The following is a 144,179-nucleotide window of genomic DNA, read 5'->3' on the forward strand; positions in this document are numbered from 1 at the left end:
GTGTGTGGTGAAGCACTGGGAATTGCTCCCAGCCTGTGTCAGAGCAGTGCTGTTGGCAAGGGCAGCCAGGCCTCCTGCAGCTCTGGGCTCCGGGGCAGCTGCGGCCTTTGGAGCAGGCGCGGAGGGCCCTAGCTCCCCCTGGATACAGCCAGGGATGCTCCGTGCAAGGCTGAGGGCAAGTCTGGCCCTGCAGGGGAGCGCTGCAGTCAGGCCTGTGCTAGGGCTCAGCCAGCAAATGTCACTGGGCAGAAGGCAGTAGTGCAGGCTGCTGCTTCTCAGGTGCCTCCCAGCATATTGCAAGGCATCTGTAGTTTTCTTTTCAAACTTATCCTGCGCACCAGTCACGTGCATCTCGCCTGGGATGCATCCTTGGCACAAGTTGTTTTCAGTCCTGGGACTGAATTTCAACTCGGTAAAGATTTACTGCTTGAAAATATTAATCTCAGGATGGCTTGAATTGTTTATTCCCACGTGGAGGGAGAACCAGACCTTCAGGCCCAGAGGAGCAGAAGCATTGGTGTGAGAGTGTTGGGAAGTGGCATCTGTTACTCTCACTGACACTTCATCTTGGATTTTTATCATGAGATTGATAAACTATACCTGTGTTGATTTGAGGGAGAAAGGATTGAAGAAGTTTTGACTCCCATCAGTGGCTTTAAGCATTAATGAGTTTTGCCCTCCTTAGGAATTTATGTGCTTTGGGTATTTCTTGTTGTTGTGGGTTCAGACTTGTCTAGAGTTTGTTTTTACAACAGCCTCAGTTTGCAGAGTTCCCAGAAGGGTGGTGGCTCAAAGAGAAAAATAGCTCAAAAGTCAAACTGAGAGTATTTTTACTGTTTTACATGAATAAAACAAACTGGGGAGGCTTGGTAACCTCTGAGTGTGCCTCAAGGCTCCTTTAAAGCAAATGTCATGAAATTCTAAACTCTGCAGAAATGTTGGCATGCCCTAATTTTCTTTTCTCCGTCATAGGGTAGCCCCAGCTACTCTGAGATGAAGAGCAGGTGCCAGGACCTCCACAAAAAGTTGTTCCACATTCAGCAATGAGTATCTGAATTTGGCCAGCAGCAAGTGGAGTCCTGCCACCAGCCATCTGCATCAGCAAAGGAACATCTGTGAACTCCGGCTTTTTTATTTTAAAAGAAGATTAGTTGTTTTAGGGTTCTTCAAGTTAGCAATGAGCAGATGATTTTTGCTAAAAATGTAGGATTAGTTCTTCTAAGATTATAGAAGTCAGTATTGAACTTTAGTTATAAAGAAGTTGCATGATTGTTAACTCCTTCTCTTATTGTGACTTTCATTTTGAGTGTCTTTCTTCTGGTCAATTCTTCTCTTCAAGACTTAGGTTTGTCCACTGAATGAGTTTTATCAGTAGAGGATGGAAGCCCAATACCTCTACTGTGAAGTTGTGCACATTTAAAGAAAAGATTGCAGCAAATGGAAATTCCGTATGATTAGAATAAGCCTGTTTTCCAACCTTGATCTTTACCTTAAGTGGTGGAAGGCATAGAGGTTTTGGACAACCCCCTCCCCGAATCAGATTCTTTTGGAGGGTTAGAGAGGAGTGCACATGGGCTGCTCTAAGCTGTCAGCTGAAGCAGCTCTCAGGACCGCTTGTAAATCATGGCCTCACCTTGTCAGTGAGCCAAGGAATATCCAGATCTTAGCAAGAGTTCTGTAAAACACATGGAGAAGTGTTGGAGGCAAGGCACTTCAATGGGTTTTAAAGAGAAAATGGGTTCAAGTGTCCCTATGGAAATGCTGTCCATTTCTTTGCATATTTTAAAACTAGTCTGTCTCAATCAGCCTTTCTGGAGAGACACAGATGTTGATTCCAGCATAGACCTATGGGGACTTTGAAGTCAAGTACTTTTCCTAAGTTCCCTGCCATTTATTTATTCAGCTGACGTGGTAGAAGTGTTGCCAGCAAAGCCGTATCCTCCTTTTGGGAAGAATATGAAATGGACTGAGGGAGGAAAATATTTGGGAACACTCACCAGGGCTGTGAATGCCTCTTTCTTCCTTGGACAGTATTCTACAAATTCCTGAGTTGTCTCCATGCAATGATGTTGAGTCCCTGTACCTGAGAGTTCTTGGGGCGTTTTGTGATTGAACAGCTGAGCCATTGTTGCCCTTCTGTTCTCCCTCTAGTGAAGTTGAACAAAATGTCACCTCTTAAACCCTGAGACTTGGGTCCTTTTTAGCCTGGGTCAGGGGTTGCTCCTACAGCTCTGCAGTGCAGCAGCCCCAGGAACGCTGCCGTGGGGGGCATGGGGTGAATTGTGCTGGGGAGCCTCCCCTTGGTCTGTGTCTGCTGCTGGTTGACAGAGCGTGCAAAAGTGCTGCTGGTGAGAGTGGGCTGAGACTGAGGATTTTTCATAGTTACCCCTTCATGATTTCATCTTTCCTTTTATGACATTTCTTCTAACTAATTCTACACATCAGAAAAAAGTTATATTTCCATGCTTTTACAACTCTAAGCTTCAGATTCTCAGCTGACTCTATTTTCCCCTCCAGTTCCCCATGCATTGGGGCTGGCTTCTTTTGGGGGAAGGTGTATCTATGTACTGATCCCATCCCCTTTATTGCTGTAGAAGTGCTTAGCAACACTTGAATGGTCCTTTCCCCTTTTCTTTAAGTGCCTTGTTGCTATGCTTTCTGACATAAGACACATTCCCCAGGTTGATGAGGATGTACCTGTGCATCCAAAGATATCAGGGATGGTCATACCTGAAATTTCTGCAGAGATGAGAGCACTTTTCACAAAGATGGTAAAAAGGGACTTAAATTATCATTTCCTATCACATGACTTTCTCTAGAAGGGATAGGAACTTTTTAAGGTCTTCCATAAAGCATTTCATGTGGGATGACTTTTTCTTTAAAAGCCACTGGCATTCTGATCCTCAGTAGTGGCAGGGGAAGCCCTTTTGGCCACTTTAGTGAGGTTTCCTGGCAAATTTTACTAATTTCTCTCTTTAGACTCTGATTTTTCCTCACAGCCTTGCTGCTGGGCAATGACACCCAGGGGCTAGTTGGGTCTCATTTAACTGGGAATGTTTTGCATAAATTTTCTAGTTTCAGCTATGAAATGAGAATATCTGCTGGCATTCCAAATGGAATCCCTAATCTTAGTAGTATTTCTTTTACTATTACTTGAGGTATGTCTAAAGCTTTGCTTAGTGACAAGGAAAAGCCTCTGGCCATGCAGAAAATGTGCCCACTAAACCAAATAAATATTTATATGTACTTCTTGTTAACTCAGAAAAAAGTCTTTGGCATTAATCTCCTGCACTGCTTCCCTTTTTTGGGAGCCCTAAGGGCAGTCTTTTGCAAAACTGTGCATTGATCTGTAAGCAGATTTTACATTTCTCTTGTCACAGTCCCTGTCAGCCTAACATTAAGTAGCTGCCTTTCCAAATTGTCTGCTGTACCTTCAATACCCCAATGGGTTTCTTTGTCTTCTCTAGTTTGAGGCATTATTGCTTGAGGCACTCTAACTTGTTGATTTGTTGCTACCCACCACCCTTCAAGACTAAATCAGATATTTATATATGGGATATATATTTATATATTAGATACATTATTTTGCTGAATGATTGTTTTCATCATGGTGTTCTGTGTCTGATTTGGAAAGGTTCACAACTTTGGAAAGAATTGCCAAGACGCTTTGTTCTGCCACCTCTCTAGCAGTTTTGTCTGCTCCGTCTTGCCTGAACTGGTGAGCTTTGCAGATTGAGGATCATGGAAGGGTTCAAGGCAGTTGCTGTCTTTAGCACGACATCTTTTGTTCCAGGAGTACCCCTGTTACTTTAGGAAAACCAGTGAGCTCCTTTTTGCTCTACACCAGACATAACCATGTGCAGGAAATAAAATGACGTTTTTTCCCATTTGCTTTTATGCCTATCCTATCTATCAGGACTGTGGTAGCTCCTGCTCTGAGGAGTACTGGCCACCCCTAGAGACAATGTTTACATGTTCTTTTAAGAAATATGCTCTTTCCCACAGGGCTCTTTCCCACAGGATTCTTTCCTGCATTCCCAGTCTTTGAGATAAATATGGAGTTACTGTGCAAGGCAAAGGCACTCATGTATGAACAGTGCAAAGGGTTCAGTCAAATCTTGCAGCTCCAGAGCAGGGGCTGTCATCAAAGTCTTTTTAAGATATGGAAAAGCTGTTGGACCTTTTGGAGTCTGGGGTGCCACCTCCTCAGATTCCTTTCATGGTCCATACAAAGGCTTTTCCAAAACTCCATAACTGAGGGCCCATAACCATCACAAGCCAATGATTGCCAAAAAGGGATACAGTTGTTTTACAGATGTTGCCTCTGGTGTTTGACAAATTGCTTCCTTCTTTTCTCTTCCCAAACTACACTGTCCTTGTGACTGTGGAAGGCAGAAAACCAGACATGGGCAGATATGGACACGGTCTTGAAAACAAGCACAAGATTTTGTGACATGGGAAATGAGCTTTGCATGGTAATATTCAAGCCATTTTCAATGACATGGTATTAATCCCTCTCCTCTCCCTGTAATGACTGGACAGTGGTTTCTTTGGTGCCAGCTGATTGAAATCAGGAGTAAGCTTGGGTATGGGGAAAATGGAAGTCAAATGATCATAAACTGCGTATAAAATATTTTTCCAGATGCATCAGTAATTTCAGTGTCCACCTGCAGTCAGCACAACTATCAGCCTGTAATTGTGTTCATGGTCCTCCCTGGCCTTTCCAGGTCAGCTCCTGCAGAGAACCTGGAGGCCTGGGCATGCTGCTGGCTTGTTTCCTTTGAGGAGCCTGGGATGAGGAAAGGTCGGGGGGTTGTGAGGAAGAGATGATATTTGAGTGACGTGTACGTGCTGGAAGCCTCACAGACTGACGGGCCCAGGACAGGATGACCCAGTGCTGGCAGGGCTGCACCTTGCTGCCCTGGTTAGGGGTGTTAAGCTGCTCCTTTGCCTCAGAGAGAGCCAAGAGCAGCACTTTTGTGCAGAAACGCTTCATTAGCGCTGGTTTGAACAGCAGATGCAGCACCTGGGGTTGGTGGAGTGCCCCTTTCTGCACTTGGAAATGAGCAGAGTCAGTCATGGGACAGGGCAGGGCATTCCCTACCTGTGCCCATTGTGAAATCCCTCTGCTCCAACTGTGTCACGTCCCACTCCTCAGTGACATCCCGGCCACCTGGCACATGGAACTCCCCGTTCCCAAGGACACGTGGCCATTGTCACCGGCACAGGGCAGGACGGCTCAGACCCTTCGGCGGCTGCAGCGAGAGCGGAGGTGTCAGAGCCACAGCGAGCGTTGTTCCAACCTGGTTGGTTCCAGCACCCGTTGTTCAAGAGGCCGATCCACCCACTGAGTGGAGGTAATTATTTACAGTTCTGTGCAGAAAGGGGGGCTCAGGGACAAATTCACAAAGGCAGCAGCACAAGAACCCAGAGTGTTTGAGTATTTCTACATTTGAGCCAAGAAAGGAATTAGTGTTCATTGAGTGCAAGTTCCCTGGTTCTCTTCATAACAAGTATTCTGTCTGCTGTTGGGTGATGATCCTCTCACTTCTCATGCTCAATAGTCTGCATGCTCAGTCTCTCCCTTCTTCTTAGTGAATGGTTTCTTGAATGGGTGGCCATGGTCTGCCCCTGCTGGCATGGCCTTTTACTGTGCCAGAGCTGATTCAGCACAGGTGCTGCGTTGGCTTTATCAATTTGTTCCTTTTCTTTAGGGTTTGTCCAAATGTCCCTGTGCCCATAAATTCTGCAATCATTGTGTCCACCATCAGTGGGGCATCCTTCGTCCCAAGCCTTGCTAAGCTGCCCTGTGTCTGAGCTCACTGAAGCCTGTCAAGCCCTGCACCTCAACAAGGCAATTCAGCCAAGAAGTATCCTGCCTTTCCAAGGCCTGGCCATCGCTTCCAGCTTGTTGGCTACTTCTTGTTTCATGGGAATCATCTCCCTTCTTGTGGATGCGCCTTGGAAGCCACAAAGACCAAACATCCAGGAACATATTTTCCTAAGAAATGTGTTCATTCTGCAGGTTTTTCAGCAGGATCAGTGGCTGTGTGGGAGCGGAAGCACCTGAGGCAGAGCGGGATGGCGGAGCTGCGGGTCTGGGCAGGATCCAGTGAGTTCCGCAGGGCCCCGATCCGCACTGCGTCCCGCAGGGCCCCCAGCGCCACTGCCATGCCCGTCAGGGTGACCCAGAGGTGCCAGGGCCAACAGGTGAGGGGCAGGTGTGGGGCTCTGCGGGTTGGCAGCGGGTGGGGCTTGGCCATGGTGCTGGTGTCAGGTGCTGCTGACCCCGCGGGACCTGTTGGGCAGGGCTGGGGCCCCACTGGTGCTCCAGGGGCCCCTTTGAGGCACTGCCCGGGGGACAGCGACTCACAGGGATGGCACGGAGGAGGTGCCAGTGGAAGTGGGGGTCTCTGAAGGAAGTGGCTCTCAGGGATGACACTGAGGAGATGTCAGTGGAAGTGGGAGGTCGCTCTCACAGTCGGAAGTGGCGTTCAAGGATGACGTGGAGGAGGTGCCAGTGAAAGTCACATATTCTCTGTGCTTTGACACTCAGGAAATTCATGCTCTGGACTTGGCTTGTGGCAAAAATGCATGGATTTCTCATGGTTCCATGTTTGTACTACACTCACCGCACATGTCAGGATAAAGGAAACTCCCTAAAATAATTTTTTAGTATTAGGAGTAGCCATTACTTTGTTCCTGGCTGGGATGCATAGTGGAGAACTCCAGCCACATGCACACCATTTCAAAGGTTTTCTAATACTGATACACTATTAGTAAACAAAGAAATGAATTTTCATTGGTTCTAACTCACAGAATTCCTTCCATTAAGTAATATTCCATCTTCTACTGGGTAGTGATGTCTCCCTTCTCATGGTAATTAGTCCACAATTTTTAGTCTGTTTATCATAGCTTTTAAGATTTTATCTCAGCCAATTTTGCCTTCAGAAGGAAACAATTGGATGGCAGTATTTGTTTTTGTTAAAAAAAAAAACCTAGGCTGATAAACATTTTAGTGATTTTTAACCTCCACGGGAATGTGACACATTCTGTACTAAATTACGAGATCAGCCAAGCAACCAAATTTTGTTGTATCTGACTAACTTAGGATAAAATAATTCCATTTCACATCTATGCAAAAAATTGCATCTAGAGCTGAGGAAAAGAGAAAAGGTTTTCATGTGTGTTGAGAGTTGAAATTCAGATAGTGCAGGTGAAAATCTTCTTGGAGCTGACTCCATGATGTGCTTCCATGGTGCCAAATGGAAGTGTCAGGCAGCAGTGTCAGGTGCTGCTCCGACTTTCAGATCTTTCTGTGAGCCTCTCTGGTTTGTTAGCTGAGCACTGGCCAGGTCAATTGTACTCAGGCACTTGATTTCAAGGGAATATAAAATTCCCTTGTGCCTATAAATTCCAGCAGTTGGGAATGGGGGACTTGCTGCTTGAAGGCTTGGCTGCATTCGAGGCTGAGTGAGGGTCGCTCTCTCTGGGTGCTTTTGTAGCCGGCTGCTTTCAGAGGGAGAACTGTGTCAAAGCAGCCCTTTTTGGTGATGTGACAGCAAACCTTTGCAAATGCAGCTCTTGTTTAAAATGAAGGGGTGTAGCTAATCAGCAGTGACGGACAGTAGGCTAAAATTTTTACAGAAGATTTTTATTTCCTTTTAGTCAAATGCCAGCAAGGCGTCGCACAATGGAAGTGTGCAAGATGTCAAATTGTATAACCCACTTGGAGGTATGGTTGCCTTTCATATGTCTGTTAGATTTTCACCTTGGTAATTCATTTTTGCAGCACATTCATGGGACAGGGGCTCTCTTGTGTTCATAGCTCTCAGCTGGAGGTGGTTTGCCCTCAGGTCAGCCTTGCAGTCTCTTGTCACTGCATTCAGCCACTGGTTTGTTTTCCCCTGAGAAAGCCTGTCCGTCCTTCCTTGTTCCCATACTGCTTGATGGGTTGGAATTTGGAGCATGGAGGTCAAGGTTTGGACACCTTATGCACCGAAATTCACAGTCTTGGTAGCTGAGGTTTTGGTTTTGGAGTACATAGGCACTGCCATTATCCACTAAATTTAATTGGGAAATTCAAAGAAAATGACCCTGAGGATGTCGCATAGCAAATTTCATAAGGCCAATATGGAAAACCATGCTTGATTCTTTTTGCCTTGGTCATTGACAAGTGAGTGTTGCCACAATACTGTGTTGGTTTCTTTTCATGGAAAGTGAAAGGAAGATATTGATGTCATCTTGCCCATAGATTCCATCATTTCCCTCAAAGCTCAATGTGCTTAGGCACTGTAATTTCTTGTAAATATTTTCTCAGTGCTGTTTCCCCAAGGAGCCTGGCTCCAGGCAGACACAAGGTGCACATTCCCCTTCCAGGCACTCAGTGGTGCTGCCTGCAGCAGGGAGCTGAGCCAGGCACAGCCAGCTGCCCTGAGAAAAACAGGCTCTCACCTGGCTGTGGCTCCAGTCACCTGCCTGCAGGGACATCCCTGCCCCTGCAAGTGCAGCTTTTCTCTGCCTGAGCCTAGTTCAGAGCATTTTAAGGCAGCACCATGGTGGCTTTTTGGAGAGACAAAGCTCAACTTCTGAATTTCTCTTTGGGGGCATTCTGTTTCACATGTGAATGAGGATTTGTGTGATTCTTGGTGGTGGTCTACATAGATCCTAAGGGAATATTTAACCTTAAATACCTGGGGTCTGAGGACTGGCATTAGAGAGTCAGTTGTGGAACTTGGTGCCACATCTGCTTTGGGCTGGCACAGAGAAACTCAGGTGAGACAGGTCTGGTTGCTGGTGTAGGGTACAGGGTGCCTTTGCAACTTGCTCCAGTTAGGGACTGGGCTTGGTCACAGAATCAGAGAATATGTGAGTTGGAAGGGATCCACAAGGATACGCAAGTGCACCTCTGTCCACAAGAATATCCATCATCATTTCAAATCAAGTCTTTTGCCTTCTCCCAACTTCCCATTTGAAACTTTTTCTCTATTCCTTTCCTTTGGAAAAACAAGCAGATGTGAGAAGAGCCAAGCCAAACATTTCATGTCCTGCCCCTGAGGACAAGAGAACAAAACCCATGAAGCCTGCAGAGAGTGAACAGAATCCTCGCAGTGCTGTTTATCGGCGACCCTACAGGGACAGGGTGATTCATTTACTTGCTCTGAGGACTTACAAGAAGCCAGAGTTACTTGCTCGCTTGCAGAGAGATGGAGTCATGCAAAAGGACAAGGGCACTCTTGGAAAGATCCTTCAGCAGGTGAGATTGTGGAGTTGGTGTCAGCAATTCTTCCACCCCACCATTCTCTTGTCACTAATTGTCACTTGCTCCTGCACTGTTTAAATTAGATACTAATAAGCAAGTAAGCAATACTCCCTGTTAAGTTTTTTTCATCAACTTCATCCAGAGGTCTCAAGCTGCAAGTCCATGTGACAAAAAGAAAGAAAACTTCAAAACTTTTTGGGCAGTGTTGCTTTGCTAGAATGGCTGGCAATGAGTAACACTTTGTCTTGTTGTTGCTCCTCATGCCTTATTCCATTCTCTTTCTTTTCCGTGCACTGTTTAACTACTTCATGGAGTAACTTCACAAGGATTCCTTGATTGTGTGAAATGGTTTGTCATGGCCCTTAAAATTTCCCGGGAGAAGTTCCAGAGCAGTGCAGTGCAGGAACTGCAGAGGCCAGTATTTCATTTGAACAGAGTTGGTGGCCTCTCAATGGAACTTGGCTTCTCTGGGATCTGTGGGGATTGCCTTCCAGGGAAGGGTGTTCCAGGCAAATCCTCCATGATAAAGATGGTAGCCAAACTATGAGCAGGGGGTTTCTTTGCTGCTATGTGAATTAAATCACCATCTTCCTTGGAACTCTTTTTATTCAGTAACTTCTCCAGTGCTCCTCTGAATTCCACTGGTATTTCCTTATGACAGCCAGCAACAGGATGCACACACGTTGAAAGAGGCAGTGGTTCTTTCCTTCCTTTTTCAATATTCCCTGTTCCCCTCAGCTGTTGCTGAATGATGCATGCATTAATATATCAAGTAGGAACATTTCCTCTTTGGCTAGGAAAACAGTGTCTTGGAACCTAGTCAAGGGAGGGAAATTTAAGACCGTTTCAGTTGATTCCACATTGACTTTTAAGAACTCATTCCCTGAACCTGTGAAGTTTGTTGCTGGGTTTGCCCAGGGCAGTGTCAGGGCTTTTCTACCCTGAAGACATTCACAAGATAATGAGAGCTATGTTCTGCCATCCCAACTGGAATTGCCCATTTAGATTTCAAGTTAATTATAAATTTTCCAAGCTCAGCTCCTTAGAAGGTAAAGGATGAAAACATTTTCTCCTGTTCCATTACAATGTTTGAGGAGATTTCCCTGGAGTCAATGTGCTGTGTGAGATGTAAACTGCCTCAAGGTTCTGGTTTGCATTCTGAAAGGGCTGTGTGAGCAGCCCTGCACCCTGAAATGCCTTGCTCAGGCTTTTGTGGACATCAGAGGAAGTGGGGGTTTATTTTGTATAAATGTCAAATGGGGAGTGTGAGCTTGCTGAGATCTGGTACACACATGCTTGCATCTCTACCAACACAAGCTGAGTTCTGCTTCTAAGGAGTGAAATCCCTGATTCTCGGTATCTTTGTTACTTTTACATTTCTTTTTCAGGTGTGGGCAGACAGGCATCAACACAGACCCATATTATCAAACTTTATCATATTTTCCAGGACAAAAGAAAAGTCAAAGTTGTGACAGATGGTGGTGGTGTGTTAGATGAGTTATTCCATGTGTTGCAGGGGTCAAATAGGTGGAGACTTTCCCAATGGGCTTTTCTGTGGAACTCTGAGCAGGTGTCAGGTGATGAAGTCTAAACCAGCACTTTTGATATCAGTGGTCTTGAGATTTTACTACCTCATTTTACCTTTTTCAGTAGACTTTGTGCTTTTCTTGAGGAAGATATGAACCTCATTTCTTTTCAAAGGAACACAGCAAAGCATGTATACGACCTTCTCATGGCAGAACTTTGCTGGAATGAACCCCGGATCTGCCACATGAACAGGGACTCTGAGCTTGAACCCCTCTCCTAGCACACTGTCACACTAAGTGTTGTTTTCAGAGGAACTTTTTATAGATATGAATGGAGATACTTGGTTGTTTCCAATTGGTGAAACATTAATATGGCTTAACACTCATGTGAAGGAGGAATAATCAAGCTCTGTACAAAAAGACATTGATTAGTTGAAACTGGGTGCTCACAAATAGCAGCTCTTCAGGACCAGTCATATTTCTGTAGTTTGCAGGCAGCAGCCATAACAAAGATCTGTTTTCCTACATATCTGCCTGTAGGTAGCCAAATGGAATGCAAAGGATAATTCCTTCAGTCTAAAGGAACATCTGTTTCAAACCCTTCAGACTGACTGGCCTGGCTACACTGAAATAGACAGACAGAATTTGAAGTTGATACTTTCTGGGTAAGTTGAATTTCTCGGAGAAAAGGAAAAAAATCCCTGGGAAATGAAGCCTAGATTGTTAGAATATTCTGAGGTAGGAAGGACCTGCCAGGATCCTGGCCCTGCACAGGACACCATGAGAATCACACCAGGTGCCCAAAAGTGTTGTCCAAAGACTTCTTGAAGCCTCCTGCAGTGACCACTGGCCTGGAGAGCCTGTTGCAGTGCTCAAGCACCCTCTGGGGCATGAATGTTTTCCTGATATCCTGCCTAAAGCTCCCTCAACTCTGTTTCATGCTGTTTCCTCGAGTCCTGACACTGAAGGTCTGTTTTCCCTGCAAGGAAAGTACTATGACAGTTGATATTTAGGCCTTGTAACGTGAAATATTTGACCATCCCTACAGAAAATCAGCTCCATCTCAGAACCTCCCCAGCAGCAGCCAAGTGACATCTCCAGGGCCTTCTGAGAGAGATGCTCCAGCAAAACCTTCTCAGGTATCTTGTGCATTTTTTACATTCTGGACTGTAGGGTAAATCGTAGCAGACTTGCTGGTGGTGTAAAAGCTGTGATGGGAATGTGCAGCCCTTTCCCTTTTGGGGAAGCCTTTGATGGAGCTCCTGAAGGGAGTGTCTTTCTCCCAAAGCATTTTAGCTGCAGACTTGAAGTAGGAGTTCCTAAGTGCTGAGATGAGAAAGTAGGAATGAGATAGAGCCTGTATTTACCTACAGTACTTTGTGGTTGGAATGCTCTTTTTTGTTTTGAAAGATGTGTTTTCAGCCTTTGCCAGTTCAGAAATGGTGCTTTTTCAGAATAGGAGCCAAAGCTGACCTTGATCAGAGGTTAATGAACAAATTCTTTTGTCATTGATGCAGAAACGGCCTCTGGCTTCTGACTTTACCAGTCCTGTGATGAGCAAGAAGAGGAGAATTGGCCACCAGCCCAGTCATGTCCAGCCAGCAGCTGGTGGCCACTTTTCTTCCTTCCTTCTGCCTTCCACATCTCTTTTCCCTTTGGACATGTCTCCAAGTGTCAGCTCCATTTCCACCTGCACCCACGTGGTGCAGCCAACAGAGAAATTTCAGAGTTCAAGCATCCCAGTGCCTGCCAGGAGGCAGGAGGAGATCCCAAATTCAAATGGGAAGAAAGATGAATTGGGGAGGCTGAAGCAGTTGCATTGCTTGGAATTCGATGAAGGTAATAATGTGCTGCTTTTCCTGACTCCTCTCTGGATAACTGTGGTGTACAGATTTGGTTATTAACAGAAGCCCAAATTAAGGTGCAAGTGCGACCCTTTTCCACAGTCAGTAGTAAAAATGTGATTGAACAGTAAATGCAAACTCGGGAGATAGAAAGAAATAAGGTAAGAGAGGCAGGCTGAGGAGAAGAGAGAGACATTAAGTAGGGAGATATCATCACCACATGGACTCTCTGTTGTCCAGCCAGTCCTTCTTCACCCTTGGTCTTCTCTGTGGTGGGGGTCCAAAATCTCTCTGGAGGGACCACCTTTATACTGTCCAAGACTGGGGTATCCACAGGGTGGTCACAGCTGTCCCCACATCTTGGGCTAGAAGCCATGCAAGCAGTGATTTTCCTTACCCACAGTCTCTACAGTGGAGTTTCTGTCTGGTGCCCTAATTCCAAATTTTCACCTCTGTTAGGCCAAGGCTTAGTTCTTTTCTTCATGCCATCTGTGCTTGTCTCAAATTCCTGTTGTGGTGGCTTATCTTATGGGAACATCCTTCTTGCCAGTGTTCTGAAACAGTTAATTGTGCTCTTGCATCTTGTGAAAAGGGAGCTTTGAAAATGGGCACTGGATACATGAAGGCACTGCTCTACATGACTGCTCTACCCTTATGCCTGCTCCATGGTAATGAAAAATCAAAACTACTTTTTTTTCTGCCATTACCTAAGATTGTGGCTCTTGCTGTAAAAGACAAGAACAGCAGATCCCAGAACTTGTGGTGCTGGAACCTTCTCTAATTCTACATTCATTGTGAGAAATTCTCCCTCTAAGTAGTGCAAAATCAATCAAAAACAGAGAAATGTGAAATAGACTGGTGTTGGGAGAAGCTGGTTAAAAGGAAGAGTCAGGCACGAGAAAGCCACAGGGAATAGATTTTTTTCTTTCCATCTGATTTCTTGTAAAATGACAAGTGTGGACTGAGACACCGCTTTTTCCATCAGCAGATTTTCAAGACTGCAGGCTGAAGGCAGAAACCTGTAACACATTTATTGCGGACAAGTTTACTGAAACATGTTGATCAAATCTCAGTGATTCTGTGGTTGTTCATTGAACTCAGCCTTTTCATGGAAACTCCAAAAGCTACAAAACCTGAGCTGTGGTTTCCTGGAGTTCTACTTTGAACTGGGCTGGGAGTTCTTCTCCATCCTAGCTGCAGAATTTCTTTCTTCAAAAGCTATAGAAGTGGCTGAAAGCAGCATTGAAAAGCTAAACAGGAATGCAAAAAGAGCACTTGATTTCTGATGACAGGGACACACCCAGCAGGGCAGAGTTCAGTTGCTTTGTTAAATCTGTGGGTTGTCTCTTTTGGAGGTTGACCTTCCAAATTACAAGCTGGGTTTAGCCTGGAGGCAGGTTTGGAGCGTGCAGATGCCCCTTGCAAGTGGTGGTGTGCTTGTAGGGACAGGTGCTTTGAGATGGTCTGTCCACATTTCTTCTGGACCTGCAAACCTTGGGATGTCTTTGGAAGGATTTCTGCTTGAATCTCTAAACACATGAGCAGCTTTCTTGAGGAGCCGGTCACCAAATTCTGCCCAGCTGGTGAAGGAAAAATCTGTTCTGTGTTTCAAGTTGGGGCTTAGGCTGAAACTTTCATGTGGACAGTGCCATGAGAGCAAATGCACTTTTGGAAATGAAATGCTCACAGCAAAGCTGTTCTTCCAAGTTGTGTTAAACATACTGTGACTACTGGTACTTCTGTCCAGTTTTATTACCACTTTTACACTTCTTTTTATACTTCTCCTATACCATGTAATAATTTTAACACTAAAATCAACAAAAGCAAGTGGAACATCACATGACAGCTTTCCTCAAGAATTAAAGCTCAGACAGCCTAAAGATTGTCATGAATGGCTGAGTTATAAGAAGATTACTTTGTGTAAACAAGGGAAATGAAAGCTCATAAGGAATGTAAAGGATCATGTGGGTTTTTTATGCTTGGCACAAAACCTGAAATGGAAAGCAGAAAGGGATTACCATGATCTTGATTGCTCCTTCCTGTTTCAGTTGACTTTTCCTCATGGCAGCTCTTTTTACTATCATTGTAATTCTTCAACATCTCTTTGGAAAGAGGGCTTTGAGGTTATGTGTGCAATGCTTCCCAATGCCTTTGCTAAGAGGCAAAGGGCAACTCACAAGTGCAGAGCTGTTTCCAACCCCATCTTGCCACGTTAGTGAGGAGCATTCGGTTTTGGCTGCAGGGTATTGGAGCCTTAGTGCCAGTAAGCCCTTTGGAATGGAATTGGCTTTCCTGCTGACTAGAGTGCAGGCACTCATCTGAACTGCGGGCCTCTGGAATTGGGGACAAAAACATGGAAGTGGGGATAAAAAGATGGCATGAGAAGAACTTCAGCTTTTGTGTTTATTTCTTGTTAGAACCTCAATGTTTATCTCGCTCTCTCTATCTGTCTGTCTCAAAGTATTCTCTCCATCTGTCTGTCTCAGAGTATTGTCTTTTGTGAAGCTGCATCTGTTGCTGCATGACTTGAATGGCTGTTCAGATGCCACCTCATACCTTCAAATAAGAAAAGCTGAGCTGGGGCTAGCACTGTGGGAATGCACAGCCTGTAGAATAAAGTGGCCATTCCCTCTCTCTAGTTCTGTATACGGTGGAGAAGGTTGTATGTGCCCTATTATTGAATGTTGTTGCTTCATCTGAGTAATTTACTGTGAGAAGGACACTCTGAAGGACTTTTTCAAGACTGTCCCATAGGGATCTTTTGGCTTTTTAAAGATCTCCTGATGAAGAATGTCAAAATTCTGTTTCTCTGTAGGAACAAGAAAAGATACTTCCATTGCCTCCACATGCTCTGCAACAAGCAACCAACCAGACTACCTGAGGTGAGTAAAACAGCAATTAACCCTTGCCACTCTCCGTGGGGTGCAGTGTCGAGCTCTTTCCTGCGCTGAAAGGATGAGTTTGAGCAGGTTTGGTTGGGCCTCCCAGGCTCAGAGCAGAGATGAGCACCGAGGGGGTCAGGCCGGCCGGGCCCTCCCTTCCTGCAGTGCAGCTGCGCAGGCTCAGCTGCAGCAGTGGGGCTGCATCCCCCCAGCGTATTTGCAGTGCAGGAGGGAGAAGTGTGTGTGTGTGTGGTGAAGCACTGGGAATTGCTCCCAGCCTGTGTCAGAGCAGTGCTGTTGGCACGGGCAGCCAGGCCTCCTGCAGCTCTGGGCTCCGGGGCAGCTGCGGCCTTTGGAGCAGGCGCGGAGGGCCCTGGCTCACAAAATGTTTCAAGGCATCTATAGTTTTCTTTTCAAAATTAACCTGCAGACTAGTCAAATGTATCTGGCCTGGGATGCCTCCTTGGCACAAGTTGTTTTCAGTCCTTGTACTGAATTTAACTTGTTAAAAATTTACTGCTTGTAAATATTAATCTCAGGAGGGTTTGAAGGATTTATTCCAATGTCGAGGGAGTTTTTGCCATCCAAAAAGAACCAGACCTTCAGGCCCAGAGGAGCAGAAGCATTGGTGTGAGAGTGTTCGGAAGAGGCACCTATTATTCTCACTGCCACTTCATCTTGGATTTTTATCATGAGATTGATAAACCTCACACCTATTGATTTGAGGGAGAAAGGAATGAAGGAGGTTTTGACTCCCATCAGTGGCTTTAAGCATTGATGAGTTTTGCCTTTTTTAGGAGCTGACGTGGTTTTGGGTATTTCTTGTTGTAGTTTTAGACTTGCGTAGTTTTTGTGGCTGTGTTACAAATGCCTCAGTTCCATGGTCAGTGATGTAACTGCTGCCTCCTAGAAGAATCAAATATTATCATTTACTCTGCTTTGCTGTTAGACAAGAATGTAGCTCAAAAGTCCAACTGTGCACTCAACTCCATAAATGCCTTCCCTTACAAAAGTATTTTGCAGATGAATTTTCACAATGAAATGGAACTTAATTAAGTTTTTCCTACAGAGGAAGTGATTATAATTTAGCAATGTATCTCCTCTTCTTGAAGCTGCTTTGTTTGTTTGCCATTTGACATTTGAAATGAGAGCAAATCTTTTCTAAATGTGCTCCACTTGCTAATGAACAAAACCTCTGCAATGTAAGCTATTAGTCACAAGCAATCTGCACCACAGAAATGTGGCAGATTCCCAGAGTTACCTGACTACATTCTCTTGAAGCACATGAGCTTGAAAGTAGAAACTGTCAGTCCCAGAGCAACTGACTCAAAGCTTGGGTGTCTGTGTTTGACACTACCCTGTGCTTGGTGTAAAACTACACGTGTTTTTGTGGACTAGAAACATACTGGAATGTTCTCTCAGAGTTCACTCATAGAAAAATGGTCTCATTTTTCCCATTAGAAAATACGTAGCCATTGTCTCCTTGGAGCAACGCCAGCGCTACAAGGATGACTTCAATGCAGAGTATGAGGAATATCTGAATTTACATTCTCAGATTGACAAGACTGTAAAGAAGTTCAGACAGTTTCAGGAGCAATGGAAGTCTCTGACTCCAGGCTCTGAAGCCTATCAGGTAAAGGATAAAACCATGAAGATTGTGCTTCATCACAGCAGTGTTTTGGATTGCCTGGAGCCGCTCAGTGAGACAAAGGGAACCTGTGGAATTGGCATGTATGCTCAGACACTGCTTGGGCTGGGTCTGATTTTTGCCAGATACTGCCCAAAACCCCTGTTTGAGCTGTATATGAAGAAACAGGAAGGTCAGAGGTGTCCCAGGCAAAGTCTTGGAGCATAGGACTCCTTCTGTTGCTTTTTGAGAGGCTTAATTACAGATCTTGGTTGATGCTGGGAGAGAGAGATTTGTTTTTGCAAACCTCCCAGAAGAGGGGTGGCTGACAGAAAAAAATCTCTAGAGTCAGACTGAGTGTACATTTCATGTTTTATCAAAGTTTGCATTTTATAGTGCCAGTGAAATATTCATGTTTTTTTTCCTTGAAGGTGCTGCTTCATCGAATCCTAGCAGATTATCAGCAGTTACAACAGGTACGTGTGACACCAGAGCTGCGGGGCCGTGGTAACTGCTGAGCCTGGCTCAAGGCTTTTTTGAAGCAAAGGATGTCAGACTGTAGACACTGCAGAAGTGTTTGCATGCCCTAATTGTCTTTTGCTTTCTCCTCCACAGGGTAGCCCCAGCTACACTGAAATGAAGAGCAGGTGCCAGTACCTCCACAAAAAGCTGGCCCATATTCAGAGCCGCATTTCTGAATTTGACCAGCAGTGAGTGGAGTCCTGGCACCAGACATCTGCTTCAGCCTGGTGAAACCAGCGAACTCTGGATTTTTTATTTCAACTAGAAGATTAGGTTATTAGGATCATTTAAGTTAGTATTGAACAGTAGGTTACGTTAGTATTGAACAGGAGGTTATTTCTTAAAATAATAGCAGTAGTTCAAAGAAATTTAGTAAGTTGAAGAGGTTGAAAGATGATAGGATTATATGTTAACAATAAAGAAATCTCACTATTGGTAATTCTTTCTCTCATTGTTGCTTGTATCATATTTGGTATGGCTGTCTTCTGGTGATTTCTTTTCTACAAGTCTTAAGTTTGTCCACTGAAATAAATTTATCAGTAGAGGGTGGAAGCCCGCCTCTTCTACTGTGAAGTTGTGCACATTTTAAGAAAAGATTGTGGCAGATGGAAATTTTTTTATTATTAGTATAGGGGTGTTTTTTCCAACCTTTCTTGTCAATGCAAACTCTTTGCCTAAGTGGCCAAAAGCTTAGAAGTTTGGATAACCCCATGCCCAAATGATCTTGTTTTGGAGGGTTATAAAGGAGTGAACATGGGCTGCTCTGAGGTGTCAGCTGAAGCAGCTATCAGGACAGCTTGGAGACCATGGCCTCACCTTGTCAGTGAGCCAAGGAATATTCAGATCTTTGCAAGACTTTTGTAAAACACATAGACAAGTGTTGGAGGCAAGGCACTTCAATGGGTTTTAAAGAAAAATTGGATTCAAGTGTCCTTTTGGAAATGCTGTCCATTTCTTAGCATTTTTAAAATTAGTTTGTCTCAACCAGCCCTGCTAGAGAGACACAGATGTTGATTCCTGCACAGACTCATGGGGACTTTGATCTGAAGTCCTTTTCCTAAGTTTCCTGCCATGTGTCCATTCAGCTGACACAGTAGACGTGTTGCCATCAAGGCTGTAACCTTCTTTTGGAGAATAATATGAATTTGAATGAGGGATGATAATATTTGGGAACACTCAAAGGTGGCTGTTTCTTTAATGGAGAGTATTCTACAAATTCCTCAGTTGTCTCCATGCAATGATGTTGAGCCACATACCTGAGAGTTCTTGGGGTGTTTTGGGATTGAACAGCTGAGCCATCGTTGCCCTTCTGTTCTCCCTCTAGTGAAGTTCAACAAAATGTCACCTCTTAAACCCTGAGACTTGGGTCCATTTTTGCCAGGGTCAGGGGCAGCTCCTACAGCTCTGCAGTGCAGCAGCCCCGGGAACACTGCCATGGGGGGCAGATCCAGCCTCATCTTGTTTGGAAGAGGAGGAGGGCACAGAAACAGCAGCCCCTGTTTTGTAAAGCTTCCCCAAATGAACTGACTCATCTCCTGGACCCGTTTGACTCCCAACCTCCCCAGAACATGTCCGCTGACCCCCCACACTGTCGGAATGCAACAAAAATCCCAAACGCTTTTCCGGGAATTTTGGGGGTGGATGATTTCATGGAGGAATGGGAGGACAGCCTGTCACAGCACCAGGGACATAGGGAATCCCGGAAAAAACAGAGAACATGAGTGAAGCTGGAAGCTGATCTGATTCCCCCTTCCCGAGCTTTGAGGTGCTGTCCACACTGCCTGGGGAAACCCTGGACACGCCAGGAGCAGGGAAGGAACCCTGAAAAAACCCAGGATCATCCCAGAGGAAGACGAAGTTCCAGCAGCACTCGGCATTAAAGTCCCAAAACCAGGTGTTCTGTCTGGTGTTCGAGAAAGTCTCTGTTACAATCATTCTGTTCAAAGTTCTCCATTAAAGCTCTGGAGACAGGCAGGCATTTCTTTGACCAAAGTCTCTTCCTTTTAGAGAGAGACTAGTCGGGAAATTTTCCAGTTTATTTGGTCCCAAAAATCAAAGGTAAAAGCAGACTTCAAGTCTGTATTTTGAGTATTCGCTTTTACCCAGATAATAAGTCTTTTAGTTCATGTTTTGGGATGTCTGAACGTTCTTTATCTTGTAAAATTGTCTCGAGCCGTTAAAGACATCCCATTGTGGTTTAGAGAAATGGTTTCCCATCTCCTTGGCCAGGAGCCCCTCGAGTTGCTACTTATTACTTACCAGGGTATCAGCTACAGACCAAGGCCAAGGGGACGATCCATTCCTCCTTTTAACAGCCTGGGCCTACAGCAATGCCACTGGCTGTGGTTGTCTTTTTATTTTTATATTCCTCTAGGTAGAAATCCTCTTCTCTGAGGAGCAGCTTTCCCAAAACCCTCTGATTTTAAGGATTCCCACAATATACTATATAACATATATTTTAATATATGTACTGTAATAAACAGAATATATACTGTGTATCCTTGATCTTTTTCTAAGCCAGCAGGCCTTTGCAGCGAGTTATGAGCCAACCTGTGGCTCTGCTGCCATCCCAAATCTGCGCTTCCCTTGCCCAGCCTGAGTGCAGGTGGGGCATGTGATGGGCATGGCTGGAGATGTTCATGGCCAAAATCCTCCAGCATTTCCATCTGCTCATGGCTTTGGGTAGCACAAATTACAACACATCCATGTGACCTGACAAATGGCATTTCTTAGAAATTGCTACAGCAGCACTGACAATATAGAACTATACAGGTCTCAGTTAAAGTTAAAAAAGTAATGTATTTGATTGTGAAACCACACTATTTTAAAACATACAAATATCAACTTCCTTGAACAAAATCTAATTTATTGCAAACCTCTACACACACTCACTATACACAGATATCAAGGGAAAATTAACAACTTTATTTTTTGCATATTACAACAAGCATACAGCCCATATATAAATACAAAAATATCAGTATGTCGCTCTAATACCAAGAACTCAAAAAATAGAATTACACCACTACACGACTCCATACACATTTAAATAGAACTGAATACATAAATTACCACCACAATTTACAGATGTGAATATAGATTAAAGGTTAAGTTATACATTCAAGAAAGTGATACATAATACAAAACAATCTAGAAATAGACAAACAGCACTACCAATCTAAACATCAATACAACTGCATCGATACAAATATACAGCTATACAGCAGATATATATGTAAATGTAATATCTCTTATATAGAAATAGATCAATATACATCTAAAAATACATAAAATACATACATACCAATACAAAGACCAATAAACTTATTTAAAAGGACATATACTGAAAACTACATCAATAAAAAGAAATACAAACACAAGTGTACATATGGAAATCTAAACATAGATATTACAACATACATAAAGAACTTCAAACATATACACACAAATATGTAACTGCAAATCTGTATGTATGCAGGTAACTATACATAGATATATACATAGTACATTCATAAATATAATACCATATGTATAGAAATATGCCTGTAGCAATAGCAGGCTACATATGTACATATCCATCTCATAATCCCAGTTGACATCCAAGTCCGTGTATCTTTAAACAGCACTCCAAGCAGAGGGATCCCATCTGTCCTATCTTCAAAGCCTCTCCCTCGCTCTCCTCCTCCCGTGCACAGCAGCTCTCCTGGACAGGGACAGCAGATGGGACATCCGGCAAAGGGAACACTGAGTGAGTACGGGGACGCTTCCCTCTGCAGCAGCTGCGCTTCCCTCAGGGCAGAGGAAATCTCAGAGCCTCCCCAGGAGGGTGAGAAAGAAAAAGCAGCCGAGCGGGCCAGGCTGTGGTGAGCGCAGCCGCGGCGGGACCATGGCGCAGCCCCGGCAGCCCGGCACAGCCGGCACAGCTCCCGGCCCGGCCGGCACAGCCGCCTTGCCCAAGGACAGCCCCTGTGCCGGCCGGGGCAGCTGCGCTGAGCAGCCTCAGCACGGGCAGGGCCCGCTCCTGCCCCGCCGGGCAGTGCCCACGGCCACAGCCCACGCCGCCCTCAGCCCCACCCTGCCTGCCCGGGCCTGTGGCCTCAGCCGGGCTCTCTCCAGGCTGGCAGCAGCAGGTCCCCACTCACTGCTCTTGCTGCTGGCCTCCAGCTTCTCCCTGCTGCCTCCCGTCAGTCTGCGGCTGTCCTCAAGGTCTTCCTTGCAGCTGCGGCCAAAGTGGAGGCTCTGGAATTGGTTCCAAGGCCTGGCAGAGCTGCAGTCCCGGAGCCCTCTGTGCTCCCTGCTGGCCCCTCCATCCCCTCAGCCCCGCCATGCTCTCGCTGAACCCCCAGCCCCCTTCAGTTTCTTCAGCCCCTCGCAGTCCTCTCACCCCCCTCAGTCCCTTGTGACCCATCCTGTCCCCCGAGACCCGCCAGCCCCTCAGCCTGTGCCACTTCCCTGTCACCTCAGTGCCACCATCGGCCTCGGCTGCCCCACAGCCCTCAGCCCCAGCAGCAGCTCAGGGTCCCCGTCCCTTGAGCGCCACCGCCCCCTCAGCCCCCTCAGCCCCCTCAGCCCCCTCAGTCTCACCGTCCTCCAGCAGCTCCTCAGGGCACAGTGCCTGGGGCCAGCGGCAGCTCCCAGCGCTCCAGGGACAGCCGGGGCTGGAAGTGCTGCTCCGCCCGGCCCGGCCGCCAGCTCGGAGCCAGCACAGGGAGAGGGGACCCAGGGGGCACAGGGGGAAAAGCAAGAGGTGAGAAAGGCAGCCGAGGGGGGAAAGAGGTAAAAATGCAGCCTAGGCCTGCACAGCTCAATCTCTGCATCTAAACTTCCATATACCCCTAATGAAATAACCATGCCCATTTCTAAATCGATATCTAAGCATGTAAATGTAGACATCTAAATGTAGGCATCTAAATTTAGGCATGTAAAGGTAGGCATCTAAATGTAGGCATCTAAATTTAGGCATGTAAAGGTAGGCATCTAAATGTAGGCATCTAAATTTAGGCATGTAAAGGTAGGCATCCACATGTAGACGTCTAAATTTGGACATCTAAATGCAGGCATCTAAATTTAGGCTTCTAAATGTAGGCATCTAAATTTAGGCATCTACATGTAGACGTCTAAATGTAGGCATCTAAATGTAGGCATCTAAATGTAGGCATCCACATGTAGATGTCTAAATGTAGGCATCTAAATGCAGGCATCTATATTTAGGCATCTAAATGCAGGCATCTATATTTAGGCATCTAAATGTAGGCATCTAAATTTAGGCATCTAAATTTAGGCATCTAAATTTAGGCATCCACATGTAGATGTCTAAATGTAGGCATCTAAATGCAGGCATCTAAATGTAGGCATCCACATGTAGATGTCTAAATGTAGGCATCTAAATGCAGGCATCTAAATTTAGGCATCTAAATTTAGGCATCTACATGTAGACGTCTAAATGTAGGCATCTAAATGTAGGCATCTAAATGTAGGCATCCACATGTAGATGTCTAAATGTAGGCATCTAAATGTAGGCATCTAAATTTAGGCATCTAAATTTAGGCATCCACATGTAGATGTCTAAATGTAGGCATCTAAATGCAGGCATCTATATTTAGGCATCTAAATGCAGGCATCTATATTTAGGCATCTAAATGTAGGCATCTAAATTTAGGCATCTAAATTTAGGCATCTAAATTTAGGCATCTAAATTTAGGCATCCACATGTAGATGTCTAAATGTAGGCATCTAAATGCAGGCATCTAAATGTAGGCATCCACATGTAGATGTCTAAATGTAGGCATCTAAATGCAGGCATCTAAATTTAGGCTTCTAAATGTAGGCATCTAAATGTAGGCATCTACATGTAGGCATCTAAATTTAGGCATCTACATGTAGACGTCTAAATGTAGGCATCTAAATGTAGGCATCCACATGTAGATGTCTAAATGTAGGCATCTATATGCAGGCATCTAAATTTAGGCATCCACATGTAGATGTCTAAATGTAGGCATCTAAATGCAGGCATCTAAATTTAGGCTTCTAAATGTAGGCATCTAAATGTAGGCATCTAAATGCAGGCATCTAAATTTAGGCATCTACATGTAGACGTCTAAATGTAGGCATCTAAATGTAGGCATCTAAATTTAGGCATCCAAATGTAGGCATCCACATTTAGATATCTAAATGTAGGCATCTAAATGCTACTCTAGAAATATATAAATGTACAACTCAAAATCTATAAATGCAACCACATCCATACAAATATAATTCTATCCCATCTATAATGATATATATTGATTTAACTATATAGATGTTTAAATAGGCACATAATAAACACACCTCTATAAATCTATAAGTGTAGCTCTATGGATATATAGATAGAACTATCGAAATCTATGAATGTGTGTATACACAAAGGGATTCCACCTGCCCGATGGTCACAGGCTCTCCCTCGATCCTTCTTCTCATGCAGGGCAGCCCTCCTGGCAAGGTAGATCAGGTGGGTGTCTGGGAAGCAAAGGGAACACTGGGTCAGTATTGGCCTCTGTGCATCATTCCCTTTGGAAGTAACTGTCCTTCTATAAAAGATGGTAAAAGATGTCTGGATAGGCAGACTCTCACTTGGCAGTGTGAAGCCTGCTCTTCAAAGAGCTGGAATTCTTCCAAGTGTCCAAAACTTCTGAAGTTTTGAGGAGATATCCCAATAAACTCAAAGCTCTCACAATGCAAAGGGTCCCCACGAGAGCTTGAAACACAGACCTTCCCAGCTGGCACAAAGAAGCCCAGCCTTGTTCTTCCTCTGTGCTGACAGAGAGACCTCAGTCCTCACTGCAAGGGCTGAAGCTGAAGGTGCTGGGAGCTGAGTTATGAACTAGCACCGTTCCCTGCCATCTCCAGCCTGCCCTCTGCAGTGAGCAACGGCTCCTCCAAAACAACCACCAGCTCTGGGATGAGGAGCTGTGCGACAAATGATCAGATAATATTGGCTTTGGCATTTATGTATTAGCTCCTGCACATTGTTAATGATTATAAGTATTTAGAAATAGCATCAGTTATAACTTTTTTTAGCTGCTTCTTAATATAATAGAATCTATCAGGTTAAGTGTGCACTGTGTTACTCATAGAAAAAGTAGTGGAATGAATATAATACCTATGTATCACTTATGGAGACAATCGTGTGATGAATGTATTGTGTTCTAGGCCTTAGCAAAACATATGGAGAAGAAAAGGTTTTTGTGTACCTAAAAACAGTGTAAGGCCATCCACTGACCCACCTGTCCAAGTGATATGATAACCCTGACACAAACAAGAGCACAAGAGGACAATTAGAGAACACCATGTTAAATTTCAGGAGGACATAGTACACCCTTGTCAGAGGATGTGAAACAGCAGGATGGAGAAACAAAAAGAAATAAAATGTATTGACCTGACACCCAGGATGTCATGCAGATAAGCCTCAGTGTGAAGAAGTTAAACAAAGGAGTTGCCAAAACATCAGAAAGTTGCCAAGAATGCTTGAAAAATGCATGAAACACATGAATATGCTTGTACCTCAGCAGTGTAACAGCATGATGAAAACACTGTCTCTATACACCAGGTGTTCTTTGGCTGCTGGCCAGGAGCACCCCAGAGCCGCAAATATTGTCTTTTTTATCCTATTAGTATTAAACTTTTAAAACTTCTAAGCAGTGAATTCTGTGCTTCACAGCTGTGAAGGAAAGAGCTCCCTACCAGGCCTGCAGGCTGCACCAGCTTTGCTCAAAAATGCAGATCCAAAGTGCTCTCTCTCTCCTTTAGCTCTCCCTAATTTGGGGTAATTTCAGTTTTTCCTTGAGCTGCTGAATTTGTGACTAATGATTTTCTTGGCCTCAAAGCTTCTGCTGCTTGTATTTTTAATGTATCTCTCTACACCGATCAGCAGCCTGGTGCTACATTGATTTAATGCTTGGAGACAAAAAGCTCGGACTTCTACACTGACTTTTTGCTGGGGTTTTCCTCTCTCGCTTCAAGAGTCACTCAGTGTTGCCTCCAGAGCACTGACACCCTGCAGCAAACTTATCCATGGACATCAGCACAAAGCTGGCACACCCAGCCTGGTGACACAAGTCCCACAAGGTCAGGTTTATTCCCTGCACTCTTGCCACAGCAGAGGACTCAGTGTCAGAGCCTCTGGAGAAGCGTGCAGGGCAGGGCTCAGGCAGGTTGTGCCCGTGCAGGATTTGAACTAAAGGCAGCAGGAAGCACCAAGCCTGCAGACAGGAACTCAACCCTTCTCATCTCCCTTCCTGCCAGAGGCAGGCTCAGAGCAGCCATCTCACACCTCTCTAAACCAAAGGGGGCTCTGTCCTTACCAAGCTCCTCGGGCTCTTGGGAATTGTTCCCACAGCTCTCAGTGCCAGGCAAAGCTCCCTCTGCTGCAGCTCTGTCCACAGGCTCCCCTCCTGAAGACTCAGGGGCAACAGTAATATTCCCCTTGAAAGAGAAACAGAAAGAAAGAAACCCTTCTCACCACTTACACAAAACATCTGGTGCAACAACTCCATGGCTCACACACTTTATCCCTTGTTCCTAACAAGAACTCTGGGCCCCAAAGCCCTTCAACAGTCAGAAAGATTTGACTTCTCAAACACAGTCCAAAAGCTGTCAAAGCTGACAGTGTTGAATGTGGGGGTGAAACCGAACATATGGAATGGCTGCTAAGGAAGGAGTCCTGCCAGCTCCTGGCACAGGGATGTGCTCCTCCCTCCACAGCCTAGAGCACAGCAGTCTCATCCAGGCTGCAGCTTGGCAGGGACAGCATGGGAACACACATCTCTTCCCACAGAGATGCCCAAGAGCAAGGGGACTGATCTCTGCAACATGGACAGCAAGACTGGCCATTTGCCCAGCTGAGGATTTCCCAGATGGAAGCTGCACTGCAGGCACCAGCTCACTGAGAGGACAAGAAAGCTGCAGCTCCAGCCCAGCCCCAGCCATGGCTCTGGCAGCGCCTACATACACGGCAGGGCTCACACAGCAGCAGCTGCAGCCCAGCCCTTGCTTTGCCTTGGCCTTCCCACCCAGAAGAGGCACAGCCCACATCTGCTGCTGGAACAGAGGCACCTCTGCATGCCCCTCCCTGCATGGGACACTTGGCCTTCAGTGCCAGTTCTCCAAACACTCTTCTTTCCTATCAAACAAAGCCTCTTAGAAGCTACAAAGCTTCCACTTCCTCACCACAAATGCCCCTGCACCAGGGATTCTTCCCAGGAAAAGAAGCATCCCAACTTGGCCAACAAAGGCTCACACCTTTTCATCCTTACTCAGGGGGGAGACATTTTTTGTGGGGAGATAGAATGTAGGAAAATAGTGCAGCAGGTAATCTCACACCTGAGGAGTTGCTGCAGAGCCAATTACTATAGATTAGAAACAGGCCCAGCTCTTAACAAGCCATACCTCTATCCAATAAGATCAAGTGCTACAAAAGAGCAGGTTGGCTAGCTGTGAGGAGAGCTGCAGTTTGCTAGTTAGCTGTGAGGAGAGAGCTGCAGCTTGCTAGCTAGCTGTGAAGAGAGCTGCAGTTTGCTAGCTAGCTGAGAAGAGAGATGGTGTTTGTTGGCTGTGCTGAGAGGAGAGATGGCATTTGTTGGCTGCACTGTGAAGCGAGATGGATGTGTTGGCTGTGAAGAAGAGGAGTCCGATGACTGCTGCAAGGACCAGGGACAGGCAGCACACAGAGGAGCTGCGTTGTGAAATAACTTCAAGGAGGTATGAGGCCATGGAGATATAAAATCCCTTGCAGTATAATGACCCTAGAAGTCATGTTAAGGCAACAATTTTCATTCCCTCTTCTTTAGGAAGTCTTGCTTTACCAAGCAAATCCTTCCCTGTCCATTCACAGCTGAACTCAAGAAGCTTTTCCTTCTTAGCCATGCAACAACATTCACATGTTCTCAGTCCCACCCCTGTCTTTCCTGGCCAATGCAGTTACCTGAGCAGAGGGAGCAAACATCTCCTCCAGCGTCTCAAGCACCATGTCCGGATCCAGCAGTGGCAATTCCTCTTCCCCAGGAGTTTTCCACAGCCAGCTGGGGGCTGTCCATGCTGCCAAACCTGCACTGCCAGCTGGAGTTCTGGGGGCTAAAGTGTATGGGGTGGCTGCAAGAATCCAAACACATTGCTGAGGCTCAGTGATGTGTCTTTGGGATGCAGAGCTCTAGTGGTGCCTTGGATCAAACATCACAGGAAGCACACAGCAACCTCAGTTCCAGAAATGTATTCAGATTTCCCAGGGGATTGGAAGAGTGAGTTCTTCCTCTTAAAAATATTTCTCCTAATTGACATGTACATAGATTAAAGCATGGATTGTAAATCTGATATAGACACACACACAGACACACAGGAATACCTTATAATCACAGCCTTTTGCATTTTCCTTTCCCAGCAGCTTTGGGATTTGGGAAATATTTGGTTTCTCATCACAAAAGATCAAGGAAAGTGGATTCACCCAGGAAGAGCCCAGATCTGCAGACATGCATGCTAAACTTGTGCTCTGAGTTTATTCAAAAAACAATTTTATGGGTGAGGCCATATTCTGCAGCTGCAGCTGTTGTGGGGCACACAGCGCTCATTTCAATGGCACAGCTTGAATTGCAGGGCAGACATTCTTAAACATCTGCAATATCCTATCACCATCCTAGTCTGGCTTCATTCAAAGAAAGGGGACCTGACCACTTGATAGGCAGTATCTTTAACCTTGCCCTTGTACCCCTACAGAGAGGCTGTCTGGAAAATGCCAGAACACCCTGCAAATCTTCCACAAGGAGAGGAAAACCAGGCAGAGAATCTTTCTGTTTTTGAGGTCCCCCTTCCTCGGCAACTTGATACTTTCTACCTGATTCTCACTTGAGATCTACCCATGCTAGAGCACTGCAGAAAAGCTCTTTAAAGGGTCATTAACCAGGACCTGCTTGGAATACAAGGGTAGAAACTCTTTCCCTACCTGATGGGCTGCAGGCTGGCAACTGCTGCTCTGAAGATGTGCAGCTGCTCCTCTCTGGAGAGGCCATGGAAGGGTTGTGATGGTCTATGGAGCCAGAGGAACGATGAGCTCAGGGTGGCATTTAATGTCCATGGGAACCAGCAGAATGATGAACTCACGGTGGAGATGAAATTTGCCTGTGCCTGGTTCCTCCAATGAAACCCCAAGAAGTCCAGGTGAGGCAAACCTGTTCTTGGGAGAAGCTAGGAAAACCTCAGAGTGCTGAGAACCTGCACTTAGCCTGGAAGGGCCTGGAGGCAGCTCTAGATCCTCAGGTGAGGCAGCACTGAGGTGCTGGTAGGAGAGCACTGTGTAGCAGTGAGGGAAGGAAAAAGGAAGCAAAGGGAAGGCTGGGTCACTATGTGTCTTTGGGTGTGTTTCCCTTGGCAGCAACTGTACTTCTGTCAGGGAAAACAAAAGCTTCCTGAATTGTTAAAGCTGAAAATCACAGACAAAGACTCTCTAACTAGTCAAAGTTAGAAAGTGGTATGTTCATAACGCCAGCAGGTGGCAGAGGGGAGGGTCATTCCCGAAATGCGTAACCGCTGACCAGGCTCGGCATGGCAGAGGATGGCACAGCAGGTTACAGCAGGACAGGGAAGGGCAAGGCTGGCAGGGCAGGGCAGGGCCCTGGGAGCAGTGACAGGCGCTGTTCCCACGCTGCATCCCGTGCCTGGGTCACCATCAGTGACAGCGAGGAAGGACATTGCTCTGTCTTGGCTGGGGAAAGGATGAAAAGGGGGGCTTAGTAAACATTCATTTGGTCTCCTTTTCAGCAGACTAGCTGGATTTATCTCACCATGTCTGCCTGCCTTTGGCAGAGTTGACACATTCCTCATGATTTGGAGTCAGCTACAGCAGCAGGAAGGGGCAGCAATTTTGTCAGCATTGAGATCAAAGCTGAAGTGCTGCCCCATGGATGGATGTTGCTTTATTCAAGGAATTTTTGGCCTAGAGTTGTAGGGAACTCATGCTGGTGTCTTCCCAAACAGCGTTGCCTTTTTCTTTCCTCAGGAATCACCTTTTCTTTTTCTTGCCCCCATCTGGGTAGAGTTCCATGCAAATGCCTCCTGCAGCCAACTCTTGTCACAGTAGAGTGACAAAGGAGATTTTGCAACGGAGAGATACTCCCTAGAGCTGCTGTGGAGAGCTGAAGAGGAAAGCATTGTCCCTAAGTCTTGAGGTCTTGTTGGGGAGCTGCTTGTGCTCTCGGGGATGGACACCAGTGACGTTTATCCAAGCCTTGCAGGTTCATTGCTGAGCTTCCTGACACACCACAGAGACTTTGGGGTTGTCGTATTGGCCAACAAATTTCAGTCTGGGGACTTTTGGAAATGCTTCAAGTATTGTTTTTTTGCCTTTCTGTGGAAGGGGCTGACAGTGGGCCTGTCAGCTAAAGGAGCGAGAAGAAGCAAGAAGAAACTGATAAGGAGCTCTCTCCAAGGCTGTCACCAAGGAGACTGAGAGAAGTGAGGAATTGAAGAAAGATAAGACCTTTGCAGCTGGACAAAGTATTTTTAGAAAGTTAGTTAAGTCACCATAAGTTACACCAATAGAATTATGTTGATTTGTTGTGACCAATAGTTCAGGTAGAAGAAGCATAAACAACTGGAAAGTGTATAAAAGATCAGCCATGTTCAAGAATAAAGAGCTGCCAACTGAGACTGCTTGTGGTCTCTGCTTTGTGTCGTGACCGCCTCGACAGCGACATCTGGTGATCGCCGACGTGATATAGCACCCTTAAGAACATCCTCGGCCTTGGACCCAGACGGGGTCCCAGCAATTGGCAACCGTGACCCACTGGGACGTAGTGGGGGAGGAGGCGTTGGTGCAGCTGAGAGTGGCAGGTGGAAGCCACAGGGAGGTCCGGACCTGATTTTCTCCTATCAAGACACCTGGAAGTAGGTGAGCCACCAACTAGTAATAATGGGACATAATCTATCTAAAGAGAAAGAAAATGTTTTGGCTACGTGGAAAGTTTTGTTAAGAAATAAGGGAATTAATATTTCACACTATGCCCTTCGTTTATTGCTGTGGGCTAAATCACAGGATTTTGGCACTGATTCTGACACAGCATTTAGTATTAAAGCATGGAAAAAAGTTGGGGACAGACTGTGGGAAGTCATCCGAGTGGGAGATAAAACTGCTGTCGATCTAGCGGTGACTTGGGGGTTGCTCTTTGAGGCATTAAAAGAATGGAAAACAGAGCGAGAACAAGCAGAGCGGGGCATGGACAAAGAGTACTGACGGGAGGGATGAGGCAGAAGGGACCTCTGATGGGGAACTGTGTGAATCTATCCTTGGAGAAAGTCCTGGTGCCATGCAAGTTACCAGGCAGGCTACCAAAGCCTCTGGGAAGGCTGCCAAGGCTTCTGGGAAGGCTGCCAAAGCTTCTGGGAAGGCTGCCAAAGCTTCTGGGAAAGCTGCCAAGGCTTCTGGGCAACCTGCCATAGTGGTTCCTTATCAGACCCCTAAACCTCTTTATCTCACACCTGCGCAACAGCTCGTGATGGTGCCTGTATATACCACACCATTACACCAGTTAGGTGAAATGTCTTTAACAGAGAAAGAAACCCAGCCATCTGCCCCCCACTTCCCTCCGCTCTAGTCCAACCATCTGCCCCCCTGCTTCTCTCTGAGCTGCTTGAACAACCTGCAAAGTCGTATCCTCCGTTACCTGACAGTGACAGCAACCGCGAATCAAGTGATGAGTCACCCGCAGTAACACCTGAGTTCGGGCCTGTCAGTTTACCTTCTAATAGCTTTAGCCCTACTGCCCCATGGACTTTGCCCCCATGTCAAGTAACTGCTTCCTCAACACCGTCAGGAGTTTGGGGAATTTGTTAGAAGGAAAGCAGTTGAAGAAAAGAATTGGGACATCATAGAAAAATTAGGTGCTCCAAGAGTACCTCAGGAGAACAGTGCCAATGCAAATGTTGCTTGTGATAACCCTATGGCTTCTCCAGTTTTTAAAGCAGTTCCTGGAACAGGACAGGATGATAGTCATCACGTCTTTGCCTGGAGGGTTGTGCAAGATCTCCAGTAGAAAGTGGCTCAGTACGGTCGGTATTAATTCCTCAGAGGTAATGCAATTAGTACATGTAATTAATGCAGATCTGCTTGCACCTTATGACATCATGCATCTTGCAACCATTTTATTCCAGTCAGTACAATACAGTGTATTTCAAGACACTTGGAGGCGAGTGGCTGAGCGCACAGCTTTAACAAATATGCAGTTGCCTCAGCACGACCCTCGTCATGCTGTTGGTGTTGATGCCTTACTGGGCACTGGGCCTTTTGCTAGCCCCGATTTACAGGCAAGGTGGGATCCTTCAGTTTTGGCACAAGCTCAGCAAATTGGCATGAGTGCTTTAATCAAAACAATGGAAATAGCAGCTCCAAAACAGAGATATGTTACTATTCAAAAAGGTATGAGAGAACCATTTTTGCAGTTTGTGGAAAACTTGCTGCAGCTATTGAGAAACAGGTAGATGATGAAACTTTGCAACACAAATTGTGTATCAAATTGATTAAAGAAAATGCAAACCCAGACTGCAGAAAAATTATCGACACTTTACCTGGGGAACCCACATTGCCTGAAATGGTTACTGCTTGCTCAAAAGTTGGTTCAGTCGAGCATAAAATGGCAGCTCTTGCTGCAGTTCTAAGACCGTCAGCAAAATGCTATAATTGTGGACAACAAGGGCATGTAAGGGCAGAGTGTAATACCTGGGAAACAACATCTAAGCCAAGTGCAAGCAGCGCTGTTGTATGCAATTGCTGGGCTAAATCTGGGCATTATGCTAAACAATGCAGGAGTAAATATCACGCAAATGGTCAGCTATTGCCGGGAAACACAAAGAAGAGCATGAAGGGGCGCGTGGGGCAACAAATACCCCAACAACCACAGCAGCAAATACGAGCGTTCCCAGCTTTGCAAAGCTACCCATTTGCAAACAATACTCAGGGGCAACAAGTGGGTCCGCAGGGATTGATATACCCACCACTGACACAGTAACCATTCTAACCAAAGAAATATGTAAAGTGCCCCTTGATGCCTATGGTCCGATAGGAGGGGACTGAATGCATTTTTGATAGGAAGATCAAGTACTACACTTAGAGGTATTCATGTGCATCTAGGACTTATTGATGCAGATTATTTAGGACAGATTCATGCTAAGGTATCCATTGATGACCCTCCTGTCACTATTCAGAAGGGAACTTGCATTGGTCAAATTGTACCTTTTGTGAGTTCTGTTCCAAATACAGTCAACAGAAGTCGTGGCACAGGAAGCTTTGGATCAACAGGAGTACCGCAAGTGTTCTAGACTGAGAAAGTTACGGAGAGCCGTCCAGAAAAGACATGCATCCTCACCGCCAGTGGATGTCATCCAGGAACCATATCAGTAAAAGGTTTGACTGACACTGGAGCAGATGTCACAATACTCTCACGAATTTGTTGGCCTCAATCGTGGCCTCTTACTCATGCAAGTTTTGCACTTCTGGGGTTGGGGGTGCTACAACAGGTGGTTTGTCAGCCATTGTAATTAATGTGAAACATCCTGATGGCCAACAAGCTAACATCAGACCCTATGTTGCTGATGCTCCTCAAAGTTTGTGGGGACGAGCTTGTTTATCCCAATGGGGTGTGAAAATTACTACGGATTTTTAATAGGGGCCGCTGTGATGCAGGGCAATGAACGTCCAGTTGTAGCCTTGACATGGTTGATAGACAAACCTGTCTGGGTTGACCAGTGGCCCCTTACTACTGAAAAGCTTACTGCCCGGCAGGAAGTAGTCACTGAACAGTTACAAGCGGGACATATTGAGAAATCATTCAGCCCCTGGAATACCCCTGTTTTTGTAATAAAAAAGAAATCGGGAAAATGGAGACTTTTACATGATTTACGGCAGATAAATGCTGTAATGGCAACAATGGGAGCTTTACAACCAGGCCTTCCTACACCTACAATGATGCCACAGGAATGGCAAATAGTTGTCATTGATCTGAAAGATTGTTTTTTCACTATTCCATTGGCTGAGCAAGACAAAGAAAAATTTGCTTTTACAGTGCCTTCCATAAATCATGCTGAACCTAATAAAAGATATCAATGGCCAGTACTTCCCCAAGGCATGAAAAATTCGCCAACTATTTGTCAATGGTTGTGGCACAGGCCTTGTAAAAAGTGCTGGAGCAATTTAAAAATTGCTACTGTTATCATTACATGGATGATATTTTGTTGGCATCTGATAACACAAAACAGTTATCAGCTCTTATACAATGTTCTGTGACAAATTTGAAAGCTTTTGGTCTGATCATTGCTCCAGAGAAAGTGCAGGAACATATGCCTTGGAAATATCTAGGTAATTTGGTGACTTACACTCAAGTTATGCCTCAACCTGTGAAGTCAGACATTGATGTTAAAACTGCTACTGATGTGCAGAAATTGGTTGGTTTAATGGGTTGGATTCGATCATATCTAGGCATAACTAATCATCAGATGCAACCATTGTTTTATTTGCTTTCAGGCATCACCTCCTCTACTGATAGGAGGCAATTGACCCCAGCAGCAAAAAAGACCTTAGGAGAAATTGAATTAGCCTTAGCCTGCCTGTCACATGACTCATGTCACTCAGATTATGGTACCAACCCTAGGGGTCTTTCTGCTTTAGAGGAATGGCAAACTGATGTTACAAAAATGCCAGAACTTAGTCACTTTAAATATGTTCATGTCACATTTGATACCTTTTCTCATGAAATGAGAAAAGCATCCTTCAGCATTCACAGGAGAAAAAACTCATGATGCGATTTGTCATTTTTATCATGACTTTGTATCTTAGGTGTTCCATGTCATGTGAAAACAGATAATGGCCCAGCATATGCTTCGCAAAAAATGCAAGCATTCTTTCGTGCTTGGGGCATTGAGCATTCAACAGGCATTCCACATGTCCCCACAGGCCAAGCAATCATTGAAAGGGCTCACGGTCTTCTTAAACGTCAGGTTCAAAAACAAAGAGGGGGAATGCAACAGGAGTCACCACAAGTAAGATTGCATAAAGCTATTTATGTGTTAAACTTTTTGCGTCCCCTACCTGACTCACAGTTATCTCCAATCTTTTACCATTTTTCCTCTTTGAATTCTACGCAACCAGATTTTCGTAGAAATGTTAAAGTATGGGTCAAGGACTTAATTACAGGTATGTGGTCTGGTCCAGTGGAACTAATAACCTAGGGGAGGGGTTATGCTTGTGTTTTGACAGATAATGGTCCTTGATGGGTTCCTGCTCGCTGTGTAAAACCCTATCTGAAGCGCGCAAGAAGGGACAGGAAGGATGATTCCGCAGTTAAAGCAGAACATGCGGATGACACTAGCTAAGACCATATATCAGGACAGGTATTTCATTAGTCTTAAGAATAAAGTAAAGAAATTTATAAATGGATGTAGGACAGGAATGATTGTATTAAGAATGGGGTTGTTAATTTTGTTGATGGTTGTGATTGTTGTTTTGTGTTTCCCCTGTCTGCTTGGATTTTTGCAAAGTGCCCTGCGAAAATCCATAGCAGCTGTATTTACAGTTCAAAAACAAAAAGGGGGAATTGTGGTAGGGGTTGACAGCGGGCCTGTCAGCTAAAGGAGCAAGAAGAAGCAAGAAGAAACTGATAAGGAGCTCTCTCCAAGGCTGTCACCAAGGAGACTGAGAGAAGTGAGGAATTGAAGATAAGACCTTTGCAGCTGGACGAAGTATTTTTAGAAAGTTAGTTAAGTCACCATAAGTTACACCAATAGAATTATGTTGATTTGTTGTGACCAATAGTTCAGGTAGAAGAAGCATAAACAACTGGAAAGCATATAAAAGATCAGCCATGTTCAAGAATAAAGAGCTGCCAACTGAGACTGCTTGTGGTCTCTGCTTTGTGTCGTGACCGCCTCGACAGCAACACCTTTCTGCAGAAATATTGTCATCATCTATCACTTCCAGAGATTCTTTTCCTGGGGAAAAGAATCATTTGGGGAATTCCTTTTGCTACTCTTCCAGATCAGGCCAACTCCCAGGGCTCCTTCCCAAAGTAAGATGTAGCCCATGGCCTCCAGTCTCCAGCTGGAACAGAAGGAAGTACAGAGGTTGCTGTTGTGGGAGAGGAGCTTCTCTTTCCTGCCTGCTTTCCCTTTGGGACAGGTTGCTGTGTGCTCATTTGATAAAGGCAGGTTCAAACTCTGAAGCAGTTGTGTTTCAAACTGCTCCCTCCTCAAGCTCTTCTGTGGGTATCCTTGGACAAAAGGCCTCTTGGTGGGAGCTCCCCGTGGGCAGGTTAAGAAAGGAGGTTGATATTTCACAGTTGTGACTGCTTAAAGCAGTTGATTACTGGAGAATTCCAGAGCTGGGAGTGGCTCCTTTTCTCACCTGCCTGCAGAAAAGGAAGTTGCAAAGTGGGAATTTCATTTGTGGAGATGGCCCCCAGGGGTGTTTGCCAAGAGATGGGCTGGCAGAGAGGCAGGTGTTGTGCTAAACTTGCTGTGCGTTTGTTTTGCTGGTGGGGAAGAGTCAGAGATGCAGACACAGACACCAACAGAAAGAAGAGTGTAATTTACTGTAATGCAAAAGCGCAAAAAAGGGTGAGGAGAGGATAAGCTAAGCAATGCACCTCAACATTATTACAGAAGGTTGCCTCTGGTGATTAAGAAGGACACATCACCAGGTACCCCAATCCTTTCCCCTTCATCCAGGGCTGCACATCAGCTGGGGGAAGCTGTCCCAGCCAAGCCCTGCAGAGCCACGGCCGGGAACCGGGAAATCCTGCGGTGCCTCCACCTTTGCCGGCCTCGAGGGGCAATGTGCTGTGAGAGTAGCCCGGCTTTGATAGTGCTGGACGAGCAATGTGCCAGAGCTTCTGCTGGGGGACAGCTGGTTTCATTCTCCTCTTGGTTTTCTTCCTGAGCCTGCCCAGGGCTCAAGGAGGAGCCAAGGCCAGGTGTGGCCTTGTCCATTTTCCTAATGCCAAAAGGTGAAGACATGTTTCACCAGGGAATGGATACATGGATCCTTTTGATAGTAATACTTGGTTAAGGAGCAAATCCATAGAACATTTGGTTGGAGAGGTCATCTGTAGGACAGCTTTGGCTCAGGTCCTGTTGTTGAGGCTTCAGTCAGGGTCTGTTGTTCAGGCCTCAGTCCTTCAGTATTTTGTGGTGCAAATCAATGCTGTGGAGAGCTGGAAACAAACAAGTCTGTCTTTAGCACATTTGAGACAGGGAACAGGATTACCCCTGCAAGGCCAGGTTAGGGCCAAGAGCAGAAGGCCAGCACCCTGCATTTGCCCACTGGCAGCCCTCCAGAGCAAGAAGCCACTCCTGCCCAGGGGCTGAGGTGCCCGAAGCTGCCTCCCCACTGTGCAGCTCTGCAGAGCCTGCGGAGTGCAGGGTCCTGGGCAGCCAGGGCAGCCCGGTTGCCTTGGAGCGCAAGGAGCGTCCCAGAGAGAAGCTGCTGCCCTTTCCTTTGGAACTGCTCCTCAGAATCTTGTCATTAATCCATAGTGTCTGATATGTTTTCCTTTCCTCTCCCGAATTTAACACAGCTTTTTGAGAAAACTGACAGATGTAGCTTCTGCTGCTGATGGTGCTTTTGTCTGCAGGTGAGGGCAGGTGATTTGAACCAAGGACAGAGTCCACTGTAAACATCCCAGCTTTGCCAAGTCAAGAAAACCATTCACAATTGGGCTACTGGTTTTCCAAAAACTAGTTTTCCTAGTTTTTGGAAAGCTACAACCTTATGAAACCCAACAGATTTTCCTCCAGGAGGATACCAGCAGTAGCATGATACCAATTTTTTCCACCTCTTTTCTGTGCCTTTCTGTGTCTTTTCTGTTTCTTTCCCCCTGTTGGTACAACTAAAAAGAAACTTTTGTAACCATGTCATTTATTAACTTCCTTTCATTTCATACCTTTACTATAATGTACCTGCTTATTACTTGCTTAAAGCATCCTTTTCCTTGCATTAAGCCTTGCTGTATTACAACACAGAAATTTTAATGCTGTGACAGTCCAGTCAGTTCAAGAGGCATAATCATGTCTGATAGCAATTACAAGTCATTGGTCCAAAAAGTCTTGCCTCTTCCAAGGTCTTAGTTCAAAACCTTCCTCCATGTCGGTACCTTCATCCAGCATCTCTCTGAGATTTTGAGGACTCTCTGTGAATCCCTTTCCTACCTCTCTCTCTTGTGTGATAAAAACTTCTTTGCCAGTTTTGTCCACCATTTGTCAAACACACTGAAGTATGCAAATCTTTTTGCCCTTTGTTTTCTCTTGATGGCTTTTTTAACAGTACGGCATATCACAGTGAGTTGTCTGATGCTACATGGGCCGCCTTTAATTTTGGGGGAATGCCCTGCCAGGCTCTATCTCCACAAATGAGCCAATATCCTTTTGGTCATTGTCAAGGGGTCTCATTTAGGTCATCTCCTTGTCCGCATTTTCACCCTCAGGGGGCACTGGTGTAGTACAGTTGCACCACAAACTGGAGTTTCTGTACTCAGCATGATGGGGAGTAACATTTAACTGTGGATCTCCCTGGTACTGACACGCAGCACAAAATTCCATGAGCAGTGAACCAAGAATTCCAATTCTTGAGGTTCAGAAGGTGCTTTTAGAAGATCAGAGGCCCAACGATACCAGCTGGTTATGGGATTGGTCTCGCTGGCAGCCTCACACCAATATTTGTCACGACTGGGTATTGGCCACCCCTTGGCTGGCACTGGCACACCGACCAAACAGGTCGCAAAGGGTTTGTCTGGGCTCAAATTGGTCAAACATATGGTGTCTGAGCTGGCTGACTTGGCTAAAGCAAGGCAAACATTCCTTTTGGGTTGATCTACAGGCATATGTGCCCTGCAAAAGGAGAGGAAAGAGGACGTCAAGGAGAGGAAAGGGAGCGTCCAACACCTGTCAGGAGATTTTAAACCCTGGGGGAAAGGGGGCGGTAGAAAGGAACTACCCTAGTTCAACATATATAAATCACCACACTGTAGTTTTCTGCATTAATTGCTGCACTTGTTGCAAGCAAAATCCTAAAATCTCCCCAAACACATCCATCCAGTCTCAAATGTGGGACCGCATGTGACCACAATATGGGAGAAAAACCCCACAACCCCCCTGTGTACCCAAGCACCAGGTGCCACAGGGAATACCCACCTGTGAAACTAGAAAGTCCACACCCACACAAGCTCACCAGGAAAGGGGCATCTCTTTATTAGGGGACAGAGTGCTCACTTTTCTCAACACAACACACACCATACACTACAGCAGCACCCACCCACATCTTTCTCAGACATACACACATTCAAAACACAACCACAATAACAACACTGTTGTGTTGTGTTAGGTTGTTCTGTTTTCCCCCCTCTGTTACTAACGGTTCAAGCTTGATTCACTCCACCCACCCTCCTTCCAACTGTCTATAATCCCAACTCCTCCCATATCCCTATAACAACATTTGTATCCCTTAAAAAAAAACCGTCCCTGATGCCCTGTCTGTCACCTGGTGCTCCCTCCCTTCCCTCTAGAAACTTCTAGCTGGAGCGTCGGGTGATTGGTCCAGAGGCCGGGGCCCCTCCCTCAGTGTCCTACCATTGGTCTACCCCAAATGTCCATCCTTGTCTCCTCCTCTATGTACCTCACTCTTTAAAAGCTGCTGTGCCCTTAGGGTGGGGTCTCCAGTTGTGGGTTTCTTTGGCACTCAATAAACCGACTGCACCTGCTGCTGGAGTCCGCTCTCTATTTCTCTGTTGATTGTAGCCGCAGGCCTCGTCCACCACAAGGAGCTGTGCCCACCGTAGCGTGGGGCAGACTCCTTAGGCGCTGACCAGGGTGACCTTACCCAGGAAAGTGCCTCTCCACTGAAGTGGAGCTGGACGCTAACTGGGCGACGAGGAGGGGTGAGCCTCCACTCTAAGCTTTTCCCCAGCCTGCAGCTTCACAACACACAGTAAAAATTGCAGCGATAAAACAGAATATGCTCAATTCTCCCCCAGAATTGCTAGCAGGTCTTTATTGACACAGTAAATCCTTTCTGCCGGCAGCCAGACCTGAACCCAACCTGTACAGGCGTACGTCGTGCACAGGACATCTCTGTGTGACTTATGAACAGCCCTTTCCCTGCGTACGCCTGACGGGTTACTTTATACACAGTTACACAGACCCTTTCTCCACAGTCCCAGCAGTCTGGTCTGTCCCCCACGAGGAAGAGCCGGGAGCAGAGGTCCCTCCAGGAAAGGAATGTCCTGGCAGCGCCCATGGACATCCACAGCCCGGTTGTTGTCGCTGGAGCAGAGAAGCGTTCCTGCCGCGGTCACCAAATGAAGTGTGGAATAGAACTCGCCACTAGTTAAAGGTAGAAGGTGGTATGTTTATTACAGCGCCAGGCACACGAGGAGTCATCTCCTAAAGACATGTGCGAAGAATCACTGGCTCCAGGCAAGGGTACAGGGACCTCCGTGTAGTTGGGAAGGGATCCCAGCCCACACTCTGTCACCACAGATGAGAAATGTTCCCTTGGGTAATACTTTGGGGTGGAGAGAGGACACAGAAATCACACGAGCAGTGTAATTACATCAATCGGGATAGTTATAGGCTTTGTTAATTGGTGATATGTCTTTTCTATATGTGTTTTTTGTCTGGTCAATTTCTGGCCAATTGTTTTTTGGGCGTCTAAAGCAAAATCAGTATGCAGCCTTGGAGGACCCCAACAGATCCAGTTCTTGGGGTTCCTCCAGAGCATTGGGCAGCACTTTTGTCCACTCGTCCCACGTATCTACCAGGTTGGGTCTCTTACCTGCGGTGCGGAGGAGCTCTGAGTTACAGACAGTCCAATCATCTGCTACGAAGGGAATTCCTACTAGACATGTGGAAAGTGGGTTATCAATGCTTCCCATGGATAGACACAGGTTATCCTGTTTTAATATCTTTGCTAAGGTTACCCAAACATCATGGCTACGCTGAGGGCTAATCCAGTCAAAGGCACATGGTACGGTGAAGACCATCCAGGCCGCAGTGAGGGCAGCACCAACAGGGATATTTTTCATCTTTGGACAGGAATAGGGCTTCTGATAGGGAATATAAGCAAAATTTGTTATCTTATGGTGGGAGAGGAGGGTTTATTCCTTTTGTTCTCGTCTCTATTACTTCCTTTCTTCCCTCCCTCCCGCCCCCTTTTTTTTTTTCCCCCCCTAAGCTAAGAAACAGGGATAAGGTTAGGTGTTTTGAAAAAGGGTTAGGGAAAGGGAATAATAGGGTTTTTTGAGGTAGAAAAGAGGTAACAATATATAGTTCAGAGAACACTTTCAAGTTTAGGCTATCTAAGTTTTGACGCAGCAGAATGTTATACAGCTTTCTGTTTTGTCTGCTGTCGTGTGACAGGACGGTCTTTTCTTCTGTTTGTGGGTACTTGGCGACGTCTTCGTCTCCAGGCAGAACTGGTTTGGTTTTCTGGAGGTTCTGTGTTTGACTCAGGAGAATTCTTGTCATCCTTCTCTGTATCTGCAGTGCCTAGGTATGGTTTTATGTTTTTCCCTTGGATACCATCTTGGACCAGAGGGTAGTAGTACGCATGCATATCCTCGACCCCACGTAATTAATTGAAAAGGTCCAGAAATCTGATGTGTTTCGGGGTCCTTCACAAGCACAGGTGGTTTTTCAGTGAGCTTTGCTTCTGTGGTATTAGCAAAATGGCGAAATACTGGTGGATCAGGCTCTGATGCTGTATAGTTCAGGAAGTTAATAACATAGAGAGCCTTGCAAAGTCTTTCAGCCGGACATTTGATACTCGTGTCTAAGTTCTGTTGATTGAGAACTCTTTTGAGGGTTTGATGTGTCCTTTCCACGATGGATTGTCCTGTGGGGTTCACAGGTATGCCTGTTTTGTGTTCTATTCCCCATTCGCTGAAAAAATCCCTTAACTTACAAGAGGTATAGGCAGGTCCATTATCTGTTTGGATCTCCTTTGCTACTCCTAGGGTGGCAAAAGCAAGGAGGAAATGTTTTATTGTGTCCTGTGCAGTTTCTCCTGTATGCGATGATGCAAATACAGCTCCTGAAAACATGTTGACCAATACATGCACATATTTTGACCTTCCAAAAGGTGTGAAGTGAGTCACATCTGTCTGCCACAGCTGGCAGCTATTCAGACCTCGGGGATTGACTCCTGTCCCCACAGATGGTACCTGATAGCTTTGACAGTTTGGACAGGTAGCAACAATAGCTTTTGCTTGCTCTTTTGAGATTTTGAACATTCTGACAAGGGCAGGTATATTTTGATGGAAAAACGCGTGTGACAACTTTGCCTGGGCAAAGATGTTAGGAACATTAGCAGTTTGTACTGCCATGGCTAGTGCATCAGCTTTCCTATTCCCTTCTGCAAATGAAACCTGGGAGGTCAGTATGCAATCTCACATGCATATTATGGTAAGGTTGCTTTCTGTGGGAAATCAGGTATATTAATTTAGACATCAAATGGTACAACTTTGGATCGGAAACCTCTTTGAGAAGAGCATGTTCTGCTCTCATAGCTATGCCCGCAACATAGACTGAATCTGTGACCAGATTAAAAGGTTCATTTTTGAATCTTTCAAAAGTTCTGACAACAGCTGCTAACTCTGCAATTTGTGGAGATCCCTCCACTATTTGTATGTCAGATTCCCATTTTTGTGTTTGAGGGTCCATCCATGTCATTACAGACTTGTGGAATGACCCTGAGCCATCTGTAAAGATGGTTAGAGCTTTGAGAGGATTCCTACTTTGGATTAGTTTTGGGGTCAGATGAAAGGCTTCATCAGGATTAAAAAGTTTGTGGTTTTGAACTGAACCGAAATTTCATCTGAGTAACTATCTAGGGCAAACTGGAGATTTTCATTGTTCTGGAGCAAATTCTCCAGGACCTCAATGGTTATTGGCAAGTAAATGCATGTGAAGTCACACCCTGCAAGTGAGCGGAGTCGAGTTCTAGCCTTTTTTATTAAATGTGCCATGATTTCCTGGAAGGTGGTAATTGTCTTTGTAGGTTGGTTGCTTGTAAAAATCCATTCCAGGATCAACAAAGGGTCTCGAAGTTGATTGTCCCACTGAAAAATCAGTCCATGAAATCGAGGAGCTTTCCCCAAGATGATGAACTTGAAAGACAGACTGAGCTCAAAGAGATGAGCTTTGTGTGAAGACAGGGCTTCCTGGACCTTAGTGATAGAACCTCGAGCTTCTGATGTGAGGGTGCATAGAGAGTCCAGGTCTTTGCTGCCACGAAGAAGGTTGAACAGAGAAGCAAGATCCTCTGTGGTTAAACCTAGCAAAGGACAAACCCAGCTGATAGATCCGCATCGGCTGTGTAAGTCCCTCAGGGTTTTTGGGTCGTCTCAGATGATGAGCTGCTGGGGTACGATGCTCCTTTCCCAGATTTGGATTCCAAGGTAGGTCCATGGGCTGGTGTACTGTATTTTATCCTCACAAATCTCAAATCCTGTCTTTACTATGGTTTCAATGGTCGTTTTAATCCCCTTTTCTAAGTATGCCTTATCGGATGCACAGACTAAGATATCGTCTATATAGTGGTAGATCATGGCGCTTGGAAAGTTTCTGAACAGGAGACAGGATGTGAGCAACATACCACTGGCAAAAAGAAAATTTTTTAAGCCTTGAGGAAGAAAACACCAATGATATCTTTTGAGTGGCGCCTCGTTGTTGGAGGAAGGTACAGAAAAGGCAAATCTTGGAGCGTGGTCCGGATGTAGCGGGATACTGAAGAAACAGTCCTTGATATCTATGACAGCAAGTAACCAGTCTCTGGGCAGCATGGATGGGGGGAAGGCAGGCCAGGCTGAAGAGGGCCCATGTCCTCAATGACCTCGTTGATCTTGCGAAGGTCGTGGAACAGTCTCCACCTGCCCGTTCCAGGTTTAGGTAGTACGAAGACTGGAGAGTTCCAAGGGCTGAAAGACTCTACGATATGGCCTTTGGCGAGCTGTTCCTCAACTAGTTCTGTAGTGCATACAGCTTTTCTTCAGAGAGGGGCCACTGAGGAATCCAGATTGGTTCATGGCATTTCCAGTCTCCGGCAGTGTGCTGACCTCAGTGGCCCCAGTTAAAAATCCTGATTGGGAATACGTAAGGAAGCACCCCACTGACCTAGAGCGTCCCTGTCCCAAAGGGTGATGGGGGCCCTTACCACAAATGGGCGGATGGTTGCAACTTTGCCTTCAGGTCCTTCCACGAGTATGTTGTTCTTGTTTCGCATGGATACAGTAGCACCACCAATCCCTGAGATCATACCTGCAACAGGTGTTAAGTCCCAGCGCGCTGGCCTATCTGAGCGAGCGATGATGGTCACGTCAGCACCAGTGTCCAACATCCCTGGTAGGTGGATCTTCTCTCCTCTGTAGTTAAGAGCACACCCGATGATAGGCTTGCTTGGTCCCACAACTTGAGCCCACATAGCTGTAGGGTTGAGAGGAACCTGTTCCCTGTGATTTTTTGGGAGTAGAAAGGCTTGTGTGATAGGCGTTCCCTTTGAAAGGAAAAATGGTAAGTCTATGCAAGACACCTGGACAAGAATCTCTTGTCCTGGAAGCACCGTTTGCACCTCTGGAACAACAAAAATTTCCTTGGGGCTGTTAAGAGAGTCACCTATAATTAGGATGTTAGAAGGTCCGCCTTTTGGTCCATAATTGCCTGTGGGAATACGATGAACCTTTTCATTAGTAAAGTCAATGGACAAAGCAGTTATGAGCTGGAGGCGGGTTCCCATCTGGATTGCTCCGTGTGTTGGATCCTCTTCTTGTGGTCTGGAACCTCCTGGGATGGTCCGTGGCTGGGTCTGGGTGCCTTTGATTTGTTGTCATAGCCCAGGGCTCCACGGGGCTGCGCAAGGCATTTCTCGGACGCTGCGGGTAGCGCTGCTGATATTGGGGTCTCTGATAGGTGTAGCGAGGATATTGGGGAGGTGTTCTTTCTGGACAATCCTTTATATAATGTCCTATATTACCACAGTGATGGCACTGGGCTTGTTCTTTAGAAGTGATAACTGCATATGCACCAGAGACTCCTTCTGCAATACCCTTAGCAACTGTTTGGGCCACTGTATTATCAGTGGACAAATGGCGTGTACAGCATTCCAGCATTTGCTCTATGGTAGGGTCTGTATCAATGGGTAGAGACCTCAGTTTTACATTTTTCATTGGAGTTGCTCATGGCCAGTTTACATAAGAGTTCCTTTCTTGCCTCTGAGCTTTCTATCTGTTTTTCCAAAGCATCTTTAATCCTGTCCACAAATTTGATAAAGCTTTCATCTGCTCCTTGTTTGATAGTAGAAAAATGCATAGTGGGCATTGCCTCATCATGTATTAAAAGTAAAGAGGTTTTTGCTGCAAGAGCAAGATCTTGTAGAGCATCTCTATTCTCAAGCTGGTAAGCTGGTTTCTGTAATTCACATTCTCCAGCCAGCTGCTCTACTGTAAAATTTGTCCTATTAGCATCTGCTGAATAGGAGTCTGATAATGTTTTTAATTGTTTTTTCCAATGCCTGTCCCATAACATATATTCAGCTGGTGAGAGCAGGCAATGTGATATATTTTTAATATCATGTGGAAGCAACACATGTGCTGAGAACATAGCTTCTAAGAAATTTCTAAAAATATGTCAGCCTCTGCCATGTTCTTTGGCTATATTTCTTAATTGCACAAGTTCTTTACTCGAGTTCGGTTTCCACGTCTTAATTCCTGACTCGCCTCCGTTTCTTCCCTGTCTGTATTCTACTGGGAAGGCATTTATCTTTTCTGCTAACTGCCAATCGCCTGCCTTAGTCGGCTCTATTTTAATTAGAGCCCATGGGTCAACGTAATCAGAATCAGAGTCACTGGAACTGCAGCTGTCCTCCAATGAGGAGTTAGAGTGGGCTTATGCTTTTCATGTCTTCTAGGAGCGCATTTATTCAAAGGCTTTGGAGGCAGCATCAGTGCTGTGGTAGCAGTACAGCATAGACATGAATGGGAGGGGGGGGGTAACACTGTGGGGCGTTTGCAAAACACCGGTCAGGAGACATCCGGGGTGGTTGTGGGGCTGGACAGCATGAGGGTGGGGACAGGGGTTTGGAGGGAGTGGGGGGGCAGTGGGATGGGTCTGGGGTCCCGCAGATACAGTGTGGTTCACAGTAGCTGGGGCATGGTTACAACTTGGGGGGGGACCTCCTGCTGCCGGGGGGAGATTGCAAGGGTTGGGGGCAGAGATACATGGGGACACAGGAGAAGCAGCTGCAGCCAAGATCACAGCACGGGTCAGTGAAACAGTGCGGGACCGGGGGTGGGGTCGGCAGGACCAGGGCTGGGGGATGCAATGGGAAAGGGGCCACTGGAAACCTGGGAGGCAGCGATAAGGGAACAGGGGGATGCACCAGCAGACCCGGTGACAGCGGACTCAGCGCCCGCGGAGGGGGGCGGCAGGGGGCAGAGATCCACAGCGGAGGGGGGGAACGCGGCCGCACTCTCAGAGGGAGGACTCGTTACCACGCTCGGGGGAAGGACTGGGAGAGGGGAAGAGACGCAGCATTCGAAGGCAGCGGCTGCGAAGGTGGGCAATGAGGGGTTGCCAACAAAAGGACATTCCGATCCTTATCAGGTTCATTAGCATGTGAAACAGCCTCTGTCTCTCTTATCAGGGGAAAGCCAGAGCTGTTACTTTTCTGGACAGACTTTGTTATAAAAAGTGAAAAAGAGGTAAAAAGCCGGTAACAGAAAAATCCTGGTTAGTTTGTAGGTTATATATTCTACATCCTATCAAGTCCCAAAATGAATCTTTAGAAATTGTTTCTGTGTTAGTATCGGGAAACTGAGAAAGCATCCATTTTATAAACTTTTTAAAGTTAGTTTTAGACAATTTTCTGGTTGATAAAGAAATGTTGTTAGAAGATAAGATTTCTAGGACTAGTAAATATAAATCTCTCTGAAAGGGGGATCGCTTTAAGTTAGAAAGTTTAAATCCCATGCTAACTATTTTGCCCTCCCAGCAGCTAAAACGAGAAAAAAAAAGAAAAAAACCCCAAAAATCAGAGAAAATCTTAAACGCGCGCTAAAGGCTTACATATGAAAAGAAATGCATCTGCTGGGAGGCATCTGCTTTGGCTGTCTCCTCGGAACAGGTTGTTCAGATGTTTCGGTGAGGGTCGCAGCAGCCGTTCTGGTCAGAGCGATTTTTGCTAGAACGCAGAAGCCAGTCTTCAGGAATGCGGATACCCGGGCGGCAGTAACTGTTTCTCGAAGAGAAGCGCTACTCAATCTGTGGAATTTCTTCCACTCTGCTCGGTGTGCCAAATGTGTACCGCCACTGGGCATCTTCTAGCTGGACAGTGAGATTGGTCCAGGGTTCCTCAGGCAAGCAGTCTCGGGCCGGGCAGCTCAGCCTTCAGCAGGCCGAGTGTCCAAACCCTAAGTGCCCTATGCCTGACATCTTAGCAAGCTCAGTGATTTTCAGCTCTTTTATAATTTCAGCTCTTTGCTCGCTAAGATGCTGGCCTCAGTGGCTTCCACAGAGCAGACGGAGAGAGAGGAGAAGGCAGCCTCAGAGATTCCACGATGGTTTATTTGCAGGGATTCAGGAAGGGTTCCGACAGGCAGCTCTTCTCCCAGGATAGGCAAGAATCGCTACTTATATAGGGTTAGGAGGGATTGAAAACTGACCAATTGTAAGGGTTAGGGAAAACTAGCCTATAGGGTCACAGAGAGATAAACTAGGCGGGAGGACCTAGGTGAAGACTCCAGGCTTAGCTATACTGACTCAGCATTTCCTTATCTCTAGGCTTACATCCTCCACGGGGCCCTAGCCATCTCAGTGTCTGCTACATTCCTGCTCTGTCTTAGTGACTGAGTTTCTGATTTAGAAACAGAAAGAACATTAGGTGAAGCTGCTGTCAAGACGTTCAGCTAAAAAGGGGGTGTCTGTAGCCACAGGGGCAGCATTTGCAAAGGAACCTGCAGGGATTCTGTTCCCTCTACGGGAGAGTCTGTGGCAGCAGGGTCTGTCATTTCCTCAGTTTGCTGGGACAAGTGAGACAGCTTTGAAAATGCAGAGTGGGAGACCTTCTTGGAGGGCCTTCTAAAAACTCTGCAGTTGTTCCCAGAATTCAGGGAAAGCTTCTTTCTTTCTACATTTTCTCATGAAAGGATTTGACTGTCTAACTTGATCTTTTACTGAGTGCTAAAATAGTAATTCCCTTTGCAAGGACGTGCAAACTCCAAAGCAGTCAGTGTCTGCCCCTGAGCCCTGGAGCTGCTGTGGTGCTCTTCCACAACAGAAGTGCCACAGCTCAGGGGGATTTTGGGGAAGCTTTGCTGGGCAACAGTTTCCAGTGAGTTAATGAGAATTAGTGCATGCAACTGATTTCTTAATAAAGTACCTGAAAGAGAGGATTTTAGAAGCTGTTTTTCTTTTTGGTAGAACAGGAGCATTGAGTGTTAAAGAAGACCCTGTATTTTCTTGGTCATCTTTGTATTCATTTACTGGCTAAACAGGCCAAAGTGTAGGCACAACCAAGAATAGTGTCCTGATCTCTTGCTGGCTGTGTGAATGAAATGTGTCTCCTGGAGGAAAGGTGTGAAACAGGAAATCACTTCTGTTTGGGTTAACTTGTTCTCTGGGATTCAGCAGCCCAAGCAGTTCCCTGGCAGCCTCTGGTTCATTTTCCCTTGCCCACTACAGGTCACGTGAAGCGAGTATTCAGCGGTGCTGATCCTGAGGTGAGTGAGAAAGGGAGCTTTCACGTTCCTGGTGTTTAAGAAATGTAGAGAGAGCTGTCAGCTTGTCCAGTAGCAGTAGAGTATAGAGAGCCAGCTAGGGAGGCCAAAAGAAATTCCATTTTCATGCCTTCAACAAAAATAACAAAGGCCTAAGTGGATGGTTCCTAATTTGCATCTCAGAGCCCTGAAGAACTATCGACTCAGTTAGTTTTGCAGAAAGAAGGTTGCTTGCTGACGGCAGACAGAGGGTAACATTGAACTAAGAGCAATTTCCTCTAGAGTACAATTAGCCCTTTGAAATTTAGTCAGAGTGACTGAGAATTCTATTCCTATCCATTTAATGACATCTCCTTAGAAGATGCAGGTGTAGAACAAGAAAGCCATCTTGAAATGGTGGTGGATGCTGTATCTGATGTCAGATGGGCAACTTTGTGCCTGGAGAGCTGCATGGGCCAAAAGGAGCCTGGGGTCCTGCTGGTCTGGAGCAGCTGAAGATGAGGCAGCGTGTGGCCAGGTGGCCAAGAAAGCCAAGGGCATCGTTGCCGGTGTCAGCAGCAGAAATGGGCAGCAGGAGCAGGGCAGTGAGCGTCGCCCTGTGCTGGGCAGCGCTGCGGCCACAGCTGGAGTGCTGTGTGCAGCTGTGGGCCCTGTGACGCAGAAAGGGATTGAGGGGCTGGAGTGTGTGCAGAGATGGCCACAGGAGCTGGGTAAGGGGGTGGAGCACAAGGCCAGGGAGGAGGGGCTGGGGGAGCTTTAGCTTGGGCACCAGGAGCCTCTTGAGGGACCTTCAGCATCTCCTCAGTGCATCCAAATATTTGAGCTACTTTAGGAAGTGACTTTTCCCCCTTTTTTTCTTGTTATTTTTTTTATTTGCTTGGAGGAATAGGCTTTTTCATTTTCTTCTTCTCCCAGCTAAGGTTCTCTTCGTCATTATTTCCTGCCCTTTTACAGCACTGGGACTGGTCTGCTAGAATTTTAATTTCTAAGGTGTCACTTCTGCAGAATACTGTTTTTTTGCATGAGAACACATCATTTAGTGCAGGGACCTTGGTGCAGAAGGAACTTCTGTGGTTCCAGGCTTGCCAGCATCACTTTGAGCTTAACAGTGTCTGTGGCTTTCTGTAGCCCAGGGAATCAGTGTTTGTTGAGCTTGGGAATTGAGCAGGAGATCAATGCCCTTGCATTCCAGCTGCTCCTCAGAGATCAGAGGAACTGGGAGGGGCTGGACTTTATTTATGATTCCAGCCACTTTAGCACCATCAGTATGGTCAAGTCCCAGAGAAGAACTTGCTCGAGCACAGATGCACAAAGAGTGCAGTTCCCAGTGCAATGCTCTGGGTCTGATCACTTCCCAGAAGGATCCGCACGCTCCAGACTCCCCAAGAGTGTGCTTTATCGAGCAACAGGAGAGCAATCTCAGGACTGCTGCTGAGCGGGGCACTGGCTACCAAGTTTTGATTTGCGTAGCAACAGAGAGAACAGTAAAGAGAGATTATAGTGATGACATATGTCTGTCTATCTATCTATCTATCTATCTATCTATCTATCTATCTATCTATCTATCTATCTATATTACATTTGCACAATTGAATTTTCCTATCTATCTATCTATCTATCTATCTATCTATCTATCTATCTATCTATCTATCTATCTATCTATCTATATTACATTTGCACAATTGAATTTTCCTAGCTCTGATCCAAGGCAGCTGGAGGTGCAAAGCTCACATAAAGTATCCCTTTCAGGAGAGGATTAGAGACACATTCCCTCGACCGGTTCTAAGCAGGCAGAGATGTTTCCCCCTCCAGATACGATGGTTTTTTCCCTTCAGAGTTGTTTTTCTCCTCTGGCCTCTTCTGCCCTTAAGTCCCCAGTTAATTCTTTAAATGTCTGCCTGTCCTAGTGAGGTGGAACAACTCCATGTTTTGGTGGTGTTTGGTGACTCTGGTCATACAGGCATTACAGGACACATGGTTTCCTTCACTGGCATCCCCAGGGCTGCATTCATTACTGGGGCCTTGGGAGAGTCTCTTTCCCTCAGCAGCAGCAGCAGGAACCAGTGGCAGGGTCAGGACCAGGAGGAGGTGGCTGCCCTGGCCGTTTGCTCCCAGGCCCCAGGCCAGGAGGGCTCTGCCTGCAGCAGGGCACTCTTCGGGCAGCCCCTGGCAGCCATCTGCACGGAGCACGGCACGCTGCCCTGTCCTGGTTGTGTCACCTTTCTTCAGCAATACCCTAGAGCTCCTCTTCACAAGGAAAAAACTCCAGCAATGTAAAACGAGCTAATTCAAGTACACTTCCACCTGCCTTTGTATTGTAGTTCAGGGCATGTATTTTTTTGGCTGTAATTTCATGACTTTATGAAAAAATGCATGATATCTTCACATTTTTGCGTTTCTAATTTTTCATACGAACATACTTCTAACTCTTGATTTATTGCAGTTAGTAATTTTGAGCTAGTATATTTTAAAATGCCACAAAACAACATCCTTTGGCTAGTTTTCCTCACTCTTATAAAAAAACCCACAAGCCATTTTAGTTTCTGTCTCTCCAAGTTGTTTCATACCAGCCTATTTGAAATCAGGGCTGCAATACTTTTATAGGATTGAGAGAGGTCCACGAAATGCACACACCAGTGATTCCTCTTGTGTAATGTCATGGCCCTGTCATAAGTTCTTTTTAATTTTTTTTTCCCCTCTCATTACCTCAATTGCAAACACACATTTAGTTGCAAACTTCCATAAGATGAGCAAAATAAAATGATGTGATGGGCCTTGGGGAACTCACTGCTGATCTTTTTGCTTTTTCAGATGAGCAAGGCTCGGATCCTTGGTAAAGAGATTGCACCTAGAGCTACAGTAACATTTGGCTGGAACTCTTATTTCTAGGAACAGCTGGAAGCTTTCATCGCCCCAGGATGTTTTGGCTGAGCCAAGTTCTGTTGGGTTTTGGCTGCAAATACCATTGCCCTTGCTTTCTTATATCCACAAGTACCATGGCTGGGCAAAAATTGGGCCATATTCCAAAGGCACTTTGGTCTGGAGTTTGGGAATGAAGGAAAGCCTTATCCACTTCCAAACACATTAAAAATAGTCATCAAAGAGAACTTCCCATCCTGAACAAACAACTGACAATTCAGAAGTGGATGTAGAGCTTATTTACAGAATGAAAAGGAAGGCAATCTTCCAATGGAGTTATGCTTCCTGGAGTTTTTCTTCTGACTCCCACTCACAGCTGGCACTGGAAAAAGGCACGTCTCTGCAAGTGTCTTCTGTCTGCCATGAATTTTTTGCTGCAACAATCAGAGGCATCAGGCTGGAAAGCGGCTCAGCTGATATTAGGAACAGGAGCTGCCCCAAAGAGAAAAAAAGAAATTAACTTCTACCTCCCAAACCCATCTCCCCAGAGGCTCAAGCAGGATTCCTCTGGTTCCCACAAATACATAGCAATAGGGCTGAGAAGACCCTCTGCATCTATGTCTTCGTGCCCAAGATCTTTGCTGATTCCATTTGAGTTTTGCTTTTTTTTCTTTTCTATGTTTTCTGTATTCTTTGCACATCTATTTGCACCTCTGTAGCCTACTCTATTTGTGACTAGTTTTCCCAGTACTTTTCCATGGCCTTTGCCTAAGCAGAAAGACAAACTTCCAGAGCTCCAAGTGCTGGGGGGTAGAAGGCTCCAGTGTTATCTTGGTTCTTCCTGGGACAGACCCCTCCAGGGAGCTGGTGGACTCACAGTTATGAACAAGAAATAGGTTATCCATTTTCTTAGGCTGCTAAGCTTACAACTAGAACCCAGAATTGCCAAGTGGGAGTCCGATTGAACGTTTGTAATTTCAAGTTGTTATAATGTTCTGTAACAATGTACTTTTTGCTGCCTGTTCTCAGTGACTGCGGGGCTGGTGGGGGCCGACTCCCCCACCTTCAGCACGGTCCCACCGGGGAGGTCCCCGCGGGTGGTGTCAGCGGGGACCGGCCTGTCCCGGGAGCATCGGGCTGCCCCCCCCATGGGGCACGGGTACCAAGGGGGAGGGGGAACTCCAGGGATGACAGAGGTGGGGGAAGAGACTGACCCCAGTCCCTTCCCAGCAGAGACAGCTGCAGGGCATAGCCCACTGTCTCCCAAATGCTGGTAGATTGAGATGCTAATGTAGTAGTTAACGCTGTATTGTACCAGTATCACCTTGTCTGGGACTGTTTCTCGAGGGGATGGGAGGGGGATATCCAGAGACATGTAAATAAATCCTAGACCCAAGGTGCAACGGGGGGTGAAAACCCCCAAACTCGTCTAATAAACCCCCAAAACAACGAGCCAACTCAACTAAGAGTAGAGCGGGGTCGGGATATCAGAGTTCCAAGCCTGCAGGAATGCTGGAAGCCTCGGTCGCCCCTCACCCTAGCTGGAGAAGACCACAGCGCGAGTGAGGACCCCGGGACTGGCCGGCAAGAAACGGGTAATACCCTAGCACTCTTGTGAGGATGGGACCCCCAGCTCTGCCCCTCAGGGGACAGAGCTGCTGCACGATTCCTCCTCCTCTGAGTCACCCGGGAAACAGCGACAGGAGCCGCGGACCTGCCGAATGCCCCTATCCTGAGCTGATCACTTTTAATAAAGGCATCAAAAGGAAAATTGTCTCCTGCCCATTTATTACAGCTTGGGGGCCCTCCGGGATAGCCACACCTGAAGAGGTCACCAGGAATCGGGACGGCCGCCCAGCCTAGGACCTCCGGGACAGCTGGCTATCAGGACCAGAGAAGATTGGCTCAGGACCAGTGACGCAGAGGAGCGCCGGATTGGTGAGAAACATCCGGTGGTGGGAGTGGGGGCGAGCGAGTGATGTGTGAATGAGACGAGGGCTGGCAGCACAGTCTCTCGAAGCGAGTGGGACCTCCTAGTACCGCATTTCCGGCATCCCGCGAGGGACCCGGTCGGGACCGAAGGGAAGTGAATGAAATTGGAGTGAGTGAGTCGCCTCCCGGCGGGGGGGGGGGATAGAAGGGCCCCCACCTCCAAGGTGTGAGTGGCACGCATCCTGACCAAGAGTCAGGCCAGTGAGGCTCGATAGGGAATTCGAGCAGTGTAAAGGGGGGGGGGGACCCCCGCCTCCAGGCGTGTGGAGGTAATTGGGTAGGAGTTGCACGCATCCTGACCAAGAGTCAGGCCAGTGAGGCTCGATAGGGAATTCGAGCAGTGTAAAGGGGGGGTCCCCGCCTCCAAGGCGTGTGGAGGTAATTGAGTTGGGAGTTGGATGCATCCTGGGAGTCCTGACAAAGGGAAGTCAGGCAAGTTGTAAGGCTCGATAAGGGATTCGAGCAGTGTCACAAGTCCTGCAGGCACATCAAGTCCTGACAAAGGGAGTCAGGCGCAAATCCCGGCAAAGGCGACCGCGGGTTTGTTTGTAAGTCCCAGTGGATTAGAGACACTGGGCAGGTGTTACCTGACGAAGGCGTCGGGGCCACGAACAAGGGGTTTCGTGGTTTAAAGTTCTGATAGACCTAAGACCTACAAGAGGCAGTCAAGAGATCAGGCAGTTGTTTAGGCCAAAGTCCTGAGGGGTCAGGCAAATCTAGTTTGGTGGAGAGAGCTCCTCAAACAAGATTTTTCTTAAGAGTGTAAAAGGGGGGGACCCCCACCTCCAGGCGTGTGGAGGGAAGTGAGTGAGAAAAAAATGGGAGGTTGTAATAGTAAGAAGATGGGACAAAGATTAAGGAATATACCTCCCCATAGTCCCTTAGGAGAACTGTTGGAAAAATGGGATTCTATAGAGGCCACGGAAGGATTAGACAAAGGTAAGATGATCCATTACTGTGTAGAGGTTTGGCCAGAGCTGGAGGTGCAGGGAGGATGGCCTTGGTGTGGGACGAGGGATAAGTGGATGTGTCAGCAGCTAAACCACTATCTGACAGCTCAGGAGGATACCGATCCTGAGCAATTATTGTATGCAGCTTGCTGGCTGAAGAGTGCCATTGGGGATGAAGGTGTGAGAATTTGTAGGGTGCAGAGGAAGAAAGAAGGGAAGGAAGGAGTGGAGACTGGAATTGGTAAGAGATGGGATCCCCTAGATTATTTGCCTCCGAGTGCCCCTCCACTTTATAATCCTCTTCCCAGAGCATCTCAAATGGAAAGTCCAGTCTTTCCCCCAGCTGCCCCCCCATTACCATCTCCTCAAATCCCTCCTCCTACCACATTAGCTTCTTCTATAGTGGACTCGGTATCTCCACTGGTAACCACTCCCTTACCATCCTCTTTAGCTCCTCCAGGTGCTTCTGCACCACCACAAGTATCTTCCCCACCTTTTGTCTTCTCCAGCTTTTCTCTACCCCCGCTTAACATGCATGCAGGTTCTTCTCCCCCTCCTATTGCTGTCCCTTTGCCTCATCCTAGTTGGGACACAAATGGCTCCTTACCGGATAAACAGTTATCACTAGAGACATCTCCAGACCTAGAAAAAATTAAAGGTAATACCAACGTCTCTCAAATAAGTAGTTTGCCTGGAGATGGGCCACACTGTGGCACACGATCCAAGGTCTCCAAAGCAGAGAGATTTTTTCCTCTCAGGGAAGTTCCTGTGGGAGGAGTGGTAGGAGGTGTTTGCTTTCTGAGAGAAGCACTGAAGGTATATTTAAGGAGGGAAGAATTAAAATTAAAGGCCAAGGCTGAAATCATGGTTGCAGTAGCTAGAGAAAGTCTAAAAGCAAGCAAGTATATCCCAAGATCGGAAGTAACAAAAGAATGGGCAGTTCCACCACCAGGAGGAGGCAAGGATTCTTAGGGGGAACGATTGGGGGTGTCAAGAGCTCTATACTTTAGGGGACCCAATTCAACATTTAGAGGAGCTCTTGGTAAACTTTGAGGTGGGATCCCTAAATGAAGAATTTAAATTTTTGGTTGATACAGGAGCAGGTAGGTCCTGTCTCAACAAAGTACCAGAAGGTATGGTAATTAAGAGAAAATTTTGTGAAGTGTTAGGGGCTGAAAGAAAGCCATTTAGAGCATCAGTGATTGAAAATGTAAAAATAATTGGTAACTCAAGACAGTGTGAAGCAAATTTTATTTATCTGCCTAATCTAGAAAAAAGTTTGTTAGGAAGGGAGCTACAAGTTCATTTGGGGGTAGGGATTGTCACAAGAGAAGGGAAGATGGTGGTACAGATAATGAAGTTATCCCAAAGAAATGTTGCAGAGATAAACCCCGAGGTGTGGGCTGAAGAGGGAAAGCGGGGCTTATTGCACATTCAACCAATCACAATAAAAAATGCAAGATGATACTTCACCCATATAAGTTAAACAGTATCCAATCTCCCTAGAAGGAAAGAAAAGGGCTTGCCATAGTTATTGAACAACCGTTGCAAGAGGGAATTTTGGAACCCTGTATGTCACAGCATAATACCCCTATACTGGCAGTCAAGAGAGCTGAAAGAAAATGCTTAAGAACGTCTGAAGTTAAAAAAAAACACAGGTATAGAAGTATCTGAGACTGGCCAGCAACACCTAGGAACAAGTAACAGACAATGTGAACTTAAAAAGGTACCTCATGATTGTAATGTCATCATGAGTGAAGGTAAGTAACACAAGAGCACCAACCTCAACTTCCCAAGCAGGTGGGGGGGGGGGGGGGGGGGGGCAGTAGAAAGAGTGACCTGCAAACCAGGCTATTGTCCCCGGGCAGGTGGGGCTTTAGCTGAGGAGTGTGTGTGACCTGCAAACCAGCCTGGCATTCCCTAAGCGTGTGGGAGAGCCGAGGCTGAAGAGTGAGTGACAGGCAGACAGCCTCACAGGTGAATGCACTGGAGGCAAGCAGAGTCAGGGCCCTTCCAGGAGGCCCAGAGAAAGATCCACTCAGTGTCTTGAGAGTGTGAAAGTATATGTGTGGAAGGATTTTGTACAGGACTGGCTTGCAAGTAAGGGACATAGCAGGGAGGACTAGCTGGCAGAGAGCATGTATACAGGCCTAACAGTCATCAGTTAGTGTCCAATGGTAAAGTGACCTTGCTGCAACATGAGGATGTAGGAGGATAGCACCTTGCCAGAATAGTAAGATCAGTTTCAATAGTTTACAATAAAAACCTAGAAGAATGTAAAAGTAGGTGTAACTAGATGATAAGTAAACTAACCAATCCTGAGCTCAGTTTTTGCAATATGTATGAAGCTTATTAAGAAATGTATTTAACCTGCTGTATTCGCCTAATAAATCGAGACAAAGATGATCAAATGATGTCCGGTCTCCCTTCGTCCCGACAAATGGTGACCCCAACGTTCCCCTCGTCGCTGAAAAGAAAACGGGGGAGGACGCGCCACGGTTGGGCGAAGTAGAGTTGGGTCCTGAAGCAGCCAGGACGGCACCGAAAGAAAAATGAGAAATGAGTGCCCCTGAATGCCACATAGGTGGGTCAGGCCATACGCGCCACCGGAGCCTGGAGATCTGCAACAGCACTGATGTCTAAATATGGATAGGCAAGTGGTGTATGATTTATTTACAGACTTTTTAGAAAAATGTAGCGTTAAGGGAATTGCTCTAGCAAAACTTCTAAGATTGCTTGCTTATGGAGAGGCGTAGGTTTAGATTATGGGTGCCGGTGCTAGATGGTTGTAAAGCGGTAAAAAAGTTGTTTAAAATGTAGCGGATAGTTGCTAATGTCGTACAACAACATCAGGCTGAGCAATAAGTTGCTCAGGCACTCTCTGCTGCAGCAGGGGATTGCATCCTCCCCCCGCTCCCTCCGCACCAGTACCTCTCCCCTCGCTCTCTCTGTGTCTCTGCTGCTGCGTCGGATACCTCTCCCGCTCCCACTCCCTCCGCGACCTTGCTTGCCGCGGGAGATTCCTCTCCCCCCGCTCCCTCCATACCACCGCTTGCAGAGGGAAGTTAGCTCTCCCCTTCGGTCGGTTCCTCTCCCCCCCGCTCCCTCCGCGCCGCTTGGCTTGCAGCGGGGGTAGGCGAAAGCGTTAATCAGGCCCGAGAAGCTAAGGGAAGCTATGCAGTTAGCCCGAGTGAGGCTCGACAGGGTAAAATCTCCAGGGGGTATTCCCTCTTAGGTGTGAATTCAACAAGGTAGAGAAGGCCATTTGGGTTGTTTATTGACGGAGTGGTGAGTGCTATTCAGACAGCAGAGGTCCCTGAATATATGCACCGAGCACTGTTAGGTAGTTTAAAGGGACAGGCGTAGGCCACGCAAAATCAGGTGTCAGCTGCCCTTGCTACCTTGCAAGTCTCCGTAAATCGGCCTCAGAGAAAAGACCATCACGACTCTGCTTTAGAATCGCTGGCTATATGAACTAGTTGTGGTGCTGGCGCTGCCAGTCCGACACACACAGAGTCACCCTGCCGTTGTGTCTCGGGAAGCCGAGTGGGACGGGTCGCCCCACGTCGACACAAGTGGCTGCCCAGAACCCGAGCGCCTTCCCAGCACAAGTGCCTCCTCTCTCCGCCCTGCAACCCACGGAAGCCTCGGCTTGGACTTAGCAACCTCGGTGGACTGTACCTTAAGAGACTGCAAACCTCAGCGTATTCCCACAGGGATTAAAAGTCCTGTTACAGCAAGTGGACAATCAGTGTGAGCTTTATAGATTGGATGCTCGTCTGCCAGCATGGTGGGACTTACTATTCTTGTTGGCCTTATTGATGCTGATTATACAAGAGAAATACAAATAATGGCACAAACGTAATTTCTGCCGTTGTTCATTCCGGCTGGATCACGAATTACTCCCTTGCCTCAGTTAACCGGAAGAAGTTTACCACTTGGCAAGCAGCAACGTAGTGAGAGTAGTTTTGGCTACAAGAACAGTGACTTTGTTAACAGTGGACTTAAAGCATCGTCCTAGGGGACAACTGACGTTCAGTATCGGGGTCACACCATCACTCTGACTGCGCTCTTGGACACCAGCACAGACGTCAGCATCATAAGGACACAGAAATGGCCACCTCAGTGGCCCACCCATGCAAGAAATGCTACAGTAGCAAGAGTAAGAAGACTCCCTTGCACGGACATCCCCTCTGCTGAAAATTCTTATAGAGGAAAGACTGTCACCTGTGCAGTTTCTGCAACACCACTCCCTGAGGGTGTCCACGCCTTGCTAAGCTGTGACCTGTGAGCACAATTGAGACATCTTTATAAGGACTGCCATTGCATGGACTTTCCTGGTGGAGAACAGAGGACCGGGTGTGGGTTGAGCAATTGCCTTTAAAAGGGGGAACAAAACTATTATAGCTTTGTACTGATAAATGATGCTTGTAGTTTCTGGTGATTTCTGGTATTTTAGAGGCTATTCAAAATATTTGCAAATAGAAGTTTATATAATTTGTACTAACATCTAGTATTTTATAAGTGACTATAGAAAACATCTTTAGTAATTTTCAGATGATTAAAAAAAAAAAGGGGGGGGGGAGAGAAAGTGAAAAGACTACTAGACTACTTTGCATACTTTGCAGATGAATATTATAAGACCTATATGTGATATCTGTATCTGCATATGAAGCAACAATAGCAGATAGCTCAATAACAAGTGGAATTGCAACAAATGACTTTTTTACAAATGTACCTTTCCATCAAAAGGTTAAAAAACAAACAAAAAACACTAAAGCAAGAATCACTGTCAGTCTGAGGCTTCTGAGCACACATTTTTGCTTTACACCAAGTAGTTTGCTAAGTGAAGCCTACCATTAAATGTACTAATTTCATTTAAAAATATTTCTTTCTTTATGAAACAAATACCATAATACAACTGTCTAGTGCAGTTATATTACAAGGAAGGTGTCAATTTCATCAAATGACCCGACACAATTGCCAGCAGGTTACTTTTTAATATGTGGAGACCGTGCCTGGCCTGGTATCCCATCTATGCTGAGAGGGGGGCCATGTACAATTGGACAAAGACCGTGCCTGGCCTGGTATCCCATCTATGCTGAGAGGGGGACCATGTACAATTGGACAACTGTCTCTGCTTACACCAAACACTTCCATGATATTGAATATGAGCCGCCACCATCATAGAGGTAAAAGAATGGCCTACACATTTACTGCTGACTGTAAAGATGATGTAAAGTTTTGGTCCCCAGAGGCCATAATTGCAGCATCCTTTCTAGCTCCAGGGGTGTCAGCTGCAGGTGCCCATGCCACCTTAAATAAGTTAGGATGCTAGCTCGCGAAACAAACCAATGCTACTTCTATGGCACTTTCTAGCCTTTTGCTTGGTGTTGATTCTATTCGCCATGCAACGCTTCAAAATAGAGCTGCAATTGATTTTCTTTTGCTTGCACAAGGCCATGGTTGTGAAGAATTTGAAGGCATGTGTTGTATGAACCTTTCTGACCATTCTCAGTCTATCCACGCCCAGCTCTCTGAGTTGCGGAGGCTGACTGGGAACTTGCAGGTAGAATCAGGCCTTGGTCTTGATAGTTAGCTTAAATCTTAAGGCCTAGAGTCCTAGCTATGTACTATTGCTAAGGCTGGTATGATAGTAGGCATTATAGCTTTGTTAGTAGTGTTAATTTTGCCTTGTTTTTGTATATGCTTGCAAAATATGGTGCAAAGGATGATATCTGCCGCATTTAATCAAACCTTGCTTGTCCAAAAAGAAAACGGGGGAAATGTGGAAGGATTTTGTACAGGACTGGCTTGCAAGTAAGGGACATAGCAGGGAGGACTAGCTGGCAGAGAGCATATATACAGGCCTAACAGTCATCAGTCAGTGTCCAATGGTAAAGCTAGGTCACAGTGACCTTGCTGCAACATGAGGATGTAGGAGGATAGCACCTTGCCAGAATAGTAAGATCAGTTTCAATAGTTTACAATAAAAACCTAGAAGAATGTAAAAGTAGGTGTAACTAGATGATAAGTAAACTAACCAGTCCTGAGCTCAGCTTTTGCAATATGTATGAAGCTTATTAAGAAATGTATTTAACCTGCTGTATTCGCCTAATAAATCGAGACAAAGATGATCAAATGATGTCCGGTCTCCCTTCGTCCCGACATATATGTGATGGTGAATGAGAACAGTGAGTGAATGTAGAAACGTGAGTGAATGTGGACAAATGAGATTAAAAGTAGTGTAAAAAAGCAGTATTTAAGCTACAAGTGAAAGTGAGAAAAAGAAACAAGAGGTAAATAGATAAGATCTGATAAATCATAAAGAAAAACGGTAAAGATACAAAAGAAAAAAAAGGGGAGAAAAAAGTACTAGAAGAGATAATTTCCAAAGAACATCCTGGAGTTAAGTAAGATAACAGATGCAAGAAATACAGCTCCTTGCAAAATATAGAGTATGTAAAAGTAGATCAGAAAAAACAGGTAAGCTATGGAAAAAGGGAAATTACCAATTTTACATAACATTCGCCCAGGAGATGGAGTTTTCATAAAACCATAAAGTAGTAGATCATTAATGCCTATATTTATAAGCTCCTTTCAGGTACTCCTAATTGCAGCCCCGACTGTGCAGACCAGAAGATTTGGACCCACATCACCAGATCCCACACCACTCACCCCCTGGCATTGGTACACCTGGCATTGGACCAGAACCCACACCAGTTTCACCCCCTGGCATTGGCACACTTTCTGGCATTGGACTGAGTTACAGCATCAGCCTATTCTGGCATTGGGCCAGAACCCACACCAGTTTGACCCCCTGGCATTGGTACACTTTCTGGCATTGGACTGAGTTACAGCATCAGCCTATTCTGGCATTGGGCCAGAACCCACACCAGTTTGACCCCCTGGCATTGGTACACTTTCTGGTATTGGACCGAGTACAGCATTGGCCTCTTCTGGCATTGGGCCAGAATCTACACCAGTTTCATCCCCTGGCATTGGTATATCCTCTGGCATTGGACTGTGAGTACAGCATTGGCTTCTTCTGGCATTGGGCCAGAGTCCACCACTCTCAGCTCTGGGCACTGGACAATATTCATCCATATTGCAAGTATACTGTTATAAAAAGAGACTAATGGGCTGTATAAGGAAATTGATTAGTATTGAACCATAGCATATCTTAAAGGGGTTGTGGGAAGGTTCTGTGTTTGAGCAAATTGTTGTAAAAAGTTAAAAGCGGTTAATAAGCAGTTAAGCTCCCCCGACTTAAAACCAAAGGCTCTGGGTTGATCTTCCACAGAATACCCTCCCCAGGATGGACCAAATTAGTAGGGAATAGACCAAGAGAGGCTTAAACAGAAATGGGTAAAAGGAACTCCACAGGGCCTGGAGACTTCTTCCCAGTAAAATCCCCAAGAGGCAAGGCCGGGTGGACAGTCTGTGTGAGATGACCCATACCGGACTCTTGGGAAGGGTAGTAATGATGGCTTGGATTGCTGGTGGTGCTCTGGGGAGCCCAGCAGAGCCATGCAGTAAGTGCTACCAACCCCTCTGTGAGGAGGAAGTAAGCTCCCTGTCGAGAGCCAAAACCAACTTTTACCCTGAGTGTGTTAACCCCTCCCAATTGGTCTTTTGTCAAAAGAAAGAGAAAAGTTATTAGATGGCCTGGAATATTGCCACTTTTAGGCAGCAGCTCTGGGGAGAGTGCCCTGTAGAAGAAGAATGTTAAGAGTTTTAAACAAAAGGTTACTAAAGTAAGCTTGGTAAATCTGGCAGAAAGAAAAGGGTTTTTTTCAGAAACAGTAACTTTCCCCACTTTGAGTATATTTGGAGGAATTGCTTCTTGTACTAGGTTTCTACTTTATTAAAATATTGATATCTGCTGTGAAAACCAACATAAGGTTCCAAAAAAATTTAAACCTAAAAAGTAACAAAGTAAAGTAACCAGAATTATGAGACTGCTGAAGAGATTTACAGTCAATACAAAAGGTTAAAGAAAATTTGATGCTCATTAGTCCGAGATTGCAAGTTGATGCGAGCTTGGGTTTAAGCTCGATCAAAGTAAAAAAAGGGGGGTCTGTTATGAACAAGAAATAGGTTATCCATTTTCTTAGGCTGCTAAGCTTACAACTAGAACCCAGAATTGCCAAGTGGGAGTCCGATTGAACGTTTGTAATTTCAAGTTGTTATAATGTTCTGTAACAATGTACTTTTTGCTGCCTGTTCTCAGTGACTGCGGGGCTGGTGGGGGCCGACCCCCCCACCTTCAGCGCGGTCCCGCCGGGGAGGTCCCCGCGGGTGGTGTCAGCGGGGACCGTCCCGTCCCGGGAGCGTCCCGGGAGCGGCGGGCTGCCCCCCCCATGGGGCACGGGTACCAAGGGGGAGGGGGAACTCCAGGGATGACAGAGGTGGGGGAAGAGACTGACCCCAGTCCCTTCCCAGCAGAGACAGCTGCAGGGCATAGCCCACTGTCTCCCAAATGCTGGTAGATTGAGATGCTAATGTAGTAGTTAACGCTGTATTGTACCAGTATCACCTTGTCTGGGACTGTTTCTCGAGGGGATGGGAGGGGGATATCCAGAGACATGTAAATAAATCCTAGACCCAAGGTGCAACGGGGGTGAAAACCCCCAAACTCGTCTAATAAACCCCCAAAACAACGAGCCAACTCAACTAAGAGTAGAGCGGGGTCGGGATATCAGAGTTCCAAGCCTGCAGGAATGCTGGAAGCCTCGGTCGCCCCTCACCCTAGCTGGAGAAGACCACAGCGCGAGTGAGGACCCCGGGACTGGCCGGCAAGAAACGGGTATTACCCTAGCACTCTTGTGAGGACGGGACCCCCAGCTCTGCCCCTCAGGGGACAGAGCTGCTGCACGATTCCTCCTCCTCTGAGTCACCCGGGAAACAGCGACAGGAGCCGCGGACCTGCCGAATGCCCCTATCCTGAGCTGATCACTTTTAATAAAGGCATCAAAAGGAAAATTGTCTCCTGCCCATTTATTACACTCACCATCCCTGCAAGCCTTTACAAGAAGACTGGATGTGGCACTCAGTTTAGTTGAGGTGTTAGGGCATGGCTTGGACTCGATGATTTTGAAGGTGTCTGTCTTCTGAGCCCGTGATTCTGTCATTCTGGGACTGAGGGAGCTTTTCCGGCAGCCCTGGAAAGGGCTGGGGGGGCCCTTGGCCAAGGACGGGGATCAGGGCTCAGGGAAAAGAACCAAAGGGCTCAAGGCGAAGACCGAGAGGGCAGAGCTGCCACAGCGTGGCCCAGAAAGAGCCTCATGTCCTCCTCCTCAACCCGTGCCCTCTGCGCTGCCCTTTGCAGCGCTGGCGGCTCCTCTCGCTGCGGGGCTCCAGGGCGGGCTGGGGGCCGGGCCCCTCGGCTTCGGGAAGCGCCGGAGCCTTGGAGGGGAGCGGCTGCTGCTGTGGCCGAGAGGGGAGAGCTGCGGCTGCGGCCCTGGGCACGGCGAGCTGCCGCTATGGCCGGCTCCTGCCTCTGCTCCGGGCTCTGCTCCTGCCCTGCGCGCACAGACACGGCCGAGGGCTGCCCGGGAGCTCCCCGCCGCTCCGCAGCGGGCCCGGCCGGGCTGCTGCTCTCTGCGGCCTCTGCCCGCCGCTGCCGGCCCCGCCGCGCTCCCGCCCGCCTCTGGCGCAGCCGGGCCCGCACGGGAGGCAGCACATTGCGGCCGGCTCGGAAAAGCCCTGCCCGCAAACCGCCCGCCACGGCCTCGGCCTCAGGGCACAGGCTGCCCGCGTCCTCGCAGCTGCCAGCTGGCCCCGGCCGCCTGCTGGCCTCGGGCACAGCTCCCGCCGCTGTCTCCATGGCCGCGGCTGCTCGGCACAGCGGGCTGAGCACAGCGAGCGCCAGGAGCAGCTCCTCACGGGCCCAGGCTCCGGGCGCTCTGAGCCCTCCTTCCCCCGAATTCTGGCCCTGAGGGGCTGGGCGTCCTCATACATCCCCTGGGGACAGCAGAGTCGGCCGCTGAGGTCAGCCCATGGTGACAAGACCAAGTGACCAATGCAAAATTCACCAAATCCTCATCAGAGAGAAAGCTCCCATGGTGCCTGACAGCCTGAAGCAACTGCCAATTACAGATCGTTCCATCCATGTGGGAAAAGAGACTTTTGCATTATTGCAGAAAAGAGTTATCTAAAAGGAGGGCAGGAACAAACAACAAAGTTATTTGGACTCATGTTATTTGTGTCTGTTAGAAAGGCCAAGAAAATGCAATCTTGGCTCTTCTGACACAGCTCTCTCTGTTCATGATGAGAGACAGTGAGTGCCGATGTGCAGGACAGTTCCAGCTGATGGAAGGGACAGGGACAAGGATGCAGCAGGCACAGTGCCAAGCTGACAGAGGGATCATCTCCGGCAGTGGCACTGAAAGAGAAGAGTTTGCATGCAGGACAGAAAATGGCTCTTTGTTTCACCTCTTCTTTCAGTGCTGCTAAGAACATAGCCTGGAGCAAGCTGGGAAGCCCAGAGCATGGAGCCCTTTCCAGGCAGGGCTGTGTCTGCTGAAGGTGCAGAGGGAGCCCAGCAGGGATCAGACACAAACCAGCAGGGAGGCCCTGGGATGGCAGTGAGCAGCCTTGGGCTCTGGTCACTGCTGGTGCCATTTTCTATTGAACCATCTCCAAGGACTTCTGTTGTGCTCTGTATTTCTTAGTGTCCTTCCCTCTTGGCTTTTTTTGCTTTTCTGCTGCACCTTTATTTCTCCAAATTTTCCTACCCTTTAAGCAGGAGTCCCTGCCCAGAACTGGCTATAAAATATGAACAAAGCAGCTGGGAACAGCAATGTGTGGAATCCCGTGGCTCAGAAATTCTTGTGCCAGAGCCCTGCCTGTGCCTTATGCTTGTCAATACCTTCTTCTCTGTGCAAAAGCTGGTGATTAGTGGAGTTTTTTTGCCTAAGAGCTCCTGAGACTTAACTGTTGTACTGGGATTCTCATGAGTGTATCCATTAAGTTCATTGCCGGGAAACAGAAAGTAAGGCCAAGGTAGCAGATCAGCTGGGAGCTGGTCACTCCCTGCAAAGGGCTCATGAATGATGTGGAAACACCACGATCCAGGATGGGCAAGAAGGGTAAATGTGCTCAAGGTTCAGCAGCTGAGGTTTGGGTTCACCCAGAGGGCAGTCAAGGGTGGTGAGCACTGGAAGATGCAGCTGCAGTCCCCATCCATGTCCCTTTCAGTGGCAGCTTTAGGGTGTCTGCAGCCTGGATCCAGACAGCCCTGGGGGCTCCTGTGGCTGGCTCTGCACTCAGGCTGAGGATGGCCAGGAGCCGCTGAGGCTGGCAGTGGGGACCAGGGCTGGGGCTTGTGGCCTCGCAGGCGTGGCTCTGGGGACCGTGACATGCCAGGGCATGGGTCACTGTCACGGTCCTCCGGAAAGCCGGCTAGCCTTGTGATGTTCCGGGGACAATGACAAGAATGGGGAACTGGCTAGGCTAGAGTTTTGCCGGAGCCAGGACCTCCAGGCCAGTTGCCTAGTAGTAAAGACCTTTGCAGGAGTGATGAGGACCAAATGGAGGAAGCAGAGGAGGCTCTTCTGCAGTGTAAAGTGCAGCATACTTATTGGGAGAGGCAAGTGGAAGGAACATAGAAGACAACTGCAAAGAGGGAACAGAAGTGAAATGAACCCCCAGCACCCCTGTGCACAGGTTTTCAAAATCTTTCAAAACAGGGGGCGGACACCATATAATAACCAATAAGTGACTCTCGGGGTGTGGTTTCAAGGGCTACTACAAATCAGAACAAGGGGAGGAAAGAGAGTTGGGATAGGGATTGGATCTTAGGGTGAGGGACAGGGAACTTTCTGGAACAAAGGGTAGGGTTTGGGCTGATGGATGGCCCAAAGGGGCTGGGTTGTCTTGACAGACAGGGAAAAATCTGGTGAGGAGGGAGGGGATTCCTTTAGGGCCAGCTGAGTAAGAAGGCATAACACAGGGGAGAAACTAACTGAAATAACTCGGGGAACACTTGAACATAGCACAAGATAGCAGAACATTCAACTCAATAAACTAACACACCTCAAATCAGAAATTCAGGCTTTCAGCAGCTGTGAGGGGCAGTATTAGAGCCCACAGCAGCTGGTGAAAGCCATCTCCCTCCTTCAGGTTCTTGCTGTGGGGGAAGGTGCTGCGAGTTGTGGTGGCTTCACTCCCCCTTTGCTGGGAGGATGATCTGTGCCAGGGGAGAGCAGAAAGCTGCCACGGTGAGCAGAACATGCTCAGAGCATTACAGTCCAGAGAATGATACTGCCCCTGAAGTGCAAAAACCTTGAAAGAATATAATTCTGTGCAGATCCTTGTACAAATTTTGTCTTCTACAACGTGCCCACTTTTGTATTCTGTAGATGAATTATCCGGGTTTTATAGAATACATGAGGGTTTTTTTAAAGGTTTTTGGGAGAACTCTCAAGTTTATTTCATTTGCATTTTTTATCCAGCATTTTTACAGATTTATTTTTTTGATAGTTCTTTTGTAAATACTTAGGGAACAAATGCCCAAGCATTTTTTATTCTTTTTTTTATATTGTGATTAATTTTCTTAGAAAGAAAACCTTGTTGAACAAGTGTGGGAACACAGAGATAGGGAAAATAGTATAAAAGTCTTTGAGAACAGGGCATGTAAAAAGTACTGGAGAACTGAGTAATTCTTCCAAGGGTGGAATTAGCAAGATATATTACCAAGACTACCTGCCAACATACTTCCTTAAATCAAGGGAAATGTGACCTGCAGCCATACAAAAGTGCAGCCACAGCAAATGAAAACCTTTGGAAAAGAGGGAATTTTGCCAGTGACATCAATATGTCTGGATAATTGAGGGAATCCCATCGTCCTTGCACTGCGTTCCTCAATATTTGCAGTGTCTTTTATCCCAATTTCTGTGAAGTGAATAAGCAGCTGCAGTTGTTCAACGTTAACTTAAGCTCTTAGGGGAATTACCAAGCACCATAAATGGTTTTTTGTAGCTGAACAGGACCTGAGTTTCCCAAATCTTCTACAAAGGGAAGGGAACCACACAGTTACTTGTACTAATGTTAAGTAAGGTTTTGATGTAAGCAGATAAATGAGAGCATTGCATTATAAAACTTCCACATTCAGGAAAACAGGAGTGCACTAAGAATAAAACATATGAGGCTAGCATAACATCAGAACAGGATAAAATGAAATTGCTAGACAGGAAGTGATGCATCAGAAATGAAGTGTATAATTTCTGATACATCTGCCTGCATTTGCAAGCTAAAACAGACAAAGAAGGACAGAGATAGAAAGGAATGAAGATTTTAAAATTGCACCATGCAGAAGAGACACACGAACCACCAGGGTAAACACAGCTGAGAGATTCAGCTTGGAGTTGGATTAGCATGGAATCCATTCACTGAAGGTTTCTGGTGCACAGGAGTGCAAACACTGAGGAAGAAAGGGGAAAGGTTTAATTTCTGAAAGCCATTTAGATTACTGGAAGCATTGTCTAGAGATCTAAAAAGCTGAAGCCTCAGAGAATCTGAACCTAAAACATCCCAAATAGATTGATAAGGTATTATGGGCACATCTCTGCTGCTCTCAGAGTCAAGGAAATTGACAATGAGTGTCAGGAAAAAAGGAATGCCAACCCAGATTTTATGTCCATTACTTTAAGAAAACCTTAATAAGGCACTTTGGGAACTGAACACTAACATTCTCCCCCTGCTCTATTTACTTTTCATTTGAATAGAGGCTGGTAGAAGGAGAGATCTGGCTTTGATTTCTTCCCAAGTCACCTGTTGCACTTTCAGGTTAGGAGTACATCTAAAATTCAGCTAATCACTCTCTCTATCCATGAATATTTCACTAGTGAACTGACATATAGAAACATCCTTTTTCTGTTATGTACCTTCCTAAGTGGTGCTCTAATTAATGAGACACCTGCATAAATCACAGAGAAAATCACCAAAACTGCTGAAATTAACTCTCAATTCCAAGATGTATACACTTCTGAAGTTGCTGCAGGTGAGGTTTGGGTTCACCCAGAGGGCAGTCAGGGGTGGTGAGCACTGGAAGATGCAGCTGCAGTCCCCATCCATGTCCCTTTCAGTAGCGGCTTTAGGGTGTCTGCAGCCTGGATCCAGAGCGCCCTGGGGGCTCCTGTGGCTGGCTTTGCACTCAGGCTGAGGATGGCCAGGAGCCGCTGAGGCCGGCAGTGGGGACCAGGGCTGGGGCTTGTGGCCTGGCAGGTGTGGCTCTGGGGGCTGTGACACGCCAGGGCATGGGTCACAGTGGGAGCTGTGAGCAGGGGCACGGCCAGCTTGGCAGCTGAGTGACATGGTTTTGCTGGCTGTGACATCACAGAGGACAGGTCACGCTGGCATCTGTGTCCAGGGGCAGCACCGGGAAGGATTCTGGCAGCCAGTGAGCGCACATGCAGGGGGAAAGCTGGGCTGGGGGCTGGGAAGGGTGCTCTGGGGGTTTAAAGCCAGAGTGAGAGCTGGGACACTCAGGGTAGGGCACTGTCCCCAGGGCTGAGGGAAGTGGGGCTGGGGGCTGTCAGTATGGCAGGGCCCAGAGGCGCTCTGGGGACATTGCAGGTGTTGCCAGCCCCCTGCTCCCTCCCAGCCAGACGAGCTGTGCCCCCTTTCTCCCACCAGGCCATGTCTCCAACACTGGCCTTCATCCTGGCCCTGTTATGCACCCCCAGCAGGTTGAAAGTGGACATGAAAATTGATAAGGATGCGGTCAGGCGGATGCGGGAGCGTGAGGAATTTCTGCATCGGGAGATGACTTGGCTCCTGCAGGAGGTGGAGGACAACAATTCCATCATGGAAAGCCTGTTCTATTCTGCACAGCAGCTGCTGTGGCTGCCTTGGCTCACCATATCTGGGCAGAAGGCAAATTCAGAAAGTGAAAAGAGTGAAGCTAAACGGATGCAGGAGCGCGAGGAGTATCTGCTTCAGGAAATGACTCGGCTCATGCAGGAGATTGATGGCAACAATTCCATCATGGAAAGCCTGTTCCTCCTGCATGGCAGCTGCTGTGGCTGCTTTTGCTCACCAAGGCTGTTCTGCTCTCTCTGGCCTTCTGGCTCAGAAGATGGAACCATGGCTCTGCCAGCTGCAGGATGCAGGAGGGATCCAGGAGCAGGTGGAACGTTGTCAGGGAAAAGTTCAGCAGCAAGGAGAAAGTCAGTGAGCATGAGAAGGACAAGGGTGGAGACTGGGGTGGCAGCATTGTGGCTGTGCCCAGCCCATCACCAGTGGGCACATCCAGGATAAGGCTGGAGTGGGCTGTCAGCAACCTGATCTCATTGGGAATGTCCCTCCTTATTGCTGTGGGGGTCACACTGGATGCTCCCTAAAGGTCACTCCCCAGCCCAGCTGTTCTGTGATTCTGCTGCAGGGCCTGCCCAGCACGAAGGTGCTGCAGGAGCTGGTGGACGAGCTCCTCGGTGTCTGCCGAGTGCTTTCCCAGAGGAGCTTCATGCCGGAGCTGCACCCAGCTGCAGGGACGGACACCAGCCTGCAGCCTGCGGCGTGCAGGAGAACAGCAGCACCTACCGCATGCTGGTCATCCTGCGGCCACCCCCCGGCCACTCCTTCAGCCTGGAGAGCAGGAAGCGGCCGCCAGCCAGGTGCATCCGTGTGGCGCTGGAGTGCCTGTGCTCCGGGGAGCGGCTGCTGGGGCACTCGTGCTTTCTGCACGCCTATGGTGGCCAGCGGCCCACGGATCAGGAGTGGTACCTGATGGACACCCTGTGCACGGGCCCGTACTTGGACATGGAGAAAGTCACCCGCTGGGTGCAGACGTTGGTGCCGTCGGCCTGGCTGCTCCTGCTGCAGTCGTGCCACTGCCGGCTCACGGCGCTGCCCTGCGGCAAATCCTGCAGCTTCCGGCTGAGCGGCGCCTCTGGCCTGCGCTGCAGCATCGAGATGGCTCTGGCCGTGCAGCAAGGCAGCTCAGGTGCCTGCCCGGGCCTTGCGTAGGCAGCAGCCGGCTCTGCCAGCAGCACCGTGTGGGACAGAGAGCTGCTGCCTCTCAGACTCACTGCCATGACGGCACTGCTGTTGAGGGGACAGCATTGCCACCGAAAAGGAGCTGAGGAAGGTGAAGAGAACCATTCCTCACAGGACATTTTTTGATTTCTGTTAGGATCCTTTAGTTCCTTTATTATGAAATCTGAAAGATGTAGCCAGACAGTATTAATTGTAAAACCTCCCAAGGCAGAGCTGGGAACGTTAACATGATTTCAAATACGCAGAAGTTTTTTGTTGAGAAAAATTATACATCTGTAAGAATTTTCCTACACCACTTTTTTTTCATTAAATATATAAAATGAAGTTCATTGGCTCATATTTGGTCTCCCAGCATGTTACTTGGGATGAGACTACAGACAAGTCACAAACATTAGTAAATTGTCAATAGAAGCAACTCTGGTGGCAGTTCAAAATCTCATTGGTTCTCCCACAGCTCCATCTCAACTCTAGGAAGGTTTCTATAAAAAGGAATACCATTACCATTATTAAAAGGAAGGAAAAGCCTCTTGGATCTATGCCAAAGGTGACAGAGCCTAAGTGAAAAATGATCATGACATCTCGATTTAAAACTGCTGGCAGCTGCCCCGCACCCAGACTGGTTCTTCTGATCCTCAGCAGGGAGGTGGCGGCGTTCCTAGGAAAAGAAAACAACACAAAGTTCCTGGGCAAAACCAAGCTGTGGTTTGGTTGCTATTACCCTGTGTTGGTATAAAGCAGTTAATAGCCATGTTTTTGCATTCATAATGTCTCTTGGGATGAAGGTTTGCATGCATTTCTGGTCCCTAGGTTTTCTTGAGATCTTAATACCTCTTTGGTCCCTAAGTTTATTTTTTTATTCAAAAATAGCTCTAGTATTGTCCCTAATCTGTAGTTTTTACATCAGAAGAGCAGTGGCCAAAATAGCTATCCTGTTGGGCTTGTTGGTAATGACTTGTAAGAAGTTTATAAAGGTGCTTAAGGTCTGTTCCAGGTATGAATGGTTCATGGCTATGGTTATGCACCCAGTTTTGCTAGAGGAGGAGCAGAAGATGAGACTTTTCAGCCTTTGCTTTCCTTCTTCTCCTCTAAATCTGTTAGCTCCATATTAGAGAATGTTCAGTTTCCCCTGAATGTTAAAAAGACCATCTTTCTAGTATTTAATCTAGTAAGCTTTTGCTATACAGTCTGCAGCTTCTCTAGAATGGAGGCTAAGATTTCTAAATGGGCTAATGAGACCCTTGACGCAAGAATAAACCCAGACGTGGAAAATCCTGAGTGGTGTGGGAAATGGGAAGATATGAGCCAAATCCTGCAGGAATTCTCTAACCCTATAGTCTGAGACTTTCCATACAGATAAATTCAGAACCCGCTGAGGTGGGGAAATACCTGAAAGAGAAGTACCATGATGACCCTAAAGAGAAAAAGATCATTGCAGTGACCTGGGCCCTGGCATATGTCTATCGTACACTGCTAAATAGAGTAGGGCAGCAGACAGAGGCAGGGGGGCAGGGAGATAAATCAGCAGCTATCCCAGTCACTGAGGCTGCAGCCAACACCCCAAGCCCAAAGCCAGCAGCTAAACCAGATAGTGAGCCTAAGCCAGCAGCTAAACCAGACAATAAACCTCAATGAATGGCTGTTGCTACTAACACTGAAAGTGGAAAGTGCACAGACAAGACCAACTGACCAGTGAATGATGATGATGATGATGATGATGATGATGATGATGATGATGATGATGATGATGATGATGAAGGAGAAGGACCCTCAACGCTTCCTGACATAAAATCAGTAGTGAAAGCAATAGGCACAAAATCAGAAGCCAATATTGAGTCCTTTTCCCTGAAGGACCTTCCTAGCCTAGGGAAGGATTACACTCGAAGACCTGATGAATCCAAACTGCCAGGTATGATGATGATGATGATGATGATGATGATGATGGCATGTCCAAACCCCCTGAATGAAACTGCGTATGTCCAAGAATAGAAGGATAACTAGGCTTAGAAAGGCCTTGCCTCTAGCCAAGCCCCATGTATTTTGGGCATAGATTACCTCCAAATTGGGTATTTCAAAGACCCAAAAGGATTCAGGTGGGCATTTGAGATAGTGGCTATAGTGACAAGAGGGCGTCCAGCAACTGAACACCTTTCCTAGACTGTCTGAGAATCCATGTGCAGTAGGACTTCTGAAGGGAGAAGAGCAACAGGTACCAATTGCCACTTCCACGGTGCATGGCCAACAGTATAGTACCACTCGAGATGCTGTGATTCCCATCCATAAGATAATCCAAGAGCCAGAGAGCCAAGGGTTGGTCAGCAAAACTCACTCACCCTTCAACAGCCCCATCTGGCCTGTGCATAAATCTAAAAAAAATGGAGATGAACAGTGGAGTACCGTGCATTGAATGAAGTGACTCCACCACTGAGCGCTGCCGTGTCAGACATATTAGAGTTCCAGTACGAGCTGGAGTCCAAGGCAGCAAAGTGGTACACCACTGTTGACATTGCCAATGCACATTTTCCATTCCTCTAACAGCAGAATGCAGGCCTCAGTTTGCTTTCCCGTGGAGGGGAGTGCAGTATACCTAAAACCAACTGCCCCAGGAGTAAAAGCACAGTCCCACCATCTGCCATGGACTGATGCACACTGCACTAGAAAAAGGTGAGGTTCCAAAACACCTACAATCTATTGATGACATCATTCTGTGGAGGAACACAGCTGCAGAAGTGTATGAGCAAGGAAAGAAAATCATCCAAATGCTCCTGGGAGCTGGTTTTGCCATCAAAAAGAGCAAAGTAAAAATTCAGTTCCTAAGAGAAAAGTGGCAAGATAGACAGCGTCAAATTCCTTCACATGTCATCAACAAAATCACAGCTATGTCTCTATCGCCGGCTGGGGGGCAATGTACAAATCACAAACGGGATGGGACTGCTGTGCACGTGCCTTGAGCTGTTTCATTTTTCAGCATCAGTCTCATTACTTGGGTATGACAATGGGAAGATGCCAGCAGCTCACATCCCAGGCAGCAGACCAAGAACCTAATGTTACCACTTACTTTATAAGTTTTTTGACCAACCATACAAAGCAGAAGCATATTGACAGTAGTTCCATCCAACCGCTATAAGCACACGTACCTTTGGTTGAAACACTGCTTGCTTATTTCGAATACAATACCTGCTTGTAAGCCTTAAAACACAATGCACAGAGCTCCATTATTAAGCTTCAAACTTCTTATATCTTGTTAGATAAACTTTTCTACATCTTAGGGAAATATTCTAGACAAGTGTTAATACACAGACCATTGTTCTATTTGTCCTTGCTTTTCTACTTTTTAAATAATTTTTCTGCTGACCTACTTCATGGCTCCTGCTTAGCTCTAATCACAGTTCTGCTGTCTCTGAGCCCTGCCTTTTGCAGCTTTCCCAAAACCCTCTGATTTTGTGGGTTCCCACAGAGGGAAGGAAAATGCCTCGCCCCTGAATAAGGATGAAAAGGTGTGAGCCTTTTTTGGCCAAGTTGGGATGCTTCTTTTCCTGGGAAGAATCCCTGGTGCAGGGGCATTTGTGGTGAGGAAGTGGAAGCTTTGTAGCTTCTAAGAGGCTTTGTTTGATGGGAAGGAAGAAAAGAGTGTTTGGAGAACTGGCACAGAAAGCCAAGCGTCCCATGCAGGAGGGGCATTCCAGAGGTGCCTCTGTTCCAGCAGCAGATGTGGGCTGTGCCTCTTTTGGTGGGAAGGCCAAGGCAAACCAAGGGCTGGGCTGCAGCTGCTGCTGCTCTGTGAGCCCTGCTGTGTGTGTAGGCGCTCCCAGAGCCGTGGCTGGGGCTGGGCTGGAGCTGCAGCTTTCTTGTCCTCTCAGTGAGCTGGTGCCTGCAGTGCAGCTTCCATCTGGGAAATCCTCAGCTGGGCAAACTGGCCAGTCTTGCTGTCCATGTTGCAGAGCTCAGTCCCCTTGCTCTTGGGCATCTCTGTGGGAAGAGATGTGTGTTCCCACACTGTCCCTGCCAAGCTGCAGCCTGGATGAGATTGCTGTGCTCTAGGCTGTGGAGGGAGGAGCACATCCCTGTGCCAGCAGCTGGCAGGACTCCTCCTTAGCAGCCATTCCATGTGTTCAGCATCACCCCCACATTCAACACTGTCAGCTTTGACAGCTTTTGGACTGTGTTTGAGAAGTCAAATCTTTCTGGCTGTTGAAGGGCTTTGGGGCCCAAAGTTCTTGTTAGGAGCCAGGGATTAAGTGTCTGAGCCATGGAGTTGTTGGACCAGGTGTTTTGTGTAAGTGGTGAGAAGGGTTTCTCCCTTTCTCTTTCAAGGGGAATATTACTGTTGCCCCTGAGTCTTCAGGAGGGGAGCCTGTGGACAGAGCTGCAGCAGAGGGAGCTTTGCCTGGCACTGAGAGCTGTGGGAACAATTCCCAAGAGCCCGAGGAGCTTGGTAAGGACAGAGCCCCCTTTGGTTTAGAGAGGTGTGAGATGGCTGCTCTGAGCCTGCCTCTGGCAGGAAGGGTGATGAGAAGGGTTGCGTTCCTGTCTGCAGGCTTGGTGCTTCCTGCTGCCTTTAGTTCAAATCCTGCACTGGCACAACCTGCCTGAGCCCTGCCCTGCACGCTTCTCCAGAGGCTCTGACACTGAGTCCTCTGCTGTGGCAAGAGAGCAGGGAATAAACCTGACCTTGTGGGACTTGTGTCACCAAGCCGGGTGTGCCAGCTTTTTGCTGATGTCCATGGATAAGTTTGCTGCAGGGTGTCAGTGCTCTGGAGGCAACACTGAGTGACTCTTGAAGTGAGAGAGGAAAGCCCAGCAAAAAGTCAGTGTAGAAGTCCGAGCTTTTTATCTCCAAGCGTTAAATCAATGTAGTACCAGGCTGCTGATCAGTGTAGAGAGATACATTAAAAATACAAGCAGCAGAAGCTTTGAGGCCAAGAAAATCATTGGTCACAAATTCAGCAGCTCAAGGAAATACTGAAATTACCCCAAATTAGGGAGAACTAAAGGAGAGAGAGAGCACCTTGGATCTGCATTCTTGAGCAAAGCTGGTGCAGCCTGCAGGCCTGGTAGGGAGCTCTTTCCTTCACAGCTGTGAAGCACAGAATTCACTGCTTAGAGACACTATTATCATCATACTGTTACACTGCTGAGATGCAAGCATATTCATGTGTTTCATGCATTATTCAAACATTCCTGGGAACTTTCTGATGCTTTGGCAACTCCTTTGTTTGACTTCTTCACACTCAGGCTTATCTGCATGACATCCTGGGTGTCAGGTCAATATATTTGACTTCTTCCTATGTCTCCATCCTGCTGTTTTACATCCTCTGATAACGGTTTAGTATGTCCTCCTGAAATTTAACATGGTGTTCTCTAATTGTCCTCTTGTGCTCTGGTTTGTGTGAGGGTCATCTTATCACTTGGACAGGTGGGTCAGTGGATGGCCTTACACTGTTTTTAGTTACAAAAAGCCTTTTTTCTCCTTATGTTTTGATAAGGTCTAGAACACAATACATTCATCACACGATTGTCCCCATAAGTGATACAAAGATATTATATTCATTACACTACTTTTTCTATGAACAACACAGTGCACACCTAAGCTGATAGATTCTACTAACAAGCAGCTAAAAAAAGTTATAACTGATGCTATTTCTAAATACTTATAATCACTAACAATGTGCAGGAGCTAATACATAAATGCCAAAGCCAATATTATTTGGTCATTTGTCACACAGCTGTTCCTCCCATTGCTGGTGGTTGTTTTGGAGGAGCTGTTGCTCACTGCAGAGGGCAGGCTGTAGATGGCAGGGAACGGTGCTAGTTCATAACTCAGCTCCCAGCACCTTCAGCTTCAGCCATTGCAGTGAGGGCTGAGGTCTCTCTGTCAGCACAGAGAAAGAACAAGGCTGGGCTTCTTTGTGCCAGCTGGGACTGTCTGTGTTTCAAGCTCTCCTGGGGGCCCTTTGCACTGTGAGTGCTTTGAGTTTATTGGGATATCTCCTCAAAACATCAGAAGTTTTGAACACTTGGCAGCATTCTGGCTCTTTGAAGAGCAGGCTTCACACTGCCAAGTGGCAGTCTGCCTTTCCAGCCATCTTTTACAGTCTTTGATAGAAGGACAGTTACTTCCAAAGGGAATGGTGCACAGAGGCCAATACTGACCCAGTGTTCCCTTTGCTTCCCAGACACCCACCTGATCTACCTTGCAGGAGGGCTGCCCTGCATGGGAAGAAAGATCAGAGGGAGAGCCTGTGACCATTGGGCAGGTGGAATCCCTTTGTGTATACAGAGATTTAGAGATTTCGATAGTTCTATTTTTATATCCATATAGTTACATTTATAGATTTATAGAGGGGTGTCTATATGTGCATATATACACATCTCTATATTTAAATCGATATATTTCATTATAGATGGGATAGAATTATATTTGTATGGAGGTAGTTATATTTATAGATTGGGAGATTTACATTTTTATATTTCTAGAATAGCCTTTAGATGCCAACACTTAGACATGTATATTTACATGCCTACATTTAGATGCCTACATTTACATGCCTACATTTACATGCTTAGATATCGATCTAGAAATTGCATTGTTATTTCATTAGGGGTATGTGGAAGTTTAGATGCAGAGATTGAGCTCTGTAGGCCTAGGCTGGATTTTTACCTCTTTCCCCCCTCGGCTGCCTTTCTCACCTCTTGCTTTTCCTCCTGTGCCCCTGGGTCCCCTCTCCCTGTGCTGGCTCCGAGCTGGTGGCCGGACCGGGCGGAGCAGCACTTCCAGCCCCGGCTGTCCCTGGAGCGCTGGGAGCTGCCGCTGGCCCCAGGCACTGTGCCCTGAGGAGCTGCTGGAGGACGGGGAGACAGAGGGGGCTGAGGGGGCTGAGGGGGCTGAGGGGGCGGTGGCGCTCAAGGGACGGGGACCCTGAGCTGCTGCTGGGGCTGAGGGCTGTGGGGCAGCCGAGGCCGATGGTGGCACTGAGGTGCCAGGGAAGTGGCACAGGCTGAGGGGCTGGCGGGTCTCGGGGGACAGGATGGGTCACAAGGGACTGAGGGGGGTGAGAGGACTGCGAGGGGCTGAAGAAACTGAAGGGGGCTGGGGGTTCAGCGAGAGCATGGCGGGGCTGAGGGGATGGAGGGGCCAGCAGGGAGCACAGAGGGCTCCGGGACTGCAGCTCTGCCAGGCCTTGGAACCAATTCCAGAGCCTCCACTTTGGCCGCAGCTGCAAGGAAGACCTTGAGGACAGCCGGAGACTGACGGGAGGCAGCAGGGACAAGCTGGAGGCCAGCAGCAAGAGCAGTGAGCGCTGACCTGCTGCTGCCAGCCTGGAGAGAGCCCGGCTGAGGCCACAGGCCCGGGCAGGCAGGGTGGGGCTGAGGGCGGCGTGGGCTGTGGCCGTGGGCACTGCCCGGCGGGGCAGGAGCGGGCCCTGCCCGTGCTGGGGCTGCTCAGCGCAGCTGCCCCGGCCGGCACAGGGGCTGTCCTTGGGCAAGGCAGCTGTGCCGGCCGGGCCGGGAGCTGTGCCGGCTGTGCCGGGCTGCCGGGGCTGCGCGACGCTCCCGCCGCGGCTGCGCTCACCACAGCCTGGCCCGCTCGGCTGCTTTTTCTTTCTGAACCTCCTCGGGAGGCTCTGAGATTTCCTCTTCCCTGATGGAAGTGCAGCTGCTGCCGAGGGAAACGTCCCCGTACTCACTCAGTGTTCCCTTTGCTTGCCGGATGTCCCATCTGCTGTCCCTGTCCAGGAGAGCTGCTCTGCACGGGAGGAGGAGAGCGAGGGAGAGGCTTTGAAGATGGGGCAGCTGGGATCCCTCTGCTTGGAGTGCTGTTTAAAGATACACGGACTTGGATGTCAACTGGGATTATGAGATGGATATGTACATATGTAGCCTGCTATTGCTACAGGCATATTTCTATACATATGGTATTATATTTACAAATGTACAATGTCTATCTGTATGTATAGATGCCTGCATACATAGAGATATGCTGTTACATATTTGTGTGTATCTAGTTCTTTATGTATGTTGTAATATTTGTGTTTAGATTTCCTTATGTATACGGTTTTGCAGGTATCTTTTTTATTGGTGTAGTTTTCAGTATATGTCTTTTTTAAAAAGTATATTGGTCATTGTTTTGGTATATATGTATTTTTATATATTTTTTACTGTACACTGATCTATTTCTATATATGTTATATCTACATATATATCCAGATTATAGTTGTATATTTGCATCGATTCAGTTGTACTGATGTTTAGATTGGTAGTGCTGTTTGTCTATTTATAAATTGGTTTACCTATCTCCTTCTTGATTGTAAGATATAACTTTAAAACTATATTCACATCTGTATATTGTGGTGGTTATTTATGAATTCAGTTCTATTAAATATGTATGGAGTTGTATAGTGGTGTAATTCTGTTTGTTGAGTTCTTGGTGTTAGAGAGACATACTGATATTTTTGTATTTAAATATGGGCTGTACACTTGTCGTAATATGGAATAGATTAGGTTGTTAACTTTCCACTGAACTTTCTTATCAACGTGAGTGCATGTAGAGGTTTGCAATAAATTAGTTTTTGTTCAAGGAAGTTGATATTTGTATGTTTTTAAATAGTGTGGTATAACAATCAATTAAATTACTTTTTATAGCTTTAACTGATAGCTGTATAGTTCTATGTTGTCAGCACTGGTGTTGCAATTTGTAAGAAATGCCATTTGTCAGCTGAGATGGATGTGTTGTAATTTGTGCTACCCAAAGCCATGAGCAGATGGAAATGCTGGAGGATTTTGGCCATGAACGTCTCCAACCATGCCCATCACATGCCCCCCCTGCACTCAGGCTGGGCAAGGGAAGCGCAGATTTGGGATGGCAGCAGAGCCACACGTTGGCTCATAACTCGCTGCAAAGGCCTGCTGGCTTAGAAAAAGATCAAGGATACATTTTATATATTCTTTTTATTTACAGTACATATATTAAAATATATATGATGTAGTATATTGTGGGAATCCTTGAAATCAGAGGGTTTTGGGAAAGCTGCTCCTCATTGAAGAGGATTTGTTGCCTAGCGGAATAAAAAAATAAAAAAGAAGACCATGGCCAGTGGCATTGCCAGAGGCCCAGGCTGTTAAAAGGAGGAATGGATCGTCCCCTTCATCAGCTTCCAGCTTCAGTCGTGTCCTGTTTTTTCCGGGATTCGTGTGTCACTGTGTCAGCTGAGACAGGCTGTCCTCCCATTCCTCCATGAAATCACCCAGCCCCAGAATTCCCAGGAAAGTGTTCATGATTTTCATTCTATTCCAAGGATGTGGGGGTTCAGGGGTCATATTCTGGGGAGGTTTGGAGTCAAACACGTCCAGAAGATGAGAGTTTGGGGAAGCTTTACAAAACAGGGGCTGCTGTGTCTCTGCCTTGCTCCTCTTCCAAACAAGATGCAGCCGGATCTTGTTCTGAAGTTGTGCAGGCCGGGTCGGCCAAGGGGGCTCTGGATCCGCTCTGCCAGGCCGAGGAGCTGCAGGGGCACCCCTGCCACGGTTTCCCCTTCCCAGGAAGTCACCCCCTCGGATCGGGCTCAGGCAGACTGTTTGCTTTGCAGCTCTGAGGACTCTTTTCATATAGATTCCTCTGCCAAGCCTCTTCTGGGATTTTTGCCGCTGTTGGCTCCCCAGCCTCAGATTGCAGCAGGTCAGGGGCTTTGGATTTGTCTCTGCCTGCAGGGGAGCGGGCAGGGGGACGGACAGAGGTGGCGGGTGGCAGCCAGGGCTTGAGCAGGGCAGGGATGGCTCTGCCCAGAGAGATGGATGACGTGGAGGCGGAAGAGCTCAGGAAAGCTGCTGTGGAGACTCAGACAGATCATTTAGAAGCCTTGAAGCCTGTCTCATTCTCTGCCCGAGGGGAAAGCATGCTGAGATTGCAGCTCAGACCTGAGAGGTTTCCAGCTCTATCCCTGCAGGCGGGGATACCATGTGGAACCTGTAACAGTCCATTGGAAAGTGTCACAAATACAAATTCAGGATCTGCAGCTGGAGAGCAGCCCAATTTGTATGAATCTAAAAAGATCCAATTTAGTGAATCCAGACATGAGTTAGCAGGGTTTGGCTTTCTTCCTGTCACCAAGAACTTGGAGCTCTCCTCCCCAGCCCTTCCTGACAAGGTTTCTGGGAAAGTTGCTGCAGTGAGGGCCCTACTGCCAAGAACTTGGAGCTTCTTGGCAGGGTTCCTGGGACAGCTGATTGCTGTGACAACACTACCTGTTTCTCTGGATCAGATACAGGAGTGATGAGAGGGAAAACCAAAACACAGTCTCAATCAGAGGTAAACCTTCCATTTCAACTACCTAACTGGTCTAATATTAATCAAAATTTAGAAAAAAATTTGGATTCAAATAAAAAACTCTTTGCCTTACCAGTGCAATATGGTTGTAATTATGTACATCCACAATATGAAACTCCTTATCACCATAAGGAGAACTTAGAAGAAGAATGTAAAACAATTATTATAACTTTACCTGTTCAGCCTCCTGCTGTAACACAGATGCTAACAGCCTGTAGTTAGCTCGCCTCTGCACAACATATTGCTAATGTGCAAGTCAATGCTTTTGGAAAGCAGATTGCAGAATCTCAAGAAATGGTAGGGAAAAGATTGGGAGATAATTTGGGAAAAGTTTTGGAAGAAAATTGGGGATTAATAATTAAAAGCTTGAAAAAGCCCATGAACCACAAAGAAAAATTTTCAAAGAATCTATTGGTACTGTAGGACTCTGATAAAAAGTCTTGTTGCTTTGCTTGTGGTAAAACTGGACACATGAAAATGGAATTGTCCTACAACAACATTCCAACCTAAAAACTTTCTATTTGCCCTTGGTGCCAGATAGGGAGGCTTCTTGCCAGGCATTGTCGTTCTCAATTTGACGGTGATGGCAAAGCTTGGTCGTTAAACTCAGAAAAGAGTGCGGATTATCACTGCGCCTCGACACAAGCAGTGACCTTCTTACAGCCAATTACCCAGCGAAATGGTATTGGTACCTCAGTCATTTATCCCTCAGTCAACCATTCCTCAAATGGTGCCAGCTCAGTACACTCAGGTACAAGGTTCGAATTGGCCTCCTCAAAATTGATTCATCTATTAAATAATTTTTGTTATGAAAGTATTTCTACTGGGATTATCAGGTCTTTACAACAAAGACAAGATCTTTTGATTCTAGGTAAAGCCAGCAACAAATTTTCAGACTTTAAGTTCTTCCAGCTGTTGTTTCAGTAAATTGTATCAAAGAGCTAATAATTTTAGCTCTTGTATTTAATATTTCTGTGGTCATTTCACCAAAATCCCTATAGCTATTGCATTGCTCTTTCCCATGAATACAGTCAAGCAAAACAACTTTCCAGAGAATTCAGTGATATCTGTCCCATTTGGAACCTCAGGTCCTGAGGTCTTTTGGGTGCAATGTTTAGACCACAATCCACCAAATCTGACTTGCAGCCTGACTCACTGTGGTAAAACAATCTACATGACAGGCATGCCGGATACGGGTGCAGATGTCACTGTAATTTCTCACATGTTTTGGCCCAGTGATTGGGATTTGGCAGCTCCTGCAGGTTCCCTCACAGGGATTGGAAGTGCTACTGTGTGTTTGCAATGTGCATCCATGATTACCATTACAGGCCCTCAAGTAAGGACAGCAACGGTGCGTCCTTTTGTCGTTCAGAAGCCTCTCACTGTCTTGGGGAGAGACGTCCTGTCCCAAAGGGGAGCAGAACTGGAAGTGGGCCTGTGATGGAAACCACGTTGAAACCTGCCACTTGAAAGCTGAACTGGAAATCTGATCATCCTATATGGATTGATCAATGGCCTTAAACAGAGAAAAAATTGAATATCCTTAAAAGACCTGTAAAGGAGCAATTGCAGCAAGGTCATGTCACATCCACAAAGAGCCCCTGGAATTCAGCAGTTTTTGTCATCCTTAAGAAGACATCGGACTCCTGGAGGTTGCTTCAGGACCTGAGGATGATCAATGAAGAGATTGGAGACATGGGACCTCTTCAGCCTGGACTTCCTTCTTTATCAATGATGCCAAATCACTGGCCTCTTGTTGTCATTGATTTAAAGGATTGTTTTTTCTACATCCCACTTCATCCCAATGATGCTCCGAGATTTGCCTTTTCAGTTCCAGTCATCAGTCAAAGAGAACCCATACAGAGATAGCACTGGAAATCGTTGCCTCAAGAAATGAAGAATTACCCTTTAATTTGGAACTATTTTGTTGCACAAGTTTTGTCTCCAGTTCGACAGAAGTGTCCAAGATCCATGATTCTAAACTACATGGATGATTTGCTCATTGCTGCTCCAATGCAGCCAGAGATTGAGCAAACTTGTGCTAGTCTTGCAGGCATGCATGCAAAATTTGGGGATCAAAGATAAAGTCCTTTTGTAAGAGATATGGAAGAGACCAGCCTTGGGTAAGCAATATGGCAGTGAGAGACAGCTAAGCCATTAGTACTGAGAGGAAGAACTGCCCTGCAACACCGGTGTGAGCCCTGGCTGATATTCAGTAGAAGCAGAACTTAGGCAGGATCAGTTAGAAGGTCCTGAAGAGAGAAGGGTCTAATCCTTTGGTGCAGTATTGTATGGACTTTGGGATCACTACTCCATTCCAAATGCCTTTCCCTTCAGTCACAAGAGGCTTCCATGTCTTCCAAAAACTGCCTACTGAAACTCTTCTGCTCCCTTCCAAATCAGTTCACTACTCCAGCAAATCCCTTAAAGCACGGACAGATGATATTTCAACTAATTATAGTAGAAAAGAAGGACATTTATTGCAGCTCTGGACACATGTGAACAAGTTTCCAAAGACACGTGCAAGGAGTTGCAGACTCCTGCTCTCCATTTCTACAGAAAAGGTTTTACATTAGGTTTCTAAGGACCCATAAAACACAATTATTACTTTGTGCTTCATATTTTTATCACCTGAATATCTATTACAGCTGCACAATTGTACTTATTCCCTGAACTGGGTCGGTGGGATTTTGAAATGAGGGAGTGGTCGTATGGGAGGAAGAAAGCCGTCTTCCTCATGGGGAACTCTTCACCCATGGCCAGGTGGAAAGACTTTTTGACCTGCTGGTCACAGTCCAAGACTCTTCTAACTGCGTGATTATTCTTAAGAAAAGATATTTCTATGGTCTCTGCTCCTTCACAATTGCTTCATCTATCCCTGTCACTCCTAGCTCTACATTCCTAATATATTTGATTTTCTTTAATAAAGGGACGTTCTGCTAGCTATATTACTAACTTAGTTTCTTACCTAATTTTCAAATCTTAACTAAAATATGCAATCTTCTACTATCCCAATTATATTCCCAGCTGGCCCCTCAACTCGTCTGCATTTTTCAAGTATCCTAATTACATTTTCAGCTAGCCCCTGGACTCACCTCAGGCACATCCCCGATTCCCTCTCTGCCAGCAGCTCAGAGCTGCATTGCACAGCGCTTGCTGTGCACAGACAGCACAAAGCAGGCTGGCCTGGTGGCCCTGAATATTTCTGCAAAACACTCTGCATCTCCCCGCTTTGCTGTGGCTCAGTGCACAAGTGCAGGATTGCAGGCGCTTCCTCCCAGAGCTGCGTGAGGCGCTGGCTCCTGCAGATGTGACCGGCCAAGCTGTCCCTGCCTCCCGCTGGCCTCGCTTCCCCGGGCAGAAGTGCCGTGCCTGAAGGAGGCTGCCCTGTGCTCCAGCCTGCCGAGCAGCCCGGCTCCCTGCCCCGGTGCCCAGAGTGAGCACACGCTGCTGACCTTGCCCAGGGCTTACAGGGCAGCCGGCAGAAGAGGAGCAATCCTCAGGCAGCCCAGCGGCCCTCGGCTGCCCTTGGCCTTTCTCTGCTCACGGGCACACTCCAGACGGCCGATGCCTCCAGTGCGGGCTGTGCCCGGCACGGCTGCGCTTCCCCTCGGCAGCAGCCAGCTGCCCCCGGGCTCTGGGAGCGCAGGATTCGCCCGCTCCCAGCAAGAGGCACCCAGGGCCCGCCTGCTGCCTCTCGCAGCTACAAGGGCCTCCTTCCAGCCTGCCTCTGCCCAGGCTCAGGCTGCTCCGGCCTCTGCCGGGGCTCTGCTGCGGCTCCGCCCCGGCCAAGGCCGGGCCCGCTCTCCCCTCACAGGCGCTGACAGCTCTGCACCACAGGAGACCTTCCCGAGCACCCTCTCTGATCTTTCTGCTCTCTCACTTCAGCAAGGCTCTCCTTCCATCAAAGACATTGCACTTAGGGATACCAATCCAAGTGGCAGGAACCCAAATGCTCTCCAGTCACAGCTGCAGGCCTGAATCCACACAGGATGTCTTGGCTGCCCCACTCCTCCTTTGGTTTTTCCTGCCTTTTCTGCCTCAACCAGAAATATCACAGCTGTGCCTAAACCGGCCAGGGGGCCGTATTCCAAAGGCAGTGTAGTCTGGAGACGATGAAGGAAGAAGAGTCTTCCCACTTACAAAGCACACCAAAGAAGCCATAAATGTCACTTTGCACCTTTAAGAGACAACTGACAGCTCAGAAGGAAATGCTGAGCTTGTTCACAGGGTGAGAAAGAATGGAATCCTCCTGATGAGTTAAAATTTCAGAAACTTTATTTATTCACAATCCTACTCTATAATCTTGTAGGGTCGTATTTACAGAAAAAGTGGTACTGAACTAGCCTAACCTTCTGGAACTAAAGAACTAGGTCATGTTTTTAATAAAACTGCATTCATCTTAGTGGATAGAAAGGTGATGTTGTGAGCAGAAAGAAAACAGAAGAGTTGCTGAGAGATAAAAGGGTATCAAGCCAAATAAAATGACCCTTAGAGCATCTACCAATTAGATTAGGAAAAAGATGTGGGCTTGCCTCATGGACAAAATAGAGGTACTAATCAATAGATGCATGGACAAAGCATGGCATCCAACCAAACAATGCCTGACTATATAAACCAAGATAGGAAGTAAATATAAACTACATTTAAAAGCACAATAAATGGCTTCTCCTTGATTCACATTGAATTGTGCAGTCTGTTGTCTCTTATCCCCTATAATCCTACTCTAAATCCTACACTACAATCCTACTCTACAATCCTACTCTAAGATGGTTCTGGAGTAAATAGTCCTGATGCGATTGTCACACTGTTTGCAGGTCTATCCTCCTCTTCACTGAGAGGATCAGTGGTACAAGGCTGGACGCTGGCTTCGCTGATGTAACAAACGGATGCTGTCCACATGAAAAAAACAAAAAAAAACCAAAAAAAAAACCAAAACAATGAACCATTAGTTTCCAAGCTCAGTGCTTCACAGAGTCAATCAGGATTGCTGTGGTTCTCAGACAGACCCTGAAAGAGGAGCAATGGGACCATCTGCTCCCCAGTCATCATGTGTAGGACCTTGCCATCACAGGCAAACCTTGCCCAGAATCCCATTCATCCATTTATTCTGGTTTCTTTATCTTGCTGGGATTTTTGCCCAGCCAGTGCTCTAGAAATGGTGCTTTCTGTCTCTGGGATTTCCATCTTTCAGGAAACTCCAATGACTCACATAGGTCCCTGTCTTTGAAAGACAGGCACTGTGCTGATTTCCACAGAGCACCTCTCCTCTCAAGAAATGCGGAGAGAGGTGGAGTTATTAAATTATTTGAAGAACAGTCCCCAGGGAGACTTTATTTCCACTTCCCAAGATTTCAGAGTGGCTTTGAAGAAAGTGAAGGACATCTTTTTTAACAGGCCAGTTACAATAGGATAAATATTACAAATGGACAAATATTTTTAAACACAAAGGAGATCTAATCTGACTAGGTCTAAGGAAGAACTTCTTTACTCGGAGCATGGTGCATCGGAGGACCTTTACAGGGCCCTGCCAGCCCAGCCCAGTCTGGGATTCCTCACTGTTTTTATTTGAACAGCGCCAGAGGGGAGGTGAGGAGGAAGGGGCTCATCTGATGCCTTGGACTTCAGTGGAGGAGGAGCCCATCCCTCGGACCCTGTTTCACCTGCAGCCCCTTCACATTTTACCTGCAGGAGCTCCTTGGCAGACCAGCGCCGCGCCTCGTCTGTCTGCAGGCAGCAGCTCAGGAAGTCCCGCAGGCAAGGCGAGCATCGGTTGGGCTGCCGCAGCTGTGGGGTTCCTTTTGTGGCTATCATGAGTCTAGCCTGCAGAAAAAGGAAACACCAGGCTCCACCTGCTGCTTTCCCATCTGTCACTGCTCTCCCAGATCCCTTTGGTTCAGCTCCACTCTGCAGTGGCAGTTTCTGCCCTGGCAGAGACCCAGAGATGACTTTCCTTTACCAACCAAAAACCCCAAGCCCTGATGCAGTCACAGCTTTTCCAGCATCCTGCAGATCTTGCCTTGGCAGCTGATTTCATTGACTGACCTTTAAGTAGTGGGAACTACATCACCAAAAACACATTTGCTTCCCTGAGGATTCGCACCAGCTTGAGAGGCTTTTGGGAAGAGGGACTTTGCTGTACTAACCAATTCCAAGGATTAGTACATGAAAGGCATGTCTGCAGTGCTTGTTGGTCCCTTAAGCACTGCTGCCTGTGCTGGTGTCAGTTCAAAACTGGGCAGAAACACGAAATTTGTCTAGTGGTTTTGGTTCACTAATTGAAGATTTCCCCAGTTCTTAGTTTTTCCCAGCTCATGTGTTCAAGAGTGTGGTGGGTTCAGTGTCAGTCAATTATCAATGTACTTACTTCCTGTTGTGAGCTAGGAAGATAGGCTTAGGAGAAAGTAAAACAGGCTTAAAACTTTCAAAGGGTATAAAGAAAATATTTTCATAGCAACTAAAAGAAAGAGTAATAAGAATCAGAATAAACCCTTCTGAACATTTCTCCTCCCCCCACAACCTTTTCTTTTTCACTGATAATGTAAAGAAACAAAACCTAATGTTTACTACTTTTAAAATAGTCTTTGTTCAGCTGACTTAGGGAGAAAGGTCCCTCTCATTAATGTTATGGGGACTTCTCTACAAGAGGAAAAACCAGTTTTCTTGTGGTTCTCAATTTCTTCATCAATAACAGCCGCCTGGGGAACCCTGTTATCATGAAGTTTCTCCCATTTTCTAAAAGCCTTCACCCAACTTGTTTATGGGCCATGTTGATATAGGGGGTATTGTTTTAAAGATGAGTTGTTCAAAAGTTAAAGTTTTCATTATCTATTTTTAAAATCTTTTTTATCCCTAGGAACAGAAATCTTCTTCTCCAGGGAGTACAGGACTACTCTCTCTGTTTCAACTTCTCATAAGATTATAGTTACTTTATTATCTGCTTACTTTAATGTGGAGGCCTTTGTTCAGTATCAATTTGAGCTCTTCATCTCCTCATTGTTTCATGTGTTATAAGAAAAAAAACCAACTTTTTTTTCATTGTTTAAAAGTGAATTTCAGCTGGAAAATGAAAATATTTCTTAATCCCTCCCATCTAGGACTTAACTTGATCCTCACTGATGATAACGTTTTCATATTATTCCTTCATGTACTTGTATCTTGTTCTTTTCTCTCACTCCAGGGATGACTGGAGCACTAAAAGGATTAATATTTTACCAGGAGCCTATAAATGGTCAAGCTAACCCCAGTCGGACTAGGTGTTGCAAACAGTACAAACTGGGGCTAGGGTGCAGCTCAGATCCAGTCAAGCAGAACAGAACTCAAGAGCGACACACCAGGATAACAGAGAGGTAGTTTCTCCTTCCTTCTGCCTGATGCTTGTGAGTAACTTCAGTGGAGGTAAAATCCCAACATCGAGCCGGGGCTACTCCCGGTCCGGTGAGCTCAGCTGGGCACCGGGCTGGGCGGAGTGCAACAAGTAACCAAATATTACCAAGGCCGGCTCCATCTGGCTCCGCAGCACCCCCTCTCCCTGCCCATACCCGATGTTAGGGGGCCGGCAGGCAGCTCGGGAGAAGGGGGAGCCTAAGCCCGCGACAGGACCAGCCGGCCCAGCCCCGGAGCAGGGGCCACCCGGCTGTGTTACCTCAGTCCCAAGCGGCAGGGAAAGAAAAAGTTTCTTTCTTCTTTTAACATGTGTTTTTCACAGAGGTGTGTCCAGCTTTCCAGTGGTTAAAAGCTTTATACCACTTCCCTAAATGTCTCTCATGTAAAACTGTAACAATGCCATAGAACAAAACTCATCAAGCTTTTTGCTGTGTTCTTGAAAACAATGGGAATTGGAAGAAAAGAAAGGAAATCCATCAGTTAATCCTCAGGTAAGGAAACAAACATTTGCAATCTCATATTCAACACAGTCACATTAGGATGCCTGCACAAATGTACTGGGATGAAAATGCCTGCTTAGGCACACAGGAGCCATGTGCAGCTCAGTCTCTCAGCAGTCTGAAAATTTCAGCTTCCCTTAAGCGGCAAAAGAAAAACTTTTCATGGTCAGAAGACGGAGAGGTGCCATCCCTATGGTCACCCTCTGCTCATTTGGCTACTCAAGTCAGTGCATTATTGGTAGGCCCATCGCAGAAAGTGCCAGGAAACAAATGGGAGGTTTTGGCAGGCTCTCCCCCTCACCAGGCTCTGCCTTGGTGAGGTGGAGAACGTGGCTTGGGCTATGAAAGAAACACGGTCACTGAGGGTTTCAGCAACACTGCACAAGAAGCAGAAGAGACTCTGTGGCCTTCACACCCTCATGCCCCGGTTTCAGGCATGTTTCCCAGTGAGAAGAAACTGCACAGGGGATGCAGTTCCTCTCTATAATCCACTGGTTTAGAAACTTTGTTGGGTTTGGGTTTCTTTCCTTCATTTCTGGAAAGGTAACACCAGTTCTTAGATGCTGGTTTCCTGTTATTAGGGCCATCTACACAGAAAAAAGAACTAGAACCACTTAAAACCCAAAGGAAAGTGTCGCCCGAGAATGGAGTTTGTTTGCATGTGGTAAGGCTTGAGTTCCCCCACTGATGCAACCAAAACTACAGCAGATGCTGATGTACTGCAGGCACATTTTTAGGAGTGGACCTTGGTGGAAGTAGTTCCAGCAGACGGCAATGGGATTTTGTCCAATGGCAGAACATGGGACAGGTGAGAAAGACACTGGCATCAGTGAGTATTTACTCCTTACCGTGCCAGCACTTTGGTTCCAGTAAGGAGCTTCATGATCTACCATTTCGATGCCCACGATTCCAAAAGACCATATGTCCACTTTAGGACCATATGGTTGCTGCATCACCACTTCAGGCGCCATCCACCAAGTAGTCCCGGCTACCGAGCACCGTCTGCTCTGCTCAGGGATGAGCTGAGTAGCGAGGCCAAAATCAGCTGAGGAGAAAGCAAAATACTATTTTTATTTTAATTCTGTGCAATTAGGAAACCAAGCAAAAAAAATTCCCTAGTAGAAGTTTGAGAATGTGCTGTTGAATCTCCATGGCAACTGTCCCTGCTCGATTTTCCTTAGGGCTTGAGCCAAGGAAATATGGCATTGGTGACTTTAAAAATCCCCACATTTTTTCCACTGTCTCCAGCAGTGGCTTTTGTTCTTTGGAGACTTGTAACTCCCTCCCTCCCTCTGGAAGGGACACACACAGAGCAATGCCACTCTTCACGGCTTGTTCCTTGTTTTACCTCTGTACCTCTGTTGCAACCGTGTCACCAGCTCACAGCGGGTGCCCCTGCACTGCCACCAGCACCATTTTTGGGGAGCTGGCCGTCACTCAAAGCAGCCCCACACCCACATCCCTGGAATGCTGCACCTGACCAAGAATATACTGACCCAGCTTGACAGAGCCATTGGTTCTGAGAAGGATGTTGCAGCTCTTCACATCTCGGTGGATCACGTGGTTTGAGTGGAGAAAATCCAGGCCTTGCAGACACTGAGAGAGAAAACAGAAACAGGAGGGCAAAAAGTAGTGATGTGATTTCATCACACAAGAAAGGAAACAAAGAATCTAAAAGATTGCCTTTCACCAGGGGAATGGGGAGTAATGGCAGAGCACAGTGCCATTGAGAGGAAGAGCTTGCTGCTCCAACACTTGCAGAACAGGACCTTTCTAAGCAAAGGCATGTCAGCTTTTGAAAGAGCAACAGCACCTGCTGTTGTAGACTGTCCCCTGCAAGCCAGCCAGGATGACTGCTGCTGCAGGGGATGTGCTCAGAAGCAAACAGCATTTTGACTGCACTCCTATCGTTTTTAGCTGAGGACTGAGAGAAATGAGTCTCTCTTCTTTTCTCTGCTGTTTGTTTCAAATCCTGCCACCAGCACCTTTGCTTTCACAGGCAAGGAATGCAGTGAAGACAAACAAAAGTTTAGGGAAGCAAGATGGAGAACAGCAAATAAAAATACATGAGACAAATTGAGAATACAACAGCAGGAGGAAAGAGTACTGGCACTGAGTAGAGGGAGTACAGGGGCACTGGCAGGCCATTCACTTGAGATGCTTTTACTTGCCCATAGCATAGCAGCAACACAGAAACAAAGCTTGGCACAGGAAATCACTCCAGCCCTGAGCCCCTGTTTCCCAGACAATCCTGCCCAAGCCCTTGGAAGAACATCTCTCACCTCCCGACTGATGGTTGCAATCTCTCCTTCAAATATGTCAGACTCATAGATGACATCATTTAGAGTGCCTCCATCCATGTACTCCATAACCAGCCAGAGTCCCTCACCCAGAAGGTAGCTGAAAGAAGGAAACAAGGGAGAGCAGATAAACATGCATGGCTACGTTGATTTTTTGCTTCTGGTTTCTTTTTTCCACGTCCTTTTGAGAAAAGGACAGAATAAAATGAATAGACATTCTCTCTTGGCTGTGCATTGTTTGCAGTCTGTGCAGTCTCAAGGAGAAAGGCAGAGCTATGAAAAGTTGTCTTAGATGGGCAGCAAGCAAAAAGTGCAGTTTAGAAACAGCCCAGATAGAAAACCTCTCACGCATGGTGTTCCTGGAAAAAAACACCTAGTCTTCCTGGCATGCATAGCAATGGCAAAGAGGAGCAACAATCCAAGGGAAATCCACTTTAGGATGCTTCATCAGCACTTCAGAAACTTGAAAAAATCAATCCCAAAAAACTGTGGAGGCAGAGAACTTACAGAGTATTGACTTAGTAAGATACAGCTGATACAGGTTTTGACTAATTTTTGAATAATTTTCAAATAACGTGTGCCTGGGAAGACTCATGCAGACAAAATGCAATCTCTTCTCCTCCATTTGAGATGAGTAGAGAAAGACTACTAAATAATAATTAACAGCTCTACTTTCTGCCACTGACCAAAGTGGGTTTTTAACCTTGCACCTTTGCTGTACATACACGCACATCCATGGGATAAGACCATGACCTCTCACCTGGCTAAATAATTCACAACAGTGGGACTCCTATACCTCTTCATGATCATGATTTCATTAACAGTTATTTGCTTCCTCCTCAGTCCTTGAAGATTTATTTTCTTTATGGCCACCTAAAATGACATTGAAAATCAGGAACTTGAGAAGTTGGTGGCATGAGACCACAACACACATGGAGTGAGTGATTTTGCAATGACACAGCTGAGCTGTGCCAAACTGCCTTGTGAGCAGGCACTGCAGTAATGAGGAACTGACATTCCAACAGCCCATTTCTCTGCTCCCTTGGGGGCAGTTACAGGACACGTGGGGCCACTGATGTTTTGCCTTGTCCACTTGGTAACAGTGGTGTCTCAACTATCACTCCCAAACCCCTGACCACACTCTATGCAGCTCTTTCTGGGATTCAGAAGAAATAATCCATGCCTTAATACTCTGTGGATACATCTTGGGCTATGGGCAGGGCTTAGGGCTTTTAGGGACGCCTTGCAGATCTCTCCCTACGTGCAGTTCCCAAGTGCAGCACTGCAGGTGGCTGAGGAGCTGCCAGTAACTTTCAGATGTATTTGCTGGCAGCCAGAAATGAGAATTCAGGACTCTGAAGCTGTAGCCCCACAGAGCAGTGAGGTGCTCTAAGGCACCACCTTTGCTTCAGCAATGGAGAGCGAGTGAGCGCCTCCTTCTCTGAAAGGAACCGCTGCCCTCCGTGCCTTCCTTCCGCCAGCTGAGGAGGACAAAGTCCCAAATGATTTCATGGGCTGGCACCAGTCTGTGCTTCTTGTGCCTTTTCAGCACAGCTCTACCCAAAGCTCCAGCCACAGCTCACACCAGAGGGGAAAGCCATTCAAGAGCAGCAGAGTCTGCAGGGACTATTGACATTTACCTCTCCTCCTGTGGCATTGTCGAGTGCTCTAACCACATGTCCAAAACTCCTAGAAACAAAACAGAAGCAGAGAAAGGAGAAGCTAGTTAGATCTTGCACTGAAAGCCAGCCCACACAGGAGAGCTCTGCTGTAAATGCCTAAAACCTGCAGGATGCAAGAGGGCTCTGCCAGAAGGCAGATGATGCATTTTCCTCTGGAGTGCATGGGCACTGGGCCTGTCCCTGAAGCATTGGGGTTTACTGCCTCAGCTCCTAAAGACAGCTTCTTCTTTCATCTTGGGTTTCAGTTTCTAAACTATGCAGTTTTTATCCTGACCCCGAAGGATTTCATTCCACAAACCATGGGAAAGAAATGTTCCTGAGAACTGTTATCTCACAGCTTTCATAGGGGGTAGGTTTCTCTTTCAGGCAAGCAAGTTTCTTCTTTTCTCATTAGTGGGGCAGCATGATTTTGATGCAAACAAAAATGCTAAGGAAATTAACATATACCTTTCCCAAACTTGAGAGACAAGGAAACCTTCCAGGTCCCATTCCTTGATGCAGGCAAGACCTCTGCCGCATGGAGATGTCTCTGACAGTGCCTTCTGAGCCCACTCACAAAATCTGAGCAGCACTTAGAGATGGGTCATTCTATCCCCAATGTCTCAACATGTTTGCAGCTTGCCTGACTTCACGCTGTATAGATACTCCACCAAAAAAACACCCGGCCCATGGTTGTGCAGGAGTAATTGTGGCTGGACTCACCCACTGCCAATATGTTCCATCTCAGTGTATTTCATGATGGGATTTTCCATGTTCACCATGCTCCCTGAGGGAAACAAAATGCAAGATGCTGACTTTAAAGAAGAGATCCCAGCTTCCAGGAGATACAGAAGGCGGCCCCACTGTCTGGGGCTCTGAGCCCTTTGTGATCAGCTGAGTAACAACAACAACAACACCAGCAACAAGACAGGCAGCCCTGCAGTGCAGATGGCTGGCACAGAGACTGATTTTGTACAGTCCTTTGAAGAGTTCTCTTGACAGGAAACAAAGCACAGGGACATGCATTCCCAGGAGAGAAGGACATCTTCTCCACCTATCAGCAGTTTGCCAAAAGAATTCCTTTCCATTTGTAAACCAGAACAGCTCATGCTATAACCAATCCCAATGGGGCTTTCAGCATCAGGACCCTCATCTGTTTATGAGCAGGCTGAGCTCAAAGATGCCCCTCTCCCAGCTAAGGAAGGCTCCAGCCTCTGCAGTCCCACCAGCCCTCAGGGACAGGGCAGCTAGCACCACAAGGCTGGCAAAGCCCAAGCATGAGCACTGACAAGCAGTGGGAAGAAGCCACAGGCAGCCTGAGCCCCGTACAAGCTGTTGCCCCCATTCAGGACACAACAGGATGGGCTTTGAGATCAGCCACACCAGGGTGCAGATCAATGCCCTTTTTGTCCCAACAGGTGATGGTAGACACAGAATCCACTGGGCTCTGCTCTCAGCCCCACCAGGTCTTTTCTGAGAGCACAGCACTGGCAGCTCTTACAGGCAAGAAGCAGACTCATTGGGTTGTGCTGCAGAATCACAAAGGACTTGATGTGTTTTCCTAGAGACTGATCTGAGCAGGGCTTGGGCCAATGGGTAGGATTCTAACAGTCATGGGAAAGAGTAGGAATCAGGTATGAAAAAGTGCCATGGATCTGAGGAATATACCATGGGTGGGCTGGAGGCTCTCTCCTGGGAAATGCCTGCAGTACAGTTTTATCTGATCACGCCGCTTGGATGTGTCTCTTGGACACATCTCTATAAGCATAAAACTAGGATATTAAATACAGATTCTTATAAAAGTAATGGTTTTTTTCTTTGGGGGCACATGGAAAACACCTTGTGCTCTCTATTTCTCCTGTAACCTGATGTTCTTTCAAAGTAGCTCTTCCTGACAAAAATATAGCATTCTTATGAAAATAAACTGCAGATGTAGTAGGGGTTACAGCAACAGTCAAAAAAATGACTTCAGCAAGATGTGGGGCTCCTTCAGGACGGAGAAAAACTAACTCTACCAAAAAAAGCCCAAAACCAACAAATAACAAAAAAAGCAGAAACAAAACTACCAATACCAACAGCAAAAACAAAACCCCACAAAAGCGAAAAGGAAAAGGAAAAGGAAAAGGAAAAGGAAAAGGAAAAGGAAAAGGAAAAGGAAAAGGAAAAGGAAAAGGAAAAGGAAAAGGAAAAGGAAAAGGAAAAGGAAAAGGAAAAGGAAAGGAACCAACCAAAAAATCCCCAACCAAAAAAACAAAACTCCAAAGCCAGTCCATTTCTGTGAAGGTTTTTGTCTCTGATGTCTGGTTGGAAGTCACAGGTCTAAGGAGAATTTAGGAAGCTAAAAATTCTGTTCAGTATGGCCATGAGCACAAAGGACTTGCCTAAATCATTTGCAAGGTCACAGCCTTCTGCTCAATCCCTGTTTCAGCCTTTAGCAGAGAGGGAAGCTCAGGCAAAGCCAAGGCAGTCCCATTGCCCTCAGAGGCAGCAGGAACACCCAGAGCGCTCTCTCGCTGCCTCGGAGCACAGCACTTCCTCTGGGGAGTCCTAAATGGCCCTGTGACACCAAACTCAGGAGGAGCATTTGGTACAGCTATGCTGACACCTGCGCACAATACCCGGTCCCTCAGACAAGAAACACACCACACATACCCAGTATCTCCCGGTAAATCTCCTCAATGTCCTGTTGTGGAGCAGCCATGCTGCTGTCAGCTCTGGAGATGAACAAACTGCCCGAGCTCCATTTCCCAGGTCCGACAGCACAGATTCCTTCAGGTAATGCAGCTGCGGCAGCACCTTTAGTGCCAGAGCCCGTGGAGATGTGCTCAACCTGTGGCACTTCTGGTGGGGACGGTTCCTGTGCCTCACGCCAGCCTAGGGGCTCTTCATTGCCAGACATTTGCTGGAAGTCTCCACAGGCTGCCAGGTGAGATGTCGACACTTGCACCTCAAATCAAACAGAACAGAGCAGTCAGACACTACAGCTTGTCCCTGTCAGCCCAGAGTCATCGACTGTGAGGAAAGGGAAAGGACAGATTGAGAGGGGATACAGACAGCTTGTTTCAATCCTCCATCTGGGTCACCATGTTCCCCTGTAAAAACACCTCAAGAAACAAGGAGAGCAGGAACAGGCCAGCAGGAATTCATTTGGATGTGTGCAGGCCAGAAGGCAAAGGCAAATTCCCACTATCCAGGGCAGCAGTGGGGATTCAGCACACCAGGAAATGTCCTTCAGAGTGACTGTGATACACACTCCAGCAGGATGGCCCTCAGAGGCATCACCCCACTCCCTGCTGCTCTGCACTGGAAAGGCAAGAAGGGCAGAAACCACCAGTTTGGTGACTGCTGTGGCTATCCCTCTTTCACTCACTTGCTTCTCTAGAGCCTGAGGGAGGGGATTAACTTTCTCTTTGACGATTTTCATTTCTTTCTCCAGCCTCTTCTCCAATGCGTTGATCCTAGCTTCAGTTTTCTGCAGCTCTCCCTGCAGGTATTCCTTGATGTTCTGTAAACAAGAAGGGAGAGGACGCTTCAGGAGTGGAGTGGCTGCCACTCTTTCCCTCACCTGGTTTTGTTGATTGTCCCTCTGCTGATGGAGGTTCAACTCCTCTTGAATTCTTCTCATGTCATCCTTGTTCCTCCTCCTCACTGCCATGCTGGCACTCTCAGCTTCAGGCAGCTCTGCTTGTGGCGCTGCCTTGATGTTCTGTAGACACAAGTGCAGAGCAAGTGACTGGGAGCTGCCATCAGGCTCAGCTTTTTCCTCTTGCAGCCTCCAAATCACATTTATTCAGCCACTTCTTTCTGCTTCCCACCCACATCTGCTTCCAATGTAACCCTCCTGTCCCAGTGCTGTTCTCTGCAGATTCCAAGGCTCTGTGCTTCCAGTGCCTGTGAGATTCCTGGCCACCTCAGTCCCAAGAGCTCTGGTTTATGCCCCTCTTCCTGCCCTCCCCTCTGTCACCTGGCCAGTCAGGCTTACCTGGCCATTCTGCTGTGGCTCTTCCACCTGCTGCCTGAGCTGCCCTTCCTGCTCTCGGGCTGGCAACAGCTCTCCCTGAGTCTGGCACGGCATCTCTGATGAAGCAGCCTGCTCCTGATCTTCCTCTAGAAGGAGCTGCACAGAAAGCAAGAGAAGATGGGTTTCAACTTCCCATATGACCTTTGTGGGCCAAGACTCAAAGACTGATGGGCTCACACATTCCCAAAGCACTGTACTGTTGCTCTGCTGGGGCATTCTCTGCCCCTGGGGAGGCACAGATTCCAAAGGGACCTGGCCTTACAATCAGGGGCCCTCTGTGACTAAAGCTCCAACAGCCTCTCAGGCAGCTGACAGGGAAGGTGTGGCATTTCTCAAGGGTCTGCTGAGGACCTCCCTCTGCTTCTGCCCTGTCCTGTTTGTCTTTCAGTAGTGACTGACACCCAGCCCTGTTGCGCAGCTCCATCCTGGCTCTGCAGGTGGTTTCCTGTGTGAGCTCACTCCTTGGGAGAGACACTTCTGGAGTTCAAGTTCCCTTCAGGCCTGCACCAGCATTCCTGCCTTCCTGACATCTACACTCTTGCTAGAAACCCTGGTCATTCAGGAGATGTGGATGCGTGCAAAGATCTTCTGATGGAGGTCAGAGAGCCTCTATGGCCACCTCAGTATATGGAGGAGGACCAAGGTGTTTCTTCTCCCTCTTTTGTCAACTGACAATTCTGACCAGCAGTAACAGAGACTCTCCTAAGGCCCCATTAACAAAGGCACTTACACAGCCCTGGGGATGCCAGTGAAGGAAACCAAGTGTCATGTAAGGCATGGCATGTATGACCAGAGTCACCAAACAGCACCTAAACATGGAATTGTTCCATCTCACTCAGAGAGGCAGAAAATTAAAGAATTAACTGGGGATTTCTGAATAGAAGAGGCTGGAAAAGGACAACAGCTCTGAGGAGAAAAAAACACCATATCTGGAGGGGGAAACATCTCTGCCTGCTCAGAATCAGTCAATGGAACGTGTATGTAAGACTTTCCTTAAAGGGATGCTTTAGGTGAGCTTTGCACCTTCAGCTGCTTTGGAGCAGAGGTGGTAAGATTCAATAATGTAAATGTTACATAGGATAGATAGATAGATAGATAGATAGATAGATAGATAGATAGATAGATAGATAGACAGACAGACAGATCTAACTCTTACAATCCCTCTTTACTGTCCTTTCTCTTGCTGCACACATCCACACTTGGTAGCCATTGCCCTGATCAGCAGCAATCCTGAGATTGCTCTCCTGTTGCTGCAATAAACCACACTCTTAAGGAATCCAGAGCCTGTAGGTCTTTATGGAATGCAATCAGACCCAGAGCATTGCACTGGGAACTGCTCTCTTTGTGCATCTGAGCTCAGGCAAGTTCTCCTCTTGGACTCGACCACACTGATGGTGCTGAAGTAGCTGTAAGGAGAAATGCAGCCCAGCCCCTCCCAGCTCCTCTGATCTCTGAGGAGCAGCTGGAATGCAAGGGCATTGATTTCCTGCTCAATTCCCAAACACCACGCATACTGATTCCCTGGGCTGCAAAAGGGCATGGGCACTGTTAACCTGAAAGTGATGTGCAAGGCCCTACTGGCTGGCCTGGCACCAGAACGGCTCCTTCTGAACCAACTTCCTTGCCCCAAACCATGTGTTCTCATGCATTAATCCAGCATCCTTCAGAAAGTAACACCTTGGAAATTAAAATTGTAGCAGACCCAATCCCAGTGTTAGAAAAGAGCAGGAAATAATGAGGAAATGCACCCTAATTAAAGGGAAAATAAAAATGAACAGGGCTCCTCGGCAAGGACACCCAAAAAAACCCCGGGGGAATTGTCACTCCCACAAGCGGCAAAGAATATTTGGATGCAGTGATGGGATGCTAAAAGTCGCTGATGGGCCTCCCATTGTCCAGGCTACAGCTCCCCCAGCACCTCCTCACTGGCCTTGTGCTCCACCCCCTTGCCCAGCTCCCATGGCCGTCTCTGCACACCCTCCAGCCCCTCAATCCCTTTCTGCTTCACAGGGCCCACAGCTCCACACAGCCCTCCAGCTGTGGCCGCAGCGCTGCCCAGCACAGGGCGACGCTCACTGCCCTACTCCTGCTGCCCATTTCTGCTGCAGACACAGGCCACGATGCCCTTGGCCTTCTTGGACACCTGGTCCCAGGCTGGCTCTTGTTCAGCTGCTCAGGATGGCCAGTCCTTTGTCCCTTTGACCTACGCTGCTCCCCAGCCAGAAAGGAGCCCATCTGACTTCAGATACAGCATGCACCATTTCTTGATGGCCCCTTCCTCTTCTGAGCAATACAAGACAGCAGTCAAGGTCTTGCAGCGTCACTGCCTCTCCAGGCTCCAAAGCACTTGCCAAAGCTGCAGACTACACCAAAATATGCATCAACAGAAACTGGCCGCTTCTGCTGTTTGCCTCACAAGAAGGCTTCGCAAGTCCGCACTTTGTTTCTTTGGCCGCACGGGACAAGAATGGCCCCCACAGCTGCATGGACAACACAATCCTCCCCTGGCAGGTTATGAAAAGCTAAAAGACACCTGGCCCAAAAGAGACTGTACAAGCAAAGAACTAGTCTAGGAAACTGCAGACCGGTTTCTCAAGGCAAACACACCTTTCCAAAAATGGGAAAATAAACAAACCAAGCCCTGGCACCTCCAGCATTTCCACCTTTGCCCTTGGCCATAGCACTACAGAAGCCGAGAGATGGAGCCTCCCTTAGCCAAGCAGCCAGATGCTCCCCAGAGGCATTAACCCTTTGGTGCTTCAACATGACAGCTGAAAGGCCATGTTCTGCTGGCGCTGCCTGGAGGAAATCACGAGGTCCTGGCAGGACTGCAGCACTCAGCATCCTCAGCCAGCAACAGCAAAGTGCTGGCTGCTCCGAAACTTGCAGTTCTGCCTTGCACTAAAGACAGCACCACACACAACTGGCACTTACAGGTTCAGAGGGTTCTGATGGGACTGCTGATGCAGGCTGGTGGTCATCCCTCTCAGTTTGCTCCTCTTGGGCTTCTTGGCCAGGAGCAGCGGGAGCCAGGGGAGAGACAGCTGTGGGTTCTGTCATCTGTGGCAAGAGAGAAGCATGAGCGACAGGTTGTTACCTTTCATTCAGAATCTCATTTCCAAACAGATGTACAACTACATGTTCTAAGGAGAAATCATAAACTTTGTTGGCAATGGGATTCTAAGTCACAGCCACCAAATTAAAATGGGCCAATTCAATAGAACTCCAGATGGATATGAAGTTGATTTTCCTCCCTAGCTGCCATCAGCAAGCAAGCTTCTTTTGGCAAAACGCAGCTTTTAGTACTTGAAAGCTCTGAAATTGAAAACTAGGAAAGCGACAGCAATGCCTTTGCTACTGCTGCTGCAGAGATGGAAAAAAAACTGGATCAGAATCCCATTCCACAGCTGGAAAATGGCAGGAAACCTTGTGCAGATGCATCGTTGCTTGCTGGTAAGAGAGAAACTGAACAGGCCTTCTCCTCCTAGCAAACCAATAGACCAAAGAGCCAACAAACCACACGATGGAAGTGTCATCCACTCCTGTGCCTAAAGCCCTTGGATGCAGTGACAGGATGTTTGGTGGTGAAACCGCCCTTGTGCAAAGCACTGTCACGCAGGGATTGATGGAAGTCCCTCTGAAGGTCCCTCAAGAGCCTCCCATTGTCCAGGCAAAAGCTTCCCCAGCACCTCCTCACTGGCCTTGTGCTCTACCCTCTTGCCCAGCTCCCGTGGCCGTCTCTGCACACGCTCCAGCCCCTCAATCCCTTTCTGTGTCACAGGGCCCACAGCTGCACACAGCCCTCCAGCTGCAGCCGCAGCGCTGCCCAGCACAGGGCGACACTCACTGCCCTGCTCCTGCTGCCCATTTCTGCTGCTGACACCGGCCACGATGCCCTTGGCTTTTAGATTCAGCATCCACCATTTCCTGTTCTACAAACACATCATCTAAGGAGATAGCCTAAAATTTGAAAGGAATTGAATTCTAAGGCACTCTGACTAAATTAAAATGAGCTAACTCATCTCTACAGTAAATCAGTCTTAGCTAAATATTCCACCCTATCTGCTGTCAACAAGCAATGTTCTCTCTGCAAAACTGGCTTTGTAGTTCTTCAAATCACTGAGATGGATAATAAAAACTATCCATCTATGCCTTTGTTCTAATTTTTTGCAGGCATGAAAATGGATTTTTTTTCGGCTTTCCTAGCTGGCCCTCTACACTCTATTGGAATTGGCAAAGCTCTCAGCATTCTCTACAATTCTTAAACATAAGGAACATGAAATGTTCCTTTCTCACTCACCTCAGCATCAGCACCGCTGAAGACACGCTTCAGGTGACCTGTAGTGGGCAAGGGAAAATGAACCAGAGGCTGTCAGAAAAGTGCCTGGGCTGCTGAGTGCCACAGAACCAGTCAACCCAGACAGAGATGATTTTCTGTTTCACAAAATCTCTCCAGGAGACACATTTCATTCACACAGCCAGCAAGAGATCAGGACAATATTCTTGGTTGTGCCTTCACTTTGGCTGTTTAGCCAGTAAATGAATACAAACATGATCAAGAAAATGCAAATTCTTCTTTAATAATCAATGCTCCTGTTCTACCAAACTCATAATACTGCTTTTAAACATTCTCTTTCAGGTATTTTTTTTTTAATGAGTTCTATGCTCTAATTCCCATTAACTTGCTGGAAACAGTGTCCCAGGAAAGTTTCTCAAAATCTCCCTGAGCTGTGGCACTTCTATTGTGAAACAGCACAGCAGCAGCTCCAGGGCTCAGGAGCAGACACTCACTGCTTTAGAGTTTGCACGTCCTTGCAAAGGGAATCACTATTTTAGCACTCAGTAAAAGATCAAGTTAGACAGTCAAATCCTTTCATGAGAAAATGTAGAAAGAAAGAAGCTTTCCCTGAATTCTGGGAACAACTGCAGAGTTTTTAGAAGGTCCTCCAAGGAGGTCTCCCACTCTACTGTTTCAAAGCTGTCTCACTTGTCCCAGCAAACTGAGGAAATGACAGACACTGCTGCCACAGACTCTCCCATAGAGGGAACAGAATCCCTGCAGGTTCCCTTGCAAATGCTGCCCCTGTGGCTACAGACACCCCCTTTTTTAGCTGAACATCCTGACAGGAGCTTCACCAAACCAGTGGCATCCTAATGCTCTTTCTGTTTCTAAATCAGAAACTCAATCACTAAGAAAGAGCAGGAAGACATACAAAAGCCAGGCTAGGTTACACCCTAACCTAAGTAGAAGGGAAACCTCTACTTACGGGCAAAGTGAGTCAGGTAGTAGGTGGAAAAACAAACGCCATATGCAGCAAAAGCTGCAGTAGCAAGATGATGAATCATTGTAGCACTGCTGAGCAAGTTTGCTCCAACAGTAGGAAATACGAGGCTCCTGTCAGTGTGCACCTGCACGCTCACAAATGCCTCAAGCAGGAGGATGCTCCTGCACTGAGCAAGCTCTAGGGCTGCTCTGACACTCAGGCCTTCCATGCACCAAGGCAACCTTCTGATGTCACCACGACGACGTGGCAACCATGCCCTGACATCACAAAGCAAGGGCTCTCTGCTGATCTCTGTATTTATGCAAAGCAAAAACCAACCTTCACTAAGGTTGGTTGCTTTCCCTAAGCAAAACCAAAACAGCCTGGAAAGTTCTCCTCTGTCAAAAAGCAGCACAAATTCCCCTCATGGGCCAAACCCTGTTGTTCAGGAGATCCAAGAGTAACTCCAAGAGTGCCCCAAGCACTTACAGCCTGTACCCCAACTGAGCACTCAGATGGGACACAAGCAAAGGAAAGAGACCAAGAAATTGGCCCACAGCATTGCACATGCGAGAATCAACTCTCGCTTTTAAAATTTTAAAGGTTTATTAAACCTAAACAAAGTAGTGACCAAGGAAAGATTGCAGCACTGGGAGTCTCTGTGACTAGCAGCCACATGCTCATCTACAAAAAGGATGCTCTGTCTTTTATACCCTTAGCTCCTACAAAAGTTTTGTCACTCAACTCTTTCTCTGCTGTCCATTGGTGGAGATTACTTTCTTGCACTTCCTTGGAGGTCAGGTGTTGTTACACCGCGCCTCCTGGTCACAAGCCAGCCCTCCCCAAATGCCCTGACCACCAAGGCTAGTACAAGGGGGAGGGGAAAGAGGACTATGGGAGGATATATTACAATACCATCACTACACATTTGAACATCCACATCATATCTACTTCTTAATTGTCAGAGCCAACCATTACATTACTGATCTAGAACACACAGAACCAGGAGAGAAGCCACTGTTGGCATAACAGCTGAAAGCATTCCTAACAAATCTCCCCACATATTTGCATGTTTCTTGGACATGCCCAGGGCTCCGGTGCATGTACATCTCTGCCTTTATTCCCCTTGGGAAGCAGTCAAACTGGCAGCATCTGCCCACCAGCAGCAGCTGCTCCAGGCTGGGAACGCCACTGGCAGTGCCGATTTCCAGAGACTTCTGTGTCCCGGGAGGAGCCAAGGCAGGAGCCGGTTGAAGGGTGCTGGCGCTGCTGCTGCTGCTCTGTACCAGAGAGCCCCGGCTGGGCAGGGCACGGTGCCCGCTGCGCTGCGGGCTCTTTCTCCTGCCAGAGCTGGGAACACCTGGGAACAAGGCAGGACGACTGGTGGGATAACCAAGGGGTTTGTGGGGCTGCACTGCTCTGCACACACCCAGAACACCTGCAGTACAGAATTTTAACCCTAAAATAGGTAAACCAGAGGGAAACAGCTGGAAAAGATTTAATTTTGACCTTTCTTACCTGCTCAGCAGAAATCTTTAAAATGAACCTAACCAAGGAGGGCCCAATCCCTGCTGGCAGCTCAGGGTTAGAGAGGAGGCAATACTGGATTTCAGCACTGGGTGTGCGGGGAATCCCTTCCCTAACACCTGCACACCCAGCAATCTCACTTACTAGTTTGTATCTATGGAACTAAGACATATTCAATACTTTGCTGAACGCACAGGCAAAATGTTCCCCCAAATTATTTGATTTGCTGATTGATACTCATTGACTTCTTGGTACTTAAATCACTGCTCAGAATTTACTGACATAATAGGAGTTTCCTGTACGTCCCTGGTGGTCATTGTCACAGTTCAGGAGGAGACCCATGCACAAAACTGGGCTTGCAAGGGAAATTTATTCCATTCGTTGCTGTTGCAAATAATACATACCAACCCCTGGATTTCTAAAAATCTGCTGAGCAGGAGGAGATGGAGCGTGGTGCTTGGCAGCGCAGGTAGGCAGTGCTCTTTCAGGACATCCCCTGGATCAAAACGGTGTGCATCTCATCCTTCTCACCCTTCCAGCCAAGAACCAGGCCTTTTATCTCCTGCTCAGGAATGGAATTTTCCCAGTTACAACATCAGCTCACACATGGCCGGCGCGTGAGATGAGGTCAATGAATCGAGGATTTAAAAGAACTGGAAGAGTTAAAATTTTAGCAAGAAACATCCTGAAGAGTAGAAATAATAAGGGATAGTCAATTTTTAGTAGATAAAGTTATTAAGGCTAGGGTAAAATATCACTTTGCCTGTCTTTACTATGTTTAAAGAAACAGGATGGGATGTGGATTTCTTTGTGACAAAGAAGAGGAGCGTCGCCTGCACCTGGGCCCTGAAACTTTAGCTATAGCCAAGGGGTCGGAAGGCCTGCCAAGAGGTCATAAGTAAAGAGGTCAAATCGGGGAAGACACCTTGGCCTTCATCAGAAGGAGACTATTCCCCACTTTAAAACCCGCCAACCCCTTTAAAGTTAAAGACTGCACAAAGGTGAAGGAACTTTGCACTCAATTAAAATACATTTCGATACCAAGTGAGGGATGGCAGTGTTAGCTAATGAATATGCATTAGGCCTCTTGGGAATTACATGAACTGTAGAGAGCTTTGTAGACATTTGGTTAGCTGAGAGAAGTCACGTAGACACAATACCATTAACAAACTGAGAAGGACACAGGCCTGAGAGTCAGCACTCAGTGTCCAATGACAAAACTGGGCCATAATAACCTTGCTGCAACATGAGGATGTAGGAGGGTAGTGCCTTGCCAGAATAGGAAGAATAGTTTCAATAGTTGCAATGAAAAACCTAAAAGAATGTAGAAGTAGGTGTAACTGGATGATAAGTAAACCAACCAATCCTGAGCTCAGCTTTGCAATATGTATGAACTTCATTAAATCTAATATAAATGTATGTGACTACCAATCAATAAACAAGATCTGCTGATCACCCCATATTGGAGTGCTGCTTTTCTCCCGCCGATCCTACAAATGGCGATTTCCTACAATGAACATCTAAGACTGTCTTAGATAAGTAGAGAGCCAGAGCCAGTGATTCTTCGCACATGTCTTTAGGAGATGACTCCTCGTGTGCCTGGCACTGTAATAAACATACCACCTTCTACCTTTAACCAGTGGCGAGTTCTATTCCACACTTCATTTGGTGACCGCGGCAGGAACGCTTCTCTGCTCCAGCGACAACAACCGGGCTGTGGATGTCCATGGGCGCTGCCAGGACATTCCTTTCCTGGAGGGATCTCTGCTCCTGGCTGTTCCTCGTGGGGGACAGACCAGACTGCTGGGACTGTGGAGAAAGGGTCGGTGTAACTGTGTATAAAGTAACCCCTACGGCGTACGCAGGGGAAGGGCTGTTCATAAGTCAGACAGAGATGTCCTGTGCATGACGTACGCCTGCAGAGGTTGGGTTTGGGTCTGGCTGCCAGCAGAAAGGATTTGCTGGGTCAATAAGGATCTGCTAGTAATTCTAGGGGGGAATTGAGCAAATCCTGTTTTATTGCTGCTGTTTTTACTGTCTGTTGTTGTTGTGGTTGTGTTTTGAGTGTGTGTATGTCTGAGAAAGTTGATGTCCGTGGATGCTGCTGTGGTGTATGGTGTGTGTTGTGTTGAGAAAACTGAGCACTCAGTATCCTAATAAAGAGATACCTCTTTCCCGGTGAGCTTGTGTGTGTGGACTTTCTAGTTTCACAGGTTGTTATTCCCTGTGGCACCTGGTGCTTGGGTACACAGGGGAGTTGTGTGGTTTTTCTCCCATATTATGGTCACATGTGGTCCCACATTTGGGACTGTATGGCTGTGTTTGGGGAGATTTTAGGATTATGTTTGCAAGAAGTTCTGCAATTAATGCAGAAAACTACAGTGTGGTGATTTATGTATGTTGAACTAGGGTAGTTCCTTTCTGCTGCCCCCCTTTCCCTAAGGGTTTAAAATCTCCTGCCACAAGTGGATGCTCTCTTTCCCTTCCTGGATGTCCTCTTTCCTCTCCTTTTGCAGGGCACATATGCCTGTAGATCAACCCAAAAGGAATGTTTGCCTTGCTTTAGCCAAGTCAGCCAGCTCAGACACCATATGTTTGACCAATTTGAGCCCAGACAAACCCTTTGCGACCTGTTTGGTCGGTATGCCAGTGCCAGCCAAGGAGTGACAAATATTAGTGTGAGGCTGCCAGCGAGACCAATCCCATAACCAGCTGGTATCTTTGGGCCCCTGATCTTCTTAAAGCACCTTCTGAACTCCAAGAATTGGAATTCTTGGTTCACTGCTCATGGAATTTTGTGCTGCGTTTCAGTACCAGGGAGATCCACAGTTACCTGTTCCTCCCCATCGTCCTGAGTACAGAAACCCAAGTCTGTGGTGCAATTGTACTCCCCCAGTGCCCCCTGAGGGTGAAAATGCTGACGAGTAGATGACCTAGAGGAGTCCCCACGATGATGACTGAAAGGATATTGGCTCATTTGTGGAGATAGAGCCTGGCAGGGCATTGCCTCAAAAATTAAAGGTGGCCCATGTAGCATCAGACAACTCACTGTGATAGCACCTATTGCTAAAAAAGCCATCAAGAGAAAACATAGAGAAAAAAGATTTGCCCATCATTATAAAGAAAACTGTCTTAGCCATTTCAGACCCAAGGGCCCTGCAAAACGAGTTACATCAACTTTATTTCTACGTCTACTTGCCTCAGGTGAGGCATTGAAACCATTGTACCAATTGGGGTGTTGGCTGAATAAAGAAGACAGTGATAGTTCCATTGCAATTAGTGACATGATGACTGATGTTACTGCTGACAGACATGCAACCTTACAGAACAGAGCAGCAATTGATTTTCTTTTACTGGCACAAGGACATGGTTTTTTAGGAATGTGAAGGATTGTGTTCCATGAACCTGTCTGATCATTCTGAATCCATCCCCAAAAGCATACAAAAGCTGAAAGATTTGACAGCTCAAATTCAAGAAGATGGTGGGTCATGGTTAGATGATTTGTTCCAAGGATGCAGCTTTGCACCTTGGCTAAGGGAACTTTGTAAAATGGTCTCTATGTATTGGGTGTTTTGGTAGGATATACTAGTAGTAATACCTTGCATACTTCAAATGATGGACAAAACTGTCAAAGAAGTTTTTATCACACAAGAGACAGAGGTAGGAAATGGATTCACAGAGAGTTCTCAAAATCTCAGAGAAATGCTGGATGAAGGTATAGACATGGAGGAAGGTTTTGAATTCAGGCCTTGGAAGAGGCAAGACTTTTTGGATCAATGACTTGTAATTGCTTTCAGACATGACTTATGCCCTTTGAACTGACTGGACTTTCATACCATTAAAATTGCTGTGTTGTAATACAGCAAGGCTTAATGCAAGGAAAAGGATGCTTTAAGCAAGTACTAAGAGGGTACACTATAGAAAAGCTATGAAATGAAAGGAAGTTAATGATTGACATGATTACAAAGGTTCCTTTTTAGTTGTACCGAGAAGGGGAAAGATACAGAAAAGACACAGAAAGACCCAGAAAAGAGATAGAAAAAATTGGCATCATGCTACTGCTGGTATCCTCCTGGAGGAAAATCTGTTGGGTTTCTTAAGGTCGAAGCTTTCCATAAACTAGGAAACCTGCTCAGCAGGGGTAGCCCAATTGTGAATGGTTTTCTTGACTTGGCAAAGCTGGGATGTTTACAGTGGACTCTGTCCTTGGTTCAAATCACCTGCCCTCACCTGCAGACAAAAGCACCACCAGCAGCAGCAGCCCCAGCAGTCAATTTTCTCAAAATCTGTGTTGAGTTTGGGAGAGAAAAGGAAAACACATAAGACACTGTGGATTAATGACAAGACTCTGAGGAACAGTTCCAAAGCAAAGGGCAGCAGCTTCTCTCTGGGACACTCCTTGTGCTCCAAGGCAGCCGGGCTGCCCTGCCTGCCCAGGACCCTGCACTCCGCGGGCTCTGGGCTCTGCAGAGCTGCACAGCGGGGAGGCAGCTTCGGGCACCTCAGCCCCTGGGCAGGAGTGGCTTCTTGCTCTGGAGGGCTGCCAGTGGGCAAATGCAGGGTGCTGGCCTTCTGCTCTTGGCCACAGCCTGGCCTTGCAGGGCTATTCCTGTTCCCTGTCTCAAATGTGCTAAAGACAGACTTGTTTGTTTCCAGCTCTGCACGGCATTGATTTGCACCACAAAATACTGAAGGACTGAGGCCTGAACAACAGACCCTGACTGAAGCCTCAACAACAGGACCTGAGCCAAAGTTGCCCTGCAGATGACCTCTCCAACCAAATGTTCTATGGATCTGTTCCTTAATCAAGTATTACTATCAAAAGGATCGATGCATCCATTCCCTGGTGAAACACGTCTTCACCGTTTGGCATTAGGAAAATGGACAAGGCCACACCTGGCCTTGGCTCCTCCTTGAGCCCTGGGCAGGCTCAGGGAGAAAACCAAGAGGAGAATGAAACCAGCTGTCCCCCAGCAGAAGCTCTGGCACGTTGCTCGTCCAGCACTATCAAAGCCGGGCTACTCTCACAGCACATTGCCCCTCGAGGCCGGCAAAGGTGGAGGCACCGCAGGATTTCCCGGTTCCCGGCCGTGGCTCTGCAGGGCTTGGCTGGGACAGCTTCCCCCAGCTGATGTGCAGCCCTGGATGAAGGGGAAAGGATTGGGGTACCTGGTGATGTGTCCTTCTTAATCACCAGAGGCAACCTTCTGTAATAATGCTGAGGTACATTGCTTAGCTTATCCTCTCCTGACCCTTTTTTGCACTTTTGCATTACAGTAAATTACACTGTTCCTTCTGTTGGTGTTTGTGTCTGCATCTCTGACTCTCCCCACCAGCAAAACAAACACACAGCAAGTTTAGCACAACACCTGCCTCTCTGCCAGCCCATCTCTTGGCAAACACCCCTGGGGGCCATCTCCACAAATGAAATTCCCGCTTTGCAACTTCCTTTTCTGCAGGCAGATGAGAAAAGGAGCCACTCCCAGCTCTGGACACCTCCGGTAATCAACTGCTTTCAGCAGTCACAACTGTGAAATATCAACTTCCTTTCCTAACCTGCCCACGGGGAGCTCCCACAAAGAGGCCTTTTGTCCAAGGATACCCACAGAAGAGCTTGAGGAGGGAGCAGTTTGAAACACAACTGCTTCAGAGTTTGAACCTGCCTTTCTCAAATGAGCACACACCCACCAGTCCCAAAGGGAAAGCAGGCCGGAAAGAGAAGCTCCACTCCCACAACAGCAACCTCTGTGCTTCCTTCTGTTCCAGCTGGAGAGTGGAGGCCATGGGCTACACCTCCCTTTGGGAAGGAGCCCTGGGAATTGGCCTGATCTGGGAGAGCAGCAAAAAGAATTCCCCAAGTGTAGGAAAAGAATCTCTGGAAGCGATAGATGATGACAATATTTCTGCAGAAAAAAAAAAACCAAAAAAACAATACTTGAAGCATTTCCAAAAGTCCCCAGACTGAAATTTGTTGGCCAATACGACAACCCCAAAGTCTCTGTGGTGTGTCAGGCAGCTCAGCAATGAACCTGCAAGGCTTGGATAAACATCATTGGTGTCCGTCCCCAAGAGCACAAGCAGCTCCCAACAAAGACTTCAAGACTTAGGGACAAAGCTTCCCCATTCAGTTCTCCACAGCAGCTCTAGGCAGTCTCTCTCCATTGCAAGATTTCCTTTGTCAGTCTACAGTGACAAGAGTTGGCTGCAGGAGGCATTTGCATGGAACTCTACCCAGATAGGGGGAGGAAAAAGAAGAGGTGATTCCTTAGGAAAGAAAAAGGCAACGCTGTTTGGGAAGACACCAGTGTAAGTTCACTACAACTCTAGGCCAGAAATTCCTTGAATAAAGCAACATCCATCCATGGGGCAGCACTTTAGCTTTGATCTCAATGCTGACAAAATTGCTGCCCCTTCCTGCTGCTGTAGCTGACTCCAAATCATGAGGAATGTGCCAACTCTGCAAAAGACTGGCAGACATGGTGAGATAAATCCAGCTAGTCTGCTGAAAAGGAGACCAAATGAATGTTTTCTAAGCCCCCCTTTTCATCCTTTCCCCAGCCAAGACAGAGCAATGTCCTTCCTCTCTGTCACCAAAGGTGACCCAGGCACGGGATGCAGTGTGGGGACAGCGCCTGTCACTGCTCCCAGGGCCCTGCCCTGCCCTGCCCTGCCAGCCTTGCCCTTCCCTGTCCTGCTGCAACCTGCTGTGCCATCCCGTGCTGTGCCGAGCCTGGTCAGCGGTCATGCATTTCGGGAATGACCTTCCCCTGTGCCACCTGCTGGCGTTATGAACATACCACTTTCTAACTTTGACTAGCTAGAGAGTCTTTGTCTGTGATTTTCAGCTTTAACAATTCAGGAAGCTTTTGTTTTCCCTGACAGAAGTACAGTTGCTGCCAAGGGAAACACACCCAAAGACACATAGTGACCCAGCCTTCCCTTTGCTTCCTTTTTCCTTCCCTCACTGCTACACAGTGCTCTCCTACCAGCACCTCAGTGCTGCCTCACCTGAGGATCTAGAGCTGCCTCCAGGCCCTTCCAGGCTAAGTGCAGGTGCTCAGCACTCTGAGGTTTCCCTAGCTTCTCCCAAGAACATGTTTGCCTCACCTGGATTTCTTGGGGTTTCATTGGAGGAACCAGGCACAGGCAAATTTCATCTCCACAGTGAGTTCATCATTCTGCTTGTTCCCATGGAGCTTAAATGCCACCCTGAGCTCATCGTTCCTCTGGTTCCCAAAGACCATCACAACCCTTCCATGGCCTCTCCAGAGAGGAGCAGCTGCACATCTTCAGAGCAGCAGTTGCCAGCCTGCAGCCCATCAGGTAGGGAAAGAGTTTCTACCCTTGCATTCCAAGCAGGTCCTAGTTAATGACCCTTTAAAAAGTTTTCCTGCAGCGCACTAGCATGGATAGATCTCAAATGAGAATCAGGTAATGTCCTGGTTTAGGGCAAATTTGGGAGAGAATCCCCAAAGAGGGGCCCCTCCAGAAAGCAAACCCACACAGTCCCTCCGCCCAACCAGTTCAGGAAGAATTCCTCGGAGAGAAGTGGAAAGAACCTGTTTGTTTAAGAGGCACAGCACCCCCCAGCACACAAAATGAACAATACTGGATGACAGCACTGTTTCACTGCTCTGGAAAAGATGACAAATTCAGAAAGTCTCTCTTGGGGGTGGTCGCTCTGGTATCAGTCCCTCTCCAGCACTGGGGCAGCTGCTGCAGCCACAGGGTGCAAACTCTTGGTGTTCCCAGGTCCCAGTCTGGAGCAGGTTGAGTAGGTCCAAACAGGAAAGGAGAAACACTCCAGGACGAAATTTGCACTGTTTCACTAAACTAACTAATGAGAAGAAGCAAGAAGCGAGGGCAAGCAGAAGCAAGAGCAAGCAGAAGCAAGAGCAAAGCCAAAAGCCCAGCAAAAAGCAGAAACAGCATTATGTACTGCCCCGTCTGTATGTCCCGCCAGCCGTGGGGGAGCAGCTGATAAGGAGCCAAAACAAAACATTCCCTTTTCAGAGCCAGTCTTGAAGGCACAGAACATTATATCCAGCATAAACAGCACACATGAATGGGGATATAAGCATCCTAACATCAGCCTAGCATATTCCACCCCTTATCCCCATATCATCAACATACTACCACGCATCATGCATTTTATTCACATCAAACTTCCATCTGTTCCCCCAAAAATTACAAGCACTAGCCATCATGCCCTCATCACATCCCCACACCGGACCACTGAATCCAGGCCCCATACTACAGAGCTGCAGGATTCCCCACTTTACTCACTAAAAACTCATCTTTCACTTGCTCAGACCATCGACACTTACACATTTCCTTCTCCATCTTTCACTTGCTCAGACCTTCGACACTTACACATTTCCTTCTCCATCTTTCACTTGCTCAGACCATCAACACTTACACATTTCCTCCTATCTCATGTCTGTACAGTTTAGTGTACAGACAATGGCAATAACATCTATCAAACAGTGATCTTTGCATATCACCCCCACAATCAGATCTCCCTGAGGTACACATCATGCCGTTCCATCTCTTTGCATTATCCACCATGTGCAACCTGGTCCCTAAGCAAAGACAACCCCACAAATGGGTTTGTCTGTACTCGAGGCAGAATTGATCCACACAGTCCTCCCTAACAAACCTCTGACATGTACCACTGGGACTTTATCTCCATCTGTTATATTCAGGGACTCAGACTGGGCAGAACCTGCTCGGTGGGTGGAACCTCGGGTGTTAACCAACCAGGTAGCCTTCGCTAAATGCTGCTCCCAATTTTTGAAAGATCCCCCACCCAAGGCCTTCAACTGGGTTTTTAATAGTCCAGTGTACCAATCTACTTTTCCTGCAGCTGGTGCATGGTAGGGGATATGGTACACCCACTCAGTGCAATGTTTCCTAGCCCAGGTGTTGATGAGGCTGTTCTTGAAATCAGTCCCATTGTCTGATTCAATCCTCTCAGGGGTACCATGCCTCCAAAGGACTTGCTTTTCCAGGCCCAGGATGGTGTTCCGGGCAGTAGCATGAGACACACGGTAGGTTTCCAACCATCCCATGGTGGCTTCCACCATGGTCAGCATGTAGCGCTTTCCTTGGCGTGTCTGGGGCAGTGTGATGTAGTCGATCTGCCAGGCCTCCCCATACCTGTACTTGGACCACCGCCCACCGTACCACAGGGGCTTCACTCACTTGGCCTGCTTGATGGCAGCACATGTCTCACAGTCATGGATGACCTGAGAAATACTGTCCATGGTTAGATCCACCCCTCGGTCTCGTGCCCACTTCTAGGTGGCATCCCTGCCCTGATGGTCTGAGGCATCATGGGCCCATCAAGCTAGGAACAACTCTCCCTTGTGTTCCCAAACTAGGTCTATCTTGGACACCCCTATCTTTGCAGCCTGATCTACCTGCTCATTGATTTGGTGCTCCTCGTTAGCTCTACTCTTGGGGACATGGGCATCTACATGGCAGACTTTCACTGGTAGCCTCCCTACCCTGGTAGCGATGTCTTTCCACTCATCAGCAGCCCAAATTGGTTTTCCCCTACGCTGCCAATTGGCCTCTTTCCACCTTTCCAGCCATCCCCACAGAGCATTAGCTACCATCCAGAAATCAGTGTACAGGTAGAGCCTTGGCCATTTCTCTCTCTCAGCAATGTCCAGGGCCAGCTAAACAGCTTTGAGTTCAGCAAGTTGACTTGATCCACCTTCTCCTTCAGCAGCTTGAGCAACCTGTTGTGTGGGGCTCCATACGGCTGCTCTCCACTTCCAGTTCATACCTACGATGCGACAGGAACCGTCAGTGAAAAGAGCATAGGGTGTTTCCTCTGGGGGCAGTTGGTTACATGGAGGAGCCTCTTCAGCCTGTGTCACTGATTCTCGTTCTTCATCTGTGACACCAAAATTCTCACCTTCGGGCCAATTTGTAATTACTTCCAAAATCCCAGGGCGTTTCAGTTTACCTACACCGGCGCACTGAGTGGTAAGAGCAATCCACTTGCTCCATGTAGCACTGCTGGCATGGTGGGTGGAAGGAACCTTGCCTTTGAACATCCACCCCAGTACCGGTAGTCGGGGTGCCAGAAGGAGCTGTGCTTCTGTACCAATCACCTCTGAGGCGGCTTGGACTCCTTCATAGGCAGCCAAAATTTCTTTCTCTGTTGGAGTATAGTTGGCTTCAGAGCCTCTGTAGCTTCAACTCCAAAATCCCAGTGGTCGGCCTTGAGTCTCCCCCGGCACCTTCTGCCAAAGGCTCCAGGACAAGCCATGGTTCCCGGCTGCAGAGTAGAGCATGTTCTTCACCTCTGGTCCTGTCCTGACCGGGCCAAGGGCTACTGCATGAGCAATTTCCTGCTTGATCTGGGCAAAGGCTTGTTGTTGCTCAGGGCCCCAGTGGAAATTGTTCTTCTTGCGGGTTACCAGGTAAAGAGGGCTCACGATCTGACTGTACTCAGGAATGTGCATTCTCCAAAAGCCTATGGCATCTAGGAAAGCTTGTGTCTCCTTCTTATTGGTTGGTGGAGACATAGCTGTGATCTTGTTGATGACATCTGTAGGAATCTGATGCCGTCCATCTTGCCACTTCACTCCTAGGAACTGAATCTCACGAGCTGGTCCCTTTACTTTGCTCTTTTTAATGGCAAAACCAGCTCCCAGGAGGATTTGGATGATTTGCTTTCCTTTCTCAAACACTTCTGCAGCTGTGTTCCCCCACACAATGATGTCATCAATATACTGTAGGTGTTCTGGAGCCTCACCCTTTTCTAGTGCAGTCTGGAGCATACCACTTTGCTGCCTTGGACTCCAGCTCGTACTGGAGCTCTAATATGTCTGGCACGGCAGCACTCAATGGTGGAGTCCCTTCATTCAATGCATGGTAGTCCACCGTCAATCTCCATTCTCCTTCAGATTTATGCACAGGCCAAATGGGGCTGTTAAAGGGTGAGTGGATCTTACTGACCACCCCTTGGCTCTCCAGCTCTCGGATCATCTTGTGGATGGGAATCACAGCATCTCGAGTGGTTCTATACTGTTGGCGATGCACCGTGGAAGTGGCAATTGGCACCTGTTGCTCTTCTCCTTTCAGAAGTCCTACTGCAGAGGGATTCTCAGACAGTCCAGGCAAGGTGTTCAATTGCTGGATGCCCTCTGTCACTACAGCTGCTATCCCAAATGCCCACCTGAGTCCTTTTGGGTCTTTGAAATACCCACTCCGAAGGTAGTCTATGCCCAAAATACATGGGGCCTCTGGTCCAGTCACAATAGGATGTTTTTTCCACTCATTCCCCGTCAGGCTCACATCCGCTTCCACCAGAGTGAAATCCTGGGATCCCACTGTCACACCGGCAATAGAAACAGACTCAGTCCCCACATGTCTCGATGGGATTAATGTGCATTGTGCACCAGTATCAACCAAAGCTTTATACTCTTGTGGTTCCGATGTGCCAGGCCAACGAATCCACACAGACCAGAAAACACGATTTTCCCTAGCCTCTACCTGGCTAGAGGCAGGGCCCCTCTAAGCCTGGTCATCCTTCTTTCCCTGGGCACATGTCTTGGATGTTCCTTCAAGGGGATCGGACATGTCATCATCATCATCATCATATCTGGCAGTTCAGCTACGGGCAACTGGAGCTGCTTTCCTTTTGGTGGAACTCCCTCTCTGAGCCCTGTCTTCCTTCAATTCCTGCACCCGTCATGCCAGAGCAGCCGTAGATTTCCCATCCCATCTCCTCATGTTTTCTCCACAATCACGCAGGAAGAACCACAGCTCAGCTCGTGGGGTGTACCTTCTCTCTCCATTCGGGGAACGTCTGTGTTGGGCACTAGAACCTCTGATCTGTACTGCTGAGATCTGGAGAAGGTCTTCTTTAATCTCCTCTCTGAGCTTCTTGTGATTCTCCTCTATCTTATCCTCTAATTTCTGCAGACGCGTTTCCACTGCTGCAATTCTGGCGTGTGTTGGGCCATGCACAGCGTCTGCATACGCTCGGAGCTTCCTTGCCATATCCACCACAGTCTCATCCCTCTCATCCCGCTTCATTATGGCTAAGGCAGAAGCATATTCATGTGGCCCAAGTCGAACAAGTTTCCGCCACATCACAGATGTGCATGGTACCAAGTCTGGGTTCCTAGTTGTTACATCATCTGAGAAGATAATCTCTGCCACGGCCATTTCTCTCAGGCGTTGGATCCCTTGCTCTATGGTCTTCCACTGTGTTTGCTGCATATAAAGCTCATCTGCACACAGGTATCTTTGTGCAACACTTTCCAAGACCCGTGCCCAGAGGCTGTGTGGATTAGCCCCTGTGGAAGAATTTGTGCAAGACTGGCTTGCAAGTAAGGGACATAGCAGGGAGGACTAGCTGGCAGAGAGCATGTATACAGGCCTAACAGTCATCAGTTAGTGTCCAATGGTAAAGCTAGGTCACTGTGACCTTGCTGCAACATGAGGATGTAGGAGGATAGCACCTTGCCAGAATAGTGAGATCAGTTTCAATAGTTTACAATAAAAACCTAGAAGATTGTAGAAGTAGGTGTAACTAGATGATAAGTAAACTAACCAATCCTGAGCTCAGCTTTTGCAATATGTATGAAGCTTATTAAGAAATGTATTTAACCTGCTGTATTCGCCTAATAAATCGAGACAAAGATGATCAAATGATGTCCGGTCTCCCTTCGTCCCGACAAGCCCCCCTCATCATTTCCTGGTCGATGACAGGATCGTGTGACAGGGATCCCAAATGCCGTGCTTCAGTGCCATCCAGAATTGTAGCCTCGCCTGCAGCATCCCAAAGATGGACTAACCAACTAATTATGGATTCATCAGGTTGCCGGGTGTAATCTTTCCTTAGGCCACGAAGGTCCTTCAGGGAAAAGGACTCAATATTGGCTTCGGATCTTTCCCTTGCTGCTTTAACTCCTGATTTTATGTCAGGAGGCGTTGAGGGTCCTTCTCCTGCACCATCATCATCATCATCATCATCCACTGGTCGATTGGTCTTGTCCGTGCATTTTCCACTTCTAGTGCTGGTAGCAACAGCCATTGGTTTAACTGCTGGCTTAGCCTCACTATCTGGTGTGGCTGCAGCCTGAGTGACTGGGAGAGCTGCTGATTTATCTCCCTGCCCCCCGCCTCTGTCTGCTGCCCTACAGTATCTAGCAGAGTGCGATAAGCATATGCCAAGGCCCAGCTCACTGCAATGATCTTTTTCTCCTTAGGCTCATCCTGGTACTTCTCTTTCAGGTATTTCCCCACCTCAGCTGGGTTCTGAATTTGTTCATGGGGAAAGTCCCAGGCTATAGGGTCAGAGAATTCTTGCAGTATTTGGCTCATATCCTCCTATTTCCCACACCAGTTAGGATTTTCCACACCTGGGTCTACTCCTGGGTCAGGGCTCTCATCAGCCTGTCTAGAAATCTCATCTCTCATTCTAGAGAAGCAGCAGACTGTATAGAGGAAGCTTACCAGACTGAATACCAGAGGGATTGTCTCTTTAACATTCAGGGGAAACTGAACACTCTCCAATAGTGATATAACAGATTCAGAGGAGAAGAAGGAAAGTAGAGGCTGAAAAGCCTCATCCCCTGCTCCTCCTCTAACAAACTTGATGCATTACCACAACCACAAACCATTCATACCTGGAGCAGACCCCAGCATGTTTCTAAACTTCTTACAAGTCATTACCATCAAACCCAGCAGAATAGCTATTCTGGTCACTGCTCTTCTGGTGTAAAACTACAGATTAGGGACAATACTAGAACTATTTCAGGATAAGAAAATAACCATAGGTACCACAGAGATATTAAGATCTTAGAAAACCCTAGGGACCAGAAATGCATTAACCCCAGCCTTAACCCCAAGAGACATTATGAATTCAAAAAGCATGGCTATTAACTGCTTTATATGAACACAGAGTAATGGCAACCAAAATGCACTCAAAACAGGGTTTTTCCACTCTCTCTCAAGCCCCACTGCTGGGCGCCAAAAATTTGTCCTGGTTTAGGGCAAATTTGGGAGAGAATCCCCAAAGAGGGGCCCCTCCAGAAAGCAAACCCACACGGCCCCTCCCCCCAACTGGTTCGGGAAGAATTCCTTGGAGAGAAGTGGAAAGAACCTGTTTATTGAACAGGAACAGCACCCCCAGCACACAAAATGAACAATACCGGATGACACCACTGTTTCACCGCTCTGGAAAACATGACAAATTCAGAAAGTCTCTCTCTTGGGGATGGTCGCTCTGGTATCAGTCCCTCCGACACTGGAGCAGCTGCTGCAGCCACAGGGTGCAAACTCTTGGTGTTCCCAGGTGCAGAGCAGGTTCAAGTAGATCCAAACAGGAAAGGAGAAACACTCCAGGAAGAAATTTGGACTGTTTAGGTAATCTAAACTAATGAGAAAAAGCTAGAGCAAGCAGAAGCAAGAGCAAGCAGAAGCCAGAGCAAAGCCAAAAGCCCAGCAAAAAGCAGAAACAGCATTATGTACTGCCCCGTCTGCATGTCCCATCGGCCGTGGGGGAGCAGCTGATAAGGAGCCAAAACAAAACATTCCCTTTTCAGAGCCAGTCTTGAAGGCACAGAACATTATATCCAGCATAAACAGCACACACGAATGGGGATACAAGCATCCTAACATCAGCCTAGGACAGATGCCTACATTTACATGCCTGCATTTACATGCTTAGATATTGATCTAGAAATGTGCGTAGTTATTTCCTTAGGGGTATTGAAATAATTGGGCAGAAGGTCTTTCTCCTTTTAATGCCTTTATTAAAAGTGATCAGCTCAAGGTTGGGATGCCCAACGGGTCCGCGGTTTCGCCATCGTTGCTCCCAGGAGTGACTCAGAGGAGGAGCAGGTAGATGCAGTTTTGTCCACCCGGGGGCAGAGCTGGGGGGTCCTCTCCTCACGAGAACAGGTCGGAGTATGCACCCCTGGATCCCGCTGTTCAAGGCTGAAATGTTGAGTCCCGGCTCCTACTAACATTGTCTAAGTTGTGGTGTTTCAGAGTCTCTGCGGGTTCCAGATTTCACCTAGATGTCCAGACCTTACTTTGACTTCTAAATTCTATACTGGCTCACCAGTTTAGGGGTTTATTAGCTTGCATTTGGTGCCTTTTGCTCCTGGTGCATCTTGGTTCTACTTAATCTGCATATCAACTCTTGATCCCCTTCCCTCCACCTTCCGAGAAACAGTCATTTACCTGTCCCAGCAGGGGGACACTGATCCAATACAGTGCTAACGACAACATTTGCATATCAATCTGTCGGGGTGCCATCACCCGGGAAACAGCGGGCTATGCCCTGCAGCTGCCCCTGCAGGAAAGGGGCTCAGGCTGGTCCCTGTCCCCTCTGCTATCTACGGGGTGCCCCCTCCCCGGCTGAGCTGGGACCCATGCTTGAGGAGGGGGGCAGCCTGGATTCCCAGGGTGGGCCAGTCCCCATTGACACCACCCGTGGGTGCTCCCCCAGCCCCGCCGGGACCCGTGCTAGACAGGGGACACTCCATCTCTCCCGGATCATTCCCGGCCCAGGTGGGGCCGCGCCGAAGGTGGGGGTTGGGCCCCACCACTCGCGGGCAGCCCAGCAGCTTTGGAAAACAGGTAATTAAAAGGAGACTGTTAACAGGACATTACAACAGGAAATTATAAACCATAAATAGTTAGGACTACCACTTGGCAGTTATTGGTTTCAGTTGTGAGCTCTGCAATTTAAAAAAATGGATAACCCTTTTTTTGATCATAACACAGAACACAGCCCGCACTGGAGGCATCGGCCGTCTGGAGTGTGCCCGGGAGCAGAGAAAGGCCAAGGGCAGCCGAGGGCCGCTGGGCTGCCTGAGGATTGCTCCTCTTCTGCCGGCTGCCCTGTAAGCCCTGGGCAAGGTCAGCAGCGTGTGCTCACTCTGGGCACCGGGGCAGGGAGCCGGGCTGCTCGGCAGGCTGGAGCACAGGGCGGCCTCCTTCAGGCACGGCACTTCTGCCCGGGGAAGCGAGGCCAGCGGGAGGCAGGGACAGCTTGGCCGGTCACATCTGCAGGAGCCAGCGCCTCACGCAGCTCTGGGAGGAAGCGCCTGCAATCCTGCAGCTGTGCACTGAGCCACAGCAAAGGGGGGAGATGCAGAGTGTTTTGCAGAAATATTCAGGGCCACCAGGCCAGCCTGCTTTGTGCTGTCTGTGCACAGCAAGCGCTGTGCAATGCAGCTGTGAGCTGCTGGCAGAGAGGGAATCGGGGATGTGCCTGAGGTGAGTCCAGGGGCTAGTTGAAAATGTAATTAGGATAATTGAAAAATGCAGAGGAGTTGAGGGGCCAGCTGGGAATATAATTGGGATAGTAGAAAATTGCATATTTTAGTTAAGATTTGAAAATGAGTTAAGAATCTAAATTGATAATATAGCTATCAGAACGTACCTTTATTAAAGAGAACCAAATACATTAGGAATGTAAAGCTAGAAGTGACGGGGATAGATGAAACAATTGTGAAGGAGAAGAGACTATAGAATTACCTTGCCTTAAGAATAATCACGCAGTCAGGAGAGGCTCGGACCGTGACCAGCAGGTCAAAAAGTCTTTCCACCTGGCCATGGGTGAAGAGTTCCCCATGAGGAAGACGGCTTTCTTCCTCCCATAGGAGCACTCCTTCAACCCAGTTCAGGGAATAAGTACAATTGTGGAGCTGTAATAGATATTCAAATGATAAAAATACGAAGCAGGCAGGTAATATCTATGTGTTATGGGTCCTTAGAAACCTAATGTAAAACCTTTTCTGTAGGAATGGAGAGCAGGAGTCTGCAACTCCTTGCACGTGTCTTTGGAAACTAGTTCACATGTGTCCAGCGCTGCAATAAATGCCCTTCTTTTCTACTATAATTAGTTGAAGCATTGTCTGTCCATGCTTCAAGGGTTATGCTGGAGTAGTGAACTGATTTGGAAGGGAGCAGAAGAGTTTCAGTAGGCAATTTTTGGAAGACATGGAAGCCTCTTGTGACTGAAGGGAAAGGCATTTGGAATGGAGTAGTGATCCCAAAGTCCATACAATACTGCACCAAAGGATTAGATCCTTCTCTCTTCAGGACCTTCTAAGTGATCCTGCCTAAGTTCTGCTTCTACTGAATATCAGGCAGAGCTCACACCTAAGTTGCAGGACAGTTCTTCCTCTCAGTACTAATGGCTTAGCAATCTCTCACTGCCATATTGCTTACCCAAGGCTGGTCTCTTCCATATCCCTTATAAAAGGACTTTATCTTCGATCCCCAAATTTTGCATGCATGTCTGCAGGCAAAGACAACCTACAATTCAAACCTTCAGGAGAATCATGGAATAAAAGCAGATTCCATTCATCGAACCCACAGCAACTGCATTGAAATGTGGGGCTGTGAGCCTTTCTTCAGAAGTTTCTCAATCCTGGTTCCCAAGTCATTTTTGGGAGATAACTATGCTGCCCCTAACAAGTCCAGATTACTTAGCAAGTGGTAATTAGTCATGCATCCAGCTTTCCAGCAGTTGCGTGGCATTTTATCCAGATAAGTGGTCCCTGGACATTGCAACCAGCTTGTGATTTGTGTCTGCCCACTTCTTTTCAATGTTCGGCAAAACTAAGAGCAAGTTGAGCCAAGAGCAACAGTATCCTTGTGAGTGCATCTGAACACATTTGACAGTGTGCCATGGTTTGACGCTGGCGCAATGCCAGTGCCCCCATGAAAATATATTTACCCTGGTGTCTACTGTGAGATGTGATCAGAAACAGAGAAAAGAAGGCTCCAGCTTAGGAATAAAGGGGAAAAAAACTTTATTAACTACAATATATAAAAGAAACACACAGAACTCAGAATGAAAACATCCCAAAACGCCTCCTCCCCCCACCAAATTTCCAACACAGCAGTGAGACAAAACCTTAGATTCTCAATCAAGTCAGCACCCCTCAGATCACCAACTCTCAGTCCAGCACCACCCTTCAGATAATCAATTCTTAGTTCATCAAAAATAGAGGAGTCCCTCTTGTACTGTAGGCTTCCCCAAGAAATGCAGTTGAAACCTCTTGTGTTTCCATGTCACACGTGGCACCGCCCGGAGAACATTTGCCATTGTGGCATCTTCCTTCCAAGCCCAGTGCTCTCACCACTGCACATGGCCCAGAGCTGATTCTAGGTTTCCCCTTTTAAGGATGCTTTGCCCAGTTCCAAAAACAAAGCACAGTCTCTCACTCTTGGGACCCCTCTTCCCCCCAAATTCACCCCCTGGGGGGAAAGGGGTCTCAAGAACAGAGATCTTATTCTCCACTGAAGATCGAGGGCACCACCACCCTCCTCACCCTTTGTCTCTGTTCACGCACTACTTTATATCACATCATTGCACACTCTTGGCTCCAAGCCATTGCCTCCCTCTAAATGCAGTCTCTGTGCCACAGGAAAAATGGTTCTGTCCATGGCTCTTCAAGAAAAGTTCAGCCAAAGGCCACTCCATCATCTCCTCCCACCTAGAATTCTTCTCAACTCTTCTGACATCTTCATATCTTTCACAGTATGGACTTTCATCACACTTGCCCATTTCCTGCTATTCCGTCTCTTTCTCTCTTCTCATTCAGATCCAGGAAGATCAGTATTTGTAAGGTTTCCATCATCCAAGAAAAGGGTTAAAACCTTGAGCTCTGCATGCCCAGAACTCCCATGATTGCCCTGCCGGGCACAGGCACCTTCTCGCCACATCCCCCCTCCCCCTTCTCCTTCTCGGCCGGGCTGTGCTGCCAGCAAAAGTTATCAAATTTCAAGGCGGCACAAGCACCGGCTCTCTCTCTCTCACTCTCTCTCCCCCCAGGGGTTTGGGGGGCACTGCCCGAATCCTCTCAGTGTTCCTCCACCCTTCCATCCTGCAGGGGCCTTCACCTCCCTTCTCTGTCCAAGTCCCCAGCCTAGCTCACCCGGCCGCATGGCTTCGCCCGCAGCTGGGCAGGGGAGATCTGACCTCTTTCACCCACCAGAACCAAGAGAGCTTCCCCTGGGAGTTCTCTGCTTTTAACCCCCTGTGTTCTCAGAGGGGTATCCATGTCCTCAGTGGCCACACCAGCTGCCAATATTCAAATATCAGCACTTACTGGTTTGACCACCGATCTCCCAAAAAACTCACTTCCTTTTCAAAATAGGACACAGTGACACCTCATCTTATTGCCTGAACACCTTCCATTCTGTGCAGGGAAATAGGAGCATGGGATCATGTAATTAAAGATATTATCCTGGCATACATGCACAAGGGGCCTGAATTAAGGTGGTGGCTGCAGCCTTAATCCTGGCCTTTCCTAACTTCCAAGCCCTTGACTTTGTAACCTCAATAATGTTGCCTTAATGTATTTCTGTGTGCAGTTTAAACCAGGACCTGAAAAGCCACCTTCTGTTTATCAATGCTATTGTTAAGAAATGGTTTTGTTAATATAGGCAATATCCTATTGCCTATATTCTCCCATGGAAGATTCCTTGCTCTTTTTTCTCTGCCACCCCTGGGGATCTGCAGTCCCTGCCCGGCACTGCTCGCTGCGGGTTGTCAAGGCACAGGCGATGCTCTGGTGCACCTGGCGCAGGTGACCCCCTGGCCCGGGCAGGGGCCGATGCTCCGAGCTGCCGTGGATACGGCGGCGAACCCGAGCGGTGCCACGGCCTCGCTGGGAACCCGAGCGGCGCCCGTGGCGCTGCCTCCCTGGGCAGGGCTGTGCTCTCAGCGCCGCCGGGGCTGCCGAGCAGCGCTTTCCACGTCCCTCCGGCTCCGGAGCCAGCCCCGCAGCCGCGCTCTCCCGGAACGCACTGACCCGCACCCATTCTCGGCCCGGCTGCAGGACTCCCCGAGCCGGGGATCTGCCCTCTTTCCAAGGCTCACGCCATCCCTGGATTCTTCCCTCTCTCCAAGCGCTGTCTCCCCTCTCCCGGCATGCCCCCTCACCCGGGCTCTCCTCCCTGTGTCCTGGACTCTTGCCCTTCTCCCAGGCCTCTATCCCCGTTCCTGGCATCTCCCCTCTCTTGGTCTCTCCCCACTCCCAGCCTGTCCCCCCTCTCCCTGGCTCACCCCTTCCCGGGGATCTCCCGGCTCCTGTGCTCTTTCTCTGCCCCCGGGCTCTCCCCGCTCCCAGCCTCTCCTCTCCCGAGCTCTGGCCTGTCTCCCTGGGTCCTCCCCTCTCTCCCAAGAGCTCCCCCTTCTCTCTGGGACTCTCCAGCCTCTCTCGGGATCTCCCCCTTCTCCCCGGGGACTTCTCCCTCTTGCAGGATTCCTCCGCTCTCCCAGAGTTCTGCCCTCCTGCCAGCATCTCTCCCCTCTCCCGCTGACTCCTCCCTCTGCCAGGTGTCTCTCCCCTCTCCCGGGATGTCCGCCCGTTCCCGGAGCTCCCCATGCCCCCGGCCGCTCGCCGCCCGTCCCTCGCCGCCTCGGCCGGGCTGCTCCGGGGCCGGGCCGGGGGTGCCGGGGCCGCGTCTGCTCCGCCCCGCGGGAGGAGCCGCGACAGAGCCCCGGCAGCGGCCCCCGCAGGCGGAGCGGTGCCGGCTGCGCCCGGAGCTGTGCCTGCGGAGGGGCTGCGGGATGTGGGAGCTCCTCCGGCCTCGCTCCGGACACGGAGAGCTCCGACCTGTGCTCGCTTTGTACTTTAAGGGTGACGGATGCCTTGCAGTGGAACTGGAGTGCCCGAGCTATTCTGGTCGCTTCTAGTCCTCAGCTGAGTATTGTCGGCCGGGAGTCTATGTACAAATCACGAACGGGACGGGACTGCTGAGGAGCGCACCTCGAGCTGTTTGTTTTCCAGCATCAGTCTCATTACATGGTTTTGACAATGGGAATATGCCAGCAGCTCACATCCCCGGCAGCAGGCAATGAACTTAATGGTACAACTTATTTTAAAAAATTTTTGACCAGTCCCACAAAGGAAAAACATATTGACAGTAGTTCTATCCAACCACTATAGGCACATGTACCTTTTGTTAAAACACTGCTTGCTTATTTTGAATACACAACCTGCTTGTAAGCTTTAAAACACAATGCACAGAGCTCCATTATTAGCTTAGAAGTTCCTAATATCTTACTAGTTAGACTTTTCTGAAGCTTAGGGAGTCATTCTAGCCAAGCGTTAATACACTGGTGCCTTAGCATTAATCAAGCTATTATAAGCAGCCCACCTCAGCTCCATGGAGCAGCCTCTGCACTGACCGAGAGAAGCTCACAGGCAAACGCAGCTCTCCTAAGATGCAGACATTGTATTGGTTCAGAGTCTGGGGGCCAGAGATAGACCAATGAGCTGTCTTGACCCGGGAGTTTTGAATGGGCTGTAAAAGGCTGCCGGAGGCAATAAACGGAGCTATTTGCTGATGACCAAGGGGAGTTCTGTCGTGTGTTACATCTCAGACATAGGAACATCCTGGATTCCACAGGAATATATACACAAACCATTGCTCTAATTGTCTCTACTTTTCCACTTCTCATATAACTTTTCTGCTGACAAATCTTATGGCTACTGCTAAGCTCTAAACACAGTTCTTGTGTCTCTGAGGCCTGCCTTTTGCAGCTTTCCCAAAACCCTCTGATTTGAAGGATTCCCACAACTCCCCCTCTCAGTACAACTAAAAAGGAACCTTTGTAACTGTGTCATTTATCAACTGCATTTCATAGCTTTACTATAGAGTACCTGCTTATTACTTGCTTAAAGCATCCTTTTTCCTTGCATTAAGCCTTGCTATATTACAATACAGCAATTTTAATGCTGTGCAAGTCCAGTCAGCTCAAAGGGCATAAGTCATGTCTGATAGCAGTTAGAAGTCATTGTTCCAAAAAAGTCTTGCCTCTTCCAAGGTCTTAATTCAAAACCTTTCTCCATGTCTATAATTTCATTCAGCATCTCTCTGAGATTTTGAGAACTCTCTGTGAATCTATTTCCTCTCTCTCTTGTGTGATAAAAACTTCTTTGATAGTTTTGTCCATCATTTGTCGCACACACACTGAAGTATGCAAGGTATTACTACTAGTATATCCTACCAAAACACCCAATACATAGAGACCATTTTACAAAGTTCCCTTAGCCGAGGTGCAAAGCTCCATCCTTGGAACAAATCATCTAAACGTGACCCACCATCTTCTTGAATTTGAGCTGTCAAATCTTTCAGCTTTTATATGCTTTTGTGGATGGATTCAGAGTGATCAGACAGGTTCATGGAACACAGTCATTCAAATTCCTCACAACCATGTCCATGAGCCAGTAAAAGAAAATCAGTTGCTGCTCTGTTTGGAAGGGTAGCATGCCCAACACTGTTAAGGTCTGTCAGCATATCACTGATTTCAGTGCATGTGGCACTGGTTCCTTTACTCAGCCAACATCCAACCTGATCTAATTTTTTCAATGCCATTGCTGAAACCAGTTGGGGTGAAAACAAACCTGATGAAACCCTTTCTGCAGCTTTCCAAGGCATAATATCACTCACAGTTTTCATCATAGTGATGAGCAGATCTTGTTCCCCTGTGTTTCTTCTAAATGACTGCTTTGGCAGTACGTGCTATCACAATGAGCATCCCGATGCTACATGGGCCACCTTCAAGGCGTGGTGATGGAATGCCCTGCCAGGCTGTATCTCCACAGGTGAACCAACATCCTTTTGGTAATTATCGTGGATATTAGTCAGCCTCAGAAAGCACATCCAAACTGTTTGAATAATTACAGTAAAAACTTGAATTTCTGTATGCAAAATGATAGGGAGTAACACTGTACTTTGGAGGATCACCTTCTTGCTAATCATTAGCTATAAATGTAAGGCAAAAATCCATTGTTAAAGGACCAAGGATTTCTAATTCGTGAGGCTCAGACACTGCTTTGGGAAGTTCTTTGTCCCAGATGTCCCCATGCAATACAGGATTGCTCCCACAGTCAATTTCATCAAGCTTGCTATTAAATTGCTTTGTGACCAAGGGCAAATCCTTTACTGGCACACAGACTAGACAGGTTGAGAAAGGCTTTTCTGGTTCCAAAAGAGACCAACATATGGTATCTGAGCCTGCTGCCTTGGCTTAGGTCACCCAGAATTTTGGTTTTGGTTGTTCCACAGGCAAATCTGCACTAGAAATATAATACAAATCATCACTACAAGAAGCAATTAAAACCAACACTGTCATAATATTTGATTTTGCACCATCATTTTTGTGAGCTAATTTTTGCCCAAAGCTCCTCCCATATCCTCCTCAATTTAAAAACTTTTCTTTTGACCTTTAATAATAAATAACCAAACAAAATCTACCCTTTTGCCAAAACAGCTCTGCGAAACCCACAATTGACACATTTATAAATCACATAAAATCAGAGTTTGCAGGTTCCACCAATGAACCAGGAACGTCAGGTGTGACCCGTGATCCCTCTGTTTGGCTCACATCTGCGTACTTGCTTCTACAGTCTTGGACTCGTCAACACGCTCTGGGGTGCGATATGGTTTGACGTTTTTGGCTGGGAGCCACTTAATTCCTGCACCTGTAGAGACAGAAGCATACCCTTTGCTCCAAGGGATTAATCAGAAAGGACTTTCAATTGGTCCTGTCCCAGGGCTTCTAATTAAGACAGGGGGATTTTCTTTCAGTTTTGCCTGTGTGTTATTGTAAAAATGCCTAAAAATTGGTGGATCGGGTTCTGCAACAGAGCTGTTGAAGAAATTAGAAACACCTAAAGCTTTGTTCAGCCTCAACTGCGGTGTGACCTCTACTTCCCCCCTTCTGTGTTGCCTTCTGTTATTAGGCAAGGTGACCTGGTTCTGAGGAGCAGCACGGCGACCCACACTCTCTAGGGTCGCTTGGGCCAAAGACAGACGCTGGCATCACAGTGATGGACGGTCAAAGGCCTTTATTGTCTCATCTCGTGGGGTTATATAGGTTTGGGGGTCTATACTACGTCACCAGGGGTCTTACATTACCTTCTATGGTTAGTGAGGAGTGGAAATTTACTGGGGTTAGTGGAAAGTTACTGGGACTAGGGGAGTTACATTCCTTGGGTGATCTCTTATCTTGGAGGATTAGGGGGAAAGGAATTCCTGGCTTTCCGTCACATCGCGAGATCTTCCGCGCCGCCTGACCCTAACTACTACACTTCTGTTGATCAAGAATGTGTTTTAATGTCTGATGTGCCCTCTCCATAATTGCTTGACTTGTGGGAGAATGAGGAATATCAAGGATGTGATGAACACCCCAATCTTTAAATACGTGGCCAATTTTTGAGATATATATGCGGGACCATTGTCAGTTTTTACTTCTTGGGGCACACCCAATGAAGCAAAAGCTCTGCAAAAAATGTTGACAGGCATGATTACGTGTTTCAGCTGTGTGAAGAGAAGGAAAAACTGCACCAGAGAAGGTGTCCACTGAAACATGAGTATTGTTAAATTTACCAAAGGAAGGGTATTTAGTGGCATCTGTTTTCCATGATTGCAGGCTTTGTAAATCTCCTGAGTTGACCGCTCCTTGTAGAAACAGGAGGCTGCACAAGCTGACAGTCAGGGCAAGTACTAATGATAGCTTTACTTGACTTTTAGAAATTTGAAACATTCGCACAAGTGCTTGCACATTTTGGTGAAAATGACTCAGTTTTGCTTGTTCCAAAATGTTTGGCAAAGTGTTTGAAATAACCATTGTCACTTTGTCTGCTCTGGCGTTTCCTTCCAATAAAAATCCAGGAAGCGAAGAATGAGCCCTGATGTGAGAAACAAAATATAGATTGGTTCTATATTGCAAAATTGTATAAAGCCATGAAAGCCAATGATATGAAGTGTCATTATTGGCATTCTTTAGAACTGATCCTTCTATTCTTTTAAACACATTAACAACAGAATCTGTGATTAAAGTAAAAGGTTGTGGGAAGAGCTGGAAAGCCCAAGCCACAGCAGCAAGCTCAACAATCTGAGGAGATCCTTCCACTATTTAAATGTCTGATTCCCAAATTTTACTTGTTTGGTTCAACGAAGCTATGACTGATTTGTGACTTTTGCCAGATCCATCAGTGAAGAGAGTTACTGTGCTAAAAGGTTCTTTACTTAACATAGGTTTCTCTCTAAAACTAGATTTTACCTGTAATAATTTGTGAGCCGGGTAATGAACAGAAGAAATATCTGGAAAATGTAACAATGCTCATTGCAAACCCTCAGAATTTGCGGATTTTTGCATTGCCCAATCAAGATCATTTTTTTCAGTGGTAAATAGATAACTTCAAATTCTTGACCTGCTAAACTTAACAGTCTTGTTCTGGCCTTAATCAGAATTAGTGCTATCATCTCTAAAACTGTAAAAATAGTCTTTGGAAACCTGTAGGGAAGACAAACCTATTCTATTACCCACAAAGGATCTCTCTCAGAAGGGTCCCTTTGAAAAATGAGACCTCAAAGTTGCATTTTTTCTCCTAAAATTGGCTTTTCTGGAATACAGTGATGGGCTTGCTGTCCTTGGAGAGCCTCCATGACCTTGTCAAGGGCTGCATGAGCTTCATGTGTTAGAGTTCTATGAGAGTTAACGATGCAGCTTCCTATCAGTAAATAAAAATGTGGACTCAGCTCATCTGGTATCTCTCAAAACGGGTCTGACCCAATTGATTCCTCCTAGAAGCTGCTGTAAATCTTGCAGGGTGCTGACACTGGTCGGGAGCTGTATCTTCTGTGGTGGTTTTTTTTTTTGTTTGTTTTTTTTTTTTAATTCAGTCATCTTCTATCCCAGACACTTCCAGGGTGAAACTTCTTGAATTTTGGTTATAGAAATTCCAAGTCCAGCATTTTGGATTTCAGTAAAAACACTAGCACAAGTTTGCTCCATCTCTGGCTGCATTGGAGCGGCAATGAGCAAATCATCCATGTAGTGTAGAGTCATGGATCTTGGATACTTCGGTTGAACTGGAGACAAAACTTGTGCAACGAAATATTGCCAAATTAAAGGCTAATTCTTCATTTCTTGAGGCAACGGTTTCCAGTGCTATCTCTGTATGGGTTCTCTTTGACTGATGACTGGAACTGGAAAGGCAAATCTTGGAGCATCAATGGGATGAAGTGGGATGTAGAAAAAATAATCCTTTAAATCAATGACAAAAAGAGGCCAGTGTTTTGGGATCACTGATAAAGAAGGAAGTCCAGGCTGAAGAGGTCCCATGTCTCCAATCTCTTCATTGATCATCCTCAGGTCCTGAAGCAACCTCCAAGAGTCCGATGTCTTCTTAAGGATGACAAAAACTGCTGAATTCCAGGGGCTCTTTGTGGATGTGACATGACCTTGCTGCAATTGCTCCTTTACAGGTCTTTTAAGGATATTCAATTTTTTCTCTGTTTAAGGCCATTGATCAATCCATATAGGATGATCAGATTTCCAGTTCAGCTTTCAAGTGGCAGGTTTCAACGTGGTTTCCATCACAGGCCCACTTCCAGTTCTGCTCCCCTTTGGGACAGGACATCTGTCCCCAAGACAGTGAGAGGCTTCTGCACGACAAAAGGATGCACCGTTGCTGTCCTTCCTTCAGGAGCTATAATGTTAATCATGGATGCACATTGCAAACACACAGTAGCACTTCCAATCCCTGTGAGGGAACCTGCAGGAGCTGCCAAATCCCAATCACTGGGCCAAAACATGTGAGAAATTACAGTGACATCTGCACCAGTATCTGGCATGCCTGTCATGTAAATTGTTTTACCACAGTGAGTCAGGCTGCAAGTCAGTTTTGGTTGGTTGCAGTCCAAACATTGCACCCAAAAGACCTCAGGACCTGAGGTTCCAAATGGGACAGATATCACTGAATTCTCTGGAAAGTTGTTTTGCTTGCCTGTATTCATGGGAAAGAGCAATGCAATAGCTATAGGATTTTGGTGGAATCACCATAGGAACATAAAATACAGGAGCTAAAATTGTTAGCTCTTTGATACAATTTACTGAAACAACAGCTGGAAGGGCTGAAAGTCCAAAAATTTTGTTGCTGGCTTTGCCTAGAATCAAAAAAATCTTGTCTTTGTTGAAAATAATTGACAATTCCAGTAGGAATGCTTTCATGAGAAAAATTATTTAAAAGATGGATCAATTTTGAGGAGGCCGATTCGAACCTTGTACCTGAGTGTACTGAGCTGGCACCATTTGAGGAATGATTGACTGAGGGATAAATGACTGAGGTACCAATGCCATTTGGCTGGGTAATTGGCTGTAAGGAGGTGCCACTGCTTGTGTCTTTAATGACCAAGCTTTGCCATCACCGTCAAATTGAGAACGACAAAGCCTGGCAAGATGCCTCCCTATCTGGCACCAAGGGCAAATAGGAAGTTTTTAGGTTGCAATGTTGTTGTACGAGAATTCTACTTTCATGTGTTTGCCACAAGCAAAGCAACAAGACTTTTTATCAGAGTCCTACAGTACCAACAGATTTTTTGAAAATCTTTGTTTGTGGTTCAAGGGCTTTTTCAAGCTTTTTCATTATTTGTCGCAAATTTTCTCCCAAAGCTTTTCCCAAATTATCTCCCAATGTTTTTCCTACCTTTTCTTGAGATTCTGCCATCTGCTTTCCAAAAGCATTGACTTGCACCTTAGCAATATGTTGTGGAGAGGCAAGCTTATTACAGGCTGTTAGCATCTGTGTTACAGCTGGAGGCTGAACAGGTAAAGTTATAATAATTGTTTTACATTCTTCTTCTAAGTTCTTTGATATCATGGTGATAAGGAGTTTCGTATTGTGGATTTATACCATTACAACTATATTTCACCACCGGCAAGCCCAAGATTTATTTATTTGAATCCAAATTTTTTTTCAAATTTTGATTAATATTAGGCCAGTTAGGTAGTTGAAATGGAAGGTTTACCTCTGATTGAGACTGTGTTTTGGTTTTCCCTCTCAGCACTCCTGTATCTGATCCAGAGGAACAGGTAGTGTTGTCACAGCAATCAGCTGTCCCAGGAACCCTGCCAAGAAGCTCCAAGTTCTTGGCAGTAGGGCCCTCACTGCAGCAACTTTCCCAGAAACCTTGTCAGGAAGGGCTGGGGAGGAGAGCTTGGTGACAGGAAGAAAGCCAGAGCCTGCTAACTCATGTCTGGATTCACTAAATTGCATCTTTTTAGATTCATACAAATTGGGCTGCTCTCCAGCTGCAGATCCTGAATTTGTATTTGTGACACTTTCCAATAGACTGTTACAGGTTCCACATGGTATCCCCGCCTGCAGGGATAGAGCTGGAAACCTCTCAGGTCCGAGCTGCAATCTCAGCATGCTTTTTCCTCCCAGCAGAGAATGAGACAGGCTTCAAGGCTTCTAAATGAACTGTCTGTGTCTCCACAGCAGCTTTCCTGAGCTCTTCCGCCTCCACGTCATCCATCTCTCTGGGCAGAGCCATCCCTGCCCTGTTCAAGCCCTGGCTGCCGCCCGCCACCTCTGTCCGTCCCCCTGCCCGCTCCCCTGCAGGCAGAGACAAATCCAAAGCCCCCGACCTGCTGCAATCTGAGGCTGGGGAGCCAACAGTGGCAAAAATCCCAGAAGAGGCTTGGCAGAGGAATCTATATGAAAAGAGTCCTCAGAGCTGCAAAGCAAACAGTCTGCCTGAGCCTGATCCGAGGGGGTGACTTCCTGGGAAGGGGAAACCGTGGCAGGGGTGACCCTGCAGCTCCTCGGCCAGGCAGAGCGGATCCCGAGCCCCCTTGGCCGACCCGGCCTGCACAACTTCAGAACAAAATCCGGCCGCATCTTGTTTGGAAGAGGAGCAGGCAGCAGCCCCTGTTTTGTAAAGCTTCCCCAAACTCTCATCTTCTGGACGTGTTTGACTCCAAACCTCCCCAGAATATGACCCCTGAACCCCCACATCCTTGGAATAGAATGAAAATCATGAACACTTTCCTGGGAATTCTGGGGCTGGGTGATTTCATGGAGGAATGGGAGGACAGCCTGTCTCAGCTGACACAGTGACACACGAATCCCGGAAAAAACAGGACACGACTGAAGCTGGAAGCTGATGAAGGGGACGATCCATTCCTCCTTTTAACAGCCTGGGCCTCTGGCAATGCCACTGGCCATGGTCTTCTTTTTTATTTTTTTATTCCTCTAGGCAACAAATCCTCTTCAATGAGGAGCAGCTTTCCCAAAACCCTCTGATTTCAAGGATTCCCACAATATACTACATCATATATATTTTAATATATGTACTGTAAATAAACAGAATATATAAAATGTATCCTTGATCTTTTTCTAAGCCAGCAGGCCTTTGCAGCGAGTTCTGAGCCAACGTGTGGCTCTGCTGCCATCCCAAATCTGCGCTTCCCTTACCCAGCCTGAGTGCAGGGGGGGCATGTGATGGGCATGGTTGGAGACGTTCATGGCCAAAATCCTCCAGCATTTCCATCTGCTCGTGGGTTTGGGTAGCACAAATTACAGCACATCCATCTCAGCTGACAAATGGCATTTCTTACAAATTGCAGCACCAGTGCTGACAACATAGGACTATACAGATCTCAGTTAAAGTTAAAAAAAGTAATTTAGTTGATTGTTACAACATACTATTTAAAAACATACAAATATCAATTTCCTTGAAAAAAAACTAATTTATTGTAAACCTCTACACATACTCACATTGGTCAAAAAGTTCCATAAAAAATAACAACCTAATTTATTACATAGCCCATATTTAAATACAAAAATATCAGTACATCTCTCTAACACCAAGAACTCAACAAACAGAATTACACCACTACACGACTCCATACACATTTAATAGAACTGAATATATAAGTAACTACCACGGTATACAGATGTGAATATAGATTAAATGTTTCATGTTACATTAAAGAAAGAGATACATAAAACAAACCAATCTATAAATAGACAAACAGCACTTTCAATCTAAACATCAGTACAACTGCATCGATACAAATATACAACTATACATCTGGATATGTACGTAAATATATATAGAAAGATCAATATACAGAGAAAAATATATAAAAATACATATATACCAAAACAAAGACCAATATACTTATTTAAAAAACATATACTGAAAACTACACCAATACAAATAGATACCTTCACAGCTGTATATATAAGGAAATCTAAACACAGAAAATACAACATACAAAAAGAACTAGATACATATACACAAATATGTAACTGCAAATCTGTATGTATGCAGGTAACTATACATAGATATATACATAGTACATTCATAAATATAATACCATATGTATAGAAATATGCCTGTAGCAATAGCAGGCTACATATGTACATATCCATCTCATAATCCCAGTTGACATCCAAGTCCGTGTATCTTTAAACAGAGCTCCAAGCAGAGGGATCCTAGCTGCCCCATCTTCAAAGCCTCTCCCTCGCTCTCCTCCTCCCGTGCACAGCAGCTCTCCTGGACAGGGACAGCAGATGGGACATCCGGCAAAGGGAACACTGAGTGAGTACGGGGACGTTTCCCTCGGCAGCAGCCGCACTTCCCTCAGGGAAGAGGAAATCTCAGAGCCTCCCCAGGAGGGTCAGAAAGAAAAAGCAGCCGAGCGGGCCAGGCTGTGGTGAGCGCAGCCGCGGCGGGAGCGTCGCGCAGCCCCGGCAGCCCGGCACAGCCGGCACAGCTCCCGGCCCTGCTGGCACAGCCGCCTTGCCCAAGGACAGCCCCTGTGCCGGCCGGGGCAGCTGCGCTGAGCAGCCCCAGCACGGGCAGGGCCCGCTCCTGCCCCGCCGGGCAGTGCCCACGGCCACAGCCCACGCCGCCCTCAGCCCCACCCTGCCTGCCCGGGCCTGTGGCCTCAGCCGGGCTCTCTCCAGGCTGGCAGCAGCAGGTCCCCGCTCACTGCTCTTGCTGCTGGCCTTCAGCTTCTCCCTGCTGCCTCCCGTCAGTCTCCGGCTGTCCTCAAGGTCTTCCTTGCAGCTGCGGCCAAAGTGGAGGCTCTGGAATTGGTTCCAAGGGCTGGCAGAGCTGCAGTCCCGGAGCCCTCTGTGCTCCCTGCTGGCCCCTCCATCCCCTCAGCCCCGCCATGCTCTCGCTGAACCCCCAGCCCCCTTCAGTTTCTTCAGCCCCTCGCAGTCCTCTCACCCCCCTCAGTCCCTTGTGACCCATCCTGTCCCCCGAGACCCGCCAGCCCCTCAGCCTGTGCCACTTCCCTGTCACCTCAGTGCCACCATCGGCCTCGGCTGCCCCACAGCCCTCAGCCCCAGCAGCAGCTCAGGGTCCCCGTCCCTTGAGCGCCACCGCCCCCTCAGCCCCCTCAGCCCCCTCAGCCCCCCTCAGTCTCCCCGTCCTCCAGCAGCTCCTCAGGGCACAGTGCCTGGGGCCAGCGGCAGCTCCCAGCGCTCCAGGGACAGCCGGGGCTGGAAGTGCTGCTCCGCCCGGTCCGGCCACCAGCTCGGAGCCAGCACAGGGAGAGGGGACCCAGGGGGCACAGGGGGAAAAGCAAGAGGTGAGAAAGGCAGCTGAGGGGGGAAAGAGGTAAAAATGCAGCCTAGGCCTGCACAGCTCAGTCTCTGCATCTAAACTTCCACATACCCCTAATGAAATAACCATGCCCATTTCTAGATCGATATCTAAGCATGGAAATGTAGACATCTAAATGTAGGCATATAAATGTAGGTATCCATATGTAGACATCTAAATTTAGGCATCTAAATGTAGCCATCCACATATAGACATTTAAGTGTAGGCATCTAAATGCAGACATCTAAATGTAGGCATCTAAATGCTACTCTAGAAATATAAAAATGTAAATCTCCCAATCTATAAATATAACTACCTCCATACAAATATAATTCTATCCCATCTATAATGAAATATATTGATTTAAATATAGAGATGTGTATATATGCACATATAGACACCCCTCTATAAATCTATAAATGTAACTATATGGATATAAAAATAGAACTATCGAAATCTCTAAATCTGTGTATACACAAAGGGATTCCACCTGCCCAATGGTCACAGGCTCTCCCTCTGATCCTTCTTCCCATGCAGGGCAGCCCTCCTGGCAAGGCAGATCAGGTGGGTGTCTGGGAAGCAAATTGAACACTGGGTCAGTATTGGCCTTTATGCATCATTCCCTTTGGAAGTAACTGTCCCTCTATCAAAGACTGTAAAAGATGGCTGGAAAGGCAGACTGCCACTTGGCAGTGTGAAGCCTGCTCTTCAAAGAGCCAGAATCCTTCCAAGTGTTCAAAACTTCTGAAGTTTTGAGGAGATATCCCAATAAACTCAAAGCCCTCACAGTACAAAGGGTCCCCACGAGAGCTTGAAACACAGACAGTCCCAGCTGGCACAAAGAAGCCCAGCCTTGTTCTTTCTCTGTGCTGACAGAGAGACCTCAGTCCTCACTGCAATGGCTGAAGCTGAAGGTGCTGGGAGCTGAGTTATGAACTAGCACCGTTCCCTGCCATCTACAGCCTGCCCTCTGCAGCGAGCAACAGCTCCTCCAAAACAACCACCAGCTCTGGGAGGAACAGCTGTGTGACAAATGACCAAATAATATTGGCTTTGGCATTTATGCATTAGCTCCTGCACATTGTTAGTGATTATAAGTATTTAGAAATAGCATCAGTTATAACTTTTTTTAGCTGCTTTTTAATATAATAGAATCTATCAGCTTAGGTGTGCACTGTGTTGCTCATAGAAAAAGTAGTGTAATGGATATAATATCTATGTATCACTTATGGAGACAATCGTGTGATGAATGTATTGTGTTCTAGACCTTATCAAAACATAAGGAGAAAAAAAGGCTTTTGTGTAACTAAAAACAGTGTAAGGCCATCCACTGACCCACCTGTCCAAGTGATAAGATAACCCTGACACAAACAAGAGCACCAGAGGACAATTAGAGAACACCATGTTAAATTTCAGGAGGACATACTAAACCCTTGTCAGAGGATGTAAAACAGCAGGATAGAGACACAGGAAGAAATCAAATATATTGACCTGACACCCAGGATGTCATGCAGATAAGCCTGAGTGTGAAGAAGTTGTTATAAATGATTGACTCCGCAGCCAAATTAAAAAAAAATTGTCAAAGATTTATTAATTACAAATTGGAAAAAAAATCTGCCACAGCCAAGACAGCGTCAACTCCGGAAATTGGCGCTGGGTGAGCCTGGATCCGACTGACAGAGCGCCAGCGTTTCCCTGGAGGTTCACCCTGATCGCTTCATACTGCCCGCTTATATACCCTATATTCTCCCTCAGGTCTGCATAACACAGGATGTCCTTTGTGTTTGTTCATATGTAGAGTTTGAACATAGGGATGCAAAGATTCACTCCCAGTGCTTCTACAGTCCTCTAGTTGCTTCTACAGTCCTCTAGGTCCTTCCTGGATGTTCTTTTCACATGGATGGCCGAGTTCATAGGAATGTAAAAGGAAGCCCGATGTAGTCACCTTCGTGAATGGCTGGGAGAATCGACATTCATGGCCCAAGAGGCTCCTTTCATAAGCTAAAGACTTGATGTTATCTTTAGCATGTTCCAGGAACTGCTTGAATAGAAATGAGACCCTGCTCCTAGCCGGAGTGGTCAAGGACATGTGGTGGATTAATGTAATATTTTATACATACATATAATCACTAACAGCATGAATTAATCACTCATATATAACATCTGCAACATGGACAGCAAGACTGGCCAGTTTGCCCAGCTGAGGATTTCCCAGATGGAAGCTGCACTGCAGGCACCAGCTCACTGAGAGGACAAGAAAGCTGCAGCTCCAGCCCAGCCCCAGCCACGACTCTGGGAGCGCCTACACGCACGGCAGGGCTCACACAGCAGCAGCAGCTGCAGCCCAGCCCTTGCTTTGCCTTGGCCTTCCCACCCAAAAGAGGCACAGCCCACATCTGCTGCTGGAACAGAGGCACCTCTGGAATGCCCCTGCCTGCACGGGACACTCGGCCTTCAGTACCAGTTCTCCAAACACTCTTCTCTTCTTTCCCATCAAACAAAGCCTCTTAGAACCAACAAAGCTTCCACTTCCTCACCACAAATGTCCCTGCACCAGGGATTCTTCCCAGTAGAAGGAGCAACCAAACCTGGTGAACATCTTTCACCCTCATTTAAGGGCTATCCCCATTTTTCATTCCTTCTTCTTCTGGAAAACTTCTTTCAGCAAGCAAATCCTTTCCTGTCCATTCACAGCTGAACTCAAGATGCTTTTCCTTCTCAGCCATGCAGCACCATTCACAAGCTCTCAGTCCAGCCCCTTTCTTCCCTGGCCAATGCAGTTACCTGAGCAGAGGGAGACTTTTCAGGCAGGGATCTCCTGCTGTCCCAAATTATTTTCTCAGCAGCAAGGCCCAGATCAACTGGTGGTGGTTCCTCTTCCCCAGGTGCATTCTGTACTGAGCTGGAGGCCATCCGTGCTGCAAAACCTGCACTGCCAGCTGGAGAACTGGAGGCTGAAGTGTCTGGGGTGGCTGCAAGAATCCAAACACATTGGTCAGGCTTAGCCATCTGTGTTTGAAACGCAGAGCTCTAGTGCTGCCTTGGATCAAACATCACAGGAAACACATAGAAAACTCTATTCCAGAAATGTATTCAACTTCTTCTTAAAAAGTATTTCTTCTAGTTGATGTGTACATTTATTAAAGTATGGGTTGTAAAATTGATCTACACACACACAAATTGATCTACACACACTACTGCCTCTCCTGATCTCCAGCTGCACATCTCTTGCTCATGGTCATTATTTCCCAGTGTTTGACCTGGTGTCCCCTCTCAAAAGGACTCTATTGCTCCCAGTTTGTACAGCTTTTAACTGCTTTTTCTAGAGTCCTGAATGTGCTCAGCAATCTTTCAGGTTGTTTCCACAATGGATCCTAAGGAGCTCAGTGAAAGTTCAGCCCTTTGGCAGCTGCTTTGGATACTAACAGCATTTTCTGCTGAGATGCTGACGACTCCTCATTTCAGTTTATGATGGCTCATGACTCTCCAGCCCAGGCCTTTGGCCTCAAGGCCTGCTAAGCTTTTGATTGAATAAAGGGCTGTAATCACTTTGTTGAGGATTTTATTTACGAGTCTTTGAGGAAGTAAAGACCGAGCTAGGAAAAGGCAGCTATGTGTGTTGGATTTGGCACAGCTTGGTTTTTGCTAGAGGGGGAGGGCCATGGGGGCAGCTTCTGCAGAAGGCTGCTAGAAGCTTCCACCATGTCTGATAGAGCCAGTCTCTGATGGTTCTGAAGAGGGACACGCTGCTGGGCAAATTAGACAGGCTGTAATGCCTCTGTGATGACGTATTTAGGAACAAAATCAAAATGGCCCACATGCAGTTTTTTTCCAGGGGTGGCAAGGCACTGCTGCCAGGGGCCATCCAGGTGCAGCCAGCCACACTGTGGACAGAAGGGCAGGTGTGACGGTGGCAGCTTCTCCTTCCCAGCATCCACATGAAGAGAGGCGTCAAATAGTGCCAGCATCGCAGAGGCCGCCACTACCTGCGCGATGGTGGTGGGGAAGCCTGGCCGGTAACGGAAACGCGATGAGCGACTCCCCGGAGCAGAACCTAGATGAGATCGACATTTTGGCACTGTGAGATCCTGAAGCCATCTTTGCATTAGTGGAACTTTTTGGCAGTGGTACCTAGGAGGAGCAGTTTTCTTCTAGTCAGAGAAGAGGAATTGAGGAGATGTGAGGGAAAACAACACGGCACCAAAGTCAGTAGAACAAAAAGGATATGAATAAAGGGTCAGAATCCACTGGGCCATAACCCTGTGGGTTGTCCCTTGAGTTTTTGGAGGTCATAGTCTCTCTTTTATCCCGAACTCCCAACTGCATCTTGCCCTCTTCCTTTCCCCTTTGGCTGAGATAGTAAGAAGGTAGAGACTTCCCAATTCACCTACTTCATTTAATGCATATTTGCCCTCATCGAGCACTGTATGACCATTAAAATGATCTTTAAGCCCATCCTGGGCTGAGGGCATGGTCCTGTGTTGAGACCAGCTGCCTGAGCTGTCCATTCTGCCTTTGGCTTCTCCTGTGTGGCGGTGTGTTTTTCTTCTATTAGTTTATCATGGTTGGTTCTGTTACCCCTATGGTTTGTCCCTGAATCCTATCCTCCCACCACCCTTGTCCATCTCCCCAGAGAGCTGCCCTTTGTTCCAGGCGCTTCTATGCCCATCACTGTAACCCTGCCCTCCTCCCTTGTCTGTCAGTGTAACCCTGCCTTGACTTCCATATCCTTCCCTGTCAATCTTGTATCCCCTGAGACCAAATTGGTTTATTCAAACTGTTCTCCTCCCCTATTATTCCCTATTGGTTTTAGTATTGTATTCTCTACCTTATGCTCCTCCCCAGGTTCCTTGCAATTGGACCAAGTTTGTAACCTCCCCTTGTGCCGTCCCCTGTAATATAAGTTGGTGCACAGCTTTGCTCTGTATTTTTGCGTTCCTGAGCCTTCTAGTGGAATAAGCCTCCTTGAGAAACCATATGGAAGACCCCTGCCTGTTCTTCATCCTGCTCTTTGGTGTAGATACAGCTAGTGCTTTGGGGGAGCAGCCTCACTGCTGCAGCATTACAGCAGCCCTGCTATACCAACACCTGGGCCAATCCAGGCGAGGGGCGGCCACTCTCGGCGCGGTCCAGGAAGAGCCTAGCTACAAGCTGACCCGGCACTCGCGTCACTCCTGCCCTGCAGGGAGAAAGCATTGCCCAAGGACTGTGTGAGGGAAATAACAATTTATTTTGTTTTCCTTCCATGAAGACTTGTGAGAGCCCTGCTAGACTTGAAAGTGGGTTGGCCTCTTGCAGGGCTATGGGGAGTCCAGGGGGCTGGGGACCCTTCCCTTAATGGGGTGCCAGGGTGCCCATGACAATTGGTACCAGCCCAGGACAGGGGTGGAGGGGCTGAAGCTGCTGCCCTGGGCAGAGGGATCTCCCACTGTCACCATCTCTTGCTGTGGCTCCTCCTGAGGCCAGTCCAAATCCATTGGGCCAGGAACCGGTGGGGGACGGCTGGGACCCCCAGGGAAGGCAGCCTCTGATGTGCCAGCTTCCTCCTCCACATCAGAGAGTTTGGGGCCATGGGCAGGAGCCCCCATCCATGGTCTGGGAGCTGCTGGAGCTGCTGGAGCTGGAGCTGGCCCTAGCCACAGGGCCGTTGTTCTCGTCCCTGGTGGCACTAGAGCGCAGCAGCCTCTGGGCCTCCTCGCTGCACCGGCCCACGGTGATGCTGATGATGCCGTGCACCAGGCAAGCTGTGTGCTGCTCGAGGACAGGCTGCAGCTCCTGGACCAGCGCCACGGCATTCAGTCCCTTGATGCACAGGTCGTGCAGGATGGAGCTCTCTGCAGCCTCAACCAGCTACCACCAGCGCCGGAATATCCCCTCCAGCCCCCGGCGCAGCCAGGGCCACACAGGCTCCAGCAGCCGCGGCTGTCCACGGAAAAGTCCGGCCCACACCTCGGGCAGGAGGCCACCCGGGAACTCTGGCCCTGAGGGGCCCTGCTCAGCTGGGGACAGTGTCCCCTGTGGAGCAGCTGGACAGTATACCACAGGGCCATGGGGGCTGTTCTCATCCAGGTGGCCGGGAGCTCTCCCTGCCTGGCCGGTGGCCGCTGGCAGCTGCTTGGGGGTGGTGCTGGCTGTGTCCAGATACTCGTCTGCATGCTAAGAAAGTGTTATGAACGAAAAAAAGGTTATCCATCTTTTTGGAGATGCGGAGTTCACAATTAAGACCAGTGACTGCCAAGTGGGAGTTCTAACTATTTGTTGTTGATGATTTCATGTTGTAATGTCCTGTTGACAGTTTCCTTTTGATTGCCTGTTCTCAATAGTGCTCTGAGCCATCCCGCCGCTGCCTGTTGACCCGGGACCGGTGGGGCGCCCCCCGCCTCGGGCGCGGGTCCTGGCGGGGCTGGGGGAGCCCCCCGGGAGGTGTCCCTGGGATGCAGGCCCGCCCCAGGGACCGGCGGGGTGCCCCCCCTCGGGCGCGGCTCCCAGTGGGGCCGGGGGGCCCCGCGGGTGGTGACAGCGGAGACTGGCCCGCCCCGGGAGTGGCAGGCGGCTCCCCCCTTGGGCACGGGCCCCAGTTGGGCTGGGGGGGCACTGCGGGGGTAGCACGGGGGGTCCCAGAGGCAGGGATCGGCCCGAGTTGCCGTTTCCCGCAGAGGCGGCGTTTGGGCGTAGCCCTGCTGTTCCCCGAGAGATGGCACCCCGACAGACTGACATGCAAATGTCGTCGTTAACTCCCTATTGTATCAGTATCACCCTCCCTGAGCCAGGTAAATGACTTCTTCTCAGACTGTGGAGGGGAGGGGACCTCGGAGTTGATATGCAAATAAGTTTAGAGCCAACATGCAACGGGGCAAACCCCCCCCACCAAATGCGAGCTAATAAACCTCTAAACCGGTGAGCTAATATGGAATTTAGAGATCAAAGTAGTGTCTGGACATCAGGGGCAAAGTCTGGAGCCGGCAGAGACTCTGAAAACCTCAATGACCCTTCATCACAACCTCAGAAGATGTCAGTCGGAGCCAGGACCCAAGACTGGAACCTCATGAAAGTGGGATCCTGGAGTGTATACCCCAACCTGTTCTCGTGAGGAGAGGATCCCAGCTCTGCCCGCTAGTGGTCAAAGAGAATCCCAGCTCTGCCCGCTAGTGGTCAAAGCTGTTTATTTCTCCTCCTGCGAGTCACTCTCGGTCTTGGGAGTGATGATGGCGGGACTGTGGACCTGACGGGCCTCCAAGCCCTGAGCTGATCACTTTAAACCAAGGCATTGAAAGGAGAAAGATCTTCTTCCATATTCATTTCAGAAAGCCTGATGCTCTCTATGGATGTCCTGCAGAGTGGGCACAAGGGATTTCTGTGTGCCCACCGCAGGATGCAGCCCAGGCAGAAGCAGTGGTGACAGGGCAGAGCAGAAGTCATGTCCTTCCGAGAGTCCTGGCAGATGGGGCAGTCGCCGTCTGTCTCTGTGGCCCTACCAGGAGTGATGGCTCCGGGACTGGTGCCAAGATCTGCCAGGAATAGGCCCTGCCCAGCACCAGAGAGGCCTGGCTTGATCCTCTCGGCCTTGCCTGCTCGCTCAGTAGAGTTCAGGCAGGAGCCAGAGTGGCCATGCCAGTGTCTGAATGGAAGCAGTGAGGGGCACGATGTCACAATCCATCCCCCTGTGATGTCATACCCACTCCTCTCTGACACCAGCCTCCACCCCCTGTGGCAGCACAAAAGGCATTCCAACTGCTTGGAACTCCAAGATAAGCAGTGAGGGAATGTGAGGTCACAATGCAGTGCTCAGTGGTGTCACCACCTGCACTTCAGACTCCTTCACCCTGTGATGACACAGCAGGCCTTCCATCCCTGCAGGCACATGTTAGGAGAACAAAGGAAATACTGTTTCCTAGTTTCAATTTCTACTTCTCTGTGATGCTGTCCCTCAGCCACCCGCATCCCTGTCTCTAATCCCTGCTCCTGACACCTTGCCATGGTTTCCTGGGGACAGTCCTGGTCTCTATTCACAGGGCCTCCCATCTCTCTCCCTGGGAGAGGCCATCACATCCAGGCCTTCCAGGCCAGGCCCTGTACAAGGTTTTGTCCCTTTTGGTTTAAAGGTCAGAGTTTGTCCTTTCTGCAGCCCGGCTGGAGCGAGGGTGATGGGCACAAGGACACTTAGCACCTGTGTTTAGGGCTGTGGGATGCTCAGCTTTGCTTGCTCAGCAGAATGGGTCCTGTCTAGGGAGGCTCCAAACCCAGGAAGGAATTCTGCCTTTTCTTTCAGCAGCAATTCTTTCATCTGCACAATGACAAGGCCAGGCCTCCATGCTGGGAGCACTCCTGAGGTGACAAGCACACACTCCAAATGACAGCATGTGGGCCCCTGAAGAAGGGATATCTGCAAATATACACAAATGGTGCCCCAGTGGTGCAGCTTGACTTTTCTTATCCTCTCTTTGCTGAGTTGTCCTGCCCACCTGAAACCTGAAGAATGGGAAGGCCACTGTGCCAGCAAGGGGCAGTCTGACACTTCACAAAAGTCCCTTCATATCATTCAAGTTACAGAAGTGTGGGAGTAAATAAAAATGTGTCTGAATTCTGTGCACCCAGGCCCCAAGCAGAGAGTAAGGGGCCTCTCTGCATCATTGTGAGACAGATCATGGAAATTGATCAAGTGAGCAAGAGGTGGAAGCCTGGCTGAGGACATGGTTGGGTTTTTCAAAGATTGGGATGTTGCCATAGAATGCTCAGTTCCCACACTGCTGCTGATCCCAAAATGGGAAGTGCTCTTGAGGGAGTGCAGGCCATGCACAGAGGTCCAGAGTGGAGCATTTGTAGATCATTCTGTGTTGAGACCAGCTCGCCCTGCTGCCCGCTCAGCTTTTGGCACCTGCTGCAGCAGATTTCCTGTGGGAAAAGGTGCTGCCCACATGGCCCTGGGCTGTGTCCCTCAGGACACGGATGCCAGCCATGGTGGGGCACAAGGGCAAGGGCAAAGGCACCAGAAGGCTGAAGAAGCAGTGCCCAGAGACTGTGTGAAGAGAATAACAATTTATTTCATTTTTCTTAAATAATTTCATGGCCCCTTTAGTTCTGCTGGTGGGAGGACCTTTTGCAGGTGGGGGGAGAGTCCTGGGGGTCAGGGGCCCTTCTCTTTTGGGAGTGCCAAGGACCAGGAGATCCAGGCCTGCTGCTCTGGGCAGAGGGACCTGCCAACATCACCACCTCCTGTTCTGACTCCTCACCACCTCCTGCTCCTCCTCCTCCTGGGGCTGGTCCTGTCCTGTGGACATGGTGACACTTGGGGGGTGGCTGTGACCCCTGGCCTGGGCAGTGTCTCCTGTGATGGCTTCCTCCTCCTCCATGGAGACTGCAGGGCTGCTGCTGGCTGCAATCCCCACCTGAGAGCTGGAGGAGCTGGAGGAGCTGGAGGTGCTGCTGGCTGCTGGGCTGTCATTCTCATCTGCAGCAGCGTGAGAGTGCAGCAGCCTCTGGGCCCCTGAGATGCAGTGTCTCACAAAGATGTTGATGATGTCTCGGATCAGTGGCCCTGCCTGTTCCT

This window comes from Fringilla coelebs (assembly GCF_963513975.1).
Source record: "Fringilla coelebs genome assembly, chromosome: Z".
NCBI lineage: Eukaryota > Metazoa > Chordata > Aves > Passeriformes > Fringillidae > Fringilla > Fringilla coelebs.